Source organism: Meleagris gallopavo, chromosome 10 (assembly GCF_905368555.1).
Source record: "Meleagris gallopavo chromosome 10, MGAL_WU_HG_1.1, whole genome shotgun sequence".
Taxonomy (NCBI): Eukaryota; Metazoa; Chordata; class Aves; order Galliformes; family Phasianidae; genus Meleagris; species Meleagris gallopavo.
This window is the reverse complement of record NC_139413.1, coordinates 29,113,982-29,254,083: the sequence shown is the minus strand read 5'-3', so window position 1 is coordinate 29,254,083 and position 140,102 is coordinate 29,113,982. Positions and strand designations below refer to the sequence as shown.

At 45.6% G+C, this 140,102-nt stretch overlaps 6 protein-coding genes across 26 annotated transcripts; 2 read left to right on the top strand and 4 right to left on the bottom strand.

The window, feature by feature from the left end:
• Positions 1 to 23,324: 23,324 nt before the first annotated feature.
• On the bottom strand, positions 23,325 to 28,333 carry LOC146543752 (uncharacterized). Its single transcript, XM_085231686.1, has 2 exons — positions 24,546 to 28,333; positions 23,325 to 23,676 (listed from the first exon to the last, which is right to left on the bottom strand). The coding sequence occupies exons 1-2, from the start codon at positions 25,336 to 25,338 to the stop codon at positions 23,417 to 23,419; spliced, it is 1,053 nt and encodes a 350-aa protein (XP_085087812.1). The 5' UTR covers positions 25,339 to 28,333; the 3' UTR covers positions 23,325 to 23,416.
• A 127-nt stretch (positions 28,334 to 28,460) lies between these two features.
• Positions 28,461 to 31,913, bottom strand: TYW3 (tRNA-yW synthesizing protein 3 homolog). Of its 2 annotated transcripts, XM_085231690.1 has the most exons (5): positions 31,601 to 31,913; positions 30,814 to 30,912; positions 30,057 to 30,128; positions 29,603 to 29,736; positions 28,461 to 28,835 (listed from the first exon to the last, which is right to left on the bottom strand). In XM_085231690.1, exons 1-5 carry the CDS (start codon positions 31,847 to 31,849, stop codon positions 28,613 to 28,615), a joined length of 777 nt encoding a protein of 258 aa, XP_085087816.1. In that variant the 5' UTR covers positions 31,850 to 31,913; the 3' UTR covers positions 28,461 to 28,612. The 2 variants fall into 2 exon arrangements, with proteins under 2 accessions (XP_085087816.1, XP_085087817.1); XM_085231691.1 differs by lacking the exon at positions 30,814 to 30,912.
• A 59-nt stretch (positions 31,914 to 31,972) lies between these two features.
• Positions 31,973 to 38,241, top strand: CRYZ (crystallin zeta). 5 transcript variants are annotated; one of them, XM_085231683.1, is made up of 9 exons: positions 31,977 to 31,997; positions 32,331 to 32,446; positions 32,740 to 32,892; positions 33,468 to 33,631; positions 34,253 to 34,304; positions 36,178 to 36,327; positions 36,630 to 36,731; positions 36,821 to 36,916; positions 37,184 to 38,241. In XM_085231683.1, the coding sequence occupies exons 2-9, from the start codon at positions 32,339 to 32,341 to the stop codon at positions 37,343 to 37,345; spliced, it is 987 nt and encodes a 328-aa protein (XP_085087809.1). In that variant the 5' UTR covers positions 31,977 to 31,997; positions 32,331 to 32,338; the 3' UTR covers positions 37,346 to 38,241. The 5 variants fall into 5 exon arrangements, with proteins under 5 accessions (XP_085087810.1, XP_085087809.1, XP_003208977.1 ...); XM_003208929.3 differs by lacking the exon at positions 31,977 to 31,997 and adding an exon at positions 32,004 to 32,157; XM_085231685.1 differs by lacking the exon at positions 31,977 to 31,997 and adding an exon at positions 32,007 to 32,193.
• A 745-nt stretch (positions 38,242 to 38,986) lies between these two features.
• Positions 38,987 to 63,124, top strand: ERICH3 (glutamate rich 3). Of its 10 annotated transcripts, none has more exons than XM_085231667.1 (19): positions 38,987 to 39,130; positions 43,526 to 43,619; positions 44,459 to 44,584; positions 45,024 to 45,059; positions 45,566 to 45,637; positions 47,430 to 47,558; positions 48,173 to 48,256; positions 48,693 to 48,851; positions 49,293 to 49,511; positions 49,902 to 50,082; positions 50,978 to 51,164; positions 52,789 to 53,087; positions 55,522 to 55,740; positions 57,889 to 58,392; positions 58,584 to 58,685; positions 59,169 to 59,315; positions 59,441 to 59,509; positions 60,471 to 61,986; positions 62,400 to 63,124. In XM_085231667.1, exons 1-18 carry the CDS (start codon positions 39,111 to 39,113, stop codon positions 61,964 to 61,966), a joined length of 4,143 nt encoding a protein of 1,380 aa, XP_085087793.1. In that variant the 5' UTR covers positions 38,987 to 39,110; the 3' UTR covers positions 61,967 to 61,986; positions 62,400 to 63,124. The 10 variants fall into 10 exon arrangements, with proteins under 10 accessions (XP_085087793.1, XP_085087792.1, XP_085087791.1 ...); XM_085231666.1 differs by having other exon boundaries at positions 60,468 to 61,986; XM_085231665.1 differs by having other exon boundaries at positions 59,169 to 59,327.
• A 424-nt stretch (positions 63,125 to 63,548) lies between these two features.
• Positions 63,549 to 110,731, bottom strand: TNNI3K (TNNI3 interacting kinase). Of its 4 annotated transcripts, XM_085231674.1 has the most exons (25): positions 110,062 to 110,554; positions 109,337 to 109,445; positions 107,886 to 107,971; positions 106,341 to 106,438; positions 105,733 to 105,843; positions 104,323 to 104,421; positions 102,738 to 102,876; positions 100,231 to 100,375; positions 100,045 to 100,149; positions 98,909 to 99,003; positions 98,115 to 98,264; positions 96,487 to 96,573; positions 95,195 to 95,251; positions 94,107 to 94,199; positions 93,964 to 94,021; positions 93,651 to 93,845; positions 93,197 to 93,301; positions 77,581 to 77,633; positions 76,864 to 76,916; positions 76,371 to 76,503; positions 74,804 to 74,913; positions 70,411 to 70,470; positions 68,682 to 68,851; positions 65,812 to 65,891; positions 63,549 to 64,226 (listed from the first exon to the last, which is right to left on the bottom strand). In XM_085231674.1, exons 1-25 carry the CDS (start codon positions 110,099 to 110,101, stop codon positions 64,156 to 64,158), a joined length of 2,502 nt encoding a protein of 833 aa, XP_085087800.1. In that variant the 5' UTR covers positions 110,102 to 110,554; the 3' UTR covers positions 63,549 to 64,155. The 4 variants fall into 4 exon arrangements, 3 of the variants coding, with proteins under 3 accessions (XP_085087800.1, XP_085087801.1, XP_085087802.1); XR_014885234.1 differs by lacking the exons at positions 63,549 to 64,226; positions 65,812 to 65,891 and adding an exon at positions 73,797 to 74,437 and having other exon boundaries at positions 68,836 to 68,851; positions 110,062 to 110,580; XM_085231675.1 differs by lacking the exons at positions 107,886 to 107,971; positions 110,062 to 110,554 and having other exon boundaries at positions 109,337 to 109,441.
• Positions 110,732 to 113,987: 3,256 nt separating this feature from the next.
• FPGT (fucose-1-phosphate guanylyltransferase) lies at positions 113,988 to 119,194 on the bottom strand. 4 transcript variants are annotated; one of them, XM_085231682.1, is made up of 5 exons: positions 119,045 to 119,194; positions 118,747 to 118,914; positions 117,205 to 117,297; positions 116,104 to 116,305; positions 115,844 to 116,023 (listed from the first exon to the last, which is right to left on the bottom strand). In XM_085231682.1, exons 1-5 carry the CDS (start codon positions 119,139 to 119,141, stop codon positions 115,990 to 115,992), a joined length of 594 nt encoding a protein of 197 aa, XP_085087808.1. In that variant the 5' UTR covers positions 119,142 to 119,194; the 3' UTR covers positions 115,844 to 115,989. The 4 variants fall into 4 exon arrangements, with proteins under 4 accessions (XP_085087805.1, XP_085087806.1, XP_085087807.1 ...); XM_085231679.1 differs by having other exon boundaries at positions 113,988 to 116,305; XM_085231680.1 differs by lacking the exon at positions 118,747 to 118,914 and having other exon boundaries at positions 113,988 to 116,305; positions 119,045 to 119,183.
• Between the last annotated feature and the right edge of the window lie 20,908 nt (positions 119,195 to 140,102).

Here is a 140,102-nt window from a genome sequence, read left to right as displayed (position 1 = left end):
AAATCCTTAGGAAATTGGCTAATAATTGCTGAATGTTTTCTTTATGGAAGGGATTTCCTGGTAGCCTTGCCAATGCCAAATGCTCATTTGTAGCTCTCTGTTTTTTTGAGTTCTACTTAATTACAGATATGCTGAACTATAGAAAATTTTGTATTTGTTGAAATGAAAGGAACAGAATCCATTAAAATACAGTGTTTCTGCATTTGGTCGGTGTTCTAATTAACAAATAGTGTTTTGGAGTCAGCGCTCTGCTTCCTGTCTATGAGGTTGTTTAATAGTAATAGAAGTTCAGGAACAGGACCAGTTTAATCACCTTTGTTACTTACTACACGAAGTTTGGAAGACCAAAGAAATATGGTTTTACAATGGGATTACTGAGGAGCTCCTGCATTGGTCTCATCACTGCTTGCATGTGCCTTTGCTCCATTATCCATTCAAACAAATAAATCGAATGCTGGGGAGAGAATTTATGTGTAGAAGATTAGGGAACAGTCAGAGTTTTCTTTATGGGTGAAGGAGATCTGTGCAGGGGCTGTGCTTTGTTTGTGATATATGAAGCCCTGAGTTGAAGGGAAGCATATCAGTAACGGATGGATGGTTAGCTCAAGAGCTATTGTATGGAAGTGGGGAAAACATCCATGGAATAAGGTGCTATTTGGTATGAGTAAAGGCATCAGAACTGCAACGAGCAAACTTGGAGCCCCCCCATCTGTTTAAAGAAATTGAGTAATTGCTGTGAAAATAGAGGCCTTACAATATTCTTAGGGTGAGATAGGCATGGTGTACTTTCTGTTGCTTTGAATGGAATAAACTAGAATTAAATTAACAAGTTCTTCAGTTGTGTTCTGATAGTTCTACTTCTTCAGTGTTTGTGATGCTTTTACTACGACAGTGTGTGAAATTAACTCCCTCTAATTAGAGCACTTTGGCCGAGCTTTCTGCGGGAAGGGACTGCTATTAGAAATTACAGAAGCACTGAAGGGCTGGATCTGGGTTCATATACAAACTTCACACCAGTAATGTTCCATTACATTCGCTGGAAAGACTTTCCGATTTCATATATTTCAGTTCAAGAATGCCAGGATTCCTGTTTTAAAACAGTCCTCGCAGTGCTGCTTAGGATTTTCTGGCCCTTTGTGCATCAGAGGGGACAGAAAGCCTTCCCACAATGAGGTGGAGACTCTGGAGGGGTGAATGTCTCACCTGCTCTGGGCACTGCAGAGCCAAGGTTTGGGACAGGAATTCATCCTTCCTCAGTCCAGACGCCTCATCTGCGCCCTCATCCTGGCAGCTCAGCAAGGACAGGTGTGGAGCCCTCAGCACCAAGGATGTTTCTGCACCCTTCACGTACAGGTGAACTGCACCGGCGATCCTCAAGGGAAGCATTTGTTTCCCACGTCCTATTTGAGTGTTTTCTGGGAGCCAAGAGGACCGCGCTCCTGGGAAACTGGCTGGGTGCTGCCAGAGGTGCGTGTCTATGCCGCAGTCTTACTTCAAGAAAATCAGATGATTTGAAAAATGAAAATGTGTGTGGCACTGGAATTGTTTTCATGTTTTATGTGAGGTGAAATCCAGGAACGTGCTTTTGTTTTCAGATGTTTGGGGATCTCAAAATAAAAGAATGTCATTGTGGAGCAGGGAAACAGTGCTTCTGGTGGAAAGTTTGAAAGTTGTTTTTTGAAGCAAGAGTATTTTTTTTTCTTTTTTCTTTTTCTACCCCAACCCCCCTCCCCAACTCTATAAATAACTCTTGGCAGGCAGAAACAACCTTGATTGCATGAGATGAAGTAGAGCAACCAGCAGGCTCTACAGCAGAATAAATGGCACTGTGCCAAGAGCTTCATCAAATGAATAATAGCTTCCACTTGACAATCAGTAAAGTGCCTCTTCTCCTGTGGATTTAGTTTTAATGATGATTAGAGAGGATGGGCCCCTAAAATTTCTCTGGTAGAAATGACCTCCTATTAATTTCTGTTACTTGAAATGCTGAATTTCAAAGCTATTTTACAGCTGCAAAACCAAAGGCACTGACATAAAGGAACTATTATCTTTGTAATTGTAGCAACAAGTACTAAATTTGTTATTGATTAGCAGAGACTTTTTTAACTTCATGATCCTTCTGCTGGCTCTGTCCCTTATAACGTCCTGTGATTTCCAGGTTGCCGTATTTAACAAGTAAAATGTTTGTTAGAGTGCGAAGGTCTATCCTGTGGACTAGAACCCCTTTCCGTACTCCTGCCTTTTGCTAATTTAATTCCTCACGTTTGGATCTGATCGCTGTGGATGGCAAAGCACGTGTTTCAGTGTGTGTGGTACAGAAGAGCCCTCCCCAGCTGCGTGCACTGCGGCAGCTCGGGGTGCTCTGTCAGTTGATGCCTCCGGAAGGCCAGGACACAGAAATCCTTCTTGCTGTCGTTCTTCTGAGCAAAGGGTCTTCCCAGCTCAGCTGAGTAAAGAAACGTGGGGATTTTAATGACAAAGGAGTTTAATTACTGTGAAAACACGGGCGTGCAAACATATCCACTTATCCATACCTCGTTTCTTTGGTGTGATGTTTCGTTAGCTTGATTTATAAAAGCAAGGTAGGAGAAAGAAGTAAAAGTTGGAGAATGCTCTTGGAGCCTCTTTGAGAGGGGGAGTTACAAGAGCGGCTGATTATGTCTCGCCTCTTGATTAAAATACAGAGGCAAATTGCAGTCTGTCTGGGCTTCTGTCCTTGGGCTGCTGGTGCGCAGGGATGTCACGCGCAGGGACGACACACGCTTCATGGTGTTTAATGACACAGTGTAACTTTACAAAGGTGTCAAACGCGTCGTGCGGTCACCCAGTGTTCAAAACATCCCAAAGGAACCTGTTTCACTGCCAGCAAGGAGCCAGGAGCGCTGCGGTTCCATGCGAGTGTCTGCACTGGAGGGCAGAGCTGCCCTGCACACCTGTACAGGTGGGGAGAGGAGCCGAACCCCCAGGGCAGCAGGCTGGGGTCCTCTGATGGGGCTGGGCATCACGAGTGGGCTGAAGGGTGGGGGTGACGGGGTCCCCCACCTGAGTCTGAACTGTGCAAAGCAGGAGGCTTTGACTGCGGATGGTACCTGGAAGAATGCTGGGAGGAGCAAATGCAATGAGTCGCCTGGGCAGGAGGAGGCACTTAGGTCATGCTGGGCAGAATATTTGAAGGAAATGTGCTAAAAGCAACGGGGGCAGAGAGATGGAACAGAGTGAGGTGGTCAGTTGTAAGCGTTTGCTAAAGATATCTTAAAGTATTTTGTTCTGAATTTGTTTTGCTTTCTTTTCTTTCTTTCTTTCTTTTTTTGTATTCACACAGTGAAAAACAATAACAAAAAAAAAATTGTTTTGAACCACAAATTGGAATTTCTCATTTAGAATATTGAAACTAGATGGTCTCACAGTTTGTCATAACTGACCTTTTCCCTCCGCGCAGAAAAACCAGTGTTGATGAATCAGCATATTTATTAAATAAACGTTTCTCTAAATGTCTTGGCAGGCAGTGTAAGCAAACATAGCAGAGCAGGCAAGCAGAGGTGGTCATTTGTTCCTGGAACTGGTTGTTCTATACGTGTATGGTGGGGCTTGGGATTTTCTTCCATTTTGTCATGATTGAAAATTGTTTTGCAAATATCTTCTGTAGATATTTATTTTGGCTGCCTTTGTGCATTGCATGCTATTGTGGTTTTGCCAAGTCAACAGAAAAACTCAAACTAGAATTTTGGATTAAGAGCTTTGCATTTGCAATTTGGGAGTTGGGCGGGTTGTGAACCTTGCCTAGTGTTTGCACTGAACTGCTGTGGTGACTGCTGCTGTGAAGTCATCTGGCATTCGTGTAGGAAGTGAACTGCAGAGGTGCCTCATGAGACAGCAAGGAACCATAAGATGTGGTGCTCAGGTCTCCCTGGGAGCTGTGGGCCACCTGAACCTGGTAGCCAAGGGCCGCATTGGTGCTGGTGCCGTGGGAGCTGGGGGGGCTGTGCCTAGCTCATCTTGTCGAGGGTGATGTGGGGCTTGCACAGAGCAGGACATGATGCATGTGTTTGTTGTGAGGATGTTGCAGTCTTTCATCTGTTAAAGACTGGTCTTAGATTTGGTTGCCTGTTCCAGGCACTTCTGCGTGCAGATCTAAGGCGTTTGCTGTCTGCAGCACCAGGATGTAACGTGGAGGCGCTCAGAATAGCAGTGGCTGTGTTTGCAGTGATGGGATGCGGTCTCAGGTGGACAACACATCATCCAGGCAGCAACTCTGCTCACTGGTCTGTGGGGTTACCTCTGCCCTGTCTTTGCAATGGCATCGCAGTCTGTTTTTTCTTCTACAGCCGCTGGGATCCATACTGTACTCTAACATATTCATGTTTGTATGGTTACTGGCAGAAGTTTGCTTTCATTTAGCATGGAGTGCGCTATCACTTAATCTCAAGTTCTCTCATAGATGATATGTTATCAGTTAACAACACAAAAATTACGTTTCTAACCCTTCAGACATGTACTCCAGGAAATTTTCACTGAAGCTATTGGAACTCTTATCAAACTTTGGAGAATGCAATAGAGTATCCAGTGCTGGCAACACTGAATGTCTTTCATGAGATATCCCACCACTTCAAAACTCATTTCCTGCTTGCAGTTTGTGGGAGTTTCCCACTACCTTGGACATTGATGCGTGGTAACCATTAGTAAATGCTTCTTTCACTGCAGCTGTGTGTGACTGACACAACGCTGAGTGGTGCCAAGGTAGTCATGTAATGCAGTGGTGGGGATTTGTTTCTTTTCCCAAGGTGCAGAGGCTCTGTAACATACACTGTAGGTCTGCAAAGCTCACATGTAGATGAGACAGCAGCAAGAAACCTGCTTTTGTGGAATTCCTCCTACAGATAAATGTTCTTTGCATACTGCTGCATCTTCAAAAAAATAAATGAATAAAAATCCATCCCTGTGCCTAGAAATTCATGGCCCTTTTGTCTTTTCTTTTTGCACCTTCCTTCATCACAGAATAACTTTCTATCATTTCAGCTGGAGCTTCAGTGTAGGTGCTGACACTCTCAGGACATGCTTCGTAAGGTTAGTGTTGGTTTTTCGCATGGAGTCAAGTATATCTAGGCTATGCAAAGGTGCTAGCACTGCTTGTGGAGCTGTGAAAGCCCAACAAGGCTGTAGGGAATGTCCTATCAGTGATGCTGCCAGCATTCTGAGTTAAATTTGACCCAAATGTATCCAAGTTTGAGTTTGTTTTCAGTTGCTGAGTATGGCTTTAACTCAAGACAAGAGATGAAACCAGGTTATGTGGCTTTAAACCACACAAGTGTGATTTCCCTTGTGTTTTCTTTTTTTTTTTTTTCCTCCTGTTTAAGTTCAGTTGAATAAGGTAATCAAAGCTTTCCGTAGGAATGATAAACTTTTAAAGTATTTATCCCAGCAGAGAGGTTCTGATAACTTGTGACAGTCCGGAACACAAAAAGTGGTCAAAAGTACTAATTGTAAGTATTAGGAATCAAAATTATCTTTAGAAACCAGTCCCTTGAAAAATGCTTGTGATTTCAACTTGCAGAAATCAACCAGACTTATTTGAAAAGCTTTGTCACAAATGTAGATGTATTTTGTATTTTCCTAAATTTTGGAGATGGTTCATAATTTTCCACAAGAAGGCCTACCTCTGTATTCTTAGGTTTTTTTTTGCGATGACAAACATTATGATTATATTTATCAAAAATCCTTCACTCTTCCAGTTTGCATTCTCTAGCTACCTTAAAGAAAAAGAAGCAGTCAATTAGTTCAACAAATTGTAAAGTTACAAATCTTCCTTCCATAACAATCTCCTAACAGTTTCTTCAGCTGGAGCTCAGAAGTTTTGTACTGCTGCAAGTTGTGAGCTGCTACTCGTGTTGCAAAATAGAACTACAGCCTTGAGGTTCCTTCTTCTCAGAACTGCAGTTAATTTTCATGTTATGGGACAGGTTCTTCTCAAACAGGTGGTCAGAGTCCTTTTTTATCAACTGGAGGTCAGGCTATGGAAATTTCAGGAAATCTGAACGCAACTGTAATCGTATCACTACTTTATTGTGTTGGATTTAGCGTTTGAAATGTATGTGAATAGAAATCCGGCTAAGTAGAACTAACGGCAAAAATGAAGAATGGAAGGCCAGATCTCCAGATGCTGTTAATTAGCTTATTTCATTGACTCTGGTGCACATTTTGAGCTGAGGGAAGTGAACTGGGTGATCCTTATGAGTCCTTTCCAACTGAGGATAGTTTATTTAATTTGATTTAATGAACTCTAGGCTATCTGCAACCCATGCTGCCTCTGTCTGCCAGTGAATTAGCATTCTCTTAACTGAAATGAAAGCCAAATATACTTTTGTTTTGGCATAACGTTCATATATCACTGTTCCAGAAGCATTTAAGATGTGTACTGTATCTGTGGACTTAGTATAGTGTCCTTCCTCTGCGTGGCTGAAGCTGACCCGTCCACCCTTATTGCTGAATAGGTGGCAAAGCTTTGGCTCCATTGAATAAATGGCAGTGAAGTCTGCAGCAGTTGACTTTGACCGGCTTTTATTGCTAATGTAAAACCTTTTTGTATTTTATTTTCACATTATGCAAACAAGACTGCATATGAATCCTGATTTTATTTTCCAACGTGGTGTTCCTGATAAAAGTACATTAAAAAAGCTTAGACCTCAGTGAGGATGAAGCTTAATCCTTGCTGTTCACATACGATTACCTCCTGCCATGAGACAGTTGGCTAAAATAGCCTAATAGTTTATTGAAGTCAGTATGCATTTGTCTTGAACTGGTAAGCTCTAAAGCTGAAAGTGGGATGTAGCCATGCTTATTCCAGTATTCCCAAGGAGCCCTGCATAACAAATGAATGTATTTGGAACTCTGCATTGTTAATGTGGGAGTAATAATAGATATTCATTCCAAAATATAGCATGGAAACTTGCATCCCTTGCTCTTTTTGTGGCAATCAATATAACCGTATTTCTCCAGTATCGTGATACTGATCTTCCAAAGTGTGAAAGCCAAAAGAGACTCACCCAAAAGAGAACAGTGCTCAATTATCTTTTTTTTAATATGCATTTTTTTCAGGAAATTTAAACCCCAGAACAGCCATGTAGAGGCAATCTAGTGTTTATCAGTGAACAAAGCTTTCTGTGGGGAATGTATTTGCAACCATGTATGGGGAAGGGCTGGAGGTTTCCTCTCCATCAGGGTCTCTGGAGCGTGCTAAGCCCTGGCCCACTCCTGGTGTAAGGAATTAATCCAGGGACTCCATGTCTTTGTCCGTGGCTTGGCTCAACATCTTGCAGCAAAGAGAGCACCGAGCAGTAAGAAAACCCTGCTCACAATAGAAGGCTGCCAACACTTGAAAACCTGCCAAAATCTAGGCTAATTAGGTGCAAATTAATTAGATGGCAAAGGTGCATTTGAGGAGAGAAGGCGTGTCAAGGCCCCCCACTGGTACCAGGGCTGTAAGGAGCTAAGTTCTGCTTGTGTGATGAGCCATGTGCTCTGTGCAAGGCTTACCTGTCACTGTGGCCTTAGGGCTGCCTGGGTGTGAAGCCCTATGCTCAATCACGTACAAGTTTTGGAAGCAGCAAGTTAGTTTCTTTTTGCTACAAATAAAGCTGGTGTGTCCCACTCACCAAATGCAGATGGCTTCTCTCTCTCCTGGTGCTTCCCTTTGCCTCTCCCTGTGTGCGCCCATCCCCTTGTTAGGCAAGTTTCTCGCTGAGTAAAAGCTATAGAAAAATGTAGAAAAACGTAGAGAAAAAACAGGTTTGCAGCCCCAGTGTTCAAGCAGTGTGTAGTCCTCGTCCCAGGGTATTTCTGAGCTCTCCTCCTGGCTGCCTGGGCCACTGGAATCTGTGCCAAACAAAGCATTGGTGTTATGCCAACGATGCCCCTCGTGAAGGACTGAGGGGTGGGTTTTATCCCCTCTGTACCCAGAGGTGATGCCCAGCCCTGTGACCCTGCAGGAGGGGGAGGTGTTGTGCTGGAGCTCCTGGATGGCAGCGCAGAGCCTGCAGCACGTGTCCTGCCCTGCCGGGCGGCCAGCCACTGTGTACAGCCTGTGCAAGGGAGGGAGGGTGATAACACGATGATTCTCAGATCACTCGAGTCGGTCTCCTTGCTTTGGCAGCGATCCTTAAGCCAGGGCACGTGCTTCCCTCCTGCTTCAGTGAGACTTAAGCATATGAGTGGGGCTAGGCACGTGCCTATGCCACTGAGAACAGACACAACAACTTGTCTAAGGGTGAGCAAATTAAAAGGATGGCTGGCATGGCAACAGTTAAAAAAACATCCCTCAGTGCAAAAAAGCTGGAGTGCCAGGATGGGCAGAATGCTTCCTCCCAACTTGCTTGTCTAGTGGGTGGCTTCAGGCACACTCAGCCGGCTTGCTCCGTGCTGGCTGAATGGTTGGTGAGTTCCACAAGTAAGTTTATCGGAGTGCCTTTTTTTTTTTTTGGTCACTTTTTCTCATCCCAGTATAAAATTTGTTATGTCCACGTGTACAGAGTTTGGCTTTCACTCGGGATTTTTTTCTGTGGTATTATTCCCGAATTTAAAGTTAATCCTGTGTGTTTGATCACAACTTTGTCTCTAGTAGTAGAAAGATCCCATGCAACTCCAGCAGGTTCTTAAAAAGATCACTGGATGTCCTTCTAAATCAGTGTGCATTTTAAAAATAGTTTTAATGGATAATTTCAACAAAATTGTATTACTGAAGGTGTTGATTTTGATGGAAGACTATAACCCAGAAAATTCAGAAGATCACTTCAGCAAGCCATTGTCTAAATACGACTTCATTAGAATCTTAAGAACCAGAGTCAGATAAAGAAACCTCTTTGCTGTACTTTGTACGCTCAAAATGAATCATTTATCAGTTTCACTTAAAGAGAAATTTTAAAGATGGTGGGTGGGGAGCCAACTTTTCTTTAAATACTGAGCCTCTGAGTTAGCATTATTGTCTTGGCTGTGTTCCTCTCCGAATGACATGATGCAGTCTCCAGATAGTCTCAGAAAAGGGATTGCTCTCCTGTGAGTGAGTCTGAGCAGAGCCAAGAAAAGGAGGAAATTCCCATGAAGACACTGTGTTACTCTTGCTCAAGGGTACCTTGCTTTTTCAGGACTACAGTCAAAAGAAACATATACTTGTGTATAAATCAGTAGAATGTTTCTTGCATGGGTTGAGCAGCCATCTTCTAAGCATCACGTGCCACATCTCCGGGATCTCTGTAGTCTCAGGCAGAAAAGGCTGACAAGGTGTGCTGAGTCCTGTAACTCATCTCTGCAGGGCTCCGGTGTGAACAGCTCCTTTTAAAGACAGATTCTGTAATGTGTGAGTACTAAACATCTAACCACACCATGTCAGTTTCTTTCCTACTGCTAATTCTGCTGCTCTTCATAGAGTCCTATAGCAAAACTAAGCTTTTAAGTTCGCACTGAGGAATAGACACACGTATTAAAATCTGTGACAGATGTAATAACTAATAAAATACCTCTATTTTGATGTTTAAAGTAGCAAGTACGCAATGTTCTGTGTTGGTATGTAGGCAGCTAGTGAATAGATAGGGTTGAAGTGCTCAGGAGTTTATAGCCCAATTCCTGGGTTTTAGATCCAGTAGAAATGATTTGTGGTGATTGCAGGTGACTACTTTTGTTCCGCTGTTCATGCTAACTTTTAACAGTGAAAGGCAAGCAGGGACCTGGCAGCCAAGAAGTTTGAGTAAATTGAATTTTACAGAGAATGCCATGACTAACACTGCTATCGTGACCTTGCTGTTTATTGGGATGGCTTTGCAATACTACAGTGTTTCGAAAAAATCATTTCCATATGAGCACTGGTGTGAGATCTTACTTTCTGAACATATCCTCCTCAGTTTGTCAGGACATTCACTGCTGTGGAGCTAGGAGGAGTAGGAACCTATCTGTTTTCAATTGATTGTCAGAGTACTCGCATACTTAGGCTGTGTGGTTCAGAATTGATTTATTTTGTGGATGTGAAGTTGCAGTTACAACATTTTATTGAACAGTCATCATTGGTAAAGAGAAAATTCAGGCACACTACTAAGAGATTAAATACCTCTGAACCCAGGGGCTTTGGTCTGAGTGGTGAAGCAGAGAGCTGTCTTCTGTTATCTGAGGGAGAAGGGCCTGGGATGCTCCACTGTCAACCTGCTACGAGAACTTGGTTTCATAGTGAGTGCTGTGGTGTGGGTGATAATCAGTCTTCTGGACTATTCTGACTATGGGCAAAATTCCTCTTTGCTTTCCTTGCACAGTCTTTCCTTAGAACAACCTCTGTTTTTTAGCTAGGATAGAGCCAAGCTGTGTGTCAGAGCAATCTGAGCTGATGCACTGATGGTTACAGCTAAGGGGTAGTTCTAATCACTTCTGTGCCTCTGCTTTCTGCTGTTTCTTGCTGGCACATGCCTTCGAACACAGATTAGATGTGGAAAATGTGTTTGGAGAACAAGCCAAAGACTCTGGATATCTGGACATCAACCTCCCACTGTGACGTGGCATCCTTTGTGCCCCAGGTAGATCATTCAGACCCCCGCTGTGCCTCGATTAACATTCTGCAAAGTGGTGAGCAGTGCTACTTCTTAAGGGTTTTAGAAGGAAAAATGTACGAAATACAGTGAGCTGCACAGCCTCTGTTGCACCGCCAAGTACTGCCCAAGCCTTGGGATCACAGCTGCACCTCTACCACCAGGTGCTGGGCACTTTGCTTTGGCTCGATGGGAGCTCACAGTCACAGAGGGCGGAGGAAAGGTTCTGGTTAACGACTGTGCTTTCCTCGATCTCATGTTTATCTGTTATCTTTGCTCTGTCTCCTGATCTAAGTCATCCAGGAATGGGTTGAAAGAGCTGTTTTATAATTATAAAGGGAAGATATGGCTGAATTTTCTTTAACTCGTGTTGCAGAACATGAAGCATGGGGCATGTGAGATAAGAAATGGATGTCAGCTTCCAAGAAGAGCTGAGTAATAGTCTCAGTGATACTGCCAGCAGCTTGCTTCCTTTTGATACAGCTATGAGGTTATGGAGGATTGTTCACATCACTGTGACTGCTGGGACTCTGGGATTTTGATGACAATTCCTTTCACTGTTTGTTTATTTCTCTTCCATTTATTTGGAAGAGTGCAAATTTTTTAGTTTGTTCAAAGGAGTCCTCCTCGTGTTTTTTCCTCCAGTTCTCTCTCAAAGAAACAAAACTGGAAAGAGCAGAGTCTTGACAGTATTTTGGCTCAGACCTTTGGCAGATATCGAGTGAAAATATGGTGTGAAAAGTGTAAGCTCACACTATTTACATCTACGTTGAACAGCTGGTAATACTGGATTGCAACTGTTAGGTTTGTTACCTTTCAGTATCAGTCACTCTTTGCAGCTCAAAGAATGCCATTTGCCATCGTCTGACTGCCAGGTCTTTCCAGGTTAGATTTATCTGTGAATGCACAGAAACTACCATTATGTTTTTTCAGAAAAGTCTGTAACTCCTGCTGGTATTTTCTGGGACAGGTAGCAGAAGCCTCAGGCCATTCCCTGCTTCATATCCGTGTCAGCAGGTGTTTGGTGCTGCTGGTGCAAAGGTGGTGCCAAGTGCTGTAGAGACCAAACACCCATAACGGGATGAAACCACCCCATCTTCTCCCCATCTGGTGCCCACTCCAGCCACTCACAAGTGCCCCGTGGCTCAGGCTGGCACACAGCTTTTCATCTTCTCTCCCCTGTACTCCCTGGGGCCGAGGAGATGGTTTCCCCCAATCCATTCCCCACCAGGATCCCCTTTTGACACCCAGTTTTTCAGGGCAGAAGCACGGCAACGTTACCTGCTCTTTCTGAGTCTGCTGGTGACCTCCCTTGAAGAAGTGTGCCCCAGGAAAGCTGGTGTGGACCTGGATCTAGCCGCCCTGCAGACTGATAGCAGGAGGGACGGTATGACCGCTCGGTGCAGACAGACGTGGAGCTTACTTCATGGCTGTATCCCTTCTGCAACGCCCTCTGACACCAGCCACTCTTTCTTGTATCCTCTCCTTTGAGTTCACTTGTGTAACTCCTTTGGGGCAGGCTACATCCCTGTCTGAGCCTGGCCTTCTCACATCAGCTTCCAAAAAGGAAACCTTCCCAGAGCCAGAGGGGAAATCGTGCATTTCTGTGCTTCACCACCTCCTGACTTTTCCTCTCCTTCCATCTTCAATAACTTCTCTTTTCTAAGTCTGTAACAAGCATCTGAATTATTTGTTCCCTGTGAGGGGTTCAGTGAAATGTAAACTCAGTCTCTCGCTGTCACCTGTTTGAGACTTTTGTGACCTGTGCAGTCTGGACGGTGTCACTGTGGGCAATGCTTGCTTCTTGCTTGCAAGCAGCATAGCACCAAGACTGCAGCTGACGCTTTATAGGCGGTCCTTTCAGGGTATTGCATCTCCCTGGACATGTCTTACATTTCTCCCAAGGTAGCATCATTTCAATGAAGAAATAAATCTGCTTCTGTTCTCTCTTTCTGAGAGGAAGCACTGCTTGTGCCTGTCTTCTGATTTCTCTGTGCATTTCTCATTTAATTTCTGCCATCTCCTATCATCCTCATTGACGGTAATAATAATAATGCCAAATAATAACTATGATCGTAAGACCCACCAGTGCTTTCTGGCAGTTGTAGGAAAAATGGGGCATATCTGATAGCCAAATTTCATTAAAAGTTCTCTCTCTATATAGAATAATAACAATAATTTAAAAAAAAAATTGGCTTTAGATTCAGCTTTTTGAGCAAGAAACTATTTTCAATTTCTTGTAATTCTGATTTTTTTTTTTACACGCATATATTTTTTTTATGAACTTGTGAAAAAAAAAATATAAATATACAAATATTTTTATATATTTTCCCCCATCCTTACCATTTCAGTTCTGCCGGTTAATGCTGCGAGGGAATGGCTTTTCACCTGCATGTTGCAGGCCCTGGCAGTGCTGCTAGCGGAGGGCCAGGGGAGGAGGCTGAGTGGGCAGAGGATGGGCATTTTGCTATTCTTGTTTCACTCCAACGCAGAGGAACTGTGAGGTTTTTTTGTCCTTCTGTTTGCTCCCTTACCGGGCGGTGCAGGACAGAGGTACATCCACCTCAAATGTGAGAAAGGTGAGAACTCAGCGCGCCGTTTCACCAGCGTGATCCTTGATTGGAGCTTCCTTCGTTCAGGATGCTGAAGCGGGAGTACGTTGATCTTCAGGCTGTGATGAAAGTCCCATTCTATTTAAACAACGCTGAATAGCAGAACTTCTGGCAGTGCTGTGATCAGGTCGCAGCTTCTGCTGGTTCCTGCGGTGTGGCACAAAGGCCCTGGTGGAAGGGCTCTCCCTCTGCTGCTGTTCAGTGCAGAAGAGCTCTGCAGCCGCAGTGCTGTGCTGCTGCCGGGGCCGCTGGTATCCTTGACATCAGTTCTACGCCGGCTGTTGATATCTCACTTTTTGTTTAAAGCTGGCAGCATTCTCAGCGTACTCTGGGGTTTGCATCTCAGAATTGTGATGTCAGCCTCAGCTGCTTTACTTCTGTGGGAGGAATTGTAGTTAACAAAACCTAAATTACACTTTGCTTCTTGCTTTTGTCCAGATCTCTCCTGCGATGCCTATCTTGACAATTAATCCAACGTGGCCATTCCATGTTTCCTGTGAGCCCATTTCTGAAGTCACTGTGGACACAGATGTGTGAACTGAAGATGCTCGCGCAACTTATTTGCCCTTTAATTAAAACCAAGTGACACAGGCTGCAGGGCAAATAACAATATTCACCAATCTATTTTTCTTTCTTCTCAACAGTTTGTTTACGTTGGAACTAAGCATTCGAGGTTTGAAGCTGAGGTCCCTTTGCTTTGCTGTGGCAGAACTGACTGCTGTGTTTAGGTGGCACGCTGTTATCTTTTTTACTCAGCTTTGTGCATGCATTTTGTACCTCTATATTCTCCTTTGATTCATCTTTATCATTTGTCTTCTGATTTTCCTTATTTTAATGTTTCCACCTTTCTACTTGCTGATCATGGCAAACATACATGCTAGAGAGTTTGACAGCTCACACTCAGTACAAATATTCTCCGTTTTTAAAATACGTATATATAAAATAGGTTTTACTGTGTGCACTGGAGATCAAGAAAGCAGGTTTCCCATCAGCCAGTCATAGAAGATAACTCCAGAGTTGGGGGCCTAAAAGCTCTATCTTCTTTTGTGGGATAGTTAGATTCAAAGGCAATGAACAATGAGATGATAAGACGGGTATCCCAGGACCTCTCAACACCTGCACCATACCAGACCTCAATTAGCTTAAAACTGAGCAAAGGAGAAGTGTTCAGGGGAAATAGTCCGCTATTCACCTACTTGCTTGGAGAAGCTGTACTCTTTAAGTTAAATTCAATGGATGGTAACCTTAGCTGAGAGAGAGATATGAAGATGGATAAGAGCAGGCTGCCTGAAATTTTTACCCTGAGGTTTTTTCAATTGGTTCCAGCTCTAAAATAGTGCAAGCCATTTATATACATGTCTGAATGCTCTTGATATGAAGTAGCTATACATGCTATTGCTAAAGAACTCTGCATGAAAAAGATTTTAGTCAACTCTGCAAAGAGCTGAAGAACTCAGGAATGATACGTTGCAGACCCTTCAAAATTATGTAAAGTGGAAAAATAGGGTCAATGCAACAGTAAATCACATTCAAGATGAATGAGCTGTAAAGGTAAAATTGAAATTATTGAATGAGATTTTATTACTATCTGCTGTGAGTGCTGTGGTATTAAAGAATTGGGCCAGATTTCCTGTGGTATGCTAGTATAATCACTATGATTTTTATCACAGCTACGTCAATTTAGTGCAAAGGAAAATGTGACCCTATAAATGTTTGTGATGAGAGGTTAGCAGCTCAAAGAAAACAAGCAAATTATGTAGCTTTCTATGGCACAGAGCTGATGAAGTTAGCAATTAAAACCAGTATGTTGCTCCACGGGCGGCGTCTGGGGATAGAGATGCCAGAGAGCAGCAGGCAGTGGCGAGATGGCACAGAGTGGTGTCTACACCCTTGCCAGCCAGGAGCTGGGGAGCAAGGTGCAAGCCTGGGTTGAGGTCAGGGCCAGAGAAGATCTGTGCAGGTATGTCCCCCCATCCCCAGGACAGCCTGGCAGCCTGCTGGGAGGACTGGCTGACTCAGATTTGCGCTGCAGAGGTGTGGGACCAGGCGCAGGTCTGGCTGCCGTACGGCCCTTGCACCAGGCTCTCTACACAACGTCTCCCAGCAGTGGCAAAAGCTGGCCTTAGCCAGCAAACACTGACCTTGTCAGCTGAGCTCCTGTGAGGGAGACGTGATGCAGTCACAGAACCATGGAGATGGGGGGACTGGAAAGTACAGCTGCAGCTTGTCGGCCTCACACCTGCTCCGGGCCCCCTACAGCAGGGCCTTGCCCAGCTGGCTTTGAGTACCTTGGAGGACGGGGGTCCACAAGCTCTTTGACACCTAGGCTAGTGCTTGATAACACTCGAGTGGGGAAAAAAATAAAGAAAAGAAGAAAGTTAATTATTGGTTTAAATAGAATATCCAGTACTTTAGGTTTTTTGCTGCATCTTGTCCTGTCCCTAGGCAGCACTGAGTACAGCCTGCCCTCCTTTTCTTTAGTTTCCCTACCAGTTATTCAAACACTAAGGTTTCCCCTGGTGCCTTCTCTCATTGATACTAAACACCCCTGGTTCGCTCGAGCACTTCTCCTGTGGAAGGTGCTCACCTTGTGGCCCTGTGCCAGTCTTGCTCCAATTATGTTCACAGCTTTCCCGTATGGGGAGCCCAGAACTGGAAATAGCTCTCCATGTATATCCCAGCAGTGCTGAGTAGAGAAGAGGGATAATTTCCTCTTGGCAAAGCCCTTCCTGTTGGCACTAAGGGTGCTTTTTCCTTGTTGTGAGGGTGTGTTGTTGTATTGAGAGAGGCACCAGAGTTGCTACACGCTGCGGAGAGCTCCATGGGAAGGGGAATTGGCCTTTGAAGGAGCATTTGGGAGAGCAGGGGCAGCCCTGGTGTCTGTCCCTGTGCCCCCTGCTGCTCCTGTATGCTGCCCAGCACAGCGTGTAAGAGTTGCCTTACAGCCAGGCTCGTGATGCAATGATGTGTGTGTTTGTTTTTTCCTCTGGGCAGTGCCTAGAAGGTAGAGCTTGCAGAACCGTGCTTGCAGTTATCTTGGGCTCGGTCCAGGAAATGACATTAGCAATATATTGTTTGTTAAAGAAAGCTTACGCTCTGTTCCAATGACAAAATTATATGTGTGAGTCAGTCTGCCAGAAATAGTGCAATGAGCCTTTGGTAGTTTGGAATCTATGTCAGAAATAAAGCTTGGACAGAAAACAGAGATTTTTTTGGCTTCAGGTAGGCAAAGTGAACCCCTCGTGGGGGGAAAGAAAAAAAAGTTGCAATTTCAAGTGGAAAATGTGGGATGAGGGAAGAATGTACAAAGAGTGCCAAGAAACAGAGTCACTCCTCTGGCACAGAACAGAAGGAAGCCTTTCCAGTTGGTGGTGGGGAACCCAGGAGCAGTGGGGTGGTCACAAGCTGGCAAACGTGGTGGTTTTTTACTCTGGTCAGTTACTTTCAAGTAGGCTTTGAGAGGTGCGGTCATTAAGGAAACATTTAATATGTTCCTTGAACTACAAATGCTGGTGCTTCTAGCAAGTATGCTATTTAGTGTAAGCGTAAATACCAGGCCAGAAAGGGAGCTGCTCTTCATAGCCTGGGAAATCATACAGAGATAAATGCAATGCACTGTTTCATCCAGTTGTTAGTGTTCAGAACCAGTTTTAAATAAAGAAATGCCTTTGGTTCAGGCTAACCAAAATGTCAGCGTGGCAGTAATAATGAAGACAGGCAGACTGGCTTCCTCCTGCAATCCAGGTTCATTGATTTCAACATGGTGAAATAGAAATTCGTATTTCTTACAGCATTTTGTATTTCTCTCCATTTTGTTTTTTTTTTTTTTTAATTATTATTATTTTATTTAATTATTTCTAACTTTTAGTAGCCTCCAAAAGCTGGTGAAGAATTAAAGCTGTAAGTAGCCAACCTTTATTGTAGTGTTAAGTGTCAGGGGCATTAGAGCAGTTTAATGTATTTATGGGGGGAATTAGATGTCAGATATTGTTCAGCACAGCTTCAGGCTGAGCTCTGCAATCCACGGATGTTTATCCTGCGAAAGGGATGGAAAATCTCAAATTTTGAGCACTTTGTTTTAGGGTTCTCTTCGGTTTCTCGGCTTCAACTATTGCAGACGTCCTCTCACAAACACTGTCTAAAATTCTTTCACTCACATTTTTATTGACAAATTCAGGTCTTGAAATGTATCGATCATCTCTCTGGAGTTCCTTTGTGAAGGACTAGAAATAAATTACCCTAGGTCAAGTTGTGTTTATGCAGTGGGTTGTTCCTGCAGCATTACCTTCTTGACTTAATAGCTTCCTTTTGGATGACATTTCTCCAAGAAAGAAGACAAATTGTCTGAGGTCAGCCTGCAGATCAGCTCAGAGTGTAGGAGGAAATTGCAGCTGATCAGCTAAATGCAGGCTGTGCCCGCAGTGCAGGCAGCACGCCGCTGCTCCGCAGCACACGCCGTGGGAGCGCTGACCCTGCCCTGCCATGCACTGCTTTCAGCTGCCTTTTTTCCCTTTTCTTCTCCTCCCTACGCTTTGTCCAGCTCCGACCTTTCTCAAGTCTGGCAGACCTATCTGGCCCGCTGACGGCGAGTTGTGTCAGCAGAGCGGTCCTTCCAGCACAACGTGAAACGGTCAGCGCTCCACCATCTCCTGGGATCGACCCAGCGGTCACCCGGCCATGTCCAAAGCTGTCAGCTGTCTCTGCAGACGTTGCATGGTTGGATTTTCCCTGTGCCTTCTCTCTCTTTGCCTCCTGCAGCCTTCTTTGTAAGTGAATACCAAGTGCTGGGTGCTGAAAGCTTGCAGCCCAGCCTGCTCTTGCAGCTGCACAGCGGCTGTGCTCTGGGATTTGTTTCCTGCTGGGGGCTCAGGACTGGGGGATAAGATTCTAGGGCTGCTGTTGGTCCCACAGCTCTGCTTTTGGTGAACTTGATGCTGCTTCACACATGTGCACATGGGTTTCTTGATCCGAAAGTAGTGCCTTCTATTTATTTCCACAAAAGCCACAGCAAATACAAAGAGCACAGTAACACTATTGGATAGAGCAAATCCTCAGCTACAAAACACTGTTTTTCAACAGTTTCCACCATGAAATGTGCATTTTCTCTAATGACAAACAAGAACCTGCATGCCACGCTCTTTAACATCTACATCAAAGGAGTTGATGTCACTGTTACCACTGCCACCTCCCTGTGCTCAACATCCACTCTTTGATGTCCATCATCTTTCTGCACACATCGATGAATGTTAGTGGGTTCCAACTGTTTCTGCATGAAGGAATCCAGTGCCACACCTTTGCTTCAGGTGCCAGTTGGTCAGTCTGCCTCTCTGCTGCTATCTGTCATGCAGCAACAAAATGTAACAGGATGTTGGCATGGAGGTTCAACCTCTGCTACCATACTGCCAACATCCATCTCTGATGTTGAGGGCCGTTGTAATAGGAAGCATTACTTTCAGGGCAGCCCTGGTACGTAACAAGTAAATATGATTGATTGAGAGTACATTTGCTGAAGCTGATGGCTTTTGTTAGTATGAAATTCATTGTGAGAGAGCAGCCAGATCTGCAGGCGCTGGCTGGAGCGGCACCAAACCCGCGTGTTTTGAAGCCATGCTTAAAGAACCACGCTGAAACTTGGCTCTGTGTCTTCCTCGTAGCACTCTGTGCCTGTTGGGGCAGGACCCGGCCTGTTTCTCTCTGCACTGCTTCTTGGTTATGGCTATGGCTCTATTTTAACGTGCGCCTCCCAAGCGCAGCCAGTCTGTATTTGAGGTGCTGGGGTTACCTTTTCCCTTTGCGAATTCTTCTGTTTATTCTGTGCTCTACAGGAGAAGAAAAATAAAAGTCTCCCTTTAATTAAGCTCTTTACCCTTTGAAGTTGTTTTGGATTTTTTTTTCCATTGATGATGTAATTTATGTAAATAATCATCTATCTATGAAAGGAGCGCGTCTGTCAAAAGCTAAAATAAAAAACATCCGTCATTTTGAAGTGATTAACATTCTCCAGATGTTTAAATCATCGGATTTCAGGAGTTTCCCTTTGTTGTGATAATGATATAGTATCCAGAACAAGAATGTTTACTTTTTTGCATGGGTCAAACGCAGATTTTTCACAATCCCATTAAAGCGTGCTGTCTGTTGTAACCGAATGTGCAGGTGAAAGAATATGCAGTTATTATTATTCCCCTTAATTGTAAACTGCTGCTGGTAACTGTACTGTAAAACTGAAACAAACGGAGCAGACTTGGGGGGACCACCCCTGCCCACTGATGTAATCGATGTGTGGGGGTTGGTTTGCACAGAGATGTTATCTGCTCTGCCACCCTGCAGAGCTGCCCTGCTGCCGGGGCTGGCTGTGGGCTTTGGGCGCAGCGCAGATGTGGCTGATAAACTCAGTGACAGCTCCGAGCTCCCGCCGTTGCGTGCACTCAGCGTGGGACTGCAGGGAGGAAGTAAGACGTGCATTCCTCTGTAACATGAGGGAGCTCGTGGCTGATCAAGGGAGCCTCGCCCAGGCTCTGCCTGTGCTGGTAACTGGAGCCAAAGGGCCCTGCTGGAAGCCGGGGGGTTCCGCTCGAGGAAAACGGCCTCACATGTATGAAATCGTTTCCTTTCCCTTCTACAACCCCTGCACAGCACACCCTGCGATGGTCTATCAGGACCATCTGACAACAAGAGAAACGTGTGGATCCCGACGTCCCGATGTCGCCGGCCAGGCAGAGCTCTGCTCTCTGAGCCCTCCTGGTCGAAGCTCCGAGCGGCCGAGCGGCCTCTCAGTGCTGCTGGTAGCTCTCCTGGGATGCACCTGCTTTTAAAAGTATCCCGAACAATTGTAGATGATGGTACCGGATAAGTAACCACAGCTTCTTCCAACATCTCACTTGAGCTGAAATGTCAACCAAACGATTGCCCAAAATCTAACGTTTTCCACTTTTTCACTTTTCAATGTCATGTGCCACATTTTGGGATGTGAAGTGAGCGATGTAGCTGTGCCCTGCTCTGCCCGCCGCCTTCCCCGCACGGCTTCTGCAGCACTGCTGTCCTCTCGGCTGCTTCAAGCCGACTTTAAGAACAGCAAAGCAGACCTGTCAGAGTGGTTTTCTCTTCCACCCGGAACTCACATCTCTCTAAACCTGCACTCACATGAGGTCCGCGAGGGGGAAGCTCAGCCTTGTGCCAGTCCCCAGTGCGTGCTATAGAACATGTGCCTCTTCCCAGCCATTATCTCACCCCCCCTCGGTGGCCTTTGCACCAATGGAAAAAAGAAGGTAAGTGAAAATTTTGTTCTGAGGAAGAGGAAAACCCTTACGACACATGATTGGGTCTTATTTATTTGTTTTTTTCCATTTTCTTTTTCTATCTGGCTTTTCAGGCCTGAACATGCCTCCGGCAATAAGAAGGAGAAACCTCACTTCAGCACATCTTTCAAAGTCTTTCAAAGGTCTAAGTTACCTGAAGTAAGGTTTCTGCAACATGTGGCCTTTGCAGAGTCAGGTACTTGTCGGTGTACTTCCTTGGCATGGCCAAAATAGCTCAGTAATGACTTTAAGAGTTACCTGCAAATGAAACAGATTTGCTCTGCAGCCAAAGGGAACAGCAAGCCAGGCCAGCTGGGAGGTAAGTGAGCAGCCTGGACCCCCAGTGCTCACACCACAGCCACTTGGGGCTGTGAGCTGGGGGCTGTGAGCTGGGCGCTTCTTCCCCACCAGGCCTCTGCTTCTGGATCACAGTTGCTTTGTTTTGTGATGCTAAACTTACATCTTTAGTTAGCTTAGGTGGTAGAGATGGGCAAAGGGCAGTTTTTCTAGGTTGTGTTCTGCTTTATTTTGTATCTTTTTTTTTTCTTCTCTATTTCTATGGCCCCAGTTGTAATGGATGCATTAGCACAGCTGATAAGACTGCTAAGAATGGATAGAGCTCGCTGTCAATTTCCTAAGCCTTTACCATAGTGAAGAATGAGCTCCAGCCTCCCTGGATGCTCTGCAGCAGCTCCTCACCCCGCTCTCCCCCCTGGGGCTGGCATTCAGCTCGGCTCTCTGCCACCTGGGGCACAGGCCCTCAGATGTGGGCATGCAGTAGAGTCGGTGTCTCAGCATTAGCTGGGATGGATTTGATTTCTTGAGAGTGCCTGGTATGATGCTATATTTTTGGTTCTAGGAGAAAAGCAGCGTTGATAACACATAGGTATTTGTTGTTCCAACCCTCATAACGAATCCAGTGGCTGCTCCAAGCCCTGCAATGGTCTTGCAGTTGCTCTATCCTCTTGGACAGACCATGTGGTTACTCTGACCCTTCCAAAGAGCCCTGCAGGTGTCACAGCCTCACAGCCAGCTCTGTGATCACTCCAGTCCCCACGACAAGCCCTGTAGTTCAACCAGAGAACCAAGCGGTGCCAGTGTCATTTGCTTCTATAAACAAGATGAAAAAATTTGTTCCGCTCCCCTTGTCCCCTCCCAGCACCCACCTCAGCTGTACATCTCTGGAGCAAAGCTGAGAGCGGCCAGGAAGCACAGTGTGAGCCCTGAAATGGATGCCTTCTGGAGAAAAAAAAAGGAGGTATAAATGCATTTCTTGGCCAGAGACTGGCTTTCAAGTGAACAAAAATCTACAGCACCTGGGTGGACAGCTGTTCCACCCGTGTGTTTAGTTGACATCTGTCATAGGAACCTGTCACTTCTCCTTTTCTCACAGAATCACAGAACGGCCAGGGTTGGAAGGGACCTCAAGGATCGTGAATCTCCAGCTCCCCACATAACTGCTGGTTTGTTGTGTGCCATGGAATCCAGCTGGTGCCCCAGTTAGCTTCAGCTGCCTTCGTTCAACTTCATACTTTGAATTAAAATTCACACATTATATATGTATATTACTATATATATATATATATTTTTTTTTTTTTAAGAAAGAATGAGTTGGAAGAGAAAGGAAAGGCGTGGAAGGGGAAAAGGCAAACACAAACTGCTACTCACTTAAAAATATCACTGCTTGATGGAGGCTAAAAGGTGGCAGCTGTGCCAAAGTAGTGGACCCTAAATAGCTGTGCAAAAAAGAGCATGGAAAGCTCTGATTGCTGCAAGTACAGTAGTGAATGTGTGCTCTCAGCCTCAAATCAAGCAAGCTTTAAAAAAAAAAAAAAAAAGACCCAATCAAGGCAATAATGGCCTCCACTTCACAATCAGAGAAGTGCTTCTACTTCAGAAATCCTACCATTTATGGCTGATTGCTAACCCTGGCCTCATTTCTAATCTAAAGGGTGAGCAATAATTTGGAAAAGGAATTATAACAACTTCCCAACCATTTGGTAAATCGTTATTATTTTGAAGGGGTGTTGGGAAGCTGTTGCTGTTTGTCAGGTTTTTTTCCCACTGCCGCTCTACCATTTCCACCACAGCGATTCTCACTGATGTCACACCAGAAGGAGAGTAATGTGCAGTGGAAATACATAAGAAAGAACAGCCGGGAGCGGTGTCAGATCCCAGGGCTGCGGGAAGGGAGCACTAAGGGAAGGGGAAGGCTCCCTCCCGTGGTCCTGCAGCGCTGCCCCGCATGGGGCCGGGGCTCTTATATGTGTTTTCTAGGAAAAATCCAGAGTCGGAGGGTTGAGCTCATGCATCTCCCAGCCCTCACCCCAGGAGTGCCCCCACTGCCCCAGGGCAGAGCACAGGATCGCGTCCGATGCCTTCTGTTCTAAGGGTCAAAGCGCTGAAAAACAGATGTCGCAGAACAGAAGGATGGAGACTTGTGTGTGGTGTCACCTGCATCGGTTTGTGCTGATGAAATCATGGTAGTGTTTTGGTAATAACAGGCATTTGTGAACAAAACATCTCTTATTTTAGTGAGTTGAGGGCAAAATGGAATGTCATCACCTCTCAGGATGAACGAGCTCTGCGAACTGATGTGAGATGTTTTGTGACAAGGACAATTGCTATTTCTTGAAGGATGGCAAAATTTCATTCAGTGGCTCAGGAGATAAACACAGGCACGGTCTGACTGCAGCTCTGTGCCCCCGGTCCCTGGCTGTGCAGTACAGGCATCTGACACCGTTGTTATCTGTCTGTATTTTACATGATTTGAAGAGAAACCCATTCGAAAATTTCCAATGACCCGGTGAAATCTGAGCTACTTATTGCAGGACAGAAATATACAGCTCCAATCAAAATAACAACTTGGAATGTGTTTTATTAAATAGAGTTCATTTAATATTACCCTGGAGTGCTGTGGATTTGAAAGCACATTCTTGAATTTGAACATTCATATCTTAGGCAATAAGAGCGAGAGGAAAACGGTCGTTTGTGATATTGAGCCACCCGGAGCACATTCTGATCCCCTGCAGAACCAACCACGGCATTCCCCAGGCGTTTCCCCAGCGTGGTGTGTCCTTGGGTCCTTTGTCATTCTGTGGTGAAGGAGGTGCGGGGAAAACACACAGATCCTGCGCGGCACTCTGCCCGTTCTGCTGCCCCTGCTTTCTCTTCGCTGCACTACGTCTGCAGTATTTGAAGCGAGTGTACCTGTAGCGAGAAAACAGAGCCTCGTTCAGCCTCAGTGGAGCTGAGGTCTAAAAGAATAGGAAAAAAAAGAAAAAAAAAAAAAAAAGATTATAGATTGTATGCTTAAACTCGACGGGCATTTCGCTTGTAAATATTCCTTGGTTTTCGTCAGCGGTGTTATGCAAATATATTTAAGTCAGCAGATGATAGAGGAGCGCTGCTGTCAGCGCACACCGATGCAGAACTGCTCGGGGACGGCAGACCTTGGCGCAGAGCTGCGCCGTTTGCCCCTCGCTGAGCCCCGCATGGCAGCAGCGCGTTTCAGGGACTCGCAGTGCCGGCATGCGCAGCACAAAGCTCAGGAAACGGCTTTTCTGAGATGGCAGGGAGGTAAAAAGTACTCCGCAGTACGGCATGGGGCGAAAGGGCCCCGCCGCTGAAACGACATTGAAATATCGCATCCTTTGTTCTTCATGGGAAACCCTAAGTGAAAATGTAATAACGTTTATTCGCTTTGAGACCTTACAGCCTCTGTAAGTTGAAAGGCACTTCTTTCCCCCGGCCGGTAGCGCCGTGCGCCGGGCTGCGGTCGGGGCTGTCCGGGATGCTGTGGGAGCGCGGATCCCTCCTTCATAGCGAACGCTGGGAACAAAGCGACGGCAGAGAAATACGCCGAGTAGAAACATCGTCTGTTCACATAAATGTAAGAGAGCTACGGCTGCGGAGAGCCTCAGCTCAGAGTTCCAGCACCATTTATGACACTAATGGCGAGAATCAGACCGCATACATTTCTAGTATCAAAATTACAAGCGCCATGAGCACGGTGCCTTATCTTTCCTAGAGTTGTCTGTGCCTTAATGTAGGACGGAAAGTCGCGTGTTCAGCCTTACCGCGAAAATAAACAGAAGCCCCGAACTCTGAGCGTCCTCGGAGGGGGATCGGCCTCCGACAGCAAAGCGGCCGCGGGCTCCAGGCGGGCGGGGGGCGGGGGGCTGCGCGGGGCCGGGAACCGCCGGGCGGCTCCCGAGTGCGGCTCCGTGCTGACCGCGGCCCTGCGGCCCTACGGCTCCTGCTATCGGGAATCCGCCGCTGGGCGGCCGAGGAACGCGGGGATCGTGTTTGCACTTCTCCGACACGCGCGGATCTGCGCTGCAGCGCGCCGTGCAGAGCGTCAGCTGGCGGACCCGCAGCCCTCGGGGCAGCCCCGCGCCCAGCGCAGCCCAGCGGTGCTCTGAAAAGCTCCCGGAGAACAAAGTAGCGAAACGGACACCTGTCAGATCCGCTGAACAGATGCTGCGTGACTCGCACCGTGTTAAAGTACTGCGAAATTACACGTGAAAGGTGCCGAATTAGAGAGAAGGAAAAGCCCGTCCTGTCACACGGACGGACGGCTCCGTCTGTGAATGGAGCGCGGCTCTCGTTCGGGGCCGCCCGGCTGCTCGGGACGAGGCGCTCCCCGAGCCGGGATCGGCGCCTGTCCGTCCGCGATGGGAGCGCTGTGGAGGTGTCGGTGCGGGGCACGGCGGTGTCACAACGGAACGGCCGCGGGGCGGGTCTGGGGGACCCGTCCCCGAAGTACCCCGTTCTGTAACTGCGGAGCGTGCTCACAGTGCGCTGAAAGGAGCTTTCACTGTTCGATGAAGGTTCCGCTGCAGTTGAGAGAGATGTGCTTTTATTTGTCATGGTGCCATGCAGAAAATGAAAACAAAAGAAGATTTTTTTTTCCGTGTAAGACTGAATAAAGTATTGTACTTGCTTGGTTACTCTAAATACACTGCACCCAGAGAACAGAACAAACGCTTATGTCTAATTTCTGTGTGGAACTCGGACATTACTCTGTTTTAAAACGGAGTCCAGGACGATTTGGTTCTGATGTCCCCAGGCTGTCCGTGCTCACACCGCTGCCGCAGTCGGGCAGCGCTCCTAGAGGGCTTTGCTTGCGTTTGGTGCGAACAGATTAAGCGGGCAGCTGCGAAGAATTGTGCACGTGATTATTGCATTATTATCTGTTTTCTGAAGACTCAGGAATTCCCTTTCAGAGGTTTTAGTTGTTGCTGTTGTTAACGCACCGTGCGCTGCAGCGTTATTGTGTGCATTGCGTTCAGCTGACGGTAGAGCGGAGTTAAGCCTCCTCCTTAGTACCACATTTTGTCAAATCCAATTGCCGGGATATCGTGAAGCCGTTGTGTATTTCCACAAAATGAAAGTGCTGATGTCCTGCCTAGATCCAGCGCACGGTGTACTTATAGAACAGGTTATTATAGTATTTTTCTAAGGGACTACCGCGTTTGTAGCCGCACGTCGTTAAGCGCACAGCGCGGGGCAGCTCCAAGCAGAGCTCACGGGAGCGGCGCCCGAGAGCTGAGCGGTGCGGTGGTTTCACCGCACATCGCCTCCCGCGGCACAGCGCCCGGGGCTGCGTGAGGAATGGGCCGAAGGAACGCTGGCCCAGAAACAGCGCAACGCGAAGCGAATGACATCGTCCTTAGGAACGTTCGGGTGTTGTAAGAAGGAAAAGTAAACGAGAACTTGGGCTGAAGATACCCTTTCGTTTACGAGAGGCCTCGCACACTTTTACACGCGGCAAGGATTTGCCGACGGTTGGAACCTCTTTGCTTATCGGTGATTCCATCCCTACACGCGCGGGCGGTGCGGGCCGTGCCGCTCTTCGGGTGCCCGCGTCCCGGGCTGGCCGCGCGGTGCCGCTGAGCGCTGCGTTACACCGCAGCGGGGCGGAGTGCGGGCGCGGGGAGCTCCGGGCCGGAGGGATCGCGGCGCTGCGGGCGGCAGCGCGGGCCGGAGCGCGTCTGGGGGGAGGCCGGCAGTCAGAAAAGCCTTGTGCACATTGGTCAAAGCTTCAGGCGTTTAAAATGGTTCCCCGCTCTACTCAGATTCACGCGACTGTTCGGTTTTGTTGTTGGGGGGCCTTGGATTACCGGTTTGTTTAGTTATTTCACGAAGTTCCTAACGACGTCCAGCTCCGGCGCTAATAATTAACAGCATTAATTAAGGCGCGCCTTCTCGGTTAAGAGACCCTACCGCCCTCTGGACTCGGGACGGCTTTAGCGGGAATGCGGGATGGCACCGAACACCGCTCCGGACATCACCGCGTCTCCGAGCCCCGGCCCCGCGCCCGCAGCGGTGCCGCACGACAAGCAGCGGCGGTGCCCCATCCGTGCGGTTCTGTGCCCCGCAAAGCGCTCAGAGCTCGCGCAGATTTTTCAACGCACGTTTCGAGAACGCGGCGCAGCGGAACGCCGGGAACAGTTCGCGTTCGTTAACCGCCGCTTAACATCGGATCCGCTCCGGGGGCTCCGCGCGGACTCCCCCGCAGAGATCCCCACCCCGCGCCGCTCTGCGCAAACGTGGCCGTGCGGAGCCGCGGGGCCGGGCCGAACTGCGCCGTGCCTCGCCGAACCGGGCCGGGCCGGACCGGACCGTACCGCGGCGGCTGCTCAGACCTTCCAGCCTCGCCGAGCTCCGGTATCAAGCCGGCGCGTGCACGCGGGCTGACGGGAGCGCGCAGCAGCCCCGGCTCCGGGAGCCCGGCGTGGAGGGGCGCCCGCGGTACGTCAACACCTCATAGGCTTGGCAGCTGACCGAGCCGACATCCACTCGTTTCTTCGGGTTCATCATCCCCGCAGAACAGCGGCGCTTCGTCCCCTCGGCACCGAACGCAAGCCGTACCCACGGCCCCGGCTGCCATCGCTCATCCCCTGCGCGCAGCCGACAGCCGCGGGCAGCACCCTCCGCCTGTGTCGCTGCCCGAGTGCAGCCCGCGGTCGGAGCCCCGCCGCTCCACGACCCCCAGCGCGGCCCCGAGCGCGGAGCGGCACCACGCGGCGCACGGCCGTTGGTTTTGGCAAAGCTGCTGCTGGACGCAGCGCTTTGAGAATCTGTTCAAAGCCCTCAATTACTTTTCCCTTCCGCTCCTACATATTATGCCAAATTTTTACGTCCTCAACTCATAGGTTTATGTAATAGAAACAAATACCTGACCCACCTCGTGAGCTAGGAATCACTGCACCAAACACTGCTTCCCCCCTCCCAGCGCGGCAAGCCATACAGCTCCTAGCTCAGTGCTGCTGAGATTCAAAAGTTCCTCATTTTTTTTTCTGCACAATTAACTACCGTATGGACTGACTTTTCCAGTGCTACAATAGAGGGATATACAAACTATAGCACCGTCTGAAGCCCACTAGTGTCATCTGGGTGACCTCCTGCCCACAGCTGGGACTGAAGCTGTGCCCAGCCCCCAGAAACACCTCTGTGAGGTATGAACCACCAGCACGGTGCTGGCTGCAAAAACTACCATTCAGCATCTGCTGCCGCAGAAGTGCATGTGACAGTGTGGCTGCAGCCTGAGCAGTGAGGCCAGGAAGGCAGCACAACCCGCTGCCCAGCGCCAGGGTCAGGAAGGGGCCCAGAGCTGCCGCAGGTACTTCTGTGGTTTTCTGTTCTCACCTCCAGCTCCACGCTGTACCTCTGCTGACACAGTGGCTCCGGGCTGCTCTGAAAAGGCCCTCTGCATTGCTGCACGTAGTTCTCCAACTCTCCTACAGGGATTAAAAGCTTCAAGGATAACAAGCCTGGTTTTATAGCTTCTCTGCAGGCCTCACCCCAGCAGTGAAAGGGGAATGCTTCCCAGGGAACATGGACAAAGGCTGCAGCAAAGCAGTGACCTCTACGATAGCTGACCTACAGTTAAGACTGCTAATGCATCAGCGGTGTTAGAAACAAAGAAAACAACCTAGAACATTGAGGTTCTGTTCTCTGTGCTTCCATGGCCTTAAGCCTGTTCACAATTCTGTTCAATTACCTTGTGTTTTTTTTTTATTATTTTTCCTCCTGGTAATGCTCAGCAGGGTTACTACTTAGAACAGAGCAATATTTGTATCTCTTATAAAGAGCACCACATGCATTGTCCAGTTTGCCATTTGCCTTTCAGTGGCAGAGTCTACAGCGTGATTTCAGCAAAAATATCAAGGCTGTCTTCTGGGTCATCCCCAGGCTCCAACTCCTCGTTACGACGCTCTGCAGAGGGAAGCACATCCTGCACTCGAGCAGTCCTCCTTTTCCTTCTGCGGACATACACAGCACGAGCCTGCCCTGTGTCTGTGGAGGGCGAGCTGCTCACACCGCCCGCTGCTTCCAGGGCTGCCTCCAAGTGCTTGTAGAACCTAGGAAAGATCCGTGCAGTTATTTCTGTTCTTGCTCAGGATCTGAAAAACTACTCTGAGAAATGAATGTTTCTGTGATACAATCAAAACATATTAAGAAAACCATTACTAACGTTGCAACAGTCTAGTCAGCTCAGGAAGAAAATTAGAAATATGTATAAACGTGTCCTTGTGTACACCATGCCACTTGCTTGTTTAATGCTTGACTTGATTAGAAGTCAATCAGTTGCTAGACATACTCGTGTCCCATTAAGACTCAGTTAATCTCACATTTGCACAGTGGCACTGGTAATGAGGTGCAAGTTGGTCTTAGAACCCTCTGTGCCCTTTGGCTTTTCTGCCTATTTTGTTCCTTGCCTGAGAAGAACCATAAAGACTCCTGGAATGTATAACCTTCCACACTAAACTACTTTTACAGTTTCCACACTAATATTTCACTTTGGGAAACTACACAAAGCATGTAGTGGATTGAAGCATGCACTGCAATCCGAATACTGAACCGGTTCCTGAATTAGATCAGCAAATGCTGCTGTTATCATCAGATAAATTCTACTCAGCAGCAAACACAGCCTGCAAACTCATGCTGGTTACAGGTTTCTGCTTCAATAGTTTATAGTCTTCTGAACTTAAAAAAATTAACTGAAACTGTAATTTAGACTTCTGGGGTATGTTCTTTTAATTTATTTTTCTTTTTACGTAACATTTCCTATGCATTTTTCACTTTCAGATTTAGTTGTCACGGATAGGATTGGTGTTAGCTAACAAACCTGTCAATCCTCCTTGCATTTTCTTCCATTTTCTGATTAGCCACATGCACCAAAAATTCAATATATTCTTCAGAGACCATCAGTTTCCCCATGTGGCTCAATGGAACTTCCAAGCAATGAGCGCTCCGGACAGCCTAAAATAACACAAGCAAAGATTTCCCTAAAATAAGTTTTTTTTTTTAAATTATTATTGTTAATTTAAATCTTATGAAGGTTATTTAGGTAATACGAGCAATTCATTGCAAGGAGAAAACAAACAAATAAAATAATCAAAGTGACACCCACACAATTGCTTGGCTTGCTGACAGCTGAAGCAGAACATTACTCCTCTGCATTGCATGCCTCATGACAGCTGTGTTTCACATTACAATTCAGACTGATGCTCTTAAATACTTAGGCTAATGTGAATGAAGCATTCTTTTACATTCCTTATAGGTAAGTGATAAGTACTTACCATCATAATTTTTCCTCCTCTGCTAACTGTAATGCCAGAGTTCTTGAACCCAGACTCAATAGCTACTGAATGCTGCAAAACAAATAAATGTCTTTAACAAGTTGCATACCCTTTCACTGCAAGAAGTAATTTCCCCTAATGAATGCAGTAACAGTTCAACCATTTAAATGGTTTTGAGAACAAACCCACATCGTATCACAAATTTTGGCTGGTTTTCAAAGAACCGCAGTCGATGGCCTGTCTGATCCCAACCCATCAGTCCAGGCAGGACAGCCCTGTCTCTCCTGGCACTGTCTGATTGTGATGGCAGCCACATAGACAGTCACACAACACTTTCATAGGTAAAACTTCAGCAGTGCTGTAAGAGCAGCCAACCAACTCTCTTCTCCATGAATGCAGGAAGAAAACAATCAAGCACTGCTCTCCAGAGTCATTCTGGAACAGCAGAAGGCAGAGACACTGCTCCAGAGCCAGACCAGCAGCAATGTCTGAAAACACATCACTGAGCCACTGGGAGCAAACCCAAACTCACCAGCTAAAAGCCTGCTTCCAATGGGAAGGCTACACTGGAGGCTGTTCTCTAAAAAGTATATCAAAGAAGTACATCGTGTAAATTGAACACCATGTTTGCTCCATCAGCTCTTACTGCCCATTAAACACATCTGGAGCTGCTTTCAAGTGCTGGAGCTGCCTCAGGAGCCAGAACTCCTGCATGTCCCAGAACAACCAGGTCAGGTCGTGCTTGCTGTGATTTTACCAGCAGCTGTGCGTCCTGCAGCTCCTGGCACAGCACATGGAGCACAAATGGCTCAAACTTGAACACGACGTTGCCGGTGGCGTTTTCCAGTGCTGCCATCTGAAAAACATACACAGTGTTTCAGTTAACACTGAAAATACGGTCTGTTAGTACCGAAGCTGTGAGAAGATCGTTAGAAATGCAGCAAGCGTGATCCAAGCAAACCCGTTCTTCCAGCCGCTTTCAATTTTTCATTGCTCATAACACACAAACAGTCCACAGAAGCCTGTAGTTCTATAAAAAACCCTCCTTCATTGTAAAACCCAGGGATTTCCCTCAGGCCCCGCCAGGCAGCAGCGAGCGTTTTTTGGGTTCTGAGCAGGGCACCTCGCTGCCGTCCCTGCGCCGTCCCACAGGCCTCACGGGCAGCCCGAAGGCAGCCGTTACTCCCCCCATTAGCAGCGCTGCTCGGCAGCGGCGCTTTGCGGTGGGATCGCTTCGCCCCAGCGCCGCTCCCCGCCCGGATCCCCGGCGGGCTCACAGCACCGCCGAGGCGCTGCACGGATCCCCGCGGCTCCACCGCTCCGCGCCGCTCTCGCCGTGCTTCCCGCGAAGTTCCGTCGCGGCTCGGCGGCTCCGCGCCCCGCTAAGAGCCGGAGGGCACCGCGCTCCCCCGGCAGCCGCGCCGCTCCCCGCGGGCGACGGTTGGGGACGCGGCGGCGCTCCCTTACGGCCCATCGCGCCGCTCGTTCCGCACGAGGCTCGGGAAGCGCAGCCCGAACCGCACGCCGCCCCGCGCCCTCCTCACCACGTCGTCGCGGCCGCACGGCTCGTGCGCCACCAGCAGCCACCGGCAGCGCCGCTTCGGGATCCCGGCGCTCAGCGCGGCGCCGCCCTCCGCCAGCACGAGGCGCCCCGAGCAGGAGCTGGTGGTGCAGAACGGCGCGCGCCCGTTCAGCAGCCGCACCACGCCCGCCGCGCGCTCGTCCAGCGCGCCCCGCCGGCTGCAGTCCTGGCGCGCCGAGCGCTGCGCCTTCCAGCGCCCGAACGCCGCCATCGGGTGGCGCCCAACCCCGCGCCTACGGCGGCCGCGGCGCCGCTCGGACGGGCGCCCGAGAGGGACAAACCTCTGCGCGCGCGAAGGGCTCGGCGTGCCGCCGAATCCCGCCCCGCGCTGATCCCGCCCCCGGCCGCGGGTCGCGGAGGTGCGGGGCTGGCCGGGTCGCGCTTCTGCTGCTCTTCTGGCTGTTGCTTTAAGAGCGAGCGGAAGAGAGGCGTCACGGGGTTTCGTTACCGCTCGGCGGTGCGTGACCGCGCTCAGAGGCCGTTTGGCAGCGCCTCCACCCGCACTGCATCAACCGCGAGGTCCTCGGGGTCAGGGGAATCTTGGGCCGTTTTGGGGTGCCGTTCTTTTTTTTGTGTGCGGGAGCGGGGCTGAGTTCAATCTGCTGCTTGAGGTGGTTTCGTTTCTTTCCTTTGACGGTGCGAAATAAAGTATGAAGTCAATGCATCATTGTTATATTTTCGTTTATCTCCAGGTGTTCCGATGGCAGCGAGGGGCGCGATGAGGGCGGTCCGGGTGTTTGAGTTCGGGGGTCCCGAGGTGCTGAGGCTGCAGGCGGACGTTCCCATCCCCGCCCCGAAGGACTCGCAGGTCGGTGAGCTCGGAGCCCGGACAGCCCTGCGGGCGCAGCCACGTCAGAAGCAGCGCCGCTCCTCCCGGCTCAGCAGCTGCCGTCGGCCCGTTTGCAGCCCAGGACGTGGCATTTATCTCGCGCGTGGGTTTTTGCGCTGTTACGTTGGCCGCACGTTGCGCGTGAAGGGTTCCTTGACGGCTGGAGCGCGGCACCGGTTGTTTACCTCAGCACTTCAGCGCTGCTTTGCTGCTCAGTTGAAACGCCGTGATGCGATTTTAAAATGCTACTTAACAAATGTAATTCTTTTCAGGTGTTAATTAAGGTCCACGCCTGTGGGGTAAACCCTGTGGAGACTTACATCCGTTCCGGGAATTACGCTAGGCTGCCGACTTTGCCTTACACCCCCGGCTCCGACGTGGCCGGTGTGATCGAGAGCGTCGGGGAAGGCGTGACTGCGTTCAAGGTGCTTCGCGGGGCTTTCGCTCCTCGTGGTTCGTAGAGCCGAGCAGCCGTGCGTTGTGCTGGGCGCTGCCGTTCCGTGAGCAGGGCTGCTGTGTGCCTGGGCTCCCACCGCAGCAGGGCCAGGCGCCCGCCCAGCGCCGCTGTGTCCTCTACCCTGGGATTGCTGTTACAGACCAGATAGGGTGCTTGCTTACCTCAGGGTGTAGCAAGAGCGTGGCTTTTTTCCACGCTAAGCAAAAGTGATTTTTTTGTTGTTGTGTTTGGAATCTGGGTGGCGTTCTCTGATGTTGGGACTTGTTGAGGTTGATACTAGTGGGGTGGTAGGTTTGTGCCTCACGCTGCAGAGAGGAGGCTGTGTGCTCGTAACTTGAATGTAAGCATGTGAGATTCTATGGGTTGTGTTGGTTGCGTTGATCGTGTGCGTTAGCATTTATAGAAAGCTTCTCTGTGACAAAGATAATTGTTTATTTTTAATTGGAAAGCTTTTAGGAGAAGACCAAACTTGTTCTTAATGTATATTAAGGAAGGAAGTAAGGGAAATTATTAATTCCCCTGTTTTATTCCCCTGCTTTCTAGAGAGGTGACAGGGTTTTTACCTCTGCTACGCTCTCTGGAGGATATGCAGATTATGCAGTTGCTGAAGCTAATGCAGTCTTCCCTTTGTCGGATAAGCTGAATTTCAGTCAAGGAGCAGCGATTGCAATACCCTACTTCACTGCTTACCGTGCTCTTTTCCTGAAGTAAGCTGCCAAATTAAAGCTTGTGCGTTTTGCTATTGAACTTTTAAAATACTAAAGCCAGTGTTTTCGTTGTCCTGTTAAATGAGGGAATGTGGAGACATCACTGTGTGGAAAGGCTTCAGCTACGTGTGCTGTGCTGCTAGAACAGTAAAACGTTGATTACCTGTAAGCTACTGGCAGCATTTACCTGGGAAGGTAAACATTAAGAGAACAGACCTCAAAAGGCTTCTTTAGTACACATCATGTAATAAATGCTGCAGCACTGTACGAGGAGTAAGAGCCAGAGTTGTGCATCAGCTGGAGGAGATGGAAGTTGTGGAAGTCTTGTCTGGCTTGGTGGAGGAGATGATTAAAACTAGTGTGGTTTATTTGAAGATCTGTAACGGGGAGACCTTGAATTGAGGTGAATACCAGGATGTTGACTTGCTGCTTGTTGCATGTTGATGTAACTGCACGCTACTTAAATTCATAAACGATGTGGTTTGTTTTGTTTTCCTGTTTTTTCACAGATAATGATCGTACTTATTTAGCCATAACATGAATTGGGAATAATACTGTGTGTAAGATAGTGGTTATGTGTTGTAATCATCATGCCAATACTGTATGTCTTTTTTTGTTCAGAGGGCATGCCAAAGCAGGAGAAAGCGTACTAATTCATGGTGCAAGTGGAGGTGTAAGTATTCTGAAAAGGCAAGTTATTAAAAATTGGGTTTTCTATCCTTGTATCTGCCTTTTTTTCCCCCTCTGTTCTGTGATTTCTGCTTACATCTATATCAATAAGTTGATTAACAAAGTCTTTCTTTGAACACCTTAGGATACTTGTTTTCCTAAAGCAGAAACCTTGTTATCCCAAGTAGCCCTGAAACTACGTGAGGGATCCAATAAGGCCCCTTGTGCAGAGGTGTACAATCAATGAATATACAGATGATATAGTATATCCAGGAGTTTAAATAATGTAATTATTATACCGGAGTAGGAAAAAGGACCCTCGCCCTATGCTGGGCTTGTGTGATAGACTCCAGTGGAGCAGATCTCCAGAAGAGATCCTTCCCTGCTGGTGGTCAGCTCTTAAATGGCTCTAGGAGGGATGGAGCCAGGCTCCAGGCTCCACTCCTTCCTGCAGCACAGGAGAATTGCCTTCACCTGTGCTCCCGTGGCTGACTCACTGCTACCTCAGGTGATCAATCAGAGCTTCAGGCCGTGATTCAGCAGCCCCACACAAGAGGGTTCTGTGATAAATACGTTGCTGCAGTTGGAAGGTGAGCCAGAAGCTGTATGTTAAAGGTGATAGCAAAAAGCTGTGGTTTTTGATTATGTGCAAGATGTTCTCAGTTCTCTGAAAATCAATCACTAGTAGGTAGCAACTTTGCATTGCTGGGGTATTATTGTCTACCAGCTAACAGCTAGCTTCTCAAGGAGAGATACTGGAGTATATCAGCTCATGGCTGAACACTCCTTGAAACTGCACATCTGGTTTGCTTTGGTGTTACGTGACGGAACTTCAGATCTGCCAGATGAAGTTTGAGTTTATCTCATCTCTCATGCTCTGCATCTTCAGCTTCTGCAGATGCACAAACAGCTGCCATCAACTGGCAAACTTATGAACTGTTTGTCAGATAGTTGATGATGACAGTCTCACGTGGGAAAGCGTTCTCATTCTAAGATGCTATAATACTGAATGTCAATTTAGTAACTTTTTTTTTCCCCCATGGGATAAACATAGTGTTTGTTTCTGCAGTTGCTTAGTTTATGTGCCTCTTGAAAAGATGTATTAGCTTTGATTTGCTGAAGAAAATAGTGCAAATCTGTTTTTCTATGTGTTGTGATCTTTGTTGTGGGAATATTTACAAAAGCAGTGAGATAGATGTACGGGGATGAAGCACTTGCTGCAGTGAGAAGATCTTTGTTGCATATTTTCTTCTAAGTCATGCTGTTTTCCATAATTATTCTTAAAAACGTATATTCTTTTGAATATTTATCTGAAGATCAATCTGGTTGCGAAGTATTTCTCTTATGTTTCATAGGCTCCAAAGCCAGCTTTTTCAGAAGGCATCCCTTACCTCTAACCAGTGCAAAGCTGATACAAGATGCTGAGAATTCAGTGTCTAAAGACACCGTTAGGTCTGTGAGAGGTGCAGAAGTAGTGCTAGTAAGATTGTGCCTGCAGCTTTTCTTTGCAGCATACAGTGCTGGTGTGAGCAGCTGGTGATCCTGTGAAGAGTTTTCTTGTCTGTATGTCGAGTATTATTTGGACCAGTTCTGACAGATGAGCAACTTTACGTGTGGATTCATAGCAAATGCTGATGGCTGTTAAACAAGCATACAAACAACACAACGCTACACAGAACTTCACTATGCCTGTGGAAACATCCTTTCCTTTTTTTAATACTATTGGGGTATCTTTAAGATCCAAATTAATTACTATAGCTGAAGAAATACATGACCAGGCAAACTTTAAAAATAGTTAAGTTCCAGCTGGTAAATGTCAAATTTAAAATGCAAAGAGTTGTTTTTATTGTTTTGATTTCCTCCTCTTTCCCCCTCAGGTGGGAATAGCAGCGTGTCAGATTGCCAGAGCTTATGGCTTAAAGGTTTTGGGCACAGCAGGAACCGAGGAGGGTATGAACATTGTTCTGAGAAATGGTGCTCACCAAGCATTTAATCACAGAGAAGCTAATTATCTTGACAAAATCAAGGTAAGTATGTATTGGGTCTAGCTCATGCAGCATCTCTCTATTAACCTGGAAAAGAAAAAAAAGTGAACACTTGTTTGTGGAAAATTTTAAGAACAAATTTGTGCAGTGGCATTTCAGAAAATCCCAGTATGATAGTTTTCCTAATTCGGCACCTCTACATTTGCTATTGGCCATCAGCCTTAGCACAGTCTGTATATAAAAAGCAATCAGCTGCCAAAGGTATGCTTTCAGTAGTATATGAAATGTACAGCAGCACCAAAACACTAAGTGAAGTAACTTTATATGTATTGTGTTCCGGGTAGGAATATACCAAGATGCAAGGAGTCAATATCATACTAGAAATGCTCTCCAACGTCAATCTGGCTGCTGACCTGCATCTGCTGTCCCACGCAGGAAGGGTGATGGTACGTATTTTCTGTCACTTGGGTTTGCATGTTTAACTGTGCAATCTGACAGCGAGAGCTTAATCTCTCTTTTGACGTGGCTCTAACAGGTGGTGGGCTGCAGAGGTTCCATTGAGATAAATCCCAGAGACACCATGAACAAGGAGTCCAGCATCATTGGAGTTGGTCGGTTTCTCGAAACTGAGGTATGAAAATAACATTTTTTCTTTTAAAGATTTCTTCGGTGATCTTTTCCTGTTGAAATAGTTTGTCTATCTTAAAAACAGGACCGAAAGCATAATTTGACTACGAGGACTTTGTGTATGAATTCCTTCACGTTTTGATTTAATCTAAAGAACGCCATAAAATGCTTTTGGGCTGTAAACATCGATTTAACACTGGCGGAAATGGTTCATACTTCTCTAAAATGCAAAGACCTCGTGGTGGTAAATGCTGCCTTTTATTTTCTGTAGGAGGAGAGGCGTGAATGTGCGAGGGCAGTCCTTGATGGCACGGAGTCTGGCTGGCTGAAGCCAGTTGTGGGCCCCGAGTACCCCCTGCAGGAAGTAGCTAAGGCTCACGAAGACATTATTCACAGCAGTGGTGCTCGAGGAAAGATGGTACTCCTGCCATAAAGTATTTCTCCACCTTCTTTATAGCTGTTCTAACTGCACCTTTGCTTACATGATTCATTGAATATTTTTTTATAAAATGCATTTTTAATCAGGTTTCAGAAAAAACAGCAAGTGCTGGCTTACATTAGTTAGTTATGCTGATTCATTAGCAGCGTTTTCTTTTTGTACAAGCAATGTTGGGCAAAATATATGGTAATTTTTGTAACTTTTTTTGGTTGATGTGGAAATAATAACTGCACTGGTTTGACACTATGATGGGAAACTGGAGTTGGCGAATATTGTATCTCAGCTGGAGTCTGATATAAAGCACTACTTGGAATTACAGTGAGGGACTGGGAAGCTGTAAGCAGTGCAGAATGAAGCCTGCTTTGTCAGCAGATGGACAAAGGTATGAGACCAATGATACAATGTAACTAGGGCTGTAAATTCATTAGCCACAAAACTTGTTTCATTCATCTTTTGTCACAAAATTTGCTTGGAATCAAAGCTCTTTTTATCAGGATAGTTCACTTTCTAGCTCAAAAAATGGCCAAAGAATCTCTCAAATATGAACTGCTTGAAAGCAGTGGCAGTTCCGTTTTGCTGTGCCTGACTTAGAGCCTAGCTGACAGCACCCCAGTTAATGCCAAGAGTACCTGGAGCTGCGTGCAGCATATTTGCTGCTTTGTAACCAATCATGCTGGCAGCAGCATTGATTTCTTGATGGCACGTGGCTGTCGGAGCAATTGCAGATCTTCCTGTGATCCATATTAAGTTTAAAGTCACACGAATCCCTGCCTATAATGAGGAGAAACACGGGTCTGTGCTGCTTTCATGGGTAACTGAAATTCGTGTTGCTTCATGACTGGATGTGTATGTGTTGTTGGCTTGTTCCAAATACAGCAATCCAAACCCAATTTCTTTGAAGTGTTGCCAGTTTTTGCACTCAGAATACAGCATGGTGTTACAGTTCGGTATAGCTTTCAGTGGAATGGTTCACTAATGAGAATAGCCCTCATCTTTAAGGATGGGTTCTTCTGCTTCTGAGGAGAAATGAGTCTGTCCTAAGCAGAGCCTTGTTTGCCCATGAAGGTTCCCTGCTTTGTGGCGTTTGGTTTGGACTCATTGGGTGCCATTGTGGCACACAGCGGTGCAGCTCTCTGTGCAGGGTGACACCATCTTCTGAGCTGTGATTTCTCTGAACAGGCGCTCATTTCTACTGCTGTTTGCTTAATCTAAACTGAGAAAATAGTTGGCAACATCTTTTGGAGTGTCCGGACTTCTCTGCATCTGCGATCCGTTACTGAAGAAGTGTTAAGGCGGAAGAGGACCCACGTCGGTGTCCTTATGGCTCTTGCTCAGATCTTAACGCTTTGTTTTAGTGCTCGGTGGACAGCTGGTGGGAGGCCACGCAGATACGGGGGTGTCAAAGAACGCAGGTGTTGTACGAACTCCGGGTCAACGTCTGCCAGCAACAGCCTGAAACGGGCGCTGGGGAGGGCGCATCTCCAGCCTGGGCTTGGAGGGACTGAGCCCCTGCGGAAGGCACAGCGGAAGGGCCGCCTTTCTCGAGCTGCCGAGGCGCGGGAAGCGGCTGCCAGAAACGGGAGTGCGCGCCGTGCGGGCCCGCGCCGTGCCGACCACACGGGGGCGCTGTGGGGGGCGGCGCTGCTCCGCCGTTGGCCCCGCCCAGCAATCCCGTGTCCTGGCAACGGCGTGGGACGCGGGCAGCGGCACCGGGCGGCATCGAGCAGCACCGAGCGCTGCACCCGGAGCCGGCGCGGCCATGAGCGGCCCTCGGCCGGGGTGAGTGGGGCGGCGCGGGGTTGGACGCGGCGAGCGGGGTCCCGGCTCCTAGCCCGGCACGGCGCGAACCGAGGCGGGCTCCGTTCCTCCGCTCTCGCGGCTGCGGAGCTCTGCGCGGCGCCGCCCGTACGGCGGGGTCCGGAGCGTTCGGTACGGCGGAGAACGGAGCGAGGATGCGATAAGGGAGCAGCGCGGGCCGCACGTCGGCACGATCCGCAGCCGTTTGCAGGTCTGGCTGTGTTCCAGGTGCAGCATCTCTTCCGTGAAGAAGCACGCGGAGCTCCAAATGAAACGCCGAACGCCTTATCCCGGAGGGTGTTTCTGCGCTGGTTGCCGCAATGGGCAGTCGTGCACTGCGGGCAGCGTCTGCTGTCGGTTCGGGTGTTGGGAAATGAGTGCGCAATGCTCACAGCGCTCCCAGGGTCGCCGTCTGCACCCGCGGGCGCTCGGTGCGGCGCTGGGGCCGACAGCTACGCGCCCTCCTGCTGCGTGTGAAGCGTCTCTTCTTGCTGCGCTGCGCCCCTCCGGCAGCTCCGCGTCGCAGCTGCCCGCTGGGGGCAGAACCAGAAGTGAGCGCTCGTAGGCCGAGGAGCAGCTCCTGCTGCCCCCCGCTCTGTGCAGCACTGCTGTGCACCAGCTGCGCCGTCGGTGCGCTGTCACCCAGTCTGATCGCTCTTATTTCAGCCCCTGTCTGTTGTCTCTGTTCCTCCCGCTCTGCTCTGGCTCCTCTCCGCCATCTTCTGGGGCTGGAGGTCCCCAAAATAGGAGAAAGACATCGAGGTGCTGGAGAAGGACAGTGAAGCTGGGAAGGGTCTGGAGCACAGCGCTTTGGGGAGCAGCTGAGGAAACTGGGCTCGTTCAGGCTGGAGCAGAGGAGGCTCAGAGGACGCCTCGTGGCTCCCCATGGCTCCTGGCAGGAGGTCAGGGCGAGGTGGGGGTCGGCCTCTGCTCCCAGAGAACAAGGGCAGGATGGGAGGTGTTGGCCTCACGCTGTGCCGGAGGTCCTCCCTCTCGCTGCACTGAGCTATCACCTGAATAAAACTGCACACTTGCAATTTTGTGGCCTTGAAATAAAGCCGTTAATTATTGTTAGAATCCAAAGCACCATCAGAACATCGAGTTATCTGCTGACTTCAGTAAGTTCTGGTTCAGCAGTTGTGCTCTTGAATGGTTTCTCATAATTGGATGAGTAGTAGCTGATGTAAATGAATGCAGCAGCCCAATCTGTGCCTGGCGCTGCAGTTTGAAGGCTTTGTGCCCATAGGGTGGGTTGGTGACTGCTTGGGTGGGCAGCTTCCCTCCTTTGAAGGAGGGCTCCAAAGCATATTAACGACTGTTTACATGGGTTCATAGTGATAGGACAAGGGGGAATGGTTTTAAACTGAGACAGGGGAGGTTTAGGTGGGATATTAGGAGGAAGTTTTTCAGCCAGAGGGTGGTGAGGCACTGGAACAGGTTGCCCAAGGAGGCTGTGGGTGCCCCATCCCTGCAGGCATTCAAGGCCAGGCTGGATGTGGCTCTGGGCAGCCTGGGCTGCTGGTTGGTGACCTGCACACAGCAGGGAGTTGGAACTGGATGAGCGCTGTGGGCCTTTGCAACCCAGGCCGTTCTGTGACCATGGTGATTGCAGATGGTATGACCTGCATCCTAGCGAGGTACAAACCTCCTTGTGTGGAGGCAGAGGATCATTTTATTGGCTTTTCATCACCTTTTTTGAAAGAAAGGAATCCAAACACACCCCAGTTACCTTTGGCATTCCCTTCACATAGCTTAAGCGTGGGGGCACCAAAGCAAGGCGTTCATGCAGGAAGCAGCAGTTTGTGTTCTGGATGTCTGTATGGCTTGCAGATGACAGAACTGTTCTGTGTGATGAGATCGTGCTGTGTAGTGACCGTCAGGCCAGTCCCAGTGAGGATTCACAAAGTCCTTCCAGGACTTAATGCTCTCTGCAAAGCTGACAGCCTGTTTTGGGACTAGGAGGGAAGGCAGGCAGGCTGGGTGCTGAGGCAATCGTCTCCCATACAAAACCTCTCCCTGTACTGTGGAATACTGAACTTGCTGCTTGTGGCTGGCAGCCTGTGCTTCTGCATTACGGATTTGTTCTGTCTGAAAGTTTTTCTGTCTATATCCTCAGCAGAAAGCATGTGCAGTAGTTTATTAAAGTTAGGAATGCATCTCCATCAGAGTGAGAACTGCTGGTTGGACTGGAGTGGCAATGAGCTGCAGCTGTAAGATACAGCACAGGAGCTGTCTATGACTCTGCCAATCAATAACTAAAGCTTTGATGCCACCTTAGATTATTTCTTTGGTAAGCAGCCACTTACTTGCACTGTAAATTATTAACCCTGAACATTTGCTACCTAAGTCCAGTGCAGGAGGCCTACTGAGACTTTGTCCTGCTGTCCTTAACGGCCATCAAAGTCACTGTGCCACACAGCAGTGGCTCTGAACGCAGTGCATGGTGCGACGTAAGCGGATAAAAAACAGGTGCTGTTAATCAAACGACGGTGGCAGTGACAAAGCAATGACACTCCTGTAGGGTATAGGATTCTGAGCAGACAGTGCCTTGATTTAGGGGAGTTGCAATGATCAGTTGTGCGTTCTGTTCTGTTTTGTGCTCTCTGGGTCTGCACAGCTGTGTGCTGCCGAGCGAACCCTCTGGGCTGTTTCAACGGTTGTGCGTTGGACTTTGGCACCTCAGTACATTTTTTAAATGGCAAAATAAATCTCGGTTCTTCTGGCGTCCGTGGCTCTGTTCTGCCAGTTAATCGGAATATTTGTACTTGCCTTAAGAACGCGTTGCTTTCATTAATGGGGAAAAAAGAATTGGCTCCAGTGACAGCAATTTATATCTCTGACTGAGCTGTGGAGGTGCTGCCGAGGCAGTGTCGGTGACGTAGGCCCACGAGGGGCGCAGCCGAGGTGCTGCCAGTCCCCGCTGGCCAGCAGTAGAGCTGCCCTGTGGCACAGCAGGACAGGAGGGGCTGGGGCTGTGCAGTGCATGCTGCTTCTCCCACCGCGGCTCCTCCAGGGCCTCTGGGCACCTCGGATGGCGTCTCTTCTGGTGGGGTCAGCCAGGAGGGGGATCGGGGCTGGCCTCTGCAATGGGAGAGCAGGGCTGTGCTCGCTGAGCGCCAGGCTTTGCTCTGGGTCGGTCCGATGACCTCTGAAGGTCCCTGCCAACTCTTCCCCTCTCTTTGAGGAAGCAGGAAGCTTTTTGTCCGTGGAGTGTTTGCTTTACAAAGTTTTTTGTGGTCAGAGGGGAGCTGCCTTTTCACTGTCACACAGCCTGTGGAACGTTAGAGGGAAGGAACCAAGTGGATTGGGAAGGAGCGGGACTGGGGTTTCTCCTCAGCCTCTGTATGCCGTCTCCAGGTGATGCCACAGGCAAACACTTGGTGACACTGGTGTGACCTGCACTTCTGAATGCAAATGCAAGCGGTGAATGAAGAGAGTAATGCAGAACACCTGCTGCAGCACCGGTGTTTAATCAACATGCACAGGAGGGCACAGCACTGTTTGCATGAAGTTCAGCGTGTTGTTGGTCAGCTGCCTGTGAGGTTGTTGTGAAACCCCAGGTGAATTCCCTGTAAACCCATCATCTCCCTCAGGCTGTTTTTTTGTTGCTCTTTCCTTTCTTGTGTATATTTCTGTGCGTGGTAATGCAGCCTAGCCATGGACATTTATCTTATGTTATTCTCTTGAATTATAAGTACTAGAGGTACAGAGGCATTTAGATTTAAAGCCAAAGAAAACTTGTTGTGTACTTAAAACAGTATTTCATCTGTGTACACAGATAACAGCTCAGTATAAATGCATTATATACATCTGATTGTATAAACTTTATAAACGTAAGTGGATTTAGAATATTAAAAAAATTAAGCCTACTGCCACACTGTTATTTGTCTTGCTTTGCACGGGCTGAAATGAGGGAAGGTTATGCTAAGAACTATTTAAAAGCAGGCAAATTGTGGAGCCTTCCATTTTTGCGTTCAACTCTCCTATATCAGGTTCAGTTTTTAGAAGCTCTGATCTCTGCGTTTCGTGCCACGTACCAGAATAAGGGCGGGGAGCTGACTGCTGCACTCGGAGGAGCAGCTGATGTGGGATTGGTGCTGGGGAGGCCTTCAGACGTGGGCTGTCTGAAACCTGTGCCTCAGTGCTGGCGCCCTGCTGGGCACCGAGCTGCTATGTCCTACAGAAACCTGTTCCTGGTGTGTTCTTCATGGGCACGAGGTGTTACCTCTGCATAACCTAATGGGCTGTCTGACACAATACTGGGCGTGAATCGTGGGGCAGCATTTTGTGCAGCAAAATATTGGGTAATTCTTTGTAACCAGCAAAAAGTGAGTCTGTCACGGGGATTTCATGGCATCCGCGTTGATTTCATTTCAGGTTCCTTGCAACCTACAACAGCCTGACAGACAAACACCTGGCTGGATATTTCAGCAATGCCCGGATAAGGAGACATCTTCAGAGATCAGGACTGGTGAGACTGAAAAGTTTCCTTTTCTGAGAAAGAAAAGAATTACACTCTTAGTTTTAATATTGCAGCCGTCAAAATATTGATGTTCTCTTGTTTACTTCTTAGAGGGATGAGTTGTCCGTGGTAAGAATTTGACCCGTGCCAAACAGTCGCAGCAGTGCTGTGCCAGATTGAAGCCCTGTGTCTGTGCTTTGTCTCGGGCAGGATTGTTTAACGCAGACACTTCCCACTGCACTGTTAGCCGGTGTTGGTCAGCAGGATCCACGGGGCCGTGGTTGGGGCTGTGGCATATAGGGCTGGAAAGAGAAGGACGGGGAGCTGGGTACAGCTGAGCTACGTGCTGAGCCCCGTGTGCCAAAAGGTTGAAAAGTGCTGGTAATGCTGAGGAAATGCTTTGACTCCCCTTGTTTAAATAGTCTCAGAGCTGTTCTTCAAGTGTTCAATGGAAAACTGTAAAATTTGGTAAAGGTAAATGTGCTGAATATTTTTAAAAATCCTTGAGTGGATTTTTGCGCAGAGGCAGATGCAACCATCACACAGTAGGAAGGCAAGTATTTAATTCCCCTCTGCTGAGTTATGGGGGATAGCCCATGAAGAGTAAGGCTGGGCCTCAGCTGTTAGGAACTGTGACTGCTTCTCTACTGCCCTCTTCGTTGGGCTGATTGGGTCCATGGTGGAACTGCAGTCCAGTGCTGGGAAGGTGAGCCCCAGCACCATGGCGGAAACAGAGGTGATAGCTAATGGGTGAGCAAGTGGTGCTCCTGGGAAGCTGCACTCTGTTTAGAAAGGTTTCGTTTTGTCCTCCTCTTCTTTTTAGTTATGTCTTATTTTTTTTATGGCAGATCTCAAGGAGTGGAAGAATAATACCAGAGAAAGAATACCGACTAAATGCTATGAGGAGGGATCACCAGAGATATGTTCAGGAGTGCCTGGCTCAGGCCGTATTTCTGAAGGTCCTTGACATGGAGGTATGCCTTCACTGCTGGTGGGTAAGCTTCTCAGGTGCTTTTTACTGGCACCGGTGGCCGTTAACTCATACCGGGTTGTTTCTGTAGCTGTGCCCTCACACTCCCATGAAAGGCTCTCCTTTGCTTGGAAAAAGGGCAGTTATTGTGCTTGGCATACCTCACGTGAAATCTCCGTTGCCCTTTAGTTCTTATGCCGTGCACTGCCTCAGCCTTGCTGCATTGCCTCACTTACTGCTTTAACACCCCTGTGGTGCTAAATAGGTGCAGAGTGTCTGAGATGGCTCTGTTTAATGTGGGGGATGAGCAGTCCGTGTAGGAGAAAGTACTGTGCTGCTGCTGCAATCCAGGAGCGCTTCCCTTTGGGAGTAACGGATTGTGAGAAGAGCTGGAGCTCTCAGAGTAACTCAGGCCCTCATCTACTCATCTCCTTTTCCTACAGAGACGTAGGCACACGGTGACCACACAACACACACTGGTAAGTGATTTCTCCAAAGAATGAATGGAGATGAACAGAGATGCGTGTAACAGACACAAAGGTTGGAGCTGCAGAAGCATAGAAAAGATAGCTTTATGATACACCTGAATCCTCCTGTTTCTTCTGGTACATGATGACAAAGCTAGTTAAAATTAATAGATTATATGATAATATCTACAGGGCTAGTTTGTCTAATTTTTTTTAAAGTCATAATAATTTAAATATATTTATTTGTCTTATCTGAGTACGAAATTTGAGCACGTTCCTGCTCTGTATCAGGACACAACTGATCCCTGCAGCTTTAAAATGCTCATTTGTTCCCTTACCAGTGTTAAGACAGAGAGGTACCATGCAAATGAACTGAGTCACCAGCAGTTTAATAATAGGGTTCAGCAAGGGTAATGATGAGGGAGAGGGCAAGTGATAAGCAGAACAGAAACGAGTGTTCTTGTGTTGACACCTCATTATGTCTCTTAATGAGATTCCTCTTTCTCTTACATTGATAGCGTCACCATCAGCTGGAAGTAAGAAGGAAACTTGAAAATTCTGTGAGGAAGGAGAGGGTGCAGAAAACCAAGGTAAGACTTGAGTGCTACTGAATGCTGGTGGAACGTGGCAGTTTTGCTGCGTTAGATAACAGCCATAATGAGTCAGGCCAGAGATTTATTGAAACAGGTGTCCTGCCTCTGTTGCTTACGGAACAAGTAAACAGGCAAGCAGAGGATGATCCTCTTCATCTTCTACATCTTCTATTCTGCAATTCAGAAACTTCCATGCTTGTGTATGATTTCTTCTGAGTGTACTTCTGCAGAATTCTTGGTTGTACAACTTAACGAAGAATTGTGTGAAATAGTACCTCTTTGCACTTCTGCACAGTAACTCATTTACCTATTGTCTGATTATTCTATCCAATGCTTCACTGTTTGCAGTATGACAAAGTTAATAACTGCTCCCCTTTTCCAAGGCATGGCTTTGCATGCCTTTCTTATGTTCCTTCTCAGTGTTCCAAGCTGAAGAGCCTCAGTCTATTGAGTCTTTCTCACACGAGGCTTCTCATTACCGTTAACATTTTTTTTAACCTTTTCTAGTTCTACTATTTCTGTTTTGAAATGGCAAACCAGAACTGGATGAATAATTTAAGATAAGTGATGCAGCTCTTCCCTCTTAGTAATCCTAGACACTGTCTGCATTTGATTGCTGCTGAGCACTGAGCTCATGTTATCAGCTGTTGGCCTCTCCACGTGATATTTACCAGAACCAGCGTGTAAGTAATGAAGAAAGGTTTGAGGTCTTCCCTTTGGTGTCATGTAGGTAAAGCTAGATTCTGTGGTTGTGACTGCCAGGCAAGTCCCACAGAAGTCAATAGTTGTTCTTTCCATGAAGTTACCTGGGTGCATGTGGGAATATTTTTTTTCTCACTTTGGCTGAAATATCCTCAACATCTTATTTCTTTATAAGGAACCTGCATACATTGAGAAGAATATATTAGGAAGAAAGTTGTTTCTTTGAGCAGTGGAAAAATGATGTCAAATCTCTTAGGATTAAAGTAATGCATTTGTGAGTAATTTATGAATTGAAAAATACTAGAAAAATACTAATCACTCTGGTAACTGCAAAAACATAATTTACTGGTCGAACTGCTGCTAGAAAAATGGAAGCAGCATAATTCTACTGGGGAAAGAGTGTGATGAAAACATCCTGTTAAGGGAATCTGGATTGGGATAAAACATCCTATTAAGGGATTCTGGATTGGGATAAATTTGGAACATAAATTAAAGCTACTTTCAGTGAGCAATGTAAGGGAAATGCCTGTGGGTAAGTGCTCTGCCGTGGTGCTACACTGGTATGCAAGGACCTGGAAGGAGTTAGCAGAAATTCAATTCTTACCTCAACTGTTCAGTGGAATTGCCTGAGTAACCAATCTGAAAGGAAAGGAATGGCAGATGATAGAGAAAGGGAGAGTGAGAGACATAGCTCTCTATTTCCAGAAGGTGGTCAGCCCAGTGTGGTGCTTTGGAGAAGAAAAGGAAGGGAGGGGCAGTGGGGCAAGCTATAGTGGAAGCACTCAGATTTTAGAAAGAAAGAGACCTTCAACCAAGCCAAGGCTGGGAGAGAAAGAAAGGCTGATGAATTGAATTTGGTTGTAGAGGGCTGCAGAGGAATGCAATAGTGATGGGAACAAATCTTTTCCCTTATTCCCCCCTCTCTCTCCCCTTCTTCTCTTTATTTTCTTTCTTTCCTTAGCAGATCTAAGATCACTGGGCCTAGGCAATACGATTGCCATAACCATCCAGTGAAAGACAGACAGAAGGCGAGCTCAAACATGGCTGTTATTTAGTGCCTCAGAGACATACATTATTCTTCTTTTAGATGGAGCGACCCAGAAGATCAGTGGCAGATGCTAACCCTGTGCACTCCCCACACCCACCACTTGGCTCCAGAAATCGTTATGGACGCCATCCTTTAATGGCTGGAGAACCAGCTGCTCGTTCACAAGTGGTGAGTTTCACCAAGTACTTCATATGCTGTAATGTAAGCACACACAAACCAAAGTGTGCGCATATACCTGTAATTTCTGTGCTTAATCTAGGCCATCGACTGCCCTGATGGTTGCACACAAGGTCCTCATCCTTCATTTGTGGCTGATTTCATGTTACATTAAAGAGAAGTCTAGCGAAGCTGATGTTGCAGGATGTGGCACATTAAAACATGTAAAAATATATTTGCTTTGCGATAAATCTGTTTTAATCTTTCCTTCTCATCTGCCATGTTGCCCAAGGTTAAATAAGTATCAGTACATTAAATATCGTCATCATATGGCTGTAGGCAAGTCTACATATGTTGTAAAGCCCTGTCTTTTAGAAAAGAAGCTGAAAAGGTGGAATAAGACTAATGCTCGTTCCAGAAGGCTGTGCTTTGGAGCTCCGACTCAGAATCCCCCTACTCTGTTAACAGGCAAAGAAGAAATGTTAGTACACTAAGGAAATACAATGATCCCAAAATCTAAGATCAAAGGCCAAATATACACTCCAGTTCTTACTGGTTCTCTGTTTCAATAATGATATTTGGTGCTATTTAGAACTGAATGACCTTCTCCTCCCCATCCCATACAGGGAGCTCCTGGGCCTATAGTTGATTATCGTGGTGGACATCCTTCTGATCAACATGGATCCAGGGGGTCAGCCTTTTTAAAGGCAGTAAGTGAATTTTTAATATGTTTTCTTACATGTCAACATTTTACTTGATATTCTGGATGAAAGAAAAAATGTCAGAGAAATGCTGAGAATTGAACAAAGATGACATGCTTTTATTGTGCGTTTTCTCAGCATTCATGTGTTCAAGTCACCAAAGCAGAGCACATTGCTGCAGTTCCTGTGAGTTCACTGCGTTTGTTTCAAGGCTGTACTATGAATGAACAGGAACAGATTTTGGACTCTTAATTAGAGATTCCTAAAGGGGTCTGGCTCTACAAGACCGAGAGGTACTAGAAAATTAAATTTCCTGAAGGTATCTGAGCATCACTCTTAGATGCTGATTATCTTCATTGGCATTGTATCTTTCTCCTGTATGGTGCTGTTCTGTATGGAAACTATACCCTGAGATATTCTAGCTGTTTTCTTTTTCCTCTTCTAGATTTCTTCCCATCGACCAAATACAGCTCCAGGAAATATGCAATATCCACTTCGACTTCAGCCGCTCCACAGCTGCGCTGCAGCAGGGACTGTTCCAAGGAGTTCAGGCTCTAAACAAAAGTGCTGCACCCTTGAAAATTATCAGCAATTTGCTAGTGGGGTGAGACCATATTTCATTTGGAAAATAATACGTTTTAGGCACAGCATTATAGTACTGCCTAGTACTGTAGTTCCAGAACTGTGTGCTTACTGCTGATGACGTGCCTGCGAAACAGTTAGCAACAGCCTTTACTCAAACTCTCCTTTCTAACCCCCCAATAGTCAGGTTGTGCAGAGTTCTTTGCTTGTGCTCAGGACATGTATCTGTGTGTGACGTTTTCAAGCAACTGACCTTGGTTTCTCCATTTGTGCCTGTTGCTTTTCAAATGGAAAGAGAAGGCGTTTGGCACAGAAATGTTCTCACAGAACTTCTTAACTTGATGCTTGAAATTCTAAAAGTATGTGTGTTACTAAATGTAAAAAAGAGCAGGTTCGTTCAGTGTGCTCAGTAGCTATTTTTGCATGGCCTATTTAACAGTTACTTTTTTTGTTGTTGTTGTAGAGGGAGAGAAGTGGGTTAAGACTTATGAACTCAATGGAATATGCATCTGGGAAATCCCCATACCGACTCCCTGTCATTAACAACTATCTGATACCAGTGCCTCCTCCTACCCTGCAAAAAGGAGACAGGAGTGTAAAGGCAGTGAGAAATGGGACGTTCAGAAGGAGACGATTTCGTCCCACCACTGCACCAAATGGCTTAGAGCAACTTGTAACCAAGGTAGCTCACTTCAGTCTACTTTTGTGTTTATGTGCAAGTATATTACCTTCCTAGCTGACATACTCAGAGCTTAAGCAAAATTTAGGAGTGTATGAAAGTTTCATATTTTACATTGGATCTTCAGCCAGCTTTGGCTCCTGGAAGTAAAGCCGTGGGAATACAGGATTGGATCATTAAATTTGGTTCCTTCAATCTCAGACAATTCAATGCAAAGGATTTTCAGTCCAAAATCTTTTACTGCCTTTCTGCAATAGAACTGTAAAACACTTTTCATCTTGAGCAGCTCAAGGCCTGCCTTAAAACACTGAAAGTCTCAAATGCAGGTGATCTTTGTGTTCACCTTTGTTATGGTTGAAAACTGAGTACGTTTTTGTGTATTTTCTGCTGTAGAATTCTGGAGAACTCCCTAAGCCCTCACTGCGCAGCAATGCATTTGTTACCATGATCTTTCTGGGAAAAAGTGTGCATTTATCTCACGATGATTCTGATTATAGAGATGAAATCAAAGTCTATCAGCAGCATTGTGGAGGAGAAAACCTTTGTGTCTACAAAGGCAGGCTGTTGGAAGGAGGTAAGGATAAAGATAGGAAGAGTTCATTTTGATACTGGCAACATCTTCTTTTTGGCCAAAACACTGATGTGATATTAAAGTGATTTCAGCCTTCACTGGGGTTATGGATGCACAGCAGTGCCCATAGATTTGTCCCAAAGATGTTTGTTGCAGCTTCGTCCCAGCCATACAAAAGGTGTCCTTTGTGTGTGCTTTCGTGGCTCTGAGCCACATTCACACCTCTTGGGGAACCTGACAGAGCAGTGTGACTTCCTCCCTGCTGAGGTGTGCTCAGTTTGCTTTGAAAGGATGCTATGAGCTGTGGCTAAAGGCAGTACAGCCCAATCTCTGCTGGCACGGAACTGAGCAGCAGCGTCAGTGCCCTTAACGTTTAGATGCCTAGCAGTACCCTTACTGAGAGGACTGCAATGACTCCAGAAATGATATCTTTCAGCTGCTTAGTGTCGCTTATCAGTAAGACCATGTTACTATAGGCCTGGAGCCACTAATATTGCTGCAGTACTGACCTAGAACCTGCACTCTGCAAGGTGCTACACTGTGATGAACATGTGTATTGCACTCAGGAGCTCAATGTACTGCTGCCTGTAGCACGTGAACACTTTGGGATCCTAAGCTTTCTTTTTTTTTTGAGATGAGAGGCTCTATTCTTGCTGGACTAGTATTAGCTTGTTACGTACGTGTCCATCTTCATAGTTCTGAGTTGGAAAGAGATAAGACTGCTGTGTTCAGAGGAGGGTAGGGTTTTACCAATTAATTTATAAAGCTGGGAATGAAAGAACTTGACGAGGAACAGCTGGTTGCTCTGGCAACGATGCAGATGGAGCCCAACAAATGCAGTGGGCTGACAGTAAAGCACAAACTTATTCTTTGTCCTCTCTCCTTTCCATGGTTTCAGAGACCTTTCAGTTCGTCTCCAAGAGGCACCGTGGTTTCCCATTCAGTCTCACCTTTTTTCTCAATGGGATGCAAGTGGACAGGTTGAGCTCTTGCTGTGAGTACAGACATCAGAAGCGTTCCAGGCTTGGAGGCAGACATGGATACTTTGGATTTCTCAGTGTGGAGGGAGCATCTCCTTGCTATAGGTGCGGAGACAAATATTCTTTATTCATAAAGTGTTACAAGCTCAGCTTTTAGAGTGTTGTTTCCTTGTTATTAATCTTTCTGGTGTACCGCAGCTCTGTAGAGCCTGGTTGGTTTCTGAACACCTGTAGGAAAATGCATAACTGAGCTTTTACCCTTCAAAGGCCTATAGTCAAGGATTTTGTAGTGGAAATGCTAAGTCATGGCCTGAAACGATAATTGAGCACCTGGTGGGAAGGCAGGGCCAACCCAGGGGAGCTCAGGTGCGTGTAATGCAATGTAATGCAATGTAATGCAATGCACCTGAGTGACTGGAAGGGCTGGAGCCAGGATCCACCCCTTCCCAGACCTCATTTCAGGGTTGGCAGTGGAGGTGAGGGTATCTTGCTGGAGATCCCTGCCTACCTGAGGCCTTCCAACGGTAAGCAGCTTTTTCTTTTGTTTCTGTATCCATGGCTGCTTTTGAGCTTGTTCTCATTTGCTGCAGCCTAGGATTGTGCTGCCCTGCTATTATTGCTGTATTTTCTATCATGTCATAGTAGTAGAGTTGTCATCCAAATCTGCTGATTTTCTGCTGCCTCTTCAAATGCACTGTGAAGTATTCATGGCAGTGGGTAATGTTTGCATCATAGCACTCATCTATCAGCTTGTCAGGGAGCCATCAGTGATTCACCAGGAGGAGTAGTGGTGGTGCAGTGTAAGTGTGCTACCTGTGTGTTTCTGATGGAATCTGTAGGGAAGAATCTAGTGCTGTTTAGTAAACTGGAGTCTTCAGGATTTTCTTTGTGATAGTGGAAAAAATGTATATTTCATTTTTAAACAACGCTGCCTCTAAGGTGGGATTCTGCTGAAATACTACTGGCTGCTGAATATAACAGTATTGAATATGAGTTTTGATGATTTTCATGAGTCTCCTAACCATAAAATAGAGAGTCTGCCATTCTGCTTTAAGCAAGAAGAGCAGTCTCAACGTGTCGCTCCAAGTGCTTTTGTTTTCTAGCAGTTTGAGTTTCTGTTAGACAGGAAAAACAGAACAGATATTTAAGATAATCTAGATTCAGTCTCCTTCACCCACAATTATTTCACTTTGCAGACAAATTAAAAAGTGTCATCGCTGTAGAAGCCAGGTTATCATGTTATTTGGTGTTAAAGCAGAATCTGGATCCAACACACCTGTAACTTGGAGCTTCTCTCCCCTTCTCAGTAATTGTATCTGTGCAGGTCATGCTTGGTGCAACTTGAATTAATCAAGAATGGCCAGGGTTGAAAAGGACCTCGAAGATCATTTAATTTCAACATCCCTACTGTGGGTAGGGTTGCCAACACTAGACTAACGTTCACTTCTGATAATTTTAATCTGTTTATAATTCAATTGTAGGGATAGCCTTACTTTCCTTAAAGGAAGATCTGCATCTTGTCTGTGGAGCATGTGAGGATTTGAGAGCGTTTCTCAGAGTTGTCCATATCCTTGTCTGAGAGGTGAAGTGGGAGCAGATGTGTACCTGATTTCACATCTAGTAATGAACTAAATAGGTCACTGTCTGCTCTTTTTCCACTGTGCATTGACAGAATGTCACACTTCCCAATACTCCTTGTGTTGTTTTGTTGTTGTTTTTTTTTTTGTAGATGCATTATTGCGATGGGTCTGGACAAAAAGCCATCCCCTCCCAAGAGGGAGATGGAGGAGGACTGTGAGGGAAAACAAGTGGGTTCCTGGAAAGATGGAGTTCACAGTGAGCCAAGTGGTAGCAGCGCTGATCAGAAATCAAGCAAAGAATCGGTGCTAGTCGTCTTACCAAGTCACAAAGCAGATGTGGAAACCGTGGAGGACATAATGGAGACTGGACTGGATTACGAAAGAGAAGAAGGGACAAAACTACCCAATTGTGAGACTGAAGATAGTCAGGAAGATACTGGTAAAAATGGTACAGTATTCCAAAACACAAGTGTGAGATGAAAACTAGAAGAGGCTAATTACAGAGAAGGTATAGGATTGTGGGCCCCCAGCTTCACCTGAAGAGCATACCTCACGTGTGAGGAATGTGCTGAGGACGGGTCAGTGGACAGTAACCGTGTCTGGGCAATAAACTAAGCAGGGATCCTTCCATCCAAGTAATTGAATGAGAGGCTTTTGCAAGAGTCAAGGAGGCAAGTTGGGCAAGTCAGCAAGGCTGAAACAAGAGCCTGAGGTGGGTGGGAAAAGAGCAGGAGGGTGAGGCACAGCGAAAGGACGGCAGCAGAGACAGAATGGCAGCAGGTGGAGAAGAGCAGGAAGAAGAAATGAGGCTGTGTGTGACCAGGGATCCAGTGGGTCTGAGACAGGACAGTGTGAGATGAATGCAGAGAAGGTGACTGCTGGGGTGGGAGATGGAGGACTGCCTGCCTCCTGATCCTACATGGTGGGGAGGGAGGTGGGAGGGATGTGCAGCAGCAAAATGTCAGCAAGATTGAGAACCTGGTGAGATACTTTGGTCTGCTCTCCCGTCTGTTGCCAGTGGCAGTGAGATGCTTTGTTCACCTAAAGCTCTTTCCAGACTCTTCTCCACCACGCTTCCCCAGGGCAGTGGGCACGTACCCTCGATGTTGGAGCTCAGGGAGTCTTTGGGCAGTGCTCCCAGGTGTAGGGTTTGCATTCTGCGTGGTGCTGTGTGGAGGCAGGAATTGGGCTTGATGATTTTTGTGGGTCCCTGCCAGCTTGGTTGCTCTATGATTCTGTACCTGCCCCAGCTCACTTCCTGGCTGTCTCTGATACTGGGACGGTTGTCCTTTCCCGAGTGCTTCCACCAGCAGAGGTGGCTGCCTGATTGTGCCCCTTCTGTTCGAGTCCCACCTGCTTTCTGTTGAACGGAATTTAAAAGAAAAGAGCAGAGAGCATCTGCTCCTGCTGTAATTTTCCTTAAGGGCCGTTTCATATGTCAGGAAAAGATAACATCTGCAATATGAAAGTGACTTCATACTGAGAACAAACCAGTGCCACCTACACAGTCTGCTTTGCCTTTGGTTGGCATGCACCGGTGGTGTACGCAGCTGCCTCGAAAGGAAGAGGCAGAGAGCTCCACCTGTTCTTTCACTACACCTCAATATAAAGCCTTTTTTGGAGTATGTCTTACTTGGAGAGAGGCTTTCATTCCTACTTCCTATTCCTTTTTTGCTTTCATAATTTTGCACAGCATCCTCGTTATTCCCAGTGGATGTTTTTGTGGTTAATCAGGCTGTTTCCTTTTGTTAGGCACCTTCCGAGATACCAAAGGCCTGACTTCCAGCAGTGCTGTTGGAATCTCAGTCAATTTTTCAATACAGAAAATAAATCTACTTCTTCCCTTAATCCTCTTTGTCTGGGTAATTGTTTATTTGCTTTTGCATCAGATGTTCTTCACCTCTGTCTTTGGTATCCTGTCACTTCAGGACTTCAGAAGTACTGGTGAAAAGAGTGAGCAGTTATAGTGAAAGGTGAGAAATGATGGCCTGAGGGGCAGCTGGTGTGTCAGCAGTGGCTGCTCTTCTTCACAGTGCAGACGTGTTGCCTCTGCTGTGCTGTGAGCTGGTGCTAGCAGTGAACCTGCTGAATTGTCAGTGGTAATTTGTGTGCATTCCAGCGCCTGGGATTTTAAGTAGTGCAGCCTTGTCTGGAAAGGAAAGTGTGCTTTAATGTATATGCATAAAGAGAATTCTTGCCTATAGATCTGAACGAAGTTATCTGTCATACGCTACAAGTTGTTGGGCCAGCAGCCTGGGATGAAGGCCAGACCCTGTTGATATAAAAATGGCAATTCTGCTGTGAGCACCAATATTTTCACCTGGGAACTGAATGAGCATGTTAGAGAAGTGTGAAAATAGAATGTTCTTCTGCAGCACCCTTTAGCTGGGTTTAATTAATTCACTTTGTAAGTCACTTCTTTGTTAATTAGCCATGTCAATCCCCGTTTATCTTATTTCCCAATTACTGTGTATCACCTTTCTTTGCTTTTCTCTGCTACTTCTATGTTTTTTTCCCATTGCAACAAGATTTTCTCCTATAATAAGAGACTGTCTTGCGTTTTATTTCTGAGTTTGCCTAACTCTTCTAGTCTTCTCAGTGGCTAATGTTTTTTTTTAATTTGTTTTTAATGTATTAATTATACTTGTTACATCATTCTGTAGCTTTATTGCATTTTTACTACTCTACCTATGAAGAACTCGATGCTTTTCTATGATACTGTACTCTTGCAATTCCTGTCTATGGTCTTAGATTCTCTCACGTCTTCTAAAAGAAGCACAAAGGGAAAAGAAAATTAATGCAGTTACCTCTATCTGCTGAAAAAGAACTTCAGGAGTTGTGAATTCCATCTGCTGTTTCATAGTGTGGCTCTTTTATTTTAGAGTATAATGAAAATTTTGAAGCAGATGAAGTTAATGAAGAAGGACAGACCGGTGATCAAAGGAATGGAATGTCAAAGTCATCCCCAGATGATGAAAAACATAATTTAGACTATGAAAAGGAGAGTAAAGACACATCGCAGAAGGCACTGCAGGCCTCTGACAGTGAGAAAGATGAGAGTGATGGACGTTCTGACAGTGCCTCAGAGAATGGCAAACAAGGTCAGCTTTTTATGTAATGAGGCTCACAGACATTGACCTGTGCTTGTCTTACATCTTGTGTGCGTTCAGTAACGTATACTGAATCTGTGTGGAAAGATTATGTAACTGAGTTGGTACTGATGGGTGGAAGATGGCTATCTTGTCTGTTCTTATTGATTCTACCAGCTACCACTGAACTGCAGCCAGATCTGTGGGGCACTGTAAGTGTGTGCCAGCTCACAGCAGACATTGCTGAAATGTTTAGTTGGGGAAGTGGAGGTGGTGCCAGTCAGCAGATAAGCCCTAAATGTTGTGGGCAGACAAACACGTAATGATCGCAGGCATCCGTGGAGCCATGACCATTACACCTTCTGAAAACGTGCACTTCTTATCTTACAAGTCGCCTGGACACCTGAAATAACGCCTTTTAGATTTTAGAACTACTGCCTTCAATGACTGAATAATTGGAACCTCAGCTTTACGCTCTGCTAGATCACTGCCACTATCCTGCTTTGGAGAGGAAAACAGCATCACCTCAGCTCTCTGTGCTGCAGGCAGAGCTTAGGCTGTGTTTGAGGGTTATAGAATCACAGCATGGTTGGGGTGGCAGGACTCTCACGGCCCCCCAGCCCTGCCATGGGCTGGGTGCTGTCACCAGCTCAGGCTGCCCAGGGCCCATCCATGGCCTCGAGCACCTCCAGAGCTCTCTGGTTCCAGTCTGGCAGTGACTAAGAGTGAGTCAGTATGATGTGCTGTGGTTCTTGATCCAAACGTAGACACAGAAGCGTGCAGTGAGGTGTTCTAGGCATTATTATTACTAATTCAGAAAGACTAAGTTATCCCAGAATATATACTTAGTGTATATATATCTACGTTAGCAAACATTATTTTATATTATATAAAATATAAAAATATATAATATATAAAATGTTATATTTTATTTATGTATTTTTAGCATACATATATAAATAGCATTTTCTATTATTCAGTTTTTTGAATCAGCCTCTGTAAAGTCTGAGGTTTTACCTGTTGGCCTTCAGGCTTTTCTGGCTGCGCATCTTCACAGAGGAGAAAAACTCTCTGGCAGTTTCTCATTTATTAGACAAACAGTGCAAGAATTCCATTCACCACGTGGTGAATGAGCAAAAGTGAACTTTCTCTTCCTTGTGGCACGGCAGTTTATTTCTCTCAATTTCTCCTCTACGGCTTGGTGTGATCCTGAGCTGGTTTATGTGCCTCTAGCTTATCATAGTGTGCTAAGACTTCTCCATTTACTGCTTTTTTAAAATATTAATTCATTTATATTCCTTTCATTTGCCAGTCCTAATGTGCAAGCTATTTTCTCAAGTTAAATGTAAATGTCACTTTTGTGTTTTTGAGATGAAATAAAAATGACACAGATGCTCGTGGAAGATGTTGCAGGTTGGAGAAAAATCCAGTCTTTTTGTATGAAATGTAATACCCAACATAAACTCAGATCACATGCTTAAAAGTGTAAGAAAGGGATAAGAATATGGTGCTGCTTCCCCAGTGGATTTTCCTACCCCTGTAAATAACTGGTCTCTTTTGCTTAGCGAGCCTAAGAGGCTTTTTCTTCTTTGAGTTTGACTAATTGCTTCTTGAATCTGTGTGAACTTCGGACACTGGCAATGCCCAATAGAGCAACAAGCTCTACTGTACAGCTAAGTGTTAATGGGTAATTAGCACTGTTTATTTTCCTGAACACTTACATTTATGAATTTCACATGGTGTTCCATGTGTGTGTGGGGATGCAGTGATCCTCATTTCCAGCTCTACTTGAGTGCTGTATGTGACTGCACTGAGGGACCGTTGCAATTGTTGAAACCTTTTATCAAACTGCACTCGAGAAACTTCTCTAAAATCTTTTTAAATTGTACTTACAGGGGTTTTTGGAAGTGTATTTTTGTGTGATTGATGTTGCTACCTATGTTCATTTCCATTATCAGAAAAAGAACAATGTAGAATGGCTTTGATTTTAACACTAATACATTTGGACAATGCTCTTCTATTATTGTTATTGGAATTTTGTCTCTGTATCCTCAGATGGCTTAATTCAGAGGTTCACATCAGACACTCATCTGTCATCACTCATGTGAATGCAAATGGTTTTTAGTTACAAATACTAAATTTGTGTTTTGCTATTTCTAGACAGGAGCTCTGCATGCTCTCTGTCATCCACCAGCACTCAGTACAGCAGTGAAGATGAGTCTGATACTGGAAAGAAGGAGGAAAATGTTAAAGGCAAAGAGGAGTGTGATATCGAAGAAGCATCTGATAACACAGCATGTGCACAGTATGGAAATGAGAATGGGGAAAATAAACTGCTCAGAACAGAGGAGAGTCAGAAAGCTTTTTCTTTGGAAGAGGAAGAAATGGATGAAGCAGAAACGACAAAAACAGAAGCTCTGACATCAAGGGAAAATACTGAAGCTTTTCATGAAAACATACTGGAGATACAGCATCAAAGTCCTGATGTTACTGGGGAAATGAAACAGGCTGGGTCAGTAGAAAGTAACATAAGGGGAGAGGAGGAGAAGAAAGCAAACAACAGAAGGGACAGTGGGGAGAAAAATGGTTCAGTGCCTCTGGAAAAAAATATGATGGAAGTGGAGGATAGAAATGAAGAGTCTCCTCAGAGTGATGAAGGAGGTGGTGAGTACAGTCCCCATGCAGAACTGTGTTGTGATCAGTGCATGCAAGTGTTGCTGTCTTTGCCTGTATGCTATGCTCAAGCACTGTCATAGTCAGCATGGAGAATCAGTTGCTGGACTATTTTCCAGCTGCTACAACACTCTGTATTTGTGTGATAAATAACCAGAATGTACCCATGTATCCCTTCACAGCTTCCTTGCCTCTCTTTGGGCACCCTCCGGGGCCTTTATGTCTCCCTTGCAGTGAAGGGCTGACTGTGAAGCATCACAGCCACTGCAAGTGTAGAGCAGAAGGTAACTTCCCAACCTACCTGTAGATAAGTAGAGGGCTTCAGTCACGTGTCTTAGTTTGAGGAAGTGAGGAATCATCAGAAATGTAGTTGGGAGCTTAAAATAGAGAAATGCATTTTTTAAAGAAAAACAGTTATGGAACAATTACAATTTTGTGTCCGTTAGTCAGTGTTGTTGCTTGTTTTGAATCCCTCCATCCTCACAGAAGTGTCCCGCAGGTCTGTGAGTGTGCTGTGGAAGATGGCTGATTAAAGTCTCAGTAGGTGCTCCTGCATGAATTTCTCACCCTGCTCTCAACCCCTCCCTTTTTTCTAATGGTTGTTTCTGTTTGATCTTAATCTACTTCAAAAAAGAAAATCCTTGCTGGTGGCAATTGCTCTGCAGTAACACCACAGACCTCCAGTCAGGCTGCAAGAACTGGAGGACTTTGTCCTTCCTGCTTTCTGATGGTTTCTCTTCCTTGCTTTTTCTGTGATTTTGTGCTAGTTTCTGAAGATGATAGATCAGCACAGGAGGAGATAACAGAGGCAATGGGAAATGACCGTCATGTGAATTTTGACCACGAATGTAGTGATTCTCGTGTGGATGAGGAAGTAGAGAATGCAACGAGTGCAGAGTGCGATCCCAGTGAAGGTGAGGCTGCAGGTCAGGGACATGGATTGAATCTTATTAATCTGAAGTCTTTCTATAGAAGTATTGGCCTTTCCACTTTGCTTTCTGGGCTTTCAAGTCCTCCTTTGTGCTCTTTTCTTTTTCAGCTTGTGTGACCAGCCAGCTCCAGCAGCCACATGGAACTGATGTGCTCTCAGCAGTTACAGTGACCCTGGGTAAGGAATCCAGGCTGTGTAAACACTGCCTGAAAACAGCTGAGGGGGGACAGGGATCATTAGTGAGTTTCCATTCCTTCCTAGTGGTATGGGTGCAGGTGGCATGGGGCTGCTTACGTGGGTTGTGAACAACAGAGTAGGAATGAGACCGAATTCCAGACCTGACCTCGTGAGACCAAGATGGGGCTCAGTGGTGTGTGCAGTTGCCCGAGCAGAAAGCAGTAATTGTGGAGTGCAGCAGTAGTGCAGGGAAGTGAAGTGAGTCTGCCAGGGAGAGATGATGTGGGACAAGACAGCCTTTTCCTGGTTTGAGGAAGGGTGGCACAGGAGAGGCAGTGCTTCTTGCTCCCTTCAGCGGCACAAAACATTCAGTTTTCTAAAGAACCAGAGCATGGTGTTTGTGCAAAGCATGGCTGTGACACAGCTGGGTGTATCCGCTCAGGGATGGGTCCTGGAACCACTGAAATGAGGGAGCACTGCGTTAGATTCCCAGGGATGGATGAAGGCCCTTGGTTATCCCCAGTGTAGTTATGGAGTCCACGGGAAGCAGTTACCCATTGTACACAAGCACCTGAGTATTTTCCTTTGTATTTATGCATATTTTACATGACCAATTTATTGCCTGTTTGTGAATTTCTGAATGTTACTGTCATGCTTGTAGGTATGTTGTGTAAATCCCTGCAGGCAACGAGTGGAGAGAGTGCAGGAAGGGCAGAACAGGCAGAGCAGGACGTCATGCATCAGTGTTTCTGCTTATGTTAATTGTGCCCCGTGCCTGCATGGCAGCACCAGCGGCCTGCTCACAGTGCAGGTGCGGGAGGAGAAGCAGCATCTCGGCCTCCTTGGCACTGTGCTGATGCCTTCTCATTGCTTGTTAGAAATCATGTCTTTGAGAGTAAACCTGTAAAACAGCCTCACCATTAACAGCTCCCAGTGAAACAAACGCTCTGTCTTTCAGCAGCAGCTGGTGGAGCTGTCCTGGCAGACAGAACAGGAGCATCCGGCACACGGTCAGAAGCTGTGGAAGTGGCACACGTGGCGCAAGACGAGGGGGAGGATGAAGGCTGTGCTGCTGAGCGAGGGCATGCTGGCACTGACTGTGCTGGGCACACAGCAGCACGGGCAGGAGAACTGCAGCCTGAGGGAGAGGAAGCAGCCGTAGCCCCTGAGAGGCATCCGCTTGTGGATGAGTTGGCACCTGCCAGGAGGGCAATGGCAGAAGACGATGCTGAGGAGAGGGAACCAGGGAAGGGGACAGAGCCAAGTGCAGAGGTTGAGGATCAGGATGCTCCCACAGGTGCAGGGGAGAATATGGGGCCATGGAGGGACCCAGCAGGTGAGGGGGAGGAGCAGGTGGGTATAGGGGCACCCCTGGCTGTGGAAGGGGCCAGAGGGGTGACTGGAGGAGAGAGGGCTCTGGATGGGGCTTCTGAGGAGCAGAGGGTGGGAGGAGCAGCAGCACCTGTTTTGGGGGAGATGATGCCTGAGGGACAGGGGGCTGCAGGGGATGCAGTCCTAGCAGAAGGCATTCCTGAGGTGGGTGATCTTGCAGCAGTGTGGACCACAGAAAAAATTGCTTCTGAAGGGCAGAAGATTGTGGAGGAAGCTGGGGCTCTCCTTGGAACATCAGGGGATACAGAATTTTGCACAGGAAAGGAAGAGATCCTAAAGCCAAATGAGTTTTCTCAGCTGAAAGTCTCAGAAGAAGAGCAGGTGGAAATGGATGCCCTTGGGACAGTGACATTTGAGCCTGACAGCCCACCAGAGGAGGAAGGCAGCTCTCAACCAAGAGCAGGGGACATGGAGGAGCCCAAGGACTCAGGCAGGGACCCTGCATTACACACGGCACCTGAGCGAGAAGTTGGGGACGGTGCTGGAAGGGACTCTGCCAGAAGAGGGTCAACTCCATTGGAGCAGACAGCAACAGCAGCAGATGAGGAGGGCTCAGCAGTAGTGCTTTTGATTGGAAGCCTGTCTTTGGGCAGTGCTGCAAAGACAGACAGAGCAATGGAAGAAAAATGTGATGGGGTGGTGATGGGAGTGTCTGGAGAGAGAGCCAGAGTTGAGTCAGGCGATGAAGAGGTAAGGGGGGAAGCAGTAGGGCCACAAGAGCAGGTGGCCGTGGGGCAGGGACTGCTGGAGTGTGGTACAGGTGGGGAGCAGGCAGTGCTGGGAGAGGGGAGGCTTCCAGACCAGGGTGTGATGGGGTGTGAGGTCCTGGAGGCATCGCAGGGAACCCAGGACAGAGGCTGCCTGGGGCTGTGGGGGCAGCAGCCTGCAGTGCCTGCATCGGGGGCAGCACAGGAGGATACAGTGCCAGCAGGAGTGCAGATTGAAGGGGAGCTGCCAGAGCTGGGCCTTGGAGGAAGTATCCAGAGGAAAGAGGTGGAGGCTGTGTTGGAAGGAACTGCGGGCTGCTCTGGTGCACAGGAACAGAGGACTGGGAGTCCTGAATGAGGGAGCATGGCCACAATGAGGTGAGTGCTGCCTGGGCCTGCTGGTACCTTCCTCTTGGGGCTGGTGGGAGCAGAACATCATGCTGTGTTGCTGCCCTGTTTGTTGTACTCCCCTTAAGTACCTGCCACTGGTAGCTGGGGCGTGGGGATGAGAGATGTTCTGCATAGCAGCTTCTGCATGCTGGTGCCCAGGGCACGCTCCGCCCAGTGCTGCTGGGGCTCACACGTGCCTGTCCCCTCACACTCTGGCAGCTCTGTTCTGCCCCTGCACTGCTGCAGAGCAGAGCCAACCCTGTGAGCCCTGTGCTGTGGGTCGGCATGCAAACTGCTTCCCAGATCACTTGGCAGCTAATGGGAGGAAATGTCAGACAGCAGTGTATTCGTTCATCAGTGTAGGGCTTTTTCAGTAAAGCCAACCATCATCTTGTTGCTAGGATGTAAACCTGGACGCCATACCCCAGGACAAGGAAGAAACTATCCTGAGCCTTTTCTTCAATCCCTCAGTGCTCCTTCCCACAGCGTTCACACCAACCACTGATTTGTGCCTATATGTTCTATATTCTCCACCTTGGCCGTCAGTCACATACCACAGCAGCTCTGCAGTGTGAAGTCCATAACCACCAGCACTGTCCTGCAGTTGCCACACTTGGATTCTCCAAAGCACGGAGCAGTATTGCACTGAGTGTCCCCTCTGCCTGCCCCCTGTGCTACTGCGGGCCTATGGATGTGTGGTTGAGAGTAGAGGTGCTTGGCTTTATCTCCTCTCTGTGTGTTTGTCTGTCTGTTATTTGGCTTTTTAAACGATAAGCGCCTCACTGTGAGGTGGGGCTGTGACCTCACTGGTGTGTGCACACATGCAGAAATGTTTCCAGTGCTCATGCAATGAGCTGGGATTCAGTGGCTGGGATTTGCAGTGATTTGTGTGCACAGTGACACAAAGAGAGCACGATGGCTTCTTTGCTGCCTGCAGCCCACCTTGGGGCACACCCCTGGCCCCCAGATCCTTTTGCTGTGCAAGGGCTCCAGCAGGACCTGCCAGGTGTGGGTACCAGCTGTGTGCTGGTGGGAGGTATGGCTCACTTGCTGGGACGCTGGTTTGTTTTGCTGTAGATCAACTATTCCTGGTATGTATGTCCTCAATATAACAACCTGAAATATCGCTGTGGTTGCAGGCACTGCTGTTCTTAAAAGTAAGATAAGAAACCTCAGTGTCTTGTTCTGTATGACTATTTCAGCACGTTTCTTTGACTTCTCAGGGAATGGCACAAATGAATTCCATTCCTGCAAATGACTTTTAGGATATGTTATGACAGGATAAGGGGCAACCGGTGCAAACTGGACCATAGGAGGGTCCACGTAAATGTGAGAAAAAAACTTCTTCACAGTGAGAGTAACAGAACCCTGGAATAGGCTGCCCAGAGAGCTTGTGGGGTCTCCTTCCCTGGAGACATTCAAAACTTGCCTGGGTGCATTCCTGTGTGACCTAATCTAGCTGGGATTAGTTGAGGGATTGGACTGGATGATCCTTTCAGGACCCTTCCATTCTTTGACAGTCTGTGATTCTGTGTGATTTTGTTCAGTAATTTACATTTTGCAGAGTTCTCATTTGTATTGGTAAATGATCACTGCTGTACAACATGCTTTCCCCCTGAAACGTAGAGACCAATTAACAGAAACATCACTTTCTTCAAGGAGCCAGCTATTTTAATTACCAGTAAAGTTGTTTACAAGCACATGGCCAGGTAAAGACTTTTCATCCCATAAAAGTTTTTCCTGTTTTCAAGTGTCTGCTAATGATATGTTACCAGGAGATGGTACAAAGCAGCCATAAGTGGGCACATATTGGTATGGATGTAACTACAGTCCGTTTCCCTGCTCTGTATTCTGTTTCCAAAGCCAGCTTCATTTCAGGTTTTCCTTCTGGTTAAAGGTTTGTTTTGGAGTGCCTGTGTTACTTTTTTTGTTACTGGAAGACTGAAGCATATGATTTTAGTAAAAGCTTTGTTAAAATCAGATACACAGCACCAAAAGAACCTGCCTCCTCCACATCAGCAGCAGCAGCAGGTGATGGCACAAAGCTCATCATGGGGATGCTCACCACCAGCAGCTGAAGTGGTTCTGTTCTGGGCTGCCCAGTCCGACTCCTGCTGCTCAGGTCCTGGCAGCTCTCTGCAGGAAGGCGTTGTGCTGTCAGCTGCTTTCCTCAAAGCTGCTGCTGCAGGAGTGAAACCTCATGGTGCTCATGGGATCCGACACGTAACCTGCAAGGTGCAGAGCAGAGCTCAGTACATTCTCACATGGGGGTGGAAGTGCCAACAAAATGATGTGCATGCTATTTTGGAATATAGGCACAGACCCTGCTGCTACCTTCTTGCTGTCTGCAAAACTCCAACCTCATCTACAGAGGAAAAATCTAAATGGGAAGAGGTCACGATAGGCACAAAGAAGCTTTGGTGAGTGCACAAAACCATGAATCTCATTGTTTTAATAGCACAGGGGGAATCTGACATTAAAAATACCTGGCACCACTGCCAACCATGAGTGATCATGTCAGAAAATACCTTCCTGCTATGCTAAGCAGGGTTTCCTGGAATGTCATGCCTGGCTGGGGGGCTGGAAAGAGCAAGACTGTCTGTGAGGTTCTGGGCAAACCCAGGAAGCACCATCTGTGGTATTGTCACAAGGTGAAGGTAACTGCAGTGTTCCGTGCTCAGGTTTGCTCACTGAATGCTGCATTCACAGGGGATGAGCTCTGGCTGTGCCACCACATAAACGGGGAAGTGAGATCCTGTCAACATGTCCCTGAAACATCTTAGGCTGTTCAGGCAAACAGATCAGCTTGTGCTGGTGGAATGGGCAGCACTGTGAGATGGCAGCTGGAGCCTTTCCAAAATCATGTTCTCAATAGGTATGCCCACTTCTATATTGCTGCACAGTAAGTTACTGAGCAGGGATTTACTGTTGCTTCACAGCTAAGCACAAACCCTGTACTGGCTGACAGCTTGCACACAGCCAAAGCTGCTTTTAAGCAGGGGAGGCATTTCTTGGATGCTCAGCTGAGCCTCAGGTGCACGAAGCTCTCACCAAGGTGAAATTAACATCCGACTTTTAGATTCTACACTAAGAAAGAAAGATTTACCTAAGGTCAGAGTCCCTTCTGCCATCTACATGTTCATCTGCCATTTAAAGGTTGTATACATTTGAACTGCAAAGAAGCAGCTGCTGACTTCACAAGCCATTCGGAAATGGGAGATGGGGGCAAGAAGCAGACTTCCAAATTGCTGCCTGCAAGCTCAGACCTGAACGAGGGCTATCTAGCAAGAGTTTTACAGGGACTAGGAAGTGGCAGAAAGCTGCCTTGGTGGCAGTGCATAAAAGCATGCTCAAGTGTGATGGGATGGAAAGTCAAGACAACAAAGGGAAGGAGCCACCAGAACTTCTGTTCTGGTAGGAGCAGAACCATGGGATGTCTTCTGAGAGGAGTGAGAATGCTGAGAAGGAAACATGCTGCTTCCTGCTGCTGTGGTACTTTAGAAATAGGACTGTCTAGCTTTTTTTTTTTTTAAAACAAACAAACAAACAGGAGCAGCCTTGAGGCTATAATGCCACATCCTTTCCTTATTCATAGATCCATGTGCACAGAGAGATCATCTCCAAAAGCCTAGGGTGCAGAGGGAAAGGGGTCAGGAGCTGCAGGAGAGTGGGGTGAGACCTCACAAACTCCCACTGGCTGTAACTAGCAGTGTGTAATGAAGATCAGCTTTCTTATCAGGCTGTTAGAAAACTGCAGCTCTGCCTTGTTTAACCATAGTGAGATGCTAGGAGGAATATTCTGCAATAACTCACCGTTTTTGTCAATTGGAGGGTACTGGAAGTTTCTTCTCATGTCATCCAAAGACAGACCCTGAGAAAGGTGTTGCCCAGTGCTGCAAATCAGATAGAAGCTGTCAGTTTAGATAAGAATAAACAAGTCACAGATTTTTTTCTGTAGATGCAGAAGGAATAGGCAGCCCTGTGGAATACACCAGCTCCTTAAAAAAAGAGACCATTAATCGTCAGACATTGTCGTCAGGCTCTGGGGGGAATATTGAATGTGGAAAGAAGTGAAACATCAACATTAAGCATCCGTAGTGTCATGAGTTGACACTAAGCTGCCCTGTCAGACAATTAAAATGCATTGCTATTACATCCAACTCGTTACGAGGCTGCAGCAGCCCACCTCTCATTGCTTTGCACATAGCAACAGTTACCATGCAGGAGGGAGGTTTGTGTTTGCTCAGCACAGCCAAAGTTACAAGGCAAGAAACAAACAAGTTGGGTGTCATGGCTGTTCAACCCATGGTACACGGAGCTTTCATCAGAGGTGTTTCTGTGGTGAAGTGGAGCTGCATGCTGCACTCTGTGGGCCACGAAGGCATCAGAGCAGCTGGAAACAGAAGACAGCCCAGGAAAAACCCCAAAACATGGCCCATTCCTGCTGAAAATGATCATACTTCCAAAACAAAGAAAGGAAAAAACAGCCCTAAGGAACAAATGCAATCAGAAAGTGAGGTTGTTAATCACATCAGCGTAACGTATACTTGAAAAAGTGAAGAAACCATTCCCTTCATGCTGAGTGCTGTGCCCCTGGGTAAGCCTTCCTGGGTGCTATTTGTTGTTAGTTTGTATGGCAGGACATGCAACAAAAGCTCCCAACTTTAAGTAACTGCTGGGACCACAGAAATTCTCCTTTTGGTGTGCTGACAAACCTCAGCACGTTATGGAGAGCACTGAGTTACATGACAAGGCTCCCAGCTTCCCTCTGATGCAGCTACACTGAAACCTAAATGCACCACTTTCTTATTCTTTTCCTGCACATCCATTACGCTCAGGAGTGCCATCTGCCCCTTCACAGAAAATAAAAGGCTGGCTCACATTTCCTCTGTCCTGACTCAGCCCCCACTGCCACCTCCTGTCTGTATGGCAAAGCAATTCCAGGGACCTCTTACGTTGCCAGATGAACGTTTTGGGTGTCGTTTGTTTAAGTGGAACGTTTCAGTGCCTGCACGTGTTTGCCTTCCGCCTCTCCATCTGAGCCCCCAAATGGCAAGTGACCGATCCGCCTCACCCTCATTTCAGCTGGCCGTATTTCTCAATTCCCATGTTAACTGCAACAAGGGCTCTGCTATTACAATTTCTGACTGCTAAGTGGTGCTAAAGGGTAAAGTTTAGACTAAGAGCACAGCTCCTCTGGCACAGATTAAGAGCACCGTTCCATTCTCACATTACTCTCAGTCCGCATGGGACAGAGAAAGCAGATTGCTACATTTGCCCTCAGAACCAGGCAGTAGGGTACTGGCCTCAGACATTAGTGTCAGCGTTACAGAAATGCACAGAACCCACATGTTCCTTTGCGACGAAAATAGCGGGAGCTGTCACCATTTGATGATGGCTTTTCATCAGTATTCCACATCAAAACATCACGTAGTGTGCTGGGAGTTAAAGAGTTAACGCTGAGTCCCATAGATTGCTGATAATTCTGGCATCTTAGGCTCAGAAGGGAAGAATGAACTACAGCTCCCAGAAGACTCCATTTTTCTGCTTCTGTTTTTCATTTGGAGGGAAAGACAAAGCAGAGCAGGGGTCTCCAGGCTGTCCTCTGTGCCCTCAGTGCTCCCTGACTGCTTCACCTACAGCATTACACTCAGAGAGCTTCTGAACCCAAACTCCTCTCATTTCATTTACTAGCTTCATTTCCAGTCATATTGTATTATCTCACATTCTGCTATTATATTTAGTAAAAAGGTTTTTCTTTCTTTCTCCTTAGCTCGTTGCTGCCATTATCCTTCACCCAGGCCCATCTCCCCTCCTTTCCCCCACTGTCCCAGAGTATGGGTCCATGGGCCCCTTTGCCTCCTTGTCACAGAACCTAGCCTGAACTCTTATCCTTCTGTGGGTATATATTGTTAGAAAGATAAGTTTCAGGATGCATCCCAGGATCCCAGGGAACATCAGCAGCAATGCTTGGTGAGGCTAAGATCCCTTTGTTTCCCTAAAGAAGAAACTTTGCATTTGTATTTGCTGCCCTGCGTCTGCTGGGACAGCCCAGCTGCTGTCTGTCTTCTCCTCAGCCTGGACACTTTCACCTAAAGCCCAGACTGTGGTCTTCTCCAACCTTAATCATGCAATCACAGAACCACGGAGGTTGGAAATAGATCTCCAAGCTCATCAGTCCAACCTGCCTACCATCACTATTTCCCACTAACCCACATCCCTCAGTACAACAGCCCCCTGGGCAGCCCCTTCCAGCACCTGGCCACCCTTCCAGGAAATGAATTTTTCCCAACATCCGATCTGAATTTCCACTTGCACAACTTGAAGCCATTCCCTCTCATCCTCAATTTTCTATTATTTGATGTGAAAAATGCAAATGCTTAGATGTTGTTTTGACAGCAGGACAGCTTCCTCAGCATTCAGATAACCCAGAGCACAGCACTATAGCAGCTACAGGAGAAGACAGAACTGCAAAAACTCTCTTCCAGTCAGCGCTGGAAGGGAATCTGCTGTGTGATGCATAACCCAGGGTGTTTCTGCTTCCTGCACGGCCTTACCTGGCAGTGAGGGGCAATCCCTGCTACAGAGAACTCCCATTTAAGGCAGGCAGCCACGCAGCCCTGGGAAGAGCTATGGCTGTTTAGGAGCAGGAGCCCTCCTTGCCCACAATGACAGGTACGTACCTCTGTGACCAGACAGCGTAAGCTCTTGCATTCAAAGCGTATTCCAACTCAAAGCGACTGCGCAGAGCTGCGACGTGACTGCGGCCAGGTCCTCCACGTGCAACGAGACAGTCTGAGGACGAGGAGGGAGACAGGGAACCACTGCTGTTGCTGGAAGCTGGAGAGATCAACTGCATTTAAACAAAAACATAACAAGCACTGTTAATACACACAGCGTATTATTTTTTTCCTCAGCTCTTGCAAGTTGCGTGCCCTGTATTGCCTTTAGATTTCAGCTGAAAAGAACAGTGCCTCTTGACTTTCAGCGGCTGAGGACATTGGATGCTGTCTGCCAAACCAAATGGTTGGCTCATTACCACCTCGGGTTTTCAAGCTGGGGTTGTATGAATTCAGGAAGACCTACTTGAGCCCAGCCGTGAGCAATGTGACTTGTGAGTGTTCCCTATGCAGCAGGGGACATTGCAGCATCCCCTACAGGAGCCACTGCCTGGGACTCTGCCATCTGTACTGAATGGCGGCAGTGCTGCATGGTGCGAGCGCTCCTAGTGCCTGGGGGTGCGAGTTTGGCCTGGTGGGACAGTGCAAACACAGGGCTAGCGTGTGAACGTAAGGGCATTACATATAAATGCACACAGCAACAGGGACACAGCCTCGCTGGAGCAACATGTCCTCACCACACCTGGATTCTGAGAGATTTAAAAGGAGCAGAAATGATTTGCTGAGCAAGGAGAAGAAAAAGAGGAATTAGAAGGCAAGTTCTCATCCTTTCATTGGCTGCAGCATTTAACTTACTACAGATATTGCTCCTTAAAACTCCCCTCAGACAAGGCTTTACCCTGGATACAATGGAGCTGAAATCTCACTCTCCAGGTTGGAGGAAAAAAAAAAAAAAAAAAAAAAAGCTTTTCCCCCCTTCTTTTTCTGTCTAAGCTCCTGGCCCAGATTTCTTCCTGCATGCACTGCTGCCTATGTATCACAGAAGCCAGCTGCTCCATGAGATGAAACACTTTCTCATGATTCAGTGCTTCTCAGTTGTTTTCTCCACACATAAAAGCTTCCACCTCCACACCGAGCAAACACCTTCAGCTGCAGTCAGAGCGTGGAGAAACATAATGGTGTGGAAGTGCCTTTTCCAGCTGTTAAAATCAAGAGTAGTGACAAGTTTTAGGGGGAATGAATTTTTTTTTCTCATCTAACTCTGAGGCATATATAAGCACACAGAAAATGTTTTCAGAAACAGCATCCCTGAATCAAGTTTGGTTTCCGTTTGGTCACTTCTATTACACAAAGCTGAATGCTGACACACCTGTCTGTCACAGCCGCAGAGGAATTTGCCTTTGCGTTCATCCTTATGTTTTCTCTTTCTACCTTTCTCCCAGAGGTCCCAGCCAGTTTTTCCTTTCTGCTTTTTAGACGAAGCAGACCTGGGTTTGCTGGACGTGGAGCTCAAGCCTGCCGAGGCCTGCAGTGCAGCGCCCTGCTGCCCGCGTGTCCTTCAGCATTCCTCCCTCTGAGCAGCTGCTGGCACAGCAATGTGTGTTTCCCACAGCCTCCCTCTGGCACCCATGAACCCAATATCGAAAACATGCCTTAGAAATGCGATGTTCTGGCTTGCAACAGGATGGAGCAGCTTGCAGACTCCAAAGCCACTGCTTTCCTCATTAGCTGCTTGTACTCCTGAGCACACATCATAGGCACAGAGGCTCCACAAAAGAAATGAAGCCCTTACCTCAATGTTGCACAGACATTCTTCTAACTTTGTGACCACTTCTGAGAATTCTGGTCTACCCTGTGAACGTAAGAGACAAAACAGAGCTGTGTAAAATAGAAGGAGCAACTTCTCTACTTAAACAGACTCACAGACAGATGAGTAACAAATCCCCTCCATGCCCCTCCTTTGAATTTCATCACACTGCTTTCAGTTTGCTTGAGAATCTGGTGGGAACTGCATGTTCAGTGCTGAGCCCTGAAGTGAAGAGGTGTGTGTTTAATGTTGTCTACATTATTATTCTTTTCCCAAAACAATCAGATTTGAACTAATAACAGTTGGGCCATTTCTGTAAAAGTAACAGTAGATGATTGACTATGCTTATAGATGAGCTATGCTTCCTCTTTGCCCATAAATAAGGTTTTTAACATAGCAACAGCTGTGAAGATCAGAGGATGAGCTCCTGAGCAATACTCGCTCTTACGGAAACCCGTATCTTCCCCTTTCTGTGTGCTTGCACGGTTCCTGCTGGAGAATTCTGACCAGTGAACACCCACTGAGCCCTAAAGTTCACCATTTAGTTCACCACTTTCCCTTAACAGGTGACTCCGCTCAAATAAAAGCGGAGACAAGTAATATCTTTGCACCTTCAGTGCAATGCTGGACAAAGAATGCTACTGGACAAAGAATAGTTAGGTGATGCTTTTCACTGCTCAGTTATATTGTTTGCTCTGCTTGCTATGATGATTAATTAGCAGCACTTGGCCTCTCCCCTTATGAGGAGTGACATCCCTGTGTCAGGGATTATTATGCATGTAGATACATACATGGTGTAGCTGAGACACTTTAAAACAAGTGCTTTTTAATCCGTACAGTGAATTCACAGCAGCATTTGGGATTTGTACTGGCGGTTTTAGGACAGATACTGTCTGCATGGACTAAAGGCTCTCCTCGTTCATCCCCTGGACATCCTGGAACTTTCCTGAGGCCTTCAGACATAATTCAAAGTCTCAGTAACTGGGTGTAAAACCATTTCATGTAGGAAAAGGCCTTTAGAAAAATCCATTTACATTTTGTGCAAAATTTGAGTTATCCACTGCGCTATCAATTGCCTTCTAATTCTGCCATGCAGCTCTCAAGCATTAGGAAGATGAAGTGATGCTGATGAGCAGCAAAGTGCATTAAAATTCCAAAAGGGTGTTTTATTTTTATTGGTGCTCAGCGAACTGCTAACAAGTTATAGTGACTCTGTTACATACTGCTCGCTTAAGTCAACAGTTTAATATAACATCTTATTAATAACTTTAAGCAGAATGGGAGCTACTTGCTGATGGTTATTAGCAGCTGCTTTATAGCTACATGGAATAAAACAAACAAACTGCCCCCTCATGTGTAATGTAACATTAGTTCATAAAATGGAAGATGAGTGTATTCAAGCATCCAGAAAACAGTAATAGCACCAAAATAAAATAGCTAACCATACTCTCCATACCAAACACGTTCTACCTGCAGTCTTCAAACTGAAACATAAGCTTACAGCACAGACTATAGTAAGGGGGCAAAGCTCTCTGAAGTTGTTTGGCAGCCCAGAGTCACACCGACCTCCCTCTGCACTGTCCTGCTACAGCACCTTCACACATGCTTTAGTTAAGAAAGCTTTCAGTGATCCAGAGCAAGGACGGGTTCAGGCACACTATTACCTGCCTTTCTTAGCTAAGCTAACTGAAAGAGGGGCTCCAGGGCTCTGCATCTAGTATGAAATTCAAAGCCAGAGTCCCTGGGTCAGTAATGTAAAGCAGCAGATGCTACGAGGCTTCTGTAACACCAGAAAATTACAGAAGCTCCAAAATCTCTTCCCATTAATATGTGTTGGAACTCCTACTGTTAAGTGAGGTCCTTGCATGCCAACACAGTGCCAGCAAAGCAAACAGAGCAGTGATAACAAATCCAAAGCCCTCTCCTCCAATGTGTTTCCTAGTGCAGCTAACCCGCTCTAGAGCAGGTTTGTTGCCTCTCCAGACAGTTGAGGGCCACGTGCCAAAACGTGCATGCAACTGCAGCAGCAGCATGTGCAGAGATGGCCCTATGGAGCCCACAGGGTCACTTGCCTGGCAAAAAATCCTCTGTGAGAAACACTACATGGAGATAAACCTCAGCTGGTGCACGCCGTCCTCCATTGCTGAGTGACACTGTCAGATTCAGATGCTGTGAACAAACCCATCGCTCTGATGCTCAACAAATGCCAGAGCAGTAACACCATCAGTAAGGCAGCTCTGATGGGTCTGTGCCAGCAGGCACCCACGCTCCCACAGTTGCAAATGCAATTTCACATGCAAATACACAGAGCTGTGCACGAACCATTCAGTTAGGAAATACAGGTGGGATGCAGAACTGGAAGAGTTCTTGATATCAATCTGCTTTGGAAGATTTGATGCTCAATATAAGGACAGTATCTAAAGACTGTTTAGTAGATGTATTTGGATGGTCTTAACACCACAAAGTCCTGCAGCAGCTCTGATGGCCCTGCCAGTCTGGGGATGGTATTTTTACAGCTTTGCTTTAGTTGGTTCTCTTTAGTGCAGAAGTAGCAATAGTTTGCAAAAGCGAATATCTTTCTGTAACCCTCATTCCTGAATCTCAGAAGGGAACACTGTCACATTCTATTTTCTTTATTGCTGGTGCTATTGAGTTAATTGGGATAATCAGCTGAATCTCACCAGTCTTTAAAAAACTGTTCTGACTGTAGCATGAGAAAGGTGCAGCACTAACTTTCTTTCTTCAATACCACAGACTCTGTTTTCCTGAAAGATGTTAGCATTATTGCAGTGAGAATTTTCACCAACTCAGAATCCATAAAGAAGTGTTGATTAAATCATCAGAAAAAAATGAAAAGTAATTCAGCTGAGGACATTTTACTCAGTTAATTGAATAACGGTATTGGCGATGGGAAGAATCAGACAGCAAATATCCCATACTGTTAGAGACAAACGGAACAACACAGCATATAATTGAAAGAAAGATAAGACAGGAAGGTTAACTGGCCAGAACAGGAAGTGGTGTTTATGACCTCTAACACACAGCATGAGATTAATTTAATGTGAGCAATCATATTTACAGTGCTCAAAGCCATGCCTGCTCTCCTTACTGTGCAAGTTGCACTTGTACTCGAAGCATTACTGTGCTTGACTCATTAGTTTGCTTTGACACAAACTCAAACTTTTAACCATTTCTATCTTAAATTTAGGCAGCACACCAAGATTTCTGGTTCTCTTCCTTTACAGAGCATCCATACCCATTAAGTTGCTGAGGACTGACCCAGTCTCCAGGACACTGTCTCCCTGTATCCCTCGCACTCCCCACCCATCAGGCTGCACTGAAGGCCTCTGGCTGCAGGTCTTATAACTCACCGCATGCTCTCATAGCAAGGACTGGTGTTGGACCCCGAGGTTTTACACATCAGTTCTGAACAGATCCCAAGTGTTCCTAATTCAACTTCAAAACGCGCGGGTCTGTCTTAGTTTCAGCTGGGACAGCTTTGCTTTTCTCCACAATGTCTGATATGATGCCATGTTTTGGCTTTAGGAGAAAAGCACTGTTGGTAACACACCGATGTTTTAATCGTTGCTGAGCAGTGCTGCACAGAGCCAAGGAGGTACAGCTTCTCATAGTGCCCTGCCAGGACGGGGACAGAACCAGGACAGGGACTGAAAGCATATCACTGAGCCATCGCCCTACTGGGACTGGCATCTTGGACAACATCCTCATTAATCTTATCTAACCTCTGTTTGAGAGAAGGAAAGTAGAACCCAGAGTTATTCGTAACAGCAACTGAAGAAAAAGAACACAAAAGAATGAGAAGTTCTGTGCATTATGTGCTGAGAGTGACTGCCATGAAGAAAGAGGAGAGATTGCAGCCTGTGCCCGTGTCCTGCCCATAAGTGCTCCTGGAGCCGGGACGGTGCCAAGGAGGGCCCTGCTGCTGCCTTCAGGCCCTCTTGTCTTCTGCTCAGCTCTCGTGCTGATGTCTTTTCAGTGCATCAGAGAAAGGCTTTAGGACATGGTAGAAAAATAGGTTTACACTTGTTAGCATAACTTTTAGAGCAACTATTTTGATGACACAGATTTCATTTTTCACATGGAAAAATATCAATAATTCACTACATCTTCAGAAGTCTGAGAGAAAAAAGTACTTTTCTATTCATTGCAAGTCAAGACTGAACTTTTGCACGACAGCCACTCGAGTTCCCAATGGACGGCTGCCGATCAGCCGCCTCCCCCTCAGCCCACCAACCCCCTGCGCCTTCAGCCCGCACCGCCGCCTGTCCCAGCGCATCCTGCAGAACTCATCTCAGTGCGCTTCCGGGGCGCGTGGAGCTGCGCCCAGATGTGACCCCACGGCCGGGGCTGCACTCACCTCCGGGCAGGCGTTCCAGCCCCGCATCAGCAGCGCGCAGATGGGTTTGGGGATGGAGTAGCCGATGGGCGGGCGGATGTGGTGGTACGCCATGTCTGCCGCCGCCGCCGCTGCGGGAACAGCCCGGCACAAAGAGGTGAGCATCCAGGAGCTGCGGAGCCCCCAGGAAAGCACAGCCTATCTGCTGACACACAGGGGCGCAAAGCACGTAACCGCCGGGCCCGTGGGTAAATCCTGTAGCTTAGAGAGGCTCCAGGTCCAAACTGTTTCTACAGACAGCTAAGACAATCCGTGGCACTGAATGGAACGACATTACGGTCACGGCTGGGTGGGGATGCAGACAATCTAATTCTGGTTAAGCCCTAAAAAAATAACCTGCAGTCGGAGTATGTGGAATATGCAGGGAGCATATAACTGCAACCATGAGATAGCAACAATATTGTAATCTTTCAGCTATATCCCATTATTGCCACAGTCTTTGCCATAAGAATAATTTCAGCCATGGTTTATTCTTACTGCAGTTTTTTTGGCTGCACACCGTTGCTTCGGAGTGCTAATATCATGTAAATCCTGTGATATGTGACTAAACACGGACAGAAGCAGCAAACACAGCTTGCCTAGTGTCGGCTGCACTCTGGTGAGTGTACTTTGGGAATCATGCTTTGCCTAGCAGACACCACGAAAAAAAGAGAAGGCCAAATGCAGAGTAAATTAAGATTGCAACAAGGAATGCTCCCTCTTTTCACCAAAGGCACTGCAATGTAGCACCGACTGGCAAATCTCCTTGAGCCAAATTAACAATTTCTGCCATCAGTTTCACAGGATTAGAAAAAGAGAAGGGGAAAACACAAGGGGTGTGTTTTCAGCTGTGTACGCACCTGCCACACTTGACAAAGTTAATTTGCCACTTTTGTCTCCTCTCTCTATTAGCAGGACTTTCCCTTCAGCTAATAAGCAGTAAGAAGTACTTCAGAGAGACTGCACTAAAGAATGCGTTGGATTTCACTTAGTATTTGGGTACTTTGTAAAGCAATTGACCAGATCAGGCAGATTAAGGCAATATTAGCTGCATTTATGTTCTGCTTGGGCACAACCATTTGTATGAACTGAAAGAAAGCCACCTTCGTAAGGATCAAAATGCTGTCTCCAAACATAAAAGAAAAAAGTTTACCTGAAAGCCACCTGACAAATCTTGCACATCTCTTCCCCCAGCAGCTCTATTCTGTACCTCAAACCCACTTAAAAAAAAAAAAACAAGAATCCCACGTTTTTTCACGAGTTTTTCAGTAACTGGAGTGAAATGCATCTGTGCAGTGCCACCAGGCTGCCTCCTGAGTGCAGAGTGCTGCACAAAGACACAGGAGGACAGAGCGCAGAGGCTGCTCTCAGTGGCACGGGAGGTTGAAAACCTCTGCTCTAACAAAAGTAAACAGTATTACAGTGGGGTCGATCTGTGCCTTTCACTGAGTCTTGGCACCTAATAGCGATGCTTAGTAAAACACTAATTAATCCTTTTCTGTGCAAGTAGTTCAGAGCCCCTTAAACATTAATTCACTGCGCATCTTACCTGGCTTTAGGTGAGCAAATGGAATTTCGCCTGTTAGCAGCTCCCAGAGACACAGAGCATAGCTGAACACGTCTGCTTTGATGGTGTACCTCGTGCACTGAGTGAACACCTCGGGGGCCATCCAGCGCAGGTTCTGCGTGCAAGAAACATCGAGTATTTATTAACAAAGGTTATTTCCTCCTGTGTTTTTTCCTCTAGTTACATTGAGGTTTTTCTTTCTTTGTTTCCTTGCCTCCACTGCTCCATAAGACAACCGATAAGTCTACTGAAGGAAGAGCTGTATAAAAGTTATTTCTACTGCAGATTAATATTTTTTTTTTGTATTCACGGATCTCTGCTAGTAAAAGAGGCTTAAGGAAAAAAATACTAAAACAGCTCCCACGCTATTCCAGTTCACCAATCCCATCAAACCTACTTTTAAGGTCATTTTCTCCTAACCTGGATTTGCCCTTAGGCTTTACATTAACTACGTGGAACAAAAGAAGAAACAAACCCCAGGCTGTTTTGTCATGTTGTCTTCATCCAGGGATTGCAAAAATCTCGATTCTGAAACACACGGAACAGAGCTGGTTTCACTGTCGAGTCACTGCAGGTACCTGCCTTATAAAAAAGTCTTTGTAAAGCGTATTTCTTAATAACACCAGGGTCTGGAAAATCCAGACAGCCTGCGATGGCTGTTGTTCAGTGAGAGTGCACACAGACGTGAGACTTCTCAAACCCGGGTGCCAAACGCTGCTCCAGTACAAACCTACCCACGTCTGGCAACATGAACAGCAGTGTGCAGGAGCTGAGGATCTCAGCCAAGGAGTTTGACTGAGACGCACCATGACAATGATGTGCGTGGCACAAGCCACACGTTCATAAAGTGTAAATAGCCTGGCCTACTGTTGAACAGAAAGAGTAAGAAAAGTCCATAAATGAAATAAAGAACTACATTCTGCCCTTTAAGCCAAAAGGAAAGAAGCCTGCCCTGTCGCCCCACGATTTGGCTGTTCTCACTGTCATCTAGGCTCTCTTTTCATGCATATTGCAGAGTACCCACAGCACGAGATAACTTAGAGGAGACAGAAATAGGGGTATTCTCATCCTTAAGAGTCTTTTTCCACTCCTCTCTTAATAAAGTGAAGAACTTGCTTAGCATTTCCCCAATAAGCACATTTAGTTTTAGACAATTTTAGGTTAGTTTTTAGATCTATCATAAGATCATTACCTCCAAAATCAGCAACAACTGCATGTCCATCCTCATACAGCAGAATATTGTGACTAGAAAAAAATTAAAGATAATTGTTTAGTTTTGTCTTACAGATGGTGACGATTTTACAACTCCTGCTTCATGGAAGAAGTCTTGACAACTTCAAACCCCTGCTTAAGAAAGTGAACACCTTAAAATGTCTCCATCTGCTGATGCAGAGAAGGCACACCGTCCTGTAGCTTTCCTCAGCACCTAGGACGAAACTCATTCCTGCTTACACTAATGGAGGTCGGTAAGATTTCAGCCCTGCCCTCCATTCGTGTTCCAGTTACACGATGTCCCTTCCTGTTTTGCTTTGCAGATCTGGCAGAGTACAGCTGGTAACATACGTCCAAGCCAACGTCCAGCAAAAGCTGACGCAGTCTGCTCACTGTGTGGCTCTGCGTTCAGCTATCGCGATGGCAGCAGTTCAGTCAGCAGGACAGGTAAGGGCAGCTGATCAGTGACAGGAGTTTAAGATTCCAGATTAGCAAAGAGCACCGCACAACAACAACAAAAACAAGCTTTTTGTTTTTACCTGCTTCCTGGGGAAACCCTGGACATAACAATCAAGGCCTGTAGGTTCAAAGGAAAACATTCTCTTTGTAAGATGCCCGCTCTGACATCACCCTGCTGTTACCAACATGTTATCCTTGTACTTCTTCATGTACTCCTATCACTTCCAGCAGTGCTATGCTCAGAAGAGATTTACCACTTGTCCACCAGCCTCAGAAAAGCTATCCAGACTTATAAAGTATGAGAACATTTTGCAGTGCAGAACGCAATTCATTAACCTGAATGAGTACAGCAGCATAGCCCTAGGTGTGCTGGGAGCATTCCAGGGGTTAAATAAAATCAGGTAATTAGCTGTAATTTTTAATCTTAACTCATCATTTGAGACACTGGTTTGCAAACATCTGCTTGATGTGGAGTCACACGAATAACTGGGACCCAGAAGCTGTTCTTCAGCAGATTGATGGTAACCACTGCGCTCTGGTACAGAGAAGACAGAAACCCACAGGAAAGTCAAGGTCACACACCCGAGTTATGTGTTTGTTTATCAGTAAAACCCACATCTTCATAACTAACAGTGCATTTTGATTGTGGAGGTGGGACCTTCGTTGGCATACCCTTCCAAAGCTCCCTGGAGAGCTGTTCCATACAAAAGTTAGGTTCCATGGAGGGTGCAGCTACGAACGGCAGCAAGGGAGGATTGGAGGTAACATCTGTCATCCCGTGGAAGATGGAACACATGCTGCTCACTGGTCAGAGCTGTGGTTTGGCCAGGCAGAATTTCACAGGCAGAAATACCATGTAACACTCGTGCACTAAGCCCAACGCTTCTGAAAATTGAAGTTACTGTATGTGGAATGCACAGTTGCCTCATCCTGTCCCTGCACCTCTTTGCTCTGTCTCCGTGTGCCACAACCAGAGCTGCCTGTGCACTGTGGATGGAAAGGATTTCAGGCGTAGCCCCGGTGAAGCTGACACAGCTCTGTAAAGCAAACTGCAGACAGAGTGAAATTCCAGGAAAATATGACACTTGTGTTAGAGGTATATGCTAAGTTTTTAATCTCTATGCAGGTTCTTAATCTTTGCCCCAGTTCTTGGAGTAGGAAGGAGGTAATAAATGCAGGAAGAGTCATTCAGTCAGCAGCTGTGTGGGGCAACCTCTGTCAGGACACCTGAGATCAAAGAAATCATTTACCCAGGAGAATTACTTGTACTGACTCAGAGGTGCTTTAATTTCAGTGAAGCCTTCGAAACCATGGGAACTACAAGGCTCAGTGAATGTAAAGAACTGGGTACCAGCACTCTACTCAGGGCTGTTGGCAGAGATATATTTGGAGGCTTAAAGTTAAACCCACTGGATTTGTCCTAAAACTTCCAGGGCTGAAGATATAAATTAGGAGACGCGCAGTGGCTTAAATCCATTTGTTGAGGTTAAAAGCTGAATTTTCTTCACTTTATTTGCATGTTATTTGTTCAAATACAGTGATGATGTGGATAATATCTGGAAGGAACATGTGTGTATACAGCCTATCAATTAAAGGATTTCCAGAAAGAAGCTTACAACTATGAAAAAACAGCTACAAAAAGATTTCTACAAAAGACTATAAATATTTAACAGTTTTACACAAATGTGAGCTTGTGAGCAGCTAGGCAGGACAGCTGCAAGCCAGATCCAAGTAAGAGAGTAACTCTAACACTGAAACTGTGAAAAGGGAGGTACTCCAATTATGTAGCACTAAATGGACATTTATTATAGCTTTACACCTTGCTAGCTTAAAATAAGAGGGAAAAAAAAAGGAAGGTTACAATTGGAAATGAATGAATTCTCTTTTTGGGGCACTTTATCTAAGAACTTACACTGAATAGAAAAAAAGATTAGAAAACACACATGGGAAAAGCAGAAATTCCTTTTTTTTTTGTGATATTGTCCATGTTAGCTATTTCATAGGGAATCTGCTAATTCACATTTTTGTGCTACCTAAAGGCATTCATCTTCAGTTCAGTGAAGGAGGTCAGTATCAAAGGATGATGAAGGACTGGTGGACTACAAAGATGCAAATAACCAGGAGTCTGAGATCGTACTGTTTGGAATATGCCTCTATATTTAGATTTATTAGATGTGCAGCCTGCACCTGTCACCTGGATCTTAATTCCCTGTGGCAAACATGAATTCAGACAAAGATTAAGGCTGCCTTTTGTTTCAGCTTCTCAGCTTTGTCCAGAAATGGACAGATCTGGAACAGAGCAGATGCTGCATGAAGCATACTACTTGTTGAGTCAAGAACAAGACCAAATCAGTAGCAGTTTCAGCACATTACTAACCTTGCTCATCTGTTAGCTCATGGTTTGAAAGCAAGGTCAGCACTGGAGCTGTTTGAGCAATTTCCTTTTCCCAGTTAACTGAACTAAGCAGAGAATGCTCAGCGAGTGGGATGGAAGGGGAGGCCGCCTGTAAGCAGCCTCACTGCAACTGAGAGGCATCATGGCACTTGTAAATCTTAGGGCAGTTTTAGGGTTGAAGAACTCTCGGGACGATAAAAAGCAGCTTAGAAGTGAGCTATGGCTTACTTGGAACAGGTCTTTAGAGTGCACCAACACGTCACACTTCCACAGCTCTCTGCTCTTTGGATTCTCAAGGACACAGGCCTTGCTCACACGACACGAGTGGCAGAAGGGCCACCCAGAGCCAAGGACAGCTGCTGCACAACTCTGTAAAGAACTCGGCGCCAGACAGAAGTCACAGCCTTGCAAGCAGGACGCCTGCACCGAGAGCTGCTGCCTGGACTCCTCAGCCTTCCTAGAGGCAGGGGTACCTTGCCTCAGTGCACTAACAGGACAAAAGCCAGTGCTGCTCTCAGCTCAGGATTGGTGTTTGCAAGGAGCATGAGTACGTGTTTGTGTGGCTGTACCAGCCCACCTGCAGCTGTGTCAGGAATACTTAACATAGAGCTGCACCAAAGAAGAAATTCTGACTCTGTAGGAACTTATAGAGGAAAAAATCCACCCGTACATATCTGGCACTTCCACTGCAACTTTAATTGAATTACTATACTGGGGATTTTGGAACCAGTCTGTTTTCTGTCCTCCAATGTTGACAATTAGAGGACATCAGCAGACAGGGCTGTGGCTCTACGCCATGCAGTGGGAAATTGGACATGCAAGCTGTGTCCCCAGGTGGTTGGCATTAAAACAAGTAACCAACCTAGTACAAGTACCTGTCCTCTCTGTGAGGAGAGGAGAATTTCAACCTCAGAGCAACACATAGTGCTTGAAAGAATGGCTCCTCTAAAGCTGCAGTAATTATTACACCTTGATTGAAACTCCTGGTTTAAGAGCCCCACCTCTCCAGCATCCTCTGGCTGTCAGATGGCTCTTGCTTTTGCTGGTGGTAAATCCTCTACCAAAGCTATTCTAATGATCAGTTTAGTGGGTGGCATCCCTGCTCACAGCAAGGGGGTTGGAACTGAATGATCTTTAAGGTCCCTTCCAGTCCAAACCATTCTGTGATGCTACAGAAGGTGTTCTGGTTTTGAGTCCTCTGTCAAGGGGAAGGAGGCAGGAGGAAAAGTCTGGAAGAAGGACAAAGCAGGAGTAAGCATGCCAACAGGTAGTACAAACTGCAGCTCCATCAGAAGAGGAAAATCAAAGACTGAATTCTATCCTCATTAAGAGGCTGAGCAGACCGTGTTCAAGTTGCAGTGTTGTAAAGATGCCCATACGTATGGTGCACACTTACACCAGGAACACGGTATTTCATTTTCTGCCTGTCCAGCTCTCTGTTCTCTCAGAATTTCACCCCCTTTTCTTTTGATTATGATGGTGTCTAACCTTAAAAGAAGAACTGCATTTCTCCCTGCAGCTATCAACACTCATTTCCTTCAGTATCTGTATTTCCAGGCTCTCGGTTGTGTATCTCCAGTGAATATTGTAAAGGAAAAGGTTTAGAACTACAGGGCAGCTTGAGCTTACTTCCATCCAGAAAGCATAAGATAAAACTCCTGCTGTGAGATGTTTCATTCCTTAATAATTACAAGAAATATATATAATAAGAAACTTGAATAGCCATAACCTCCCATTTCTACCATACCCCACAGTTTAAGAGTTAACAAATAAAAAGCACACATTGATTTAAAACAAGTTAAGCTTGCCATCTAGCTCTGCCTCAGCTCTTAGCTGTCATTTTGCTATTTCCTTTACAACAACCACCCCCCACCCATCCCCCCAAAAAACAAAAGTAGAAATAGGACTTCAATATAACGATTCTCTACAGCTGCATAACAGAACATACGGCACACTGCTCCTTGCTGCTCCTTTTAAAATCACGCGTATAAATATCACACGTACAGGAAGGAGGGGACTCAGTCCTGCCCTCCAGACACTAATGAGGTCTGGAAGTGAGGCCTTGTCTTTGAGCAAAGCAATGCTGTAAAGCAGCGCTTTACCCCAGCTGTGTGCCTGTCGACTTGTGGAGCCTTGTCACCTCTGAGGGTCAGAATTGGGCAGGACAACTCCTGCCAACGTTTCTGCTTATTTTTGAGCTCAGAACTATCAGGGAAATTGCCATCCATTAACTGCTTTCCCAAATGAGCCTAAAGGGGCTTTTCTGCTACAGCCTGGTTCTCTGGCAAAACAGTTTGATGTAGCACATAACAGCTAAAGCTTCACTTTATTTGGAAGCCTCAGACAGTTTCTTTCAATTCTAAAAGCGTTAAGAAACATTTGCCTCATTGGTAATTCTATTTCAGCTGGTTGTAGCTCTGAGACAAATTCAGATCTGGGCTGAGCTGTGAATTGCTGACGACCATCCACAAACAACAGAAACTGGAAAAAAAACCCTACAACTTCTGATTTCTCTCCCCCCGCTGATCAGATCAATGGCACATCAGTATTACTGAATAAATTCAGAGCAACAGAAATACAGTTCTTTTCAATTAATCACACGCAACCAGCGTATTAATTATTTACTCGGATACAAGATTTTTTGCAGAACAAACTCCTCAAGAGAGACAACGGAAGCCAATTTACAGCGTAACATTTAAAAAGGGGCTGAATGAGGATTTAGGAAAACAGAACAGTCCTGCAATAGCTACTAAAATCTGGATTTACAACTTAAAGCCTTTAGGCACCACTACAACCTGCCACAGAACACCGAACATTCAGCTCCCCTGAACTGATAAGCTTAAGTAGTGTGGCTGAACACCCGCTTTGGATGCGCTCCTCCTCGGTAAGACAGGCACTGACAGCCAGAAGGCAGGGAGCACAGCACAGCCCTCGATGTGATTATAGCACAGACGACATTGCTAAAGCACAGACCTTGCTGGAAGGCTGTTAGCCTGCTCTGTCACACGTGCCTCACACGTGCACTGAGTTTGTAACTCATAGTAAGCCCTCAGCAGACGTGGAACCACAGTGACCACAAAGCACAATTCCTGCAGGAAACCGATAATACGCAGAGGCCAGGTTCGCATCCCAGGGAAAACCAAGGCTCGAGGTCTTGAGAAGAAATTCATTTACTTGGGCAGGTGGGAAAACAAAGCCAGATAGTATGGGAATGTTTCAAGATTTCAACATTTGGTTTTGTTCTGAGTCAGGATGGAAAGAAATGCCTGCTTCATGCACGTGCATGAGAAATGCAATTTCCTGCCCCCCCATAAACAGCTAAATAATCTGATTTAAATATTCCAGACCAAATCTGTTTTTGCTGGTCCACGTAATAAATTGCAGTATGTCCTAGAGGCCTGCATTCTTTAGCTATCAAAAGGAAAAAACTAGCCATTCCCAAGTGTAATGTCAATAAATTTCATGCGTTAGTGGAAATAATCTACCTACAACTTCTATGAGAGAAGGAAGCCCAGAGGGAGTCACGACGGCCGGACCGCGGTTTGCGTGCAGAGCGGCCACTAGAGGGAGCTGCAGGGCACCATTTGCAGGCACACCTCCGTGCCTTCGAATCGCCTTCCCTTGTGCGTCTCCGCGCAGGGACCGATTACAGCCTTTGCTAATGCCTATTTTAGCTTAGATGTACTGGCTCATTCTACAGAGAACTCAAATTATGTTTTCTTTGTCAGCAGTAAGAAGCAGTGGGTGGAGAGAAAGTGCAGCACTGTTTCAAATATTCTACATAAGAAAATGACGGTTATGGAACAATAAGAGACTGCATGCTTATACCTGCATGCTTACACCTGCACTACTTTCACATTGCCATCCACCTGGACTACAGAACTCCCCGTTGGGAAAACCAATTTGACTCATGCCAGCTGTGTCTGATGGAGTTGCCTATGATTTGGCAAGCGAAACACAAACAAGATTTACACCCAGAATTTGAGGTGATTACAGAGTTTGGAACTTCAATTATAGCCACCACACCACGCAACTTCAGACAGACATCAGAGTTCATAGGCTAAAAACCTATGGTGAGCTAGGAGACACCAGGAGGAAGAAGGAAAAGCTCATCAAAAAGACACAGAACATTAAATAACCTTTTTGGAAAGCGCCTTCTTCTAACATGAAGTATAAGAGCCCTGTGGTTATCCAGGGGAAGAGCAAGAGGTCAGCTGATAGAAGCTGATAGACATAGGGCACTTACAAATCTAAGCAAAGGTAAGCTATGAAAAGACTGGTTACTTGTTCCTTAAAGTCTAGAATATACATTGATATTCCAGATGAAATAAAGGCATTGCTCAACCAAACTTATGGCCTACATGATACATTCTCTGAATTAGATAGTTCTAACAGCACTTAACGAGGCTCATTGACTCACATGATATCTCTGTCCTAAACTGACTGGCAACCAAAAAGACTTTTTCAGTCTTACTTGCAGAGCAGATGAAAAAAGACAAGGTAGGGTGTAACAGGATGGAAAGTGCAACAGTGACAGCAGAGCAGCAAGATCCTCAACTGCAGCAAGGGAGGATTTGCTCAAACACAAAGCAGCCATGGATACAGAAATAAGGAAAAGAAGATGCTTACCCTCAGAAAATCTCAGGTATACAGGGATCTCCAGCAAGATACCCTCACCTCCACTGCCAGTCCTTAAATGAGGTCTGGGAAGGGGTGGATCCTGGCTCTAGCCCTTCCGGTCACTCAGCTGCACTGCATTGCATTGCACGCACCTGAGCTCCCCTGGGCTGGCCCTGCCTTCCCACCAGCTGCTCCATCACTGCTTCAGGCCATAGCTTAGCATCTCTGCTACATAAGGTGTTTGACAATACCTCCCAGCTGAGAAAAACAATTCCTTTCACTACCGAGTTTGCAGAAACAGGCTGCTTTGAATCAGTTTTTTTTCCAGGCTTCAGGATTATTTCAGATTCATGTCTTGTTCAATATGACACTCTCAATTGAGGGTCTTTTAGAAAAGAAATTGGACTGCGAGATACAATAGTTTGGGAAGCCATAGTCTGAGGTCAATACACTGTGAAAAATAAGGGATAACCACTTTCAAATAAAGGTGGTATCCAGGTAGACTAAAAGGTGATCTGATTCACTTCTCTGTATTTACAGCTTCTAAGATCCTTTATTCTTATCCTCAAAGTGGATCACTGTAATATGAGTGTGAGGTTATAAATGGGCATATCCTGCCATAGGCATTGATTTCAGAGGGTATTGCTCTGTACTCTGATGTGAGCCATATACATATTGATTTCATCAGTGACCAAATTACTTTTCTTGTAATATTGACTTTTTCAGTGCAAAAGCACATACGCATGAGCAAAACTACCTTCACAGTAGCGAGTCAGGCTTTCAAACCAATTAAAGACATTTCTCTGCTGCCTTCCTATTCCCTGAACAATGTTTCTGAATTACGTGCTGCCAGGCTGTATGCAGAAGAGAAAGCTGGCCAAGTAAAACATGGGTGCCAGTAGCAGGAGTTCCAATGAGTTTCCTGCAAACTGAGGTTTTGGTGCCTCTCGGAGGTGTGCTGTATGCTCAGGTGTAGAAATACAAACTTAGCAGTTCAAAATGGTTCATCCTCGTTCAAATCCTTGCCGTGAGTCCCTGCTGCCTCTGCCATTTTTAGAAACTTTATAGCCCCGTAAGATTGGTGTGCCAATGGCAGAACGATGCCAGGAGAGCTGAGATTTCCATCAAGCTTTGAAAAGAAGCCGTATGGGTCCCAGCTCTTGTGAGAGGCTTTGTGATGTGCACACAGAACAGAAAGGCAAACTTGTGAAGAACAAATGCAGGAATCGCCGAGACCGAAGCTCTGATTGTTGCTCTGTTGGTTTCTACACCTGATCAAGACAAAGTGCTGCCAGCAGCCCAGTGAAGAAGGAACTCACTGCACGTCCCAAACAAAACGTTACGTTCGTCTCCATTTGAAGAGATCCACTCAAGAATGTCACGATGTTGCAGAACCAGTAACACCGAGGTAGTTGCTTCATATGTGGCATGAATTATGGCTATTGAAAGGTGTTTGTGTCATTCTCATCAGCAGGGAAGGATCCGCAGGCCCAAGGGGAACTGAAATGTCATTCCATCTGGGGTTTAGGAGAGAGCCACAGGTGCAAACCAAGCCCTGCACACAGCCCTGAGCTGGGTCAGCCCTGCACAGGGAGGACTCTCACCCTGCAGAACTGCACCAGTCCCATCCTAACGGGTCTGCAGCTTCGGGAGCAGCTGCACTTTTACAGGTAGCTCAGAAATAGGCTGAAATTTGGTCAGTATCGCTTTTTTTCTAGCAGAAAAACAAAATCCTAAACATTCACTTGTTTTTCAGACAACTTTAATACTGTCAGAGAACACAAATATATCCTGCAGCAGGGACAAGAGCTGTCATAAATGTTAGCAATCTGAGAAGAGGTTGAATATCATCTTGCTCGTACTCCTGTGCTTTTTTTCCTTTCTTTTTTTTTCCTTTGTTTTCTTTTTTCTTTTTTTCTAAGTAAGAAAAGGAGATTGTGCTTTGTACAGATACTTGATGAGAGAGGAAGCCTTTGAGATCAACAGGGAAGGTGAATGATGGCCACTCTCACAAATCCATTTGATCTCAAGAGAATCTGGAGGGAATGAAGAAAAGGGACAAAACACAATCCTTGCCAAATAAATGTTTGCTAATTAAGTATTTGCTAACAAAGGGCATACACTCTCGTACCTAGATGTGGTATGATAATGTGGATCATACTATGAAGGCAAAATATCCTTTGCCTTTGGCAGCATGTTACTTAGTGAGAAAAATGTATGTCCAATCTATTGAAAATTGACTTACTGAGTGAGGGAAGCTGTTCCAATTGATTTAATTTTCAGCAGAGAACACATAAAGGAGCAGAACAACAATTGCATGCTGTCAACAAGGAGCGAGGCTTTAAGAACTAGCATTGCAAACACAGATCTTCAAAGAGCTGAGAATGTGGGGAAAGATTCATAGAGTGCTTCAGCGAGGTCAAAAGCTTCCAGTAACTCTGAGGATCAAGATCTTCATACAGCAGGCACTGTATGGTGCTTTTGGAAGACTGAGCAAATTGCAACATAAAAGCAGGTGAATGTAGACACAACAGTGTTGACATGATATTTATCAAAACATTGACTGATCCAAGTAAATTCAAGAGAGTGAGAAATCTATGAAAAAAAGAAATGAAAAGGTTGGCAAGAGCATACATGCTGAAGGGAAAATGAAAGTAATATTGATGGTCTCAACAAATAAGCATAACTTCCTCATGTTGGAGATGTAGAGACGAGCAAGAACCATCAAGTGAAGAATACGAATTTCAGCATGTTACAGTTTTTAGGGCAGATAAAATTTAAGCTCTCCCAGCCAGGACTTCCACAAATCACTGTCTACGATTTCAAACTTCACCTGAACCCAAACTGCAGGAAAATAAATGTCATCATAAAAATGTAATGGGTTCATATAACATAGGCACAACTCTCTCTGTTTATCTTGAACCTGATTTTATCTCTCATATATATATATATATATTTTTCCATTGAAATATTTAAGTGATTTGAGTATGACACGCTGTTTTAAGATCCCCCCAGGAGGGCATCAATCACACGTACAGCTGACCAGAGGCTGCAGACACGTGGATCATACGTAACTGCTGACTTTTATGTGGCTTCAGTTCAAAGTTGGCTTCTGTCAGTAGCAACAAAAATTATCACAATTTCTCAGAGGAAAGAAGACGTACTGAGCCCTAACCTCAACTTCCATCTGCTCGAGGCTCATATAGGCCTTGAATACATGCAGCCCTCATAAGCTCAGTCAGAACCTAGGAGTCAGTTTTTGTGGAGAAGCCCAGTGGAGAAATAAACAGCCCTCCCACCCTTTGCAGACATGGCATACATGAGAGCTTCCAACAAAAAGGTGCTGAACAGCCCATCTCCTGCTGAGTGCATGAGCATTCCTGGAAGCAGTTGGCAGGCTCAGGCTCAGTTTTGTCAATCTCTTACTACACTTACTAATTTTTCTAGTGTAAAAAAATATATGACCCGCAGTGTATAGAAGATACAACTCACAAATGCCATTATTGCCTCAACGGCACTTGGAAATTTGGAAACCACAGATGGTGAGAAAGAGACTAAGCCTCTGTTGTGAGAAATAGGGGAAGTTAAATCTGGTCTGAGCTGACAAAAGGTTAATAATGATCTCAGCAGAATCAGAAATTAATTGTCCTCTGTTGAGGCCGCACAAAGCTAGAAATGGTGAGAGCAAGCATCAATCTCTTCATGAAGCAGTGGAAGGAAAAAAAGATGAAAGAATCAAAGCGTGTAATCACCCCAACGCTGCAAGAGCAAGCAGTGCTGCAGCCTGGCAGACACAGCGATTCTCTGCTCTGGGGCAAAAGACAGAGAAAGCATTCAGTGCATGCTCCTTTCCCAAAGAACACGGCCATGAAAAGACCCTGCTACCTTTAATACACTGTTGGTATAATGAAAGGCAACTGCTATTTTAAGATTTTAAGGCGGTTTTACAACAAAGAGCAGCTGCAGACACCATCCCCATTACCACCAGGCCTCTGTCCGCCCTTTCATCTCCCTCACTAAGCCGTCTCTCGGAAACTTTCACAGACTTGCAGCCATCAAATGAGGGTTAGTCGCTCAAAGGCTGGGCCCAGCCGTGTTCAGCTCCGACGCCTCAAATTAAATTGATACTAAAATAGTCTCTTTTTTTTGTTAAAGTGCTATAATCATTGTGACTACAATCCCTCACCACTGTAAGACTCGATATAAGGAGTAATAAGCTGATACATGTCACCGTTGCTGATAGCTGTCAGAACTTCTTTTTCCAGACCTGGAAAGCAAAATAGAACTCCCAATTATTCTCAGAATGGCAGAATAACCCCTTTCCCAGGGTAGAGACATGAAAGATTCATTTTCTTCTCTGTTCCATCAAGACATGCTGCAGATTCATTTAATGCATTATGTGCATTGCATTAGATTTCAGAACTCACAAAGAAGGTCATACGGTTAACCTTAAATCTAAGGTTAAAAAAGAAATACAACTCCTGTGAAGCTACTGGCAGAGCTTAACACGAGAGGGTCAGAGTTTCATTCTCAGTCTGTCTCTGCCATTATGAAGAAGATTTTCACACAGAAATTGTGTCTGTGGGCTGACTGGGACTCATGCTGCAAACACGGCGTTTGCTCTCATACTAAAAAGTTAAGCCACTCTCAGCACTACACATCAGCCACACTGATGTCCTTGCAGCTAATTTATCTTCTGACCCTCGCTAATGTGATCTGACATAAGTTCTGTGAGGCAGTGATACACTTTTTGGCTCTTAAACTCCCTTTTGGGTGTGGAAAATATTATTTAAAAATCCTTCCTTGAAGAACTATTTGGGCAACAGCAGTGACAAGGCACGAAGATGAGCCGTACGGTTTGGATCTTCACTGGCCTTAAAAACTACCCAGACTGTAGCATCTGGGGCTTTTGGCCATGACAGAGAAAAGAACTCCAGCTCCAAAATAAAAGCACTGGGGCCTGAAAGCAAATGGTGGAGGGGTGTGGGTCTATGGAGGAGACACAGTGGGGAAGTTCAAGGTGTGTGAAGTGGGAGACAATGGGGGGAGGAAAGGGGAATCTTCAGGGTCAGGAGGAGGACAACAGGGAGTAGGCATTAATGGTGTGCAGTGCACAATCTAGGGTTATTGCATTACAGAGGTACATAAGAAAATTAACATGGGGTAGTAAGTAGTCATTCTTGCTGGTCATTTTTTGCAGGTTGGTGGACAGGTTGTTCCGTGCACAGCAAATTCTAGTGAGTCCATCTTTTGCTTTAAAAACTGGACACTCAGTAGGGCCTAAACCAGCCTTTCCCCCCAACATTTTCACGTATTTAGGATTGGTGAAGCCATGTTGCTGTTAACAGCTATATGTATATATATTATTATTATTATTATTTTTTCTGAGAAGGAAAGGTTAAGGTAGAAAAATCTCTGTCCAGTGCCAAGTTCTTCCTCACTGAGCAGGTTTTTAGTAACAGCAGTTTCTGTCTGCTCTTAATCCAGACCCGGTACTGCGAGATGGGCTAAGAGTCACTGCCAAAAGGATGCATGGTTAGAAGCTGCCGGCATTCCTGACTTGGGCTGGAACTGAAGAACTGAATGCCCACCTTAAAGCTCACGACTTATACAGGAGGCCTTGTAAAAGCAAAATGATAATAATCAAAGGCAGAAAGTTGTGTGTTCAAACAGCCTACAGCTGATCTGTTAGCAGCAAAGCCCTAAAATTCCCATGCAGAATTTCTGACTAAAAGAGCTGCAGAACTAAGAAGTATGTTTTGTCTTCTCCAAGAGGATGTACTTGTATGTAAAACCCTCATGACTTGATACTGTCAGGTATTTCACTAATCTTCCCTGGAATGTGCACAGCGTGAGACTATTTTCACTAAAATGTAGAACAGATTTTTTTCTGTATGCACCAAGAACTCAGATATCAGCCATTGCCTGGATCTTAACTCTTAGAAATGCAAAAAACACAACACCATTAAAGGAAGGGAAATCAAGTTATTAAAGGACAAAATGTTATTTTGAAATTATAGTGCTAAGCTGTAAATAAACCGAGAATCTCACAACTAAAAAATTAAAATGAAACACCAAAATAAACAAACTGATTTAAAAGAGTATTTGCATCCATCTTTCCAGAAGAAAACATGTGTGTGGGAAATCTAACGGACAAGAAAAGGAACCAGTGAATTACGTGCAGGACTCCACTATTAGGAATAAGTCTCCAAAATGACAAGCTGCAAAGGACAATATTCTCCTCTGCACCGAGGAGAAGCAGTGAGATGGGGAGGCAGGAACCGAAGGAGCAATAGTTGGCGTCATCGAAAGGCAGTCAGCACGCTGAGAGATGGGCTTTGGCTTGCACTCTGTGATGTTCTTGTACATGTATCCAGCCGTCTCTACTCACTGCATGTTAAGCTTCAAATCTCAAGAAAGCTTTCGTTTGTAGGGGACAGATGTTAGATTTGAAACCCCTTAATTTACAGGTGTCCTTTGCAGTGCTGTCATTGTACTGGAAGCAAGAAAGGAACTCTGCCACGCTGTTCTCTTGAAGATGCCAATGTCCACAAAATGGATTTCTTACTCTTTTATCTTTCTATGCAACTTGATAGCAGAACCCCGAACTAGGCACAGCCTCACAATTAATTTACTTCTTCACTCAGCAAGGGGAAAAAATCATCTCCTTTTCCCAAAAGGATGAGTGTTTCACAGGTAATCTTTCAGTGCAGCTTGGCTACCACTAGGAAATGGAAACTTGGAGCAAGGTGTGGGAAAGTTCTTTGTTCTATCATCACCACTCTGCAGGACTGGTCACTTGAGACATAAACAGAACAAACACTTCTGAAACGTTGTTTACAACAAGTAGTAAAGCTGAAGGGGAATGAAGACATTTGTCTGACACTGAAGAAAACACACTTTGTAACTCATCTCACCCTGCTTTTAAAAATTGTTTCAGTAGAGGCTTCCTTGTCACAGGGATCATATGTATACATGAAGGAGCTGTTTCCAAGCAATCCGTGTGGCTAAAATGTGCAACAGCTGTTCAGCTCTGGCTCTCCTTGTCTGGTTGCTTTCTTCTGTATATACCTATAGGTTGGTCTACCACCAAAGCAGAATTTGGCACAGAATGGTTCACTGAAGTGATTTCTAATATAGACCTGACACAAAAAATCCTCTCAGTAGAGATGTTTCCCATTTCTAGCGAGTATTAAACATCAGTGTGCCAAATGTAAGAAAACACCATTTTCTAACATTTTCATCCTTCACTGAAAATTCAGCAAGTGTGACTGAGGAAGTTCCCATAACAGCTATTTTTCAATTCAGTTTCACTTCCAGAGGGAAGCGTGGATAACTGGCTCTCATGTAGATTCTCTGCTCCTTGTCAGTGACATTGTCATTAGCTGACACTTGGGCTGAGATCTACCTGATGTGTGACTATGGTAAGTGTTAAGCAGTTAATCAGACCAGCTGGTACTCCCTCCTGGGACAAGTGCAGGCTCATCTGATGGCCCTCCTCTTTCAGGACAGGCAGGTAAGACTGATGGGAGGGGAGTCTACTATTGACCACAGGGTGACAAGTGGCTATTTTAAACGAGGTCCCTAATTTTCAGAGGAACAGAAGCTGGTGAAAATAATTAACTAATGCCTTGGATTAAAAAAACTCTACTGGGGGGATACAGCGCATTGCATATATTGTTTATCTCGTGGGATTAATATATGCAGGATTAATATATGCAAATAGGGTGTAAATATTTTGCAAGCTCCCGATAAGAAATCTGTCAGTGACATAAATAAAGAAATAAGTAAAGAGAAGTCGCACAGAATCACAGAAGCTGACTACTTGTGTGTCATTCAATTTCAATCTATTAAAGCCTCCAGTAAATGTGAAAGTATCATGGCCAGCTATCAAGTCCAGCTGATGCAAGCAGACCTTCCTTCCTTCCTTCCTTCCTTCCTTCCTTCCTTCCTTCCTTCCTTCCTTCCTTCCTTCCTTCCTTCCTTCCTTCCTTCCTTCCTTCCTTCCTTCCAGCTCCCCCAGTCTCGGTGAGATACCACACAGGTGGGACTGCAGACCACTGCTGTTGCGTTGAGGTTTCACATTCCCTGACTTTTCAGAATAAAGAAAGACATTTTTTACCTGTTCAAATCACGGTGTATGATAGGTTGTGTGAGGTTGTGGAGGTACTCCATTCCTTTGGCAACGTCTACAGCAATTATCAACTTAGATTGCAGATCAAGAGTTCTATATGTTAGGAAAAAATGTAGTATTATTCGAAGTTAATAAACAGACAAAAGCTATATGCAAATTATTCTTATCTCGAAATTACGAAACTTTGCCAACATTTTAAATATAAAATAATGTTACATAATGTATTGTAAATGTATATAATAGAATAAAATGACTAAATCATTTTTTTTGATGACTGATTAATTTCCCTTGTTCACCCAATACTCTGAAGCAAAGCCATTTTTTTTTCCAATCGTGTTCCTTTTACTATTATTTTAATCCAAAATGAAAAGGATTCACGTCAGTACACATGCATTTGTCTTCCAAATTCTGTACGAGTCCTTGCAAAGGACAGGTGGAATACCTCTTTTGTTCATGAAGCAGGGAGAAGAGCGATCCTCCAGAGATGTACTGAGTGACAATAGCAAACTGACTTGGGTCATCCAGGCACGCCCCAACAAACTGGATGACACATGGATGATTCAGCCGACAGAGAATGGAAACTTCACGGCAAAACATGTCCACATCAGACTTGGAGCAGTAGGTGTTGGCTCGATAGCTTAGAATTGACATGGAAGAAGTTGATAAGACAAGAATGTCATAAAGTCTTTCTTTTTTTTTTTTAATACTTCAGACGATATAATTAGCCAAACAGAGAGGAAGCCTGGTAAGCTTACCGTTTAATTGCTACGATTTTATTTCTGCATCGCCCCTTGTATACTTTTCCAAAAGACCCTGAAATGTTTTAAGATAAGTAAGCGTAAAGATACTCCTTCTGAACATGAAACACTTAGAATGGAGGCCTTCTTATTCCTGGTACCTGAGCCAATGATCTCATGGAACTCTATTTCAGAGAGCTGAAGATGGAAGTGCGATGGCAAACCAGCACGGAGGAGGAGCACGTCTGCCTTTTCTGCAAAAGAAAGCACTTGACTTACTGGTGGAACGCAGGGTTACAGGTGCAGAATATCAGCGTTTAACTTCACAGAGCCATTGCGCAGTGAATGCTGTCTTTCCTCCTGCAAATTGGTTGGCAGGTAATCCTGTCCCCTTTTCTTTCAGTAACCGCAATAAACCCCAGTAACAAAGAAGTAATTGCGACTTTACAGCTGCCGTGTTCCTTGTGTTTAAATCTCATCACCAATGAGCACTGTCCCACGAGCATATTCTGCCCGTGCTGGATAAGGATTGCATAAAATCCTTCACATGGAGAGTAATTTCCTTTCCCTCCGTACTTAATGCTCATCACCAATGCAGTGTATGTTATTCCACATCTACTTTTTAGTGACGTTTGGAATCTGAATTCTGCAACGTAATTTAGTTAACAAACATCTCCACCTTGTTAATGCAATTCGGTTTAGGGCTATGTAATTCATCAGAATATTTCTCAGTGGATGTAAATGCTGCTATGCGAAGGATGTAAGGTTTTGATTAGATGCAGAGTGAATACTTGAAAAATTGAAAGGACCATAGAAAGTGATATATTTTGAAGTATGGATACTCATCTGAATCTTTTAACTGGAGCTGTTTCAGAATAACACAATATATTTTGGAAATAACTTTTCTTGTAAAGATCAACCAGGCATCTTACAGGGGATCTCAGCAGCATCCTTTTCTCCGAAACAAAACAAACAAAAAAGGTAATATATATTTACTAATGTAAGCTAAAATAAGATAAAGATAGGAATTGTGCTGCGCAGAACCTTGGCAGACAATGAGAAGAAAACATCTGAACAAATTATTTCCTAAAGCTATCCCAGGGAAACGCAGCTGCTGCCACGCACAGTGCCGCGTTTGTGAAGAAGAAGAAATCCAGGAATTGTGAGCCTTGCACGGCATGTTAAGGCTGAACAGCACCTTGGGTAAAAGAATACAAAGCTCTGAGTTTTGCCTGGTCACTGAGGATACCTTTAGTCATGCTTTTAATCTTTCCCAGAGGGGATGGAACTGACACGTAGGAACCATCTGAAATAAAAGAACAGAATTAGTTCAAAGCACACTGATGTGCAAGCGTACTGATAAATACACTGACAGACCAACAAGGCCATGACTGCTTAAAGAAAAGCTGCAACAGAAACACCAGGATGGAAACATATATAAACACACGCATGTAGGTCTGTGACTTGTTATACTGCTGAATTCTTGAGAGCAGTTTGTCATTAGCCTTACTGAACACTGAACAATACCACCTTCTGCTAACATAAAAAAGACCTAACGCAAAAACTGTGGTCTTTTGTATCAGCCAGGCTTTGTAAAGGCACTCAGATCAGATAAAGGATTCTGATAGTTGGGCTGCCGGCAAATGGCTCTGCTCAGTTCGCTGACTTGGTTTTTCAAAAGACCTCAGATTTGCCTGTGTACCAAAACCATCACTTCTTGTTCTTCTGCTTAAATGGAAGCTGAATTATTTCTAACAGTCAGCATTAAAAATTCAGCTGTGTTAACACCAAAGGGGTTTCCAGTGCGTGCATAAACTCAGTTTCCTGTAGATTTACATGCATTCCAGGTACCCTAAGCCTAAACCTGGAAGAGGTGAAACAGCTCTGCAGAGCTGGAAATGTAGGAAGGAGACAGAGCCTGCTGTTGGCTGTAGGGCTGTTCCCATTTCCATGGTAGGAAGAACCAACGACCTGGACAACACGCAGTGTACAATACATTTACTTTCTCTGCAGACAGCGTTCTCAGTTCACTGTAAAATGTTTTTTTTATCTACTTGTGTTATTGGCATTTAGAAGCCAATAAAAATGAGTAACTTTGTAGCAAACAGGGTAATAAATTCTTCCCAAGGGAGACTTAGATATTGAAATATATAAAAATATGAAGGGGACCAAGTATGGAGATCCACTGAATATTGGTAATGAAAAAACTATCAGAGGCAGACAGCAAAAAGAGAATGGCTAAACAAAGTATTAGGGATGTAGAAAGGTGTAAGTAGTTGCTGGGGAATTACCACCTTTCAGCTTTTAGCCTCTCTTTCAAGTGAGCAATACAAAGTGATAATTTTATTTAAGGGTAAAGGGAGAATTTGGGCAGAAGTAGACAATGTATAAGATGAGAAATGGTGATTTTCATGACACTAGTTTTCTTTATGCCAGACAGAACTGATCCAAAGCTCCCTATCATCAGTGGAACACTCCCAGGATTCAGTGCTCTTTGGATCAGAGCACTCAGTTGGGATTAAGCGACCTCTCAGACCATACCTCCTCCAGGCTGTGAGTATTCGTTACAGGGTGATTCATCCTGAGGCCTTTTGTAGTGCTTCAGAAGGGTCACAATGGCATCATGACCTGGGAAAGGAGGTGTGAGGACTCGCAGGTAGGCTCAATTGTCACTAAAATACCCAAACATTTGTACAGAATCCACGGATTTTACATACAAAAACAGAACTATGCGTATCTAAAACATGTAAATGAAGATAAAACAGTGCTCATCTACAACATAACGTAATTCTTAATTACAGAAATATAGGGAAATATCAGCCAATAAAAGTAAAAAAGTTATTTTCGTGAGTCTGCCTAACAGTAATGTGATATGTGGCAATAGAAAAAACACCTGCTTCAGAAATCCTTAAATGGAGGTGGATCACAGCTTTCAATAAGCCATGCAAGGGAATCCAGTGCCTGAAAGTATTCCAGGGTTACGTCCCAAAGTGCACCAGACGTGCACTCCGTATTGCTGCAGACAGCTGCTGTGCTCACTGATCTCTGGGGAGGAGCAGAGCTGTGTGAGCACATTGCGCTCCATCTCTTGGATGCCTGATGTGCCAAGTTCTGCTTGGTAATGCTCAAAAGTCTCTTCTAAACATTTCAAAGCTGAATTTCCCCTCAGTATGTTTTGAGCAGAATATTTCGCCAACGTGATGTTTTTAAAAGGGCCCTGAAGTCTGTTTTACTAATCACAGTCATTCTCATGACAGAATTGCAGTGCCTTGGAGGGTCAAAATTGAACTTGCATTTTTTTCCACTGCTGTTGTACAGAATTTTTTCCTCTTCCCTCCTCCTGCTTCCCCGGAGGTGCACCCAGCATTGCTCACAGCTCAGCTCCATAGAAATGGATCCCCTTTGGAGCATCAGAAGCTGGCTCTGCTCCAGCATGGGCAGGTCGTAGAATCATAGCATGGCCTGGGTTGCAAAGGCCCACAGCACTCATCCAGTCCCAACCCCCTGCTGTGTGCAGGTCGCCAACCAGCAGCCCAGGCTGCCCAGAGCCACATCCAGCCTGGCCTTGAGTGCCTGCAGGGATGGGGCATCCACAGCCTCCTTGGGCAACCTGTTCCAGTGCCTCACCACCCTCTGGCTGAAAAACTTCCTCCTAATATCCAACCTAAAGCTCCCCTGTCTCAGTTTAAAACCATTCTCTTTCAAATCCTGGGCTCTTCTCACAGAGTCCCCTCCTGCAGATGGTCCTGCTGCCAGAACCCAATGTGCAGCTAACGTGTGGCACAGCACAACAGCAAGGGGAGATTCCCTGCTCAGACCTTACAAGAAATGAAGATTGCTGGCCCTGATGTACTGTTCCTTGTAATGCCTCCTTCAGCAATAATATTAAAACTCCTCAAGCACATCCCACAGGCCTTTTCTGAACAGGCTCTATGATTGCTGTTTTAGCAGCGCATAAATACCACTGTCCTTGAGTTTGTGTTGAATTAAACTGTTGTACAACTGATATATGAGAAGACAAACACAAGGGCTTGTTGATATGACCCTTCATGCCAGGAAGCGAAAAGCAGTTGCTGAGCACTCAGTCAATGGGGCCCGAGGGGTAATTCTGTACTCCTATCTCCTGCCCGTCCTGTTCCTGTGTAGATTTCTGCAGAAAACAGAAATACCTTTCTCATAAGCCCACATCAAGCAGGTCTGCTCATCCTTTTCTCCACTGGACCTGCTGGGATCACAAGCGACCAGATTCATATCAGCTCCATTATCCAGCAAAAACTGCACCAGACGAATATGGCCATGGTAGCAAGCACAGTGCAGTCCTAGAACATCAGAGACGTGTGGGAAGCACAGCTGTCAGAACGTATCTTAGAACTTGTGCCAACACCTATGGAGCACAGACCGATTTACCTGATAAAGGAATATATTATCAAACAAACACCCGAGGCAGCAGCTGAAAACAAATTTGCACTGCAAGAACCGATCCATTGCCTGCTATGCAATGTGTCAGTGTTTACTCTCCCACCTGCAAATCACACTGAACAACTTTGTATGCAAGGAAAGCTCGTAGAAACAAAGAAGCCACTCTTTTTGTCTTTATCTGCTGTCTGGATACGAGGAGGGCAGCCCTTCAGACACAGCACCCCACATTCCCTAGCAGAATAACACTGAGGCCCAATTCTTCAGCCTGCTTAGAAGCCCTGCTGCAGGGCAATCACTTTACATCAGGTTTTACCACTCATATACAGGCTAATGAGCTTGACTCACTCTCACTGAGCTCTTAGTATTTTTCTGTGCCTTTTAGCCAAATCAATTGGAAAAAAAAAAATAAATTGAGATCTCTTTGAGAGGTAACTGGATGCTGATCATTGACTTACTGTGTGAATTACCTTGAAAATCCTGACTGTGTATAGCTTCCATTTTTGTGGTGCTGGTATGATTCACACAATAAGGGTGATGATGTTACCTGTATGTCCATCTCTTCCCTGGTGATTGATGCTTACGACATTCTGGTCGAGAAGGAATTTTACAAGTTCTATGTTCTTTCCATAGGTGCAAGCACTGCAAAAAATGGAAGGAAAAGTGAACGTTGCAGCACATGGGAATGTAAGTACTTTGGGTAGCCAAAGACTTCAGAAGAATGACAGAGAGATTGGAGTAGAGGACTTTTAGAGATGTGTAAACGCATGATTAATCCACAAAAGCAAGTACGTTCATTTCTCTTGCCTCATAAGCATTCTAATTATTCTTGCATAAATTAATTTTGCACAGCATACAAAATTAATACACTGTCTTCCAGCGTGTGCCTTAACTTTGTGTGAGGCACTTTGCAGCCTCACAGTGCTGTGACCAAACTCTATTCTGCTGCCTCATTTCCAGGTCAGAACATCTGGAATCCAGGAGGTTTCTGGGCAGAACTCCAACGCCAGCTTCAAAAGCAGACAGCAGGAGAAGCCATTACCCAAAGAGGTGCTGATGAACCTGACGCCCTTCCTACATTTCTTTCTCTCCCTCCTCACTCACATGTCCTCTCCCTATATCAAGGTGTGAACTTATCCATGCTGAGCTCTTTGCTTTATCCCTCAGTCATCTGGTGGTTGCTGAGACATTTGGTTCTTGAACATTTGGTTCTGTGAAGAAAAGCTGAGGGAACTGGGCTTGTTTAGCTTGGAGAAGAGAAGGCTGCAGGGGAGACCTCACTGTGGCCTTCCAGTACTTGAAGGGAGCGGATAAAACAGGAGGAGGAATGGCTGTTAACGAGGGTGGCTGGTGATAGGACAAGGGGAACGGCTTTAAACTGAGGCAGGGGAAGTTTAGGTTGGATATGAGGAGGAAGTTTTTCCCCCAGAGGGTGGTGAGGCACTGGAACAGGTTGCCCAAGGAGGCTGTGGATGCCCCATCCCTGCAGGCATTCAAGGCCAGGCTGGATGTGGCTCTGGGCAGCCTGGGCTGCTGGTTGGTGACCTGCACACAGCAGGAGGTTGGAACTGATGAGCACTGTGGGCCTTTGCACCCCAGGCCATGCTGGGATTCTTTCTGGCCATTGCATTGCATGCACCTTCCTGTGCCATTCTGTTGCTAAAGGTGGTTTTAAGCACTCACCTGTGGAAAGCCGTTTCACTGAAGATGTTCTCCTTAGTGAGACTTTCTGTTCCTGAGAGTTGAATCATTTCCTTGACCACGTCAAACTTCCCACTGTAACAAGCACTGGAGATAAAGGATTGTTAACGGTGTCAACTTTTCAGTTAGGCCCTAACAGTGAAAACTGGAGCTGCCCACACGACTCACAGGTGTAGCGGTGTGTCTCCATAGATGTTCACCACGTGGGGCTGAACTTCAAAGCTGCTATGCAGTAAGAACTTGACAATCTCATGGTGCCCGAATCGACAGCAGAAGTGCAGAGGAACGTGGTCTTCGTTGTCCTGAGCATTCACTGTCATTGCACCCAGAAAGAGAGCAAAAGAAGTATTTTATATTTAGCATAAGTTGTTTTGAATATTTAAAAAAGCTTTATGTACATTGCAGATATATTATGAAACCTCTTAAAGTACTGATGGTTCTTTTTCTTTAAAACTGAAATTTCTGTGAGCTGCTACACATCAGAATGGCACTATTTAGGGTCAACTGTAGTGCACCATCCAGACAATTTTCTGGGCTTAGAGTACAAAACTGCTTTATTCCAGGACGGAATGTTGTCATGCAGACTTTCAGGAATGGAACAACATTTACTGTCACCTTTAGAAAGCTGTCAGTATGGTACAATGCTAAGCAAACTGAGGATACGTGTACAAATGTAATTGTTTTTAAGCACTATATTATCTTCTTAGAATATCATCAGCTGAATGAAATCAGCTACGCAGTGAGAAAATGTATTTAAATAAAATGAAGGAGACGCAGTAGGATATATTTTTCATGGGCACTATTAAAATATAAATACATAAAATATAAAAAGTAAAAGAGGAAAGGGAGAATTTATTGAAATTTCTGGAATTCCAGAGTTTCCATTCTGTTAAATATTTATTTTCCCCTCTGAGGATGATTATACGTGTGCTTAACATTCCTCACTGCGTATTTCGGAGGATGGGAGTGTTCTTTTAAACAGCATGGAATTATATGTTAGAATGGGCAAAATTAGAGACGTAGAATATTACAGTTAGGCAGAGCTGTACTTATCTCTATTTGCTGAATGTACTTTCTGTGATTGTTGGTACTTTTTTTCTATATTTAGGTAGAGAACAGCATAATCGATTGATGTCATAATTGAAAGAGCTGACAAATCCAGTCCACATTGTCTGACATTTTGTTCTCAATTCACCAAACCTTTGATATTAATAGACTACTGAGGAGTAATATGCCCATCAGAAGTGCCCAGACTTGCAATATGCAGGTTTTTAACAACTGCTAGGTACAAATATTTCCTGTAGCTGACTTTCCCTGGGACAAAGGGCACACCGCATGCATTCTGAGGTCCTTTCTTGCCATGATTTTCTGTGACTAAAAGGAAAAGAATATTAGAATAAAATGCTGTTTTAAACTTTTCTGAAGTAACGCTGGATGCCCACGGAAATGGACAGTCCTTTAAGCTGAACTGAACCTACACCTTCACCGATGTCTTCTGACAGAGAATTCCAAAGATTAATTATGTTTCAGACTAAAAAAAAATTGACTAAGTAAACAAACAAAAAACCTACCAAGCTCGTGGTCTGCAAATTTCATTAACTGCCTTCACCAGCCTTTCTAGCAGCCTTATGTACAAGGGAGCGAAAAAAGGAAATTGTTTTATTTTGCTATCCTAAGATTATTTTTCACTTTATAGATTGATGTGACATTAACCTTTCTTTTTTTATTGTGATGTGGTGCCAGACAGATTCATTCTGAAGTGCAATAAATAAGAAGGAAATAAATGTCAAAGTTTTGTAGTAATAAATGTCAGTGCTTTACAATGTGTAGCCAGAGAATGGCCTGAAGGACACCAGGGGTGTCAGGGTCACAAGCTTCTACAGCACAACAAGGTGTGAGAAGGGCAGAGGAAGGAATTGTGCGTCTTCTCCTTCACTTTGCAGTTAAAAAATGGTGTCAGGTGCTTGTAATTATAAATCTTACAGGAGGTAAAGAAAATGGCTTACAACATAGGATGATGGATTTTGTTTTAATTGATACCTAACATTCATAGAAAGCATAAATTAACAAGAGGACTTTTGCCACAGTCCAGCCCACTACGCATCTCTCACACAATTTCTCTTATTGTAAATAAGAATTCCACAATGAAGGATACGAAGCTTGTGTAGCACAATGAAAGGCGAGCTGAAAAGATTCAATCTCTGTTCCTATTTTGTTGGTGAACCATTTGCAGTGTCTGATCTGAATTATTTTAAGTCAACTGCTCTGAAGTTTTGACTTAAAATCCTTCATCTGTATCTCATTCACTGGAAGTTTACTACGCATTTAAGTTATTTGATTGGAGATATATGCTACACTGCCAAGTCTTCTCTGAAGTACTGTCTCAGTAACGTTACCTTGTATGTAAATCTTAATTTTATTTTCTGCTGTTGTTTGTCACCTATGAGTTATTCATGGAAACAGAATGCAATGAGGTGGCAGCTCAAACCAAGCACACATAACAGGTGAAGAAAAACTCCTCAATTGCTTTTTTTTTCTTTTGTTTCAGTTGTCCAAAGACAACAGAAGAACAAATGCACACATACTGTCAGGAAGAGAAACTCAATATTGAAGACCTGGCTCTGTCTATTAGAATACAGTGATAAAGTTGATTTTTTTACAATGCTTTTTCTTACCATCAGCTTTGCTTCCTTCTTCCATCAGGAGCTTTGTAATATTGAGAAAGCCTTTGGCAGAAGCTAAATGAAGAGGCCTGTCTCCAACTTCCCCACTTGCATTCACATCAGCTCCAAACTTCAGCAAGAGATGAGTTACCTAAGCAGTTCATCAACGTTGATTAAAATATCACATGAAAATCAATCTTTAGGCACAATCAGATAGAACATTGCACTGGGTAATACTTTATGTGCACATCTCTTTGAAGCTGAAATGGGGAGAGGAGATCCAATAGAAAACTTACGTTTGAGTTATAGATCTACAGAAATACTAAAACGCTCACAAAAATATTTCTTATCTAAGGTGGGATGTGTGGTGAACAGCTGGACACAAGGCCTGCATTTGTTTAAATGACCAGCCAGCATATTAAAATAAAAGCCCCTGAAGTCCACACCCGGGTCAGAACTGCTCACAAGCTTCCCTTATGACCACAAAAGCACCAGATGCTCTCCTCACACCACCTCACAGGACTGCAGTGGTTCGTTCCGAGAGCTTTATGGCAAATAAGGAAACTAATCTCTCAGTCCAACGTGCAAGGTGCTGCCTGATGTGCCCGGGTGGTGAGGTGCTTGTCTATGAAAGAAGGATCGCAGGAGCACCTCTTTGGTTCACAGCCTTGCTGTCGCTTGATCACAGGAGTGCAGTCCTTTCGATCATCTCTGTTATCTGAACTCTGTTCTCTTGGAAGCTTTTCCTCCAAGTCCCAGTGCACTCCAAGAAACATGACACTGAGCTGAAAAAATACATTCTAACCAGAGTTCATCCTTTGAAACATGAAAACTGCCCAGAATACATTATTTTAGCTAAAGAGAGGTAGAGAATTACTTACGTAAGCCAGAACAGACCCATTATTATGTTTTACACAAAAGGACTGTTCAGGGCAACTGAAAGGATTGCTACATTAACCATATGCATAATTTTTCTGTTTAAAAAAAAAAAAAAAGAATTAGAAGATTCAATGCCTGCTTTGGTCGGGGTTTGAGATTACGTTCCGGTGAATTTGTGACCTGTGTGAATGAAACAAGTGCACCTGGACTGGTTGTATGCACAGCATCTCAAGGAAAATCCTGCTCTTTAAATGATATTTTTTTCTGTGAACATAAAAGTGGCCACAACTTAATTTGTGAATTCCAATGAAAACGGCAGAAATTACATTTAATTATTACTGGCATGTGATGTTCACCTCCTTGCAGAGACTTCAGACAGTATACTCTTAACAGCAGTCTCTGGAATATGGGATAAAGTAAGCAACAAATGAAGTAAATCTCTTAGTCCAAGCCTGTTTGCAAATTATCAGACCTGGCTAGAAAATTACTTGTTTCAGGAGGGTTAGAAGGGAAGACACCAATTTGTTCTAGGTCCAGCATAGAGGATTGAGTGCAGATATTTCCTGTTACAATTCAGACTCTAGGGCAACCAGAGGCTGACTTCAGTATATGAAAGCCTTTCACAGTATCCCCCTGAATTGTAATGCAAATAAGAATAGAGCTACAGTTGCCTGGACTGCTCCACCTCCTACCTTTCTGAAATCTCCCCCCCTGTTACCTGTTCATGGCCATAATATGCAGCAATGTGCAACGGGGTGAAGAAAACCGCATCCTGAACATTCACATAAGCTCCATGCTGCAAAAGAATATCAACAGCCTAGAAGAATACAAAGAGAAAATTCCTATTAGAAGCACCACACCAATGGAGTCAGCCAGTAAAACAGGATTTCAAAACATTATATTGCCAGTTTAAAAGAAACAAGAAGTCCTAAGCTTACACAGGGGAAGAACTGAGTGCAACACGTAAAAGTGACAAACTTAAATTAACTGGACACTGAATGTCACTGATGCTTTATAAACCAGGCTGAAGACGTCTTTGCAAGTAAAAAGCCTGATTTACAAAATAAGAGGCATAGAAATGAGTCCGTCCTTTAGTTTTCTTTTAATTGTCCTGAACAAGGAGATGTAAACTCAGAGTTTTCAGAAGTAAATAAAACAAAATCAAAGTCCTTTTAAATTAGGCCAATCCTCAGCATAATTAACTCATTGTGTACAAATTTCTTTGTCTTCTAGAAGTTAATAAGCGTGTGGTATCAATAAATAACCCTGAGTGTTTCTTTCAAATCAGCAGTAGGTTTTGGACCACTGCTGTCATTAACAGCCAGTAGTCACCAAACATGGGCTATCTGCATAACTTGCAGGACACAAGCCTGAATGAAGCTGCTTTGGATTATTTTCTGAAGCCTGCAGAACTGCTAATCTTTTTTTTGGTTTCTTTGAAGCACAAAGGAACCCATGCACAATCAGTGCTGGCAACTGGGTTATGTGGGCAGTTCTACATTTCATCCTGATGAAACTTCTTGAAATTTTCTAATGATGATGAAAGCGTTGAACTGTGAGTCACCTGCAGGGAAACAGTTCCCCGGCAATCTGCAGAAGTCACAAAGAAGGGGAAATAGCCACCTTGGGGCTGTGCTCTCCCGTACCTCCCACTGAGATTTCCCCTGATGACGCCAATTAATCCCAGCTATGATGATGCACAGTTCTCTCAACTGCTGTCTAAGTTAAGGCTATTGATCCATTTCATACCTGCAGCAATTCAGCCAGTCAGTTAAATCCATGTCATTCAGCAGAACTCAGACAACTAGAGCCTGTTACTAAGCAACATTAGCGTTGAGGGATTATTTCTTTACTCGGTCTAGATTGAAATACATTTCTTTCCATGTGACTGCCAATGCATGCGCACCATCATGTAAGACACGAGGACAGATGTGAGACCACAATAAGCTTTTGTATCTTCCTTAGCTGGTCCATCCAGTTGAAGCAGGCCACCGATGAGACACGTAAGGAAAGATTCAGGCAGTGACCTCTTGAAGCATAATGGTCTCCCCAGGGTTCCTTTTGCTACAGGGTAGCCAGAGATGCTGCACTCACATATCATTTCCCGTAGAGAAAAGGGGAAACTCACCTGGTGATGCCCAGCTATGGTGGCAATGTGAAGGGCTGTCAGAGCTCCGTACCCAACCTGCTGAACGTCAGCTCCGCCATGCAGCAGTGCCGTTATGAGTTCTGCGTTGTCCTATGGAGTGTGTACATAAAGCATCTTATTTCTGCAGTAACAAACAAAGCTGGCCCTTCCATATATTGGAAATAAATATGAGGCTGTCTTTCCTCCTACATTCAGACAAAATTCCAAATGCTGCTGCTCACATCTCTTCTTTCTTTCCATTCCTAATGCTCTTGGCAATATGTAAGACATTGCTACATTGGGAATTCAGTGTCTTCTTTGCACAAATAACAGCAATAGCAATAAAAAAAGAATGCCTCTCTGTCCTAAGATGCACTGCGTAATTTAATCAATATTTCTAAAGCAATATCATATCCTCATGGATGACAATGTAAAGCATATGCTGATTTCCCATGCATGTGCTCTCTGTAGGTAACTTTCCTGCACACTATAAATGTAAAATTGATATTTCACTAGAAGTAGCACCTAGAGAGTTCAGCTGAAGAGGGCAGACAACTAAAGCTAATCCCTTCTGATTCCCTGTCATCACTTCATGCAAAATAATTTACCTTGTAAGCTGCCAAGTGCAGAGCAGTAAATCCATTTCTTGTTAACCTGGATGGGCGCAGTCCTTTTAGCATAAGAGTTCTTATATGTGATTTGTTACCTTTAAAAGGAAAGTTGGAAACCTGAGTCATTTTCACACACACTACAACAAAAAGCCACGCGTAGGAATAAATGTCAGTGTGAGTTTGACAATAGAGAGAAACACGTTCTTGAAATATCGCACCCTCAGAATCAAATTAGGTGCCATTTCCTTGCCCACTGACAGCAGCAGACCTGGCCACGTACAGCCTTACTGTTCATAATTCAACAAGGGCTGGTTAAGGAGGGTCCGACTTCTAAAGAAGCAGAATTCTCTTTTAGCATCCAGACTATGCTGCTAAGGACAGCATAAATTAACAGATGCTTCCTGGAGCACTGGTTTCTCAGCCACAGGATTCTTTTGTCCATTCAGAAATGCAGCACTGCTCTCCCTCTGCCTACGAATCGTTACAGGGCTAGCAGTTTTGAGGGATGCTGACGACCATCGGCATGGGCAAGTAACTTCATTCCTACCTTTCTGATGCAGTGACGGTCCCAAAAATATACCTCCTTCTGAATAGCACTGAGGGCAGTGCTGAGTCCAATAACTTCTCTTCATCCCTGAAGTTCACATATTGTACCTAATTAATCAATATTGTGTATTTTCTTTAACTTCCTTTCAGGAATTCCATCGATTGCTCAGATGTTACCAAATACTGATGTTGTCTTTAATGTGAACTTGCATGCTTTGAAATCAAATTTAAAGATTCTTTTTCTTTTCAGCAGTGCAAGGTCAGGTCCTCCTTGATCTAAGGCTGACCAAATCGTATCTGTATATTGTTGTTGCACATTTTGTGGAGCTGAAACCTTATGGCGAAATCCTCTTTGTTCTAGTAGAAGAGATGCACATGTGTGCACGAACTAACGACTGGCCATGTGGATAACTGGATCAGAGTGCAAAACTGCACCATTAGTATGTCTTTATGAACATTCCAGAAGTCGCCCTGCAGTCTTTTCTTGCATACCATGATTTGCTGTCTGCAAAAGTCCTATCAACCTGTATTTTCTGACTAGAGCATTTGAGTTACTCTTTTAACTACCGTGATAAACAATACAGGTGCTTCCACTGTACTAGAAAAATGCATGCTTTATGGATGGCAAATATATTCAAACCAGCTCCATACCCTGAAATCTATAGCAAGTACACAATACATAATTGTATAGAAGTACTACACAACGAGTAAAGAGTAATGAACCAATGCATATAGCAATTAAGATGAATTAATTGAACATTTGCAATAAGGACATAACAAATTATCATCCACAACTTCTCTTGGACCAATGAATCAGTCGTAATGTGGTTCAGCATAAGTTGCTTCGGTCTTGTTGGCAAACAGAGTTGAGGGTAATGCTTACAGGTAATTGTCCCAGTGCCAGTGAGACAAAACTAAGAAACTGAAAATATAACCCTCCTGACAGTCATTAGAGACAAATACTGACTGTGTAAACAAGATGCTTAAAATACCTACCCTCACATATGCAGCATAAGTGGAGAAGAGAGAGCCCATTATCTGTGCGGTAATTTAAATTGACTTTGCAGAAGGCTTCATCAGAGCTGAAGAAAGATTTTTCAGAGGATTACTGTTTTCATCCTTCGGCAGAATTTATTTCATTTGGAAAACGTTTAAAAGAGAAATCTCAATTCAAGCTTTTGCAGACACAGGGCTAAATTTAGATTCAGTTTGTACTCTGCAAACCTAGAAATGCTTTACTGACAACAAGTGAGGATCCAGATTTATCTTTCAGTAAATTAAACTTGAGCCTAACTTGAATTGCTCTCTGAACACCCTGCTACCAGTACCATCCTGCTAATCAGTGCATTCCTTCTAAATAAAAGAGGAAAAGAAAGAGCAGAAAGCTCTCCTTACAGATAAGACTCTTTTTATAATTAAAAAAAAAGACAATTTGTTCATTGATTTAAAAATAAAAATTAAAAAATGCAAACAAGTATTCATTCTACACTGATGAACAAGACATAAGCACAGAACTGGTGGCAATTAAGGTAAGTCAAAGGAGCACCCAGGAGGCCTTCAGAAAGTACGTCTGTGTTCCTGAAAACATGCCAAGGAAACACCCTACCATCATTATGCTGATACAGGCACACGAGAACTCTGCAGAAGCACACGCACTCCTGGTCGTTGCCTTTTCAAACCTTGCATGTGTAGCTGTAACTTTCTCAAAGATTATATGTTGTCTTTGACAGCTTAGCATTTGAATGCATTGTCATTTCAGGTTGTGAATTTGTGATTTATTTTGAGAAGCACCTTTTTTTTTTTTTTTTTTTTTCTTTTTCTTTTTCTTCCCCCCCCCCCCAAGTGGCTTTGATGTCTGACATTATTTAACTGCCCATTTCCTTAAATTTGCCTAGAGTTAGGTTAGTATGCTTGGCTGTGGTTGGACTCGATGATCTTTAAGATCTTTTCCAACCTGAGCAATTCTATGATTCCATGAGCTTTTTGGATGGTGAGGATGTAAGAGTGCCACTTGGCTGAGGGAGCACGGCTGTCAGCGTTAGTGCTGCCCTAGAGGGCGGCTGCAGGCAGGGATTTGAGGTTCACTTTCAAAGATGATCTGTTTGTGTGTTCCTTTATACTTTTTTTGCTTCAGAAAAATTCCTGTCTAAAGAAGCACACAGCAAAACTTAATCATGTTATAAACTTAGATGTACTATTAAAGCTAATTTGTTTGAAAAGAATACAAAAGTTTGCTCTAAAATACTGGCATTGTCATTAATAGCCACTAGTTTTGGTACTGTGCTGTGTGACCCTTACCCACGTATCCCCAAAAATAGACATTAAGGAACAGGCATTCCATGGGTGTGAAATTCCTTCTGTAAGAAAACAATTGAAACTGAAAATGCTGCTTAATAGCAAATACTCATCCACTAGGCATTCATAAGCAGATTTCCTGAGTATTTTACCTAAAAACGTGCTTCAGTTCTGCCAGCTCCTTGTCTTTGATTTGGAGGTCATCTTCTAATCGCTCTATGATTATAGCATACGATTCACTGACTTTCTTCTTCCACTCATCTGTCAGCAACAAAACAGAAACACTTCAAAACATACAGAAAGCAGGGACTCAAACTGTGGTGTCCCACCAGCAGAGCTCTGCATTTCTAACCACTGTTACACACCATTCCTGTGCTGCTCTACTGAAGCATGAAAGCTTAATTAAAACGTTACAGCCATTAATCTATTCTTGCTGCAGCCAACACAGACACATACATACTGGCTTTGTAGATTGCTAGTACGTACGAATCCTTGTCAGGAGTATTTTTAATCTGAACAAGAGAAAACTTCAACCATAGGTTTCATTTGTTAGTTCTTATTTCCTAACTCTTAGCATACATACGCAGCATAGACAGATTAAAGTTTTAAGGTTTTTCTAATGAAGTATGAGCTAACACAACAATGTAAACTAATACGACCTTACGTGACAGTGCAATAAATTTAATTCACTTTGTTTTGTCTCTAACAGACAGACATGGACTAAGCTGCTAGTACTGTAAGCTAAGAACAATACGATACCTTACCCTTGAACTCAAGGGTAAATTTGCGATGAGTTATTCCCTGAAATATTATTTCCTTCTTGCAGATGGAAGTAAGGCATACTACAGATCAAAAAAACCACAGCAGTGTTAATTACCAGTGCAGGTTTGGGTTGGTCGAGATTTGTAATTTCCCATTTGTTCAGTGTATCTTCTTTGTTTCAGCAGAGTTCCTGCAGCAATATGATTCCTTGCTCAAGAGCAGTGGCGGTCCTACTGAAAAACACTCTGATAGTCTCTGGCTAAAAATAAACCCTGTGCCCAATGGAATGTCATGCAACAATGGCACGGAGCACAACAGCATGTGCTGCCAAGTGTGAAAAAATAATGCAGGTACCTCATCAGCCTCTTTAAAAATCTACTGCCTGTTTCAATAGAAATGTTTGCTCTCATCTGTTGCATACATACAAGTGGTGGAGAGGAGGCAATTTGGCGGCGGGTTACCAATTTGGTACAGAGAAAGGAGTTAATGAGGCTGAATCCCAAACAGCCTTTCAGGATCCCCAAGGAGCTCTGAAGGTCCTCGGTTTGAAGAGGCCAGAGAAGATCTCAACTGATAACGTTGTAGCACGCAGGATGGTTTTGAAGAACCTGAGGATTTTAATTATAGCATACACATCGTATCATAGCAGAGAACGCTGACTTCTTCCCCTTTGGCAACATTTGCGCAGGTCGCCACATGGAGGACATCTCTCCAAATAAAACCAGACCTGAGTTTGCTGTCAGGAATTCAGTATGCTTACTTGGCATTTTTCTGTCCTTAGGCAGAGAACCACCACCAAGCCGCCCCTTCACAGCCACAGAGCTGCAGCTCCGCAGGCCAACACGTCTGTCAGGCTGCAAACGAAGGACACGACTGGAGGAAGCAGGCCCATCGCCCTGCAGACTGGCTGCTAAGGAGGGAGGCTCTGGTTGTGCTCTGGCCCTGCTCCAGCTGGAGTTTCTCCCAAAACTGAGGATGTTTGGGCTGCTTTGCTCACATTCCAAGCAGACTGTGCACAAATCAGCTGGGGGCCAGGATCTGTATGGAGATGCACATCCTGACCTCCTTGTTAGCATTTCAGTCAGGATCCAGCATCATAGAAATGCATTAAAAAATCCATGGTCCAGGTGGATTGAAGGCTGAAGAGAGCAAAGTGGGCTACTGGGCTTTGTGCTTACATATACAAGCAAAGAAACCGTGTCATAATAAATTGAGACTGTGTGCACGGATGATTCCTCTGAAAGCTTCTGCTTAAGAGCCATGCAAGAAAGTTGGTCAACAGCAAAATAGTGCTGCCTTCCACTCACATAATCCATACCCCCTTTAATCTGGTTACCACAGATCTGCTCATCTGCTGTCTGCCCCTTTCATGTCCATTTCCCTTCAAACAGGAAGACTTCAAACTCATCTTCCCATCCCATTTTGGGATTTCTGCTCTTTTCTGTATCTCCTTCTTCGACTGCGTTTTAAAATTTACTTTATATGTGTATTTTGACACACACACACACACACACACACACACACACACACACACACACACTTAAAGCCTGCTGATTGACCTTGACAGTTGTTCTGTTTAGTCTTCTCAGTTGAGGATTTCAGGCAAGAAGATATGTAAATATAATACAGACACATCAAATCTCTAGCAAGCTGCATCCCACCACAAACAAACTTGAACTCCCATGATAGCTCCTGGCACACTGTGAGCTCATCCATTTATTTGCACTGATTTACACATAAAACCAAGGACACATTTTGGAAGACTTTGAACTGCTGACAAGATGCCCTGTGATACGCGACCAAATATTTGCAAAACGCACCAGCCTCTGAACTGATCCTCCACATCCAGTTGCCAAGCAACGAGGAGAGCTGTAAAGCAGCACCCAATGGGTACCCACTGTGCCACTGCTTCCGTTACCTTAGCACAGCTTTTCCTCCCTCTCCTGAGGGCAGCTGTGGCTGTGCAGCCCAGGAGCAAACTTTGGGCCGCCTCCCAGCCCACGAGCCTGCAGGATGCTCGGCCAGGTGCCTCCCTCCACCTCCTGGGCTAGGAACTTGGTGACACGTGGAGCTTTCGGAGCATCGTGATCCGTCCCTTCGTTTTTTTCCCTTCGACTGTTAAAAAAAGACAGATCTGCCTGTTCTTCATCACCTGTGCTCTCGGAACAGCTCTAGAAGAGCTGGAGGTTGGCCCAGGGCTGTGTGAGGATACCTGAATCCAGGGGAAAAATTAATAACAGCCCAACCTGTTTACAAACAAACACCAGAGGGAGAACGACACCGACGTCAGGGTTAGACCATTTCTAATTAACATATGTCCAAGCAGCACTGAAATGTCAAGAGCAATGTTTTCTCAGTGAGTATTCAGATGCAATTACAGATGTAATATTAAGCTATACAACGTTTGGTAACACTCAGGTACGTCACGTGAACGGGGCATTAAAACACATTGTTATAAAACGAAAGCAGGAGGAAGCTGATAGCCCACGTAACAAAGCAGGTGCTCACAACGCCTCCTGGGTGGCAGTGGATTAGAGGGGTGCACAGAAGCACAGCGCTGCTATTTTTGTGATTGCAGTACTACGGTGGCATTTGCACAGGGATTAATCTTCCACATGCGCAGAGAGGAAAAAAGGAATCTCTTGCATCAGACTCAGGAACATGAAGCTGAAATGCTGAGCAGCACAAACTCCTTATCCAAGCCAAGGCAATCCAAAAGATGGAACTTTCTTACCTTGGTTCCCCAAATCTTTCTGCACGGATATCTGTTAGCTCCTCTCTCTTTTTTTTTTTCTTTCCCTTAAAGTAATTTCAGCTGCCTTACCCCGAGTTCTTTTCTAAGTGCCCAATTGCTCACATTTCGATTTCCTGCCTAAAACACCACTGAATTAACTCTCTTCTCCCAAATTCCATAATGTAATACATACAGTATGGCTAAATCTCTGTCCACTATTACATGCTCTCAAAGCAGTCTGTGAAAGATCATGTTCATTATGAGCCCTATTATTACACAATAGAGCAAAACTAATTAAATAATGAAAGCCGACATGAACAAATCATTCAAAACTCATATTTCTTGAGACCACATCTGTCACAGTTGCACTTCAGGATGGATGGAGAAGGCAGGATCTGAAGGCTCACACAAATCCTGCATCCGGCTGGAAACTCAGTGAGTCTTTATCAAATCAAGTGCCAAGTTTCAACAGATGCCTGCTGTTCTTAGGAAGCCCCATCTGTCACTTTCAGCACTGCACCCTTCATTGCTCAGACCACAGGATGGTCACAGGCAAGATGCCACAGTAGTCTTGTTCTCAGAATCTGATAGTAGAAAGCAGAAACACCAAAACTGCAATTACCTTACTGTTAAATGTTACTGTGTGGCCGTGGATAAACCTCTAATTGCTGTGGGACAATTCCAGCTGGTTGAATGAGAACAAACTTCTCACTTGCTTTAGCAGTTGAACTGAGAGAAAGAAGCTGAACTTTGTAAAATGCGATACAAGCCAAACAGTCTGTACATCAAACTTTGATTATTACTGCCTGGAACTGCCCAGTTTGAAGTCCTTTAACAAGATGCCATCACGTTGTAAGACAGCCCTTGCTTTAAGACAAGAATTGGTTACAGCTAAAAACATGCACACTAGTTAAGCAGCTGCAACACATAAAGCAAACAATTACCTCCTGCCTAAAGAAACGCACTAGATAACTTTTCAGATGTGTCATGAAGGATTGACAGAAATACTGGCTTGTCTGTTACCTCCTCTCAACACAAATACTGATTAACTCAAAAATGACACCACATCCTTCATAGGCTGAAGACCCTTTTGCCTTCTCAGCTCCCGTGCTTTCTCTGCCTGCTGAGCCGCTCACCCAGTGCCCAACAAAATCACAAGCAGTAATGGTCTGCAGAAGGACTGACTGGTGAATGCAGAGCTTTAAGTACCTCTTACTGTCAGGGTATTCAACGAGAGCACGATCACGCACTGCCATTCTCACGGCACGGTCCACTTCCTCAATCTGTTAGACATTTCCACTACTGTCTGCAAATCACCACTATTTTATTGATAGTAAGAAAAGGTTATGGGTACATCAGACAATTAATGAGAACACACACAGTTTCTGTGGCTCACTGGAAACAAGTGGAAGTTTACACATAGAAGTGCTTATGAATAAGTGCAGAATCCAAGAATGAAATTACAGAACATGTATGTGAACACGGACACATACAAAAGCATATTTGTTAACAGGGCTCTGTATCAAAATATTGATTTTAAGGTTTTTCACATATACTGCACGAAACCTGATTTTATTTTAAAAATGAAAAACAGTACAAATCCAGATATTTTGATATCTGTGGAATAAATTCAGACTGCTGACATTGCTGATGGCTAACATCAACCAAAACCTGATTTCTAGAATTAGAGAAAAGGATATTTATTGTCGAAGGGAATCATGGAGTAGCATAAAAACTTAGAGCAGTTTAATGTTTCTTACCCAGTAAATCAAACTTACACCCACTCCATTATGAGAACAACGGTGAGCACATATCAGAGGGCACATTTGGTGCAGGAGTGTGAGCAGAAGCAGCCACCTCTTACCTGTCCAGCTGCAGTTGGTCCAGCACACCTGAGCAGGACAGCATCACTCCACAAAAGGAATTCTGAGAGAGAAATACACTACTATATTTTTACTTTCTGTGTGCCTGGTGTGCACTGGCCTGCTGACCCACGTGCCAGACACGACAGTCCAAGACGTCTCCACTCCTTCTTTTTCTGCTTTTGCTTAGAAGGAACACCGAAAAGATCCGTTGTACATTTTGCTTACAGTCACTACAAACTGGCAAGTAATAAATCATCCATAAATTGCAGACAACTTAAAGACAGGACATTTGTTCAAGCACCAGTCCTTCTACAAATCAGATTTATCTTTTTGTCTTTTTAGACAAATTTCATCATGAATTTGATTTCTAAATTTCAGCATGTCTTCTACATCTTTGTAGGCAAGCATTTCTTGAACAGACAGGAGCCTAAAGCCATTCAGTGTAAAAGCTGACGCACGCTGCACAGAATTTAACATGTTCAGTGACATCCTAACCGACTCACTTAAACTAGAACAGACAGGAAAAATCCTAGCAGTCCACAACCCAAACTGTGAGTTCTCACCAGAGAAAAGCTGGTCTGAAAGCTGCACACCCCAGAGCTCCAAGCATTCTTGTAGGCTGACTCCAAAAAAACGTAGTGAATTTGTATCTGACAGCAATTCCACATTCTTTTTCAAGTCATCTTCTACACTAAACACCATACTTACATACTTCACCTGATCATCAATTTTTACACTTAACGAACTCAGAAAACAGTTTGAAGGTACGTCTACTTCCAGATTTATGCAGGATCCACTAATAATGCAGTTCTCCCCGACCAACACTCCAGGTCCAATCCTGGAGTATTCAATAATGGATCCAGGTCCTACAAAACACCCAGGCTCAAGTACGCTTTGAATGATACTTGCTGATCCACCCAAGGCCTCAGTTTTGTCAGAAGAGATGCTAAAAGCCTCAGGCAGTAAGTTAAGCTCAAATTTCAGTTTGCTATCAGATGCAAAGTGGAACAAATACTCTTGAGTAGTTCCAATGTGATAGAACTTAGAGTTGTTTAAGACTATGACATTAAGTGAAGTTCCTTTCAGAAGAGCACAGAGCTTCTGCCGTACTTCTGCTAACTGTGATTCCTCTTCTGTGGCATTACTTGTATTTTTTGTGTAATCTTGAGTGGTTCCACGTCCCAGGGCCTGCAGGAAGTCACCATACGCATCTATTTCACAGCACAGAGTATCGATTTGCTTATAGAATGCCAGTAGCTGTTTTGCAGTGCTATGATCAATGTAGAATATACTGTCTGTATACACGCACTCCGAGTCCACTTCCCAGTCAGTGTGGTCAGCAAAGGAATCCAGCTGAGAAGAATTCCTCCTTACGCAGACTGCACCGCACCGGCGCATGGTCTCCACATCTGGTTTGTGCAAGAAACGACGGCAAGATGTGTATTCAAGTCCTCCTTTTCCTGAGAGACCGGATGGATCTAAAACAAACACTCCATGAGTGGTCCCAACTGTCAAATCTGAAGGGTGAGCTAAAGCAGTAAATCCAGGCTTATCAAACCTGATCGTTTCTGTAGGGCCAGTGCTGTAAAGCTCTATGTCATCTGAACAAGTAATGAGAATTCCTGGTTTCATGTGACTAGGGAAGTCGATGTACATGGCGAGCTTCAGCTCCAGCATTTGGTAAACAGGATCGCCGAAAGGCAAGGCTGTGAAAATCTTGCCCAGTGCACTTGCATTCGGTAAACGCTGACTGTAACCACCTGAAGAAGACGACAAATTACACAGAGTACGCTTCCTTGGAGACCACACGGCTGTGTAGTTGGTCCTACGCCGAGCGCTCCTCAAAACAGTCAGATTTAAAAAAAATTATCATACGCCTTCAAATATTTCCTGAGACAGATCTGACCTAATGTCCAAAGTTCAGTATGCCTTAAATAGCTTTTATTAAATCTGTGGTTGATTTCGTTACCTTTAGTTTTGACTCAGGGCTGGAATACAAACAACTCGTCTATAAACACAGAAAATAAATGACTCCAGCTGTGCTTGAAAACTAAGGGAGAAAGAAAAAACATCCCAAAGCAATTTTAAATGAGAGATGAGTCAAACAAGCAACACTTTGGTAAGGTGACCTCTTATTTAGTGGATGGCAACCCTGCCCACAGCAGTGGAACTGGGTGATCTGTAAGGTCTCTTCCAACCCAAGACATTCTAGGATTCTTTGACCTGGTTTATTTCTTCTCTGCAAAGTGGATACAGTTTTCCAGTTAACACATTTTGGAAGGGTTTTGACAAATTGGGTAAGGCAGCAAACATTTTTTCCGTATTTACAAGACCTCTAGGTCCCTATGCAGCCTACAGGGAGGAAGAGACTGCTTACGTGGGCATTTCAAGGCAGCAGCTTAATTCTGATATTCTGACTGACCAAAGAACTGAAGTGCTGAAATGCTGAAGTGACAGTGACATCTCCAGAAGTTCCGGTGGAAATTCAAATGCCACCTCAGCTGCACTTGAGATTACTTTTCTAAGAGAACTGTATTCTTTATCTATCTATATTCTGTTTCTAAGAGAATTCTAATTCTTTATCTATCAACATCAGTTTTTTGTTTGTTTGTTTTTCAAAGGTAACATTTTAAAGTGTGGAATGTAAAACAGAACTTACCAGAATGAATTAGCAGCACGATAAAAGAAGTCCATTCATCACCATAGAGATTTTCCAGGCACTGAAGAACATGAAGTGTTGATCCACCATTTCCTAAAGAAAAAAGCATCTTATTACAAAGAGCACCAATAATACACGCACTGAAACGTGATGCACGCTGAGACCTGGCAATGTTTATTAAATATGGTTTTTTTTCTGCTGTAGAAAATGAGCCGTCACTTATTTTTAAGAGAGAGAATTTTGTTGTTTTTTTTTAAACAGACTGTCTGCAGATGCACTGACGTCTATCTGAAATTTCCTCAATCAGTTCTGACAGAACAGCCTTCCAAGAGCACTGCAGCTGACAGAGTCATGCAGTGAGGATGCCCAGTCAAAGCCAAGGACGCCTCGGCTGGGCAGGACGGTTCTGCTCAGAACAGCCTCACCATCCAATGCTTTCCAACTGACCCAACTCAGCCCTAAGCGACGGCTCCTGTCTGAAACATCGCACGGCTTCACCACTGACTTCAACCAAACTTTCAGAAGGAAAAAATGTAAAACTTCTGGATACTCTTATGTGCTTCTAAAACAGCAAGATTTCTGAAAGTAATCTGTGCCTATTATTTTATACCGCAGATAGACTGCTGAGATTGGTTACCTTCTACATCCAAATAAACAGCTATGATGAACCTAGGGTGGTATGGCAGACAACTTTCTTCCAGGCTTTTGTTGCACGTTGTTGAACGTACTGAAATACATCAGTGTAAAGTACCAGCTCAAAGCGAGCAGTACGAATTTACAAAACAACCATGGGTCAGTCGCATTGCACACTGGGAATTTAGAAGAGAGCCACACTGTATGAGCAATGTGCACCCACCGACCACCGGGATGGTGTCCCACGGAATCACAGAATGGTTGGGTTGGAAGGGACCCCAAGGATGATGAAGCTTCAACCCCCCACTGCAGGCAGGGCCACCAACCTCCACATTTAATACCAGCCCAGGCTGCCCAGGGCCCCATCCAACCTGGCCTTGAACGCCTCCAGGGATGGATGGGGCATCCACAGCCTCTCTGGGCAGCTGTTCCAGCACCTCACCACTCTCGTAGCAACGAACTTCCCCCTGACATCCAACCTACATCTTCCCTCCCACAACAACATTGTCCCAGTTATCATAATGGAAATTTTCTCTGCAAAAAGTACCTTACATGAAGTCTGAGAAGCACAAACCTGCCATGCTGTGCCAGGAATGACAGTAACATGCTACGTAACAGCATTAGAGCCTACATCTGTGCTGCAAAGGACATTTTTTGAGCAGGATTTTGAAGCCTCTCCATTGCAAGAGCGCTGTCGTAGCGGTCACACACAGCGCTGACTTCAGCGTGACTCAACACGAGTACGGTTATATGGGTGCACTGCGTGAGCACAGATCCCCGAAGGACCAGATGAGGCCCCAGATGAGGGTAACATCACAGCGGCTGCAGAGCAGCCCTACAGCCCGCACTCTGACGCCCTCCGTCCCGCACGGATCCGCCCGCTCCGCAGCCGCCGTGCGGGGCACGCACCGATTTTGCGTCCCGGGGGATCCACGAAGACGTGGTACCGCACACCCAGCGGCAGCTCCCCGCCCCGCAGCTTGGCGCCCAGCTGCCGCCGGAACGCCCGCTCCTGCTCCGCGTCGGCGGCGGTGATGGCGACCAGGTCCCAGAACTCGCCGTGCCGCGCGGCTCTGCCTGTCCGGCGGGGCGGAACGCGGTCAGCGCCGGGCCCGGGCCGCGCTCCCCGAGGAGCCACGGCGGAGCCACGGCGGAGCCCCGCGCCAGCCCCGCGCCCCGCCGGCCCGCCCCGCGCCCGCCGCCCCACCTCGGAGCGCGGCGAACCGCTCCAGCCGCCGCCCCGTGGCCGCCCGCCTCGCCGCGCTCCGCCCGCCCGCCGCCGCCATCGCCCCGCGCTCCGCCATGAGCCGACGGGCGCCGCCTACCCGGAAGCGCCGGGCCGGGCGGACGCGGAGCGCCGTGCGCAGCTGCTGGAGCGGAGCTGAAGCCGGGCGGCGCTGCCGGGCGCGGTCCGTCGCGGCGCTCCGCCCGGAACTGCTTCGGTACCCGCGGGCATCGGCCTCTATGGCGTCTGCGGGCTCCAGAGTCGGGGGGAGAGGCAGGATTTGTCTGCACGTAAATCTTACGGCGCAGGTAGCTCGAAAGCACTATGGGAAAAAAAAATAATTTTTAAAAAAGTAAGAAGCAGCTACCGAAAATAATGTAGGAACTTTAAAAAAGTTACTAAAAATCCTTCGTTTTCCATATCTGTAAGCGGAGGACGACGGGCAGGACGTGTGCCTCCTGCTGCTCTGTGGGTGGGCTGTCAGTGCGGCACGGCCCCCCAGGGCGGTGGGGCTGCAGCCCGTCTGAGCCCGGCTCACGCTCAGCTCTCCCTACATGAGCACCGTGCGTCCTCTGAAACCATCTCTCTGCTTTTCCCCTTTGCTCTGAGTGCCCCGGGCAGCCCGGGCCGGTATTCAATGTGGAGGTTGGTGGCCCTAACTGCGGCGGGGGGAGTTGGAGATTCGTGATCCTTAAGGTCCCTCCCAGCCCGGGCCATTCTGTGACTGTTTTCACTGACTTAATTAACATCAGTGAACATTTCCAGCTGCAGCTCAGCCCTGTGGAACTGTTGCTGTTGCGCCAAGGCCAGTAGTTCTGCAGGGCAGCCCCGCGGGCAGCACTGTGCAAACTCTGCACTGCTGTAGCTGGGCACAGGGTGACAGCGGTTATCTGGTGATTCAATGGGCAATGAAAAGGGTTTGACTTAAGAGCTGTAGTTCAAAATAAACTTCTTCTCAGTATTTTGCACATGTTTGAATTGTTGTCAATAGACAACAGGAAGGTCAGTGTGACAGCAGCTATGCTGTGTGCTGGCCGTGGCTTCTTGCCTCTCCTCCTGGGAGGTTTCATCAGCCTCTCTGCAAGCTGCTGCCCTGGCCTTATCCTGCAGGTGTTTCTGAAGTACATGTTTACAGTTCTCAGATTTAAGCAGTGGTTAATCTACTATTTAATCTTTGGAACAAGAACTGAACTTCTGAGCTGTAGGTGTGCTAATGAGAGAATGCGGCAGAATGGACCAGGACCAACGCTGCTGTGACTGCTTCCCCTGCTGCCCTGTTACTCACATCCTGAATTGTGTTACGGTTGCACCTTTCACTGAGTTGTTTGGAAAGCTGTGTCCTCCAGGTTTGTAATTTACCTCTTAATTAACGAGAATGCGACCTGGAAGAGTTGGTTCTCACATATTCCCAGCTAACGCCCCCTGTGAACTGTTAGATCCTTCAGCTTTTGTACAAGACGCATCTTCTTTATCTCAGCTCACTCCCCTTCAGATCCTTATTCTTCAGGCTAAGTGGAATAAAATCCAGCAGCGGTGTTGCAGAAGATAAAAGGGTGACACAGAGCCATGTGAACTGTCTGGGTGTAGCTGCTTGTCCCAGCAACAGGAGGATCTGTGTGACCCCTGTGAGGGATTCACCCCGTGTCTGCCAGCTGGTGTGGTAGACATATGTGGAGAACAAATAAAGAACAGTTATTTAACAGCCAGTGTAATTGGCCGCTGGAACAGCCCGCTCAGAGATCCGGTCGATCACTTGGAGTCACTAAATCAAATTGGATGTCTCTGCTCCATTCAGCCAGAAATTATGGGCTTCAGATAGGAATACTGAATGAAGATGAGCTGTCTCATCTGGAAGGTCAGACTAGATAATGACAATGTCTCTGTCTGGCTGTACATCAGTAAATACTTACTGTTGTCCTAAATGCCAGCGGGTATGATTCTGAGCGCACTGCATTGCAGCCCGAAGAGCAATTCCTTCGGTCAGTTTCTCCAGGCCCTCTCTCAACATGCCTCACTTCACCAGCTCCTGCGCTAGGGTGTAATGTTAAAACGAGCACATGCATCTCTGAGCATGGCTGTTTCACTTAATCATAATAAACCTAGATCCTACCAAAATATGTTTTCCTTCCAGGAACTGCACACTCACATGCTTCCAGCAGAAGACGTGTAATCACACTGTTGCCTCCAATAAAATGTTCAAGCTGTGAGTATTTATGGCGGCGCTGAAATTCGGTGTCATTTCATAATTTGAACTGAGCTCTCGTATAGACTAGATTGCAAGGATGCAATATCCCTTAAAGGCACTCATTCTTAGAATTTATAAAACACCGAGAGAATCAGCAGCGCAGATCTGAGCCACACAGGGCAGAATTCTGCCTTGCTGCAGGAGCTCCGGCTGCACCCGGCAGCTCCCACCTGCATCTCTCCTGGGCACATCTTCTGCCTTCATGCCACCCGCTATCTGCTTTGGTCCGTTGTGCTCATGGTTTACTTTCAGTGCATTCTTTGTGTATCTGTGCTGCTGTGGAAATACACTCGTGTGCAGAAATCCTCCTTCTGGCCCGGATCAGATCATAGAATAACAAACTGTGTGTGTTAGGATTAATGCCATTGTGCTATCGGAAAAAAAGAGAACACAGTTGATAACATTTGTCTGCAAAGAGCCTTCCCCCCTCCCCGCCCCAGTTAGTTTTTCTGCGCAGAATCAATTAATTTGTTAGTCATACCTAATTTAGTTAGAAAAAAAGCTTCTGCAAAAATAGACATAAATTATTTTATTAAAGCCATATGCGAGGCAAATGTTAAATATTTTACAGGCACATCAGCTGTATTTGAAACTTCTTTGCCGTTTTTAGTTACCATTTAAAGCTAATATCTGTAATCTATTGGACAAAAAGCAATTGAAACACTCGGCTTAAGATAAATGATCTTTTTAGCTGGAGTATAGAGTCCATGATTACAGCGTGAACAGATTAGGGACAATAACATTCCGTCATGTCTCTTGTTTAGCATTTACAGAAATTCTGCCTGCTTATTTACTGTCTAAATGGCCCATCTCCGGCAGCGTTCTCGCTTTTCGATGTGGTCCGGCATTTCTGACACCCCCACCCTTCGTACGGACTGCTGGCTTCTAGAATTCTGTCTTTTTCACCCGCGGAGCATTTTTAGCCCCGTGCTCTGTTTCGCTGCTCACACTCCAGTAGCTGAAGTGCTGAGATTAAACATACATTATCACCTATTAAAAAAGAAGAAGGTGTCTGGCTATACATAAACACATGGCTAAAACACTGCTAATGGCTCGGGGCTGAGAGCAGGGCTGGCTCTGATGTTTCTGATGTTTCCCAGGACTGCATCCAGGCAGGACCTGACTGGGCCCTGTGCTTTGCCAGCTGGCACCTACTTGCTTGTGCCACTTTTCTTGGTCTTATTTTTCCACACATTGCTCAGACAACAGTTTGTTTTCCTCCTGGTAAAACAAGCTACATGGTAACAATACTTTAAGGCTATGTCATGCCTAATTTGTTCTAGCAGTCCAGTGTTACAAAAAGTAACTCTTCTGAAGGGGCATCAAGACAAGAAACTGCAAAGATCCTGCCTTCCTTAGTCCTTGTTCTGCCTGCTGCTATTCCTCAGCACAAGGAATTTGCTGGCCCTGAAATTCCCTTGCTGCTGGTCCTCATCCTTGTGCTGAGCTGAGCATGGCACAGCAGCAGCTCCTGTTTGCTGGGCACCGCAGGGCGTTGTTGTTTGCTGGGTGCTATTGGCTGGGTGTTGCATGCTGGGTGTTTGTTACGTGCTGGGTGCTGTTGGCTGGGTGTTCGTTACATGCTGGGTGTTTGTTACGTGCTGGGTGTTTGTTACGTGCTGGGTGTTTGTTACGTGCTGGGGGGAGTTTGCTGGTCACTGTGTGCCCCTCTGCCACCCCACTGATCTGCGTGCCTAACACTCCTAGATGCCTTCCCAACACAGACATTTCACTCTGAAAGCAGCTGGCTGTGGTTTCCCAGCGATTAACCCCTATGTGAAAGACTTCATTTACTTTGTATGTTTGTATCGTAGTACCTCATCCTCCACTGTTTCCTTCCTGAATGTATTTAGCAGATATCTTCTGCTTTCTTCCCTGGTGCTGGGAAGAGCAACTGCAGGGAAGTGAAGCAGAAGCAGATCCCCTCTTTTCTGTAGGAATACCATAGAATGGCCTGAGTTGCAAAGGCCCACGATGCTCATCCAGTCCCAACCCCCTGCTGTGTGCAGGTCGCCAACCAGCAGCCCAGGCTGCCCAGAGCCACATCCAGCCTGGCCTTGAGTGCCTGCAGGGATGGGGCATCCACAGCCTCCTTGGGCAACCTGTTCCAGTGCCTCACCACCTCTGGCTGAAAAACTTCCTCCTAATATCCCACCCAAACCTCCCGTGCCTCAGTTTAAAACCATTCCCCTTGTCCTATCACCACCCACCCTGACAAACAGCCGTTCCCCTCCTGTTTATCCCCTCCCTTCAAGTACTGGAAGGCCACAATGAGGTCTCCCCGCAGCCTTCTCTTCTCCATGCTAAACAAGCCCAGCTCCCTCAACCTTTCTTTATAAAAACGCTTGTAAAACGTTTCCATTTTGCTGAAGTTCTCCTTCCAGCAGATGGCAGCATGAATTCAGGCTTTCTAAAGAGTTTAGATTTTTTTTTTAAAGAATGAAGGAAACGCTTAGGAGGTTCAAAATGCCCTCTTACGATGTTGTTTACAAGTATCATTTTTTGATAGAATCGGGAAAGATTTGATAACTATTGATCTTAATGCTAATAAATACTTTAAGATATTCCTGTGGAGAGGCACACAGTCAGAGCTCAGCAGAGAAATGTCAGGGAGGAATTGGAAGGAGCTCTGCTCCTGACTGCAGGGTGCTCTCAGACCTGCAGTTCGAATGGGAAAAGCAGTGCTGGGCTGTCCTTCACCTCCCCCCCCCCCCAAGGGAATGAAGGCCGGTGCCTTGCATCCCTCGGGTGTGCTCAGCCAAACGCGGTGCTAATGGGGGACACACAAATGATTATTCTGTACCACTCTTGGCTGCATTTTCAACCTTACTATTCTCTTTCCAGGCAGTGTCAGGACAGTGGAGCCAGTGGGTGCAGCACGCCTGTGGGAAAAGGGGCTTTTACATACAGCTGTGCGTGATTGTCTGCTGGGAAAACCACCTCCTCCCCTAGTGGGAAGGGGTGCAGCCAGGGAGGCTGCCAGCAAAGCACCCTCAGTTCTTAAATCACTCCTTTGAAATACCTCCCACATCTCGGCCTTGGGGATGCGGTTGCAGGACATATGAGCTTTCTCAGATTTTGATGATGGAGAAACAAGGCAGGGACTAATGCCTGTGCTGGCAAGATGTAATGGTTAGGGCTGATACCCTGTGGCTGGCTCATACCTGGCCTGGGGAGCTAGAGGCAGCTTGTGTCCTTATTGTTTGCTTTTATTTTATAGCTGCTGGCAGATACCAAGAGAGCTGGATGAGCACATCTTTCTTATTCTGTTACCAATAAATAAATAAATAAAAATAAAGCAGTGTTTTATTTCTGTGGGATCACCATGTTCTTATGTGAACCAGGAAAGTAGGAAAGTATGGTACTTGCAGGCAATGCTCAGCCCTCCCCCCACTGACATCCAGAGGCAGTGGTGTCTGTGGGCAGGTAACGCAACACAGCATGCGAAGGGCTGGCTGGGAGCTCTTCATGTCACCTCTTCCTTCTGCTCCAGATTCCAGCACCCATGTGGAGTGGAGTGCCAGGGGATGCTACCACAGACCAACCAATGGATTTAACATTTTTGCTCCTCGTCCATCCTCCGCTGAGTTCAGCTCTGGGCAGGATGGTTCATGTGAACAAAGCAGGTATGTACACACACCAAAGGAAATGTGTAGTATTTATCTGTAATACGTAGGTATGTATAACTGGGTGGGTGTGCACACCCCCCATGTGCTGCCTTCCTCTCCAGCCTGAGGTCCTCCTGGTTGGATCCTGGTGGCTCTGGAAGGAGCCCAGGATGCTATGTTCTGACTCCACACTGCTGCATGAACAGAAAGAGAGCGGCCCGTTACAGTGCTAAAGGAATGATGCGGTGTGCCCACAGCCAGTGTGGATGCAGAGGCATGTGGCCTGGCTCCTGATAAGCAATGCTGCCTTTCATTACCCCTTACAATGGTGAACAGCATGGAGCCGTTCTCCTGGGGCAGGTGGTGTGCAGCATGATGCTCTTGCTCTCCTCGATCTCTGTTTTTCCCAAGAGTCTCCTGCAGATAAAGCTGTGCAGTGTATCCCGCACACCTGTCTGCAGGGCTGCTGACCTCCTGCTGGCAGCTGGTGTTGGTCCCAGTCTGCTCAGCTGCTGCAACCCGCAGAGCCGGCGTGCAGCGTCCTGTGAGCGGCAGATAAGGCAGGATCTTGCTGAACTCTTCTTGGGCAATTTCTCTAATGTATTAGGCACAAACAATCTTTCTTTCAGAGTCAGGCATGTGTGTCTCATTCTAATTATTTTTTCCTCTTTAGCCCATTTCAGTTCAAGTTGTTGCCACAAGCGATGATGATAATGTTCTCTTTCCATTGTTACTATAGAGAGCGGATCTACCATAATTATTTCTTAAATTGAGGTTTTCTTTCATTGAAAGTGTTAAAATATCTGGGTGAATGATAACGGATTCATACATCTCCCAGAGGATTCATTTTCAGGCTGGGCAGAACTGCTCCTTCCATCTCGGTCACGACAAGACCTGTGTGCAGGGCTGGGGGGAACAGGAGCACAGGAGAGTGCTGATGCACCATGGCAGCATGCAGTCCTGTGTCCCTGTGTGCACACAGAGCTGCAGAGCTTGCTGTCCCTGTGGCCTTATTCCCCAGGCCAGAAGCTGGCAAGCAGCACTGGCTGATATCCCACACCTGTTCAGAAGCATTGTGCTCTGAGAAAACACTGCTCCTGCAGCACCATCTGCTTGTGGTTGAACCATCACCTGGCTGAAGATGTGCTGATGTAGTGCTATGCAGTGCAATGTGATTTCAGCTCTGCTGGCTACTTACCATCAAATCAGCAGCCCACAGCTTTGTCGTGATGCTTTACAGAGCCATGGCTAAGTTGATGTATGTGAGGTGTGGTCACCTCAGACCTGATCTGAGCACTCCATTATGCTATGGAGTGCTATCAGCTCTCAGATATGGTTTAATCTCCAGCATAATGATCTTTACAACTTTCCTGCCACCTGAGCAGGGCTGATGTCAGCCTCCATGCCAACTTGTAATACAGTTATGAGTGTGAGCAGGAGATGGATGAAGATGAGTTGCAGTAGAGAGATGCTCGCGCTGGTAAGTCAATGGAACTGCAGCTTTGTTGAGGCTGCAGTCTTTTTCTCTTAGTACTGATGATGTTGAGATCTCTCCTTGGAAACTGAAGCATTGCTCATTGTCACCAAAATTGCTGTGGAGCAATAGAAGAGCCTCTCCTTACCATCACCACCCAGTTGGAGAGTGGCACTACTGCAGGGTTTCCATGGGCCTCCATAGAGTCCCCAACGTGCTCTGTCACATCTGAAGCACATGGCTGGAAGGTGCTGTGCTCTGCCCACACATCTTGGCAGACGATGAACCTGCTGCTGTGGGACTTACTGGGGTGTGGTCTGAGTCCTGCTGAGCTCAGCAGCCTGCTTGGCACAGGAGCGCACTTCATTAAGTGCCTAGAATGTAGGAGATGGAGTCCCCTTCCCCCCCCCAAAAAAAAAGTATTAATGGTGCTCTATTTCCCTAGCCCTGTCTTCAATAAAAGTCTAATGAAACTATGTCAAAAAGGGTAAGTAACTGTTAGATGTATAATTAAACCTTCCTATTTAATATGGGGCGCTGCAAGATCAAATGAATCGAGATTTCCCCTCTGGATATATTACCTTACTGAAAGCTGTCAATACTTTTAACTGGAAAGTCAGTAAAGATGTTTTCTTCAAAGAATGGGAATGTAAGTCACCTTGCTATTGAATATTAGTTTTAGGAGAAAAAAAGCGAGGACTATAGAGAAAGATTATCGATTGCTCCGGGGAGAGCAGGCAGTGCCTCCAGCTCTGGGTACTTCAGTGTTTGGTGGTGGTGTTCGAAGCCCTTTGTTTACAGGTTCATCGCCAGCATTTCATCCTGCAACAATTTGTGGTTAATGAAAAGATGGAGAACGTTACTGATGGCTCTTCCTATGAAAACAGTGGATGCGTGATTTCATCCTTCTTATCACATCTTAAGGAAAGAAGAAACAGGTACAGGGAGCCCTGCACGGCTGGGGAAGGAAGGAGCCCCAGGAATGCTTCTGAGGGCTGCTCCAAACAGATTCCAGACACTGCAAAGGAGCAAAGCAGCTTTTAAAGTGCTGGGAAAAATAAACATTTTTAAAGGATTTCAGCATAGTTAACATAAAACATCTTGATTTATAAGAGTCTAATTATTACAATCATTAAAAGGCCGTGATTATCATTAAAAGGCTATTATCAGAAATGAAATGCTAAAAACAAATGGTATATATAAAATAAGATCATACATATTTCATAGAACATATTATACCGCAAAATAAGTTGTCATGTCGCCATGGCAATGACTTTTAAGTTACCCTTTTTGATGCCTTAATGCACTGCTCTGCATGTTGCAGTGCCAAGACTCTGAATGTGCCCAATGCTTGCGAGATCCAACTGAGAATGAACATAACAGGGCAATTATACACCTAGCTGGCCACTTGCATACGTAAATGCTGTTTAACAGCACAGGACACATCCTGCAGTGTTGTTGGTGTTCAAACTGAAGCTGGCAGGTGGTGAAGGTCTGCCTCTGCCCCTCCATCCTGCAGGACAGGGCTGTCCCAGCTCATTCCACTCCCCACCACCCTGCAGCCTGGTGGAACAGGGCACTGCTAACACAGCAGCAAAAACAGATCATCTTCTTGATGTCTGCTGGTTAGCATGCAATGATTTGGTGCCTCGTAAACTCAACTTTCAATATTGGGTTTTCTGTACAGATCCCAGTACAAAGCACTCAAGCTTCAAAGGTACGTGCCTGGATCTCACAAAGCACAGGTGTGTTTATCTGAGACCTTGATTGCTTGTACTTCTAGGTACCCCTTAATGAAGGAAGCCTTCAGAATGTAATTAAGGCAACATTAGTCTTCTCCTTTTAATTAGATTTGAGGCTAGGATAGGTAGGAATAGTTTTGTTGTAGACTATGGAGCTCCTCTAGATTGCATTTCTGAGAGGGATGTCTGGCTGCAACAGTTCTAGAAAAAGAAAGGGGAGAACATCTGAGTGATGTTTGTGCGCTTAAATCTCATAATATCTCTATAGACGTTCTCTTCCTTATTCATGTCATGAGTATTGTCCAGTTTTTGTGCCAAAGAGCTGATATTAAGTCTGATAAGATCCAAGTGGGATTAAAATAAATTCTGCTTTGTGATGCAGAAGAGAACAGGTTTTATGTATCCGGCCTTATGAAAGCAAAAGATGTGTCTGTGTGGTGGGTGCTGAAGTCTCATGCACTCTCATTGCAGTGCCTGGAATGGAAGCAAATGCTCAGCCCTCAGGTGGCAGAGGGCGTTTGATCACAAACCCTTTCCTGAAGTTGAGGAGCTGGAGATCACAGAATGATATAGAATGGCTTGGGTTGGAAAGGCACCAACCTCCACATTTAATACCAGCCCAGGCTGCCCAGGGCCCCATCCAACCTGGCCTTGAACACCTCCAGGGATGGACGGGGCATCCACAGCCTCTCTGGGCAGCTGCTCCAGCACCTCACCGCTCTCTCTGTAAGAAACTTCTCCCTGACATCCAACCTAAAATCTTCCCTCCCTCAACTTGAAGCCATTTCCCCTTGTCCTGCTATTATCTACCCTTCCAAAGAGTTGACTCCTCTCCTTTTTATAGGTTCTCTTTAGGTACTGGAAGGAGATGCAGTTATCCAGGGGAATTTCTTCCTGATGTTGTGGAAGTCCTGGTAAACATCCTCTCCTCTGTCACACTTTACTCTCCGGCCTTTCCTTCTTTCCCTCCCTACTCTGCTCTGGACCCCATCAGCCTGCACAGCCTGACAGGTCACTGCTGAGAGGTCCATATGTAAAACAGCATTATTCCCTGACATCTGCAGAAGAGGCCCTGGCAGAAGTTGCTGCCTGAAACAACACACACTGCAAAATGCCCAGCATCCTGCCTCAGAAAACAGCCTTAGAGATGGAGACCTGACTGCACCAAGCAGGAATTCTGTCTCTCCTTTCTCTCCCAGTATTTCTACTGGAAGTAACATAAGCTTTTCCTTGTGTTATTTTCTTTTCTCTTTTAATTTTTTTTGTTTTTTTCCCATCTCTTTTTCTGTGCTTCCTTATTTATTTTTTTAAGTTGGCTTTGTAGGGCAGCATCCCAGATCAATGAGTAGCTGAAAGGTGAAGGCACACTTGGCACACACAGGGCTAGTCCTATATCCTCACCTATCGATGGATTACAGCACGGCCATCCAAGGCACATTCCTGCAGATCCTTGATCCTGCAAGGCTGAAGAAAAGGGGCTGGGAAAAGATGGAAGATGTGAGGAGCAGGAAGAGATCTGCGGCTGCAAATAGCAGAAGGAAAAGAGCTGGGAAAGATTTTCAGGGGAGCTCTGAATGCTGCAGGTATATGAGCGATGTTTTGCACTTCACAAGTACTTTTCTTTTGTGGATCAGTGCAAGTTTTACTGCTTCAAGATGAGAAATAGGAATCCTATACATTTAACGGGATTATCCTATGTCTAACATGATTAATACCTGATTAGATACTGATTATTGAGCTGAAAAAGTGGGGGAGAGGAGATAAATGCTAAGTGCAGCTCTTTATGTTAAGACATTAATACATTCAGCAAGAGAGGTAGCACTTATTTCCTGATGATCCCTGAGCATCTTCTTTCTTGCTGTCCTTACTGTACCAAATCCTCCAATTTTCCAATTAAAAAATGATTCATCAAATTACAAAAAAGAAAAATAAAAACATCAGGATTCACAGTTTATTATTTCATTCCTCTGTGGACTGCAGTCGTTTGCCCAGGATTAGCACATCTAAGAGGCAGAGAATGGAGAAGAATATTTCTGTGTGTGAACGCAGGTAAAGGATGAATTCAGGTGGGAGTTGACTGAGGGCAAAGGAGGTTATTTCAGTTCATTCTTGCCGTGTTATCTTCTCCCTGGTTGCAGCTTTTGTATAAGTAGTGGTGAAGGAGCGTAACGTACTTGGAAGCAGCTGTAACTGCAGTGTTTGCCTACACCCAAACAGCACTCCTTATAGATGGGGCAACACTGCAAACGTCTCATCTCCACAATTTGGGTGCCTTCAGCAAGCTTCAAGGTGACACTGCAGTCACTCAGAAGTTACACAGCTGTGTAGTGTTAGTGACATTCATGTCATCCTGACACAACGGTGACATTAGCATCTAATTATCTTGTAGTCAATTTAACATCAGTCACATCCTGTATATCATGTATTGTACAACCTTGACTAACTGGATCTCCTGAGTGCATTAGATAAGTTCAGATCACCAAGAACTCTGGTGACTGAGAACATTTTCAATAAATTTGGTAAATTTGGTAGGTGTTGTGGGGCTGAACTTTGTTTTGAATGATGGGATGTAACGCCTGGATGACTGGGATGTTCATAATGGTGAGAATGAACGGAAAGAAAGAGACTGAATTCAGATAGGCACACCTGAATGACCATCTGACTTCCAGAAGCTTCCCAGCGTGCCCAGACACAGTGTCTGCATAATGCAGCAGCCTGGGCTGCGCAGCATAGAAAAGGGTGTGGGGATACAGAATGGAAACTGAGATAATAGGAGAGTCCTCATGATCAGCCCAGCACAGTTACAGCTGACTGTCTTCAGAGTATTCATCTTCCCCTTCTGCTTAGGGCATCACTAATTTTGCATCATCACCAGCTGAATGCAGGGAAGTCAAACCATTTGTAGCAACTGGGCAGATCAATACAATGAGAAAAGGGGGCTCACCAGAGATGTGGTGATGGAAGGACAAGCACAATAGCGAGGTGCCAAAAGGGAAGAAGATTGCTTACCCCAGTCAGAAGATTCCAGGTTTGCAGAGGAAAGCTCCACCAAGGAGGGACATCCCAAAAGAGATCCTTCCTCAGTGGCAGTCAGCCCTTAAATGGGATGTAGGAGAGCTGCAGCCAGGCTCCACCCCTCCCACTCACATCAGTGAACTGCCTTCACCTGTGCTCCCAGGGCTGACCAGATCCTTTCCACAGGTGATCAGTCAGTGGTTCAGACTGTGACTCGACAGTTCCCATACAGCGTTATTGAACGAGATGTTGAAGCTTAGTTTATAGAGCAGAGGATAGGGTGACCATTGCTAATGTTACTGAAGGTGGATCTCTTTGTTGAGGCACCGGAGATCCCACCGAGGCTGGTCAGGCAGTAGGAGCAAATGGCCATTAACGAATGCCACAGAAAAAATCCAGCCCTGATGTGGGGTAGATAAATGATCTGCACTAAATGCCCAGCTATGCAATCCTTAAAACTTTAAATTCTGCATCTCTGAGATGTTTTTTGTCTCTGGGTGAATTTTATTGAATGATGTTGAGTTCTCTGTAAAAGCATGCACATTTAAAAGATACTGCTATTATTAATAATAAGTGCTCCTGAAGAACAACTGATTTTCAGGGTTCTTGAAGGCTAGCCCCAGAATGCTTTCCTTTATTTAATTAGATAGCAATTGATGTATTTCTCTCAAGAACTGTTTGTTGTAAATGTCAAGTTTTCTGCTTCTCAATATACCCCTTTATTTTTTTCCAGAAAACATTTCTGATTGATCTTCACTTGCTATTAATGTCTTCTTTGTTGTTTTACTCAAAACTATTATAAGTTGATATCTGAATCTAATGATACCCATCTTAGAGCTCCTAACAGAACACAAAGCACAACTACTGCTTTACATCTCACTACGATTGAAACGATATCTATTTTTATTTTTTTTCTTTTAATGAGTGACCTGACGTGAGGGCAGCTTCATGCTGGTGTCTTGTGTAGGTAATCGCACTGAAATGCCATCACCTTTCTTACTGCTTACAGTCACTTATGGTAATTGCAGAACCTGGCTTTAATGCCATGGTTAGTGACAAATTGCACTGGCTACTCAGAGCAGTTGTCCTGATGTTATAAGTCAGCTGTCCGGTAGTCGCAGGGGAAATCTTATCGTTATTCATAGAGACAGAGAAACAAACATTAAATTTAATTGCACCACCGAGCACCACTGTCATAATCTTTATATGACAGTTAATGCTTTCATTACTTATCAATTCACTTATTATGTTACTCTTTCAAACAGCTAAGCATCTAGAAGATTGGAGTAGATCTTTCTCTTCTACATACGTAAAGACAGATGAATGGCAGAATATGACTGAATAAGCACACTGAATAATTTTACTTTATATGAATAGTTTTACTAACTCCTGATGTCATCTTTATATATTTGAATAAATACATTTTCCTTTCAAATTTTAAAAGAAGTTTTCATCCATCTCACACAGGCCTTCCTTCCACAGATTCGCAGTGCCTCGTTAGAATTTAGCAGATGTTAAAGCAGGTCTTTTTCAGAAGCATTCTTGGCACATACCTGATTTGTACAGCTGGGTTTCACAGTGTATTAATTCCTACTGGCACGATCAGCGTGTACACGAGTAATCCCATATCTGTCAGCAGTGTCTATGAGTTGAAAATTAGTTGTGTCCTTCAGTACTTCCCTGATTTCCCACACTGTTCTCCTGGAGCAATTGGCTGCCCGTGGCAGGTGCACAGTTTGCTGGGTGAAGAGCTGCTGGGCTCCGAGTCACGGCGAGTGCAGTGGAAGTCCTGTTGCTGGCTGCTCACCAGAGGTGTCCCCCAGGGCTGAGTACTGGGGCCAGTTTTATTGGACGTTTCTATCAGCGAGCTGGATGAAGTGATCAAGTGCACCCTCAGTAAGTCTGCAGATGATACCAGCTTAGGTGGGGACTGTCAGCCTGCCTGAGGATAGAAAGGCTCTGCAGAGGGATTGATCAGGCTGGGTCAGTGAGCTGAGGCCAACTGCATGAAGCTGAGAAGCGTAAGCGCTGTTTTGCACTTGGGCCGTAAGAACCTCATGCAACAGTACGGGCCTGGGGAAGAGTGGCAGAATATGTCCCATCCCTGCAGGCATTCAAGGCCAGGCTGGATGTGGCTCTGGGCAGCCTGGGCTGCTGGTTGGCGACCTGCACACAGCAGGGGGTTGGGACTGATGAGCGCTGTGGGCCTTTGCAACCCAGGCCAGTCTGTGATTCTATGATTCTTTGATATGTGCCTGGCAGACAAAGACCTGAGGGTGCTGGTCAGCAGCTGTCTGGACATAAGCCAGCAGTGTGCCCACGTGGCCAAGAAGACCAGTGGTATCCTGGCCTGCATCAGAACTAGTGTAACCAGGAGGACCAGGGAAATGACAGTCCCTTCATGTACGGCAGTGAGGGACTGCACCTCGAGTGCTGTGCTCTGAAGAATCAGATCAGTAAGGGAATCAAACAGCAAAAAAGTCACACAATTGTATTTAAACTTTGATTTTACTTTAATGAGTTTCATGAAGATCTTTTGTGAAGCTGTTTTATGTAGAACCGAAGTGTAGTGGTCATTCCAAACCAATCCTGATGTATAATTTCTTTAATTATCAGACTATATCTGATAATAAAACATAAGCATGGGTTGATCAGTCTGTAGAGGCACCCAGCAGTGAAGCCTGCTATGCGGTATTGCCTATGGGTTGTGCTTTGCTGCAGAGTAGTTGACTTTAACACAGTCTAGCTTCTTGCTGAGTAAATAACTCAAAGAGTGAAAATTTCTGTTTGATATCTGGAGAGAACATAGTTTTAGTCGTATTTTCTACTACCCTTGCAGATATGCATGGTTGATAGAGGCAGAAAAGAAAAAAAAAAAAGGTACTACTAATCTGTCTGCTCGGTGTAGGGAACACAGGTAACTGCTGAACCTCTCTGTTTCATGCTGGCATCAGACAAGCTATATCCATAATTTTGCCTTTAATTAAAATGGGGGATTGTTTTCTTTGTTCCCAGCAATGATATCAGTACTGTATCCAACAGCAGGCACAGTGTGTGCCAGCTTTCTTCTGATTCAGTAATACTTGCTATGCACCTTGAATTAAGCTCTAAAACCAAAAAATCTTCAGCAATCTAAGGCTTTAGCGTATTTCTGAATGATTATACTGTTGGTAATAAAGCTTTCACATGGAGTGAGAAGGAGATGAACATTAAAATAGTCAGGTTAAGTGGCACAATAATTGAACCTGCTAACAAATTGGGGAAGAACCTTTTTTGTAATAATTTATTTGCTTTGCATAATACTTGAGTCTAAAGCAAACTTTTGTCAGTGTGCTGTTGATGTGTGTATACTTGATATGCCACGTTAATAAAGCACATAAAAATTGAATAATCTGCAGGTTGTCTTCTTAATGCGCAGCCTTGCCGTTACCCAGGGTGTGCATAGAAAACGAAGAGCTCAATAATTCATGCACTGTGCTTTGTACTTGGCAGAATTCAGGAAGCCAGGGTAATCCTGCCTTGTAATGAAAGATCTCCCTGAAGTAAACCCTTCAGGAGGAACAAACCCAACTAAATGAGTGGAGCCTGGAGCACCAATCCTTGCTGTTTCTGACCGACAGTTCCCTGGTGTCACACTCCAGCTCCCTGGCCATTAAAGTCACCATCACCCCTCAGGGTCTGCAGACTGTTGGAGATTTTGTCCACACTCCTGGCTCTGCTGTGCTTTGCAGGTGCTGAGCTGTCAGTTCCTGACCCTAAGTGAGCCCGCAGCAGATGGTGTTTCTCGAAGCAGATCTGATATTTGCACGGGTTGTCCCTTAGCCCAAGGCCAGCGGTAGCACTGCCTTGTCACAGCACAGAACTGCCTGCAGGGCAATAGCTCCCGTTGCCCTCGTGGGCTGCAGCTGCACAGCCAACCCTACACCAGAGTTATGTTGTTATCTGGCAGTGATAGTAATAATAATAACCTACCAGCTCTCAGCACCTCCGTGTTGCCTCTTCTACCCCCTCCATCATTACCTTCAGCAGGAACGAGTTGGTGAAATCACCACACTCTGGGTCCAGGATCCAACACGCTTTTGTCACTTTTAATGCAGCACCCAACTCACCACCTTCAGCACACTTATGAAGCAATAAAAAAAATAGCAGCTTACCACCTTCATTTAATTTGTCGCATAGTTTGATCTGTAACTATCCAGTGATGGTGGCTGCAAGGCTGGCTCCTCTGTCTCATTTTTTTTTTGTTTCAGAAGCAGTAGACACTGCCAGCTTGGAGCTTCAGCACTTCCCAGGGAAATGCAGGGCAGTGGGGAGCCATGCTGGGAAGGTTTGGGTGAACCACCGCTGGCTGAAGGCACCGCCTGTGGGCTATGGGTGCTCCTGTGAGGGTTGGCCATGGGCAGGGCCTGGCTGGGATGGCAGCTGCTGGTGACCCTGGGCCTGAGGGGCATCACTGAGATCTTTGCCAACCTTAATGATTCTGTATTTAAATTATTCTTTAAACTGTTAGCGCAACTGTGACAATTATGGTGGCAGAGATGGTGTGTGTTTTTTTCCTACCAAAATTGTGCTCAGTACGGCTATGACAGAATGACTTATCAGTGCTATACTTCGTGTATTGACTTCTAATCTACAGGGCTTAAATGTGCCTCTTAATTGTACATGACATTTATGAACGTAGTATTAAATTGCTTGTCTGGGAGTTTTTCTTTTAAATAACAAAATGTAAATTGCAAAGCTTTTCTGAAGTTCACAAAATATTTGTCTATAGGTCCATCAGTTCCCTATGAAGAGCCAGCCAGTGCTGTGTTACCAGTGGTTTGCCTGGGGGGATACTGACAAAACGTAGTCCAAATTAATACTAGCATAGATTACTCAATGCATAATCTTGCGTAGGCAGAATAAATTTGGCTTTTCCCCCACTTTTTCCGTCCCTGTTTCAGGGGGCCCTGGGGTTTGCTTGCACACCGGAGTTTGCTTGCACACCAGGGCCTGGAGCAGAGCAGCAGGTTGGCAGCTCTGCGAGGTCTGCGGTGCCCCAGAGAGTTCTGCACCTCCATGGGTCACAGGAAGGCTGAGAGCTGCTGTTTGAATAGAATGTGGAATGCATCAGGAAAAAGTCACCTCTCTTATTTTTAAGTCATTTTTTTTTGAACAAGGGTTATGATTGGATTCTTCAGCAATGTGCCCTTCCAAGCTTAACCAGATTTGGAACCTGGCCATGATTTAAGTCTAGCTTATAAGTGACACGAAAGGTTACGTGGTTAAATGGTTGCCACATCCTGTATGTGGCCAATGGTAATTGAGACTGTAACAGAAAAATGCTAGCAACACCTGCATGAATTAGCAAAAGGATTTGCTCTGCCTGTGCTAACACTGATTTTGATTTTTCCTTCCCCTTTTGCAATTTCTGGCTAATGAATTTCTTGGCAAGAGTACCTGCCAAAAAAAAAAGAAAATTTGGTCAAATGTTGTAAAATTTTGATGGCATACAAAATGAGGGTTTAGATTCCAGAATATATTTGCTAGAATCCATTTCAAATGTTTATCTTGCCAAGAGAAATATGAAACATAATCTGACTTGCTTGCAAACAGGCAGTAGACAATAATTTCTGGGACGTATCAGTGCATGTCTAAAAAATAAATACTACTTAAAAGCAAATTGTGGTCTCTCATGCAAAGGCCTTTGAATAGTTATTTTCTATATTCTGTTTACGTGACTGGCAGTGCACACTGTGACTTCTTAGAACTTCACAGCTGAACACAACTCAGGAGCTCATTTAGTGTTGGTATCAACGCTCGTATCTTCCGTGGCTGAGTGATCAGAAGGCAACGAGACCAGCGTGTGTCAGCAGGGACGTGTGGGCTGTCTGCTCACCCATACCTCTGCTCCCTCCCTGAAGGGTGCTGGCAATAGTCACTGCAACTCCCGTTGCTCCAAGGCTGTGAGCAGCACTTGTTCCTTTCTGTCCATTTGTCCAGCCCTTCCCAACAGTACCTCTCAAAGCACAGTACAAAGAAGGCCAGCAGTGTCACCCATCATTTCCAGACGGGAAAATCACAGCAACAGAGCACTCAGCTAGAGGCATGCATGGCCAGGGTCTGGATGAACCTCTGCTGCATTTGATGTCATCAGAGTTATTTTAATTTTAAGCTAATTTTTTATATTGTCAGACTCAATATCATCAGTGTCTCTACCACGCCTATCTGCAGCAAGGCCATCACTGCTCTGACACCGTGGTCGTGGGTGTCACTGCTGATAATTTAAGCTTGACATTTGAAAGATTAATTTACCATGAAAATGACCCTCAGGAGACTAGTTCAGGCACAGGATGACTCATACGTGAAAAATTGGATGTCTCATTGTTTCAAAAGTTCTAATTAACTTTGTTTAATCATCAGAAGTAGTGGCTACAGATACATCATGGCTGCCCATTTCATTTCACTGGGATGGCCACAGGGATCACATCCCTGGTTCCCATTCTCAGGTGGGCGGGTTGGTTTCTGTGTCGTGATGGAGCTGAGTTGGTCCGTTTGCACCTCCTGCGTTTTCATTGAGAAGGCCGAAAAGTATCTGTTGGATGAAATTGGAGAAAAATTGTTTTTGCGTATTTTTCTGGATAGCTTAATCAAATATTTTTGCAAACGTTTTTAAGCTCTTTGTGAGATGTGCTGGAGGTGAGGTGGTATATCTCCTTGCACATGAAAGAGGTAGGAAGAGGAGGGGGACACAGCACAACCAACAGCATGAATCAGTCTAGCAGTGTGCTAGCAGTAGATGAAAAGAAAATAATTTCTTTGTTTTTATTTTCTTGGATGCTATTTGTTAAGTGAGGTCACGCAAAGGCTCCAACACTCCGTGCTTTACATATTTTGAGTCTGACAGTCTGTGTGCTTGGAGTTAGCAGTCATCTAGGACTTGGTCTTCTTTTGGCTAATCACTATCTAAACGTTAATAATGGATCTTCAGTAAGCTATTCAGAGTGCTGATGTGTTGTTTTGTTTTCTTTTTTAAATAATAATTGAATTTTCTCTATGTTCTCTCAGGAACCGAAAGTATGAGCTCAGCTTGCTGTAATTAGAGCACCAGTCCAATGGTGGGTTTAGCACAGGTGCTAGCAGCCTCTGAATTGCCATGTTTGTTGAGGTAAGACAATACCAGATGGTGGTCATTTGTAGGTTCAGATGCCAAGGTGCTAGAAGTAGGTTGCTTCCATGGGGAGACCCCTGATGTGAAATCTTTGAGCAGAGTCTCTGGGTTGCGGCTGTGCCCAGCCAGTATGACAACATCTCTTCTGCAATGAAATGAAGCTCTGAGTTTGCTCTCAGCAAAACTGCCCTCCTCTGCTTTACCGTGGCCCTGCTGCATGGCTGCTGTTTGTGCTTTAGGCTCCTGCACTTCCTCACCTCTGTGCTCAGCAGCCAGGTACCCCTGATGGCAGAGCTGTTGGCTGTACCTGCAGACTCCCCTCTCCCTGTCGATCCTGGGGCACTGGTGTTTTTTTTCCCTTCATTCCATATGTAATAACAGCTCTGACTGGAATTGGTTGAATGCTTCCCAATGGCTCTTGCTTGGAATCTTGGCACTGGTGGAGTTGGAGGACAGACAACTCATGCATTACATTTCATAGAACAGATTTCTTTTTTGAAGAAAAAAGCACCCAAAAAATCTGTATTCACAAAAAGCATTTTTGTAGCACGTGTCAAATCCATCTGCACAAGTAAAACATGGAAGGGAGGTAAAAACTGTTATTAAAATGGAAATGCAAAAATTCTGTAATAGATAGGGAGTTCAGATGACCCAGCTTTGGCTGCTGCCAACCGTACGATTCCCAGTGTATGGGTCTATGCACACAATAAATACATCTCCATCAGCAGAGGGGAGCTCTGGCTGACATTTGTGAGCCACTTCGTGCACAGTGCTGGGGCTACTCGCAGCCACTGCTCCCAGGCCAGGCTGTGGGCTGGCAGCCAAGGCCCAACAATCACCTCCCAAGTTCATTTCCTTGTGTTCACTAAAGTAACTAAATTCTGAGTGCAACACTTCCTTGGACCATCTCCTGTGGGATTTTATCTGAGCTGGTGTATGGGTGTGTTAAGTGAAGGCAGAGATTTCTAGTCACTGAAAGCCATTATTTAAAAGATTTGTGCTTGTAAAGATGCAGCTAGATGCCTACTGGGATATTCTAAAGGCTGAATTATTTTGGAAATATGCTTAATTCTTAGTAACGTCAGTATTTTTGTCAACCAAAATCTAAGCTCTCCTTTTTAGGCTCTCTCTTCCCTCTCCTATGAGGACTCTATCCTGGAGCAGAGGAGGCTGAGGGGACCTTATCAATGCCTAAATCCCTTCATGGAGGTGCAAGGAGACACAGACAAGCTGTGCTCAGCAGTGCCGGTGCCAGGCCCAGAGGCACTGGGTGCAACCTGAAGCCCAAGAGCCACGCCTGCTCACAGGCAGTGTGCTGTGCTATGCAGGGATGGAGCCCCAGCACAGGGATCAGCAAGGTGCTGGGATCTCATTCGTAGAGATCCCGTAAAGCCACCTGATGTGGTGCTGGGCACCCTGCTCTGCTGGGGCAAAGGCTGGAGCAGAGGGACCCAGCATGGCCCTACCAACCTCAGCCTTTCTGTGATCCTGCATCTCTAAATAGTTGGAAAATTGGAGTGGTTGAGAGCATGTTTTATATCTAAAGGCCATTAGGAGGTTGGCGTCTGAATGCCACCATGGCAAATCACAATGGCAAGTTCCCAAGTGGGCATTTTATCTCACTGTGTCCTTTCAGCCTCATCAGGCTACAGATCTGACTGCACATCGTGTTCAGAGCTGGGACGTGTGGTCAGGATGCAGTGGTGGAAGTCTGAGAGCCCCAGGTGAAGGAGGAAGCTGCTGTGTGCCTGGTGAGATCCTCCTCCTGCTCTGGGAAATGCCATTAGTGCAGCTACCTGCTAGAAC

Bases quoted from the DNA above. Each gene is read 5' to 3' on its own strand.
- LOC146543752 (XM_085231686.1), bottom strand. From the start codon at position 25,338: ATGACAAATAAAAGCACATCTCTCTCAACTGCAGCGGAACCTTCATCG. The intron at 23,677-24,545 runs GTAAGGCTGAAC...TTCTCGCTACAG, and splicing joins GGCTTCTGTTTATTTTCGCG to GTACACTCGCTTCAAATACT.
- TYW3 (XM_085231690.1), bottom strand. From the start codon at position 31,849: ATGGCGGCGTTCGGGCGCTGGAAGGCGCAGCGCTCGGCGCGCCAGGAC. The intron at 30,913-31,600 runs GTGAGGAGGGCG...TATGTTTTTCAG, and splicing joins CGTGCGGCCGCGACGACGTG to ATGGCAGCACTGGAAAACGC. The intron at 30,129-30,813 runs GTAAAATCACAG...TTTGTTTTGCAG, and splicing joins TGCAGGACGCACAGCTGCTG to CATTCAGTAGCTATTGAGTC.
- CRYZ (XM_085231683.1), top strand. From the start codon at position 32,339: ATGGCAGCGAGGGGCGCGATGAGGGCGGTCCGGGTGTTTGAGTTCGGG. The intron at 34,305-36,177 runs GTAAGTATTCTG...TTTCCCCCTCAG, and splicing joins TTCATGGTGCAAGTGGAGGT to GTGGGAATAGCAGCGTGTCA. The intron at 36,917-37,183 runs GTATGAAAATAA...TATTTTCTGTAG, and splicing joins GTCGGTTTCTCGAAACTGAG to GAGGAGAGGCGTGAATGTGC.
- ERICH3 (XM_085231664.1), top strand. From the start codon at position 39,111: ATGAGCGGCCCTCGGCCGGG. The intron at 39,131-43,525 runs GTGAGTGGGGCG...ATTTCATTTCAG, and splicing joins ATGAGCGGCCCTCGGCCGGG to GTTCCTTGCAACCTACAACA. The intron at 53,088-55,521 runs GTACAGTATTCC...CTTTTATTTTAG, and splicing joins GGAAGATACTGGTAAAAATG to AGTATAATGAAAATTTTGAA.
- TNNI3K (XM_085231674.1), bottom strand. From the start codon at position 110,101: ATGGGAAATTACAAATCTCGACCAACCCAAACCTGCACTG. The intron at 100,150-100,230 runs GTGAGTCGTGTG...CTTTATCTCCAG, and splicing joins GGAGACACACCGCTACACCT to TGCTTGTTACAGTGGGAAGT. The intron at 76,917-77,580 runs GTAATGATCTTA...CGTGTGTTTCAG, and splicing joins AGTTGTTGCTGATTTTGGAG to AATCGAGATTTTTGCAATCC.
- FPGT (XM_085231679.1), bottom strand. From the start codon at position 119,141: ATGGCGGAGCGCGGGGCGATGGCGGCGGCGGGCGGGCGGAGCGCGGCG. The intron at 117,298-118,746 runs GTGCGTGCCCCG...TTTTTTCTTTAG, and splicing joins TCCCCCGGGACGCAAAATCG to GAAATGGTGGATCAACACTT. The intron at 116,306-117,204 runs GTAAGTTCTGTT...CGTCTTCTTCAG, and splicing joins CGTGCTGCTAATTCATTCTG to GTGGTTACAGTCAGCGTTTA.